General features: G+C 35.6%; 12 protein-coding genes, 2 long non-coding RNA genes and 3 other non-coding genes across 21 annotated transcripts in view; 11 read left to right on the top strand and 6 right to left on the bottom strand.

Moving 5' to 3' along the window:
• The first annotated feature begins 20070 nt into the window (after nt 1–20070).
• Nucleotides 20071–22189, top strand: LOC143537741 (zinc-finger homeodomain protein 2-like). Its single transcript, XM_077031441.1, has 3 exons — nt 20071–20497; nt 20640–21146; nt 21644–22189. The coding sequence occupies exons 2-3, from the start codon at nt 20660–20662 to the stop codon at nt 21976–21978; spliced, it is 822 nt and encodes a 273-aa protein (XP_076887556.1). The 5' UTR covers nt 20071–20497; nt 20640–20659; the 3' UTR covers nt 21979–22189.
• Nucleotides 22190–50785: 28596 nt separating this feature from the next.
• On the top strand, nt 50786–53806 carry LOC143537765 (putative LRR receptor-like serine/threonine-protein kinase At2g16250). Its single transcript, XM_077031463.1, has 4 exons — nt 50786–52566; nt 52665–52793; nt 52896–52918; nt 53007–53806. Exons 1-4 carry the CDS (start codon nt 50786–50788, stop codon nt 53582–53584), a joined length of 2511 nt encoding a protein of 836 aa, XP_076887578.1. The 3' UTR covers nt 53585–53806.
• Nucleotides 53807–54049: 243 nt separating this feature from the next.
• Nucleotides 54050–57134, bottom strand: LOC143537764 (uncharacterized). Its single transcript, XM_077031462.1, has 4 exons — nt 55048–57134; nt 54840–54963; nt 54490–54755; nt 54050–54389 (listed from the first exon to the last, which is right to left on the bottom strand). The coding sequence occupies exons 1-4, from the start codon at nt 56878–56880 to the stop codon at nt 54162–54164; spliced, it is 2451 nt and encodes an 816-aa protein (XP_076887577.1). The 5' UTR covers nt 56881–57134; the 3' UTR covers nt 54050–54161.
• A 3686-nt stretch (nt 57135–60820) lies between these two features.
• Nucleotides 60821–63674, bottom strand: LOC143537740 (uncharacterized). The gene is made up of 2 exons (XM_077031440.1): nt 63104–63674; nt 60821–61696 (listed from the first exon to the last, which is right to left on the bottom strand). Exons 1-2 carry the CDS (start codon nt 63462–63464, stop codon nt 61071–61073), a joined length of 987 nt encoding a protein of 328 aa, XP_076887555.1. The 5' UTR covers nt 63465–63674; the 3' UTR covers nt 60821–61070.
• Nucleotides 63675–68596: 4922 nt separating this feature from the next.
• On the top strand, nt 68597–69560 carry LOC143537763 (uncharacterized). The gene is made up of 2 exons (XR_013136123.1): nt 68597–68720; nt 69504–69560. It is a non-coding gene; the product is annotated as an uncharacterized LOC143537763 (long non-coding RNA).
• LOC143537761 (uncharacterized) lies at nt 68714–70799 on the bottom strand. 4 transcript variants are annotated; one of them, XR_013136120.1, is made up of 5 exons: nt 70734–70799; nt 70592–70627; nt 70374–70442; nt 69471–70061; nt 68714–69398 (listed from the first exon to the last, which is right to left on the bottom strand). It is a non-coding gene; the product is annotated as an uncharacterized LOC143537761 (long non-coding RNA). The 4 variants fall into 4 exon arrangements; XR_013136122.1 differs by lacking the exon at nt 70592–70627 and having other exon boundaries at nt 70734–70776; XR_013136121.1 differs by lacking the exons at nt 70592–70627; nt 70734–70799 and having other exon boundaries at nt 69471–69680; nt 69992–70061; nt 70374–70584.
• Nucleotides 70800–83350: 12551 nt separating this feature from the next.
• On the top strand, nt 83351–86622 carry LOC143537759 (DUF21 domain-containing protein At1g47330-like). The gene is made up of 12 exons (XM_077031460.1): nt 83351–83698; nt 84429–84505; nt 84601–84684; nt 84766–84879; nt 84944–85030; nt 85099–85238; nt 85328–85415; nt 85492–85565; nt 85658–85782; nt 85875–86098; nt 86182–86228; nt 86322–86622. Exons 1-12 carry the CDS (start codon nt 83524–83526, stop codon nt 86398–86400), a joined length of 1314 nt encoding a protein of 437 aa, XP_076887575.1. The 5' UTR covers nt 83351–83523; the 3' UTR covers nt 86401–86622.
• Nucleotides 86623–89837: 3215 nt separating this feature from the next.
• LOC143537760 (uncharacterized protein At1g01500-like) lies at nt 89838–91017 on the top strand. The gene has a single exon (XM_077031461.1). It carries the CDS (start codon nt 90136–90138, stop codon nt 90928–90930), a length of 795 nt encoding a protein of 264 aa, XP_076887576.1. The 5' UTR covers nt 89838–90135; the 3' UTR covers nt 90931–91017.
• Nucleotides 91018–91269: 252 nt separating this feature from the next.
• On the bottom strand, nt 91270–92083 carry LOC143537739 (phosphatidylinositol transfer protein PDR17-like). Its single transcript, XM_077031439.1, has 3 exons — nt 91988–92083; nt 91674–91919; nt 91270–91590 (listed from the first exon to the last, which is right to left on the bottom strand). The coding sequence occupies exons 1-3, from the start codon at nt 92081–92083 to the stop codon at nt 91339–91341; spliced, it is 594 nt and encodes a 197-aa protein (XP_076887554.1). The 3' UTR covers nt 91270–91338.
• A 1257-nt stretch (nt 92084–93340) lies between these two features.
• TRNAK-UUU (transfer RNA lysine (anticodon UUU)) lies at nt 93341–93413 on the top strand. Its single transcript has one exon. It is a non-coding gene; the product is annotated as a tRNA-Lys (tRNA).
• Nucleotides 93414–94782: 1369 nt separating this feature from the next.
• Nucleotides 94783–100286, top strand: LOC143537758 (uncharacterized). 2 transcript variants are annotated; one of them, XM_077031459.1, is made up of 19 exons: nt 94783–94811; nt 95353–95691; nt 95766–95868; nt 95932–96039; nt 96113–96294; nt 96370–96565; nt 96649–96897; nt 96992–97138; nt 97222–97300; nt 97402–97515; nt 97604–97779; nt 97870–97988; nt 98072–98195; nt 98257–98322; nt 98412–98538; nt 98606–98720; nt 99513–99697; nt 99772–99884; nt 99959–100286. In XM_077031459.1, the coding sequence occupies exons 2-19, from the start codon at nt 95360–95362 to the stop codon at nt 100226–100228; spliced, it is 2805 nt and encodes a 934-aa protein (XP_076887574.1). In that variant the 5' UTR covers nt 94783–94811; nt 95353–95359; the 3' UTR covers nt 100229–100286. The 2 variants fall into 2 exon arrangements, with proteins under 2 accessions (XP_076887574.1, XP_076887573.1); XM_077031458.1 differs by lacking the exon at nt 94783–94811 and having other exon boundaries at nt 95340–95691.
• A 2339-nt stretch (nt 100287–102625) lies between these two features.
• LOC143537738 (uncharacterized) lies at nt 102626–103514 on the top strand. Its single transcript, XM_077031438.1, has 4 exons — nt 102626–102694; nt 102762–102836; nt 102939–103120; nt 103212–103514. The coding sequence occupies exons 1-4, from the start codon at nt 102641–102643 to the stop codon at nt 103330–103332; spliced, it is 432 nt and encodes a 143-aa protein (XP_076887553.1). The 5' UTR covers nt 102626–102640; the 3' UTR covers nt 103333–103514.
• Nucleotides 103515–107196: 3682 nt separating this feature from the next.
• On the top strand, nt 107197–110413 carry LOC143537757 (glucan endo-1,3-beta-glucosidase 7-like). Its single transcript, XM_077031457.1, has 4 exons — nt 107197–107339; nt 107803–108467; nt 109346–109669; nt 110061–110413. The coding sequence occupies exons 1-4, from the start codon at nt 107273–107275 to the stop codon at nt 110298–110300; spliced, it is 1296 nt and encodes a 431-aa protein (XP_076887572.1). The 5' UTR covers nt 107197–107272; the 3' UTR covers nt 110301–110413.
• A 1719-nt stretch (nt 110414–112132) lies between these two features.
• Nucleotides 112133–117524, top strand: LOC143537756 (glucose-6-phosphate isomerase, cytosolic 2B). Its single transcript, XM_077031456.1, has 24 exons — nt 112133–112227; nt 112330–112374; nt 112496–112572; nt 112693–112774; nt 112864–112911; nt 113020–113175; nt 113278–113374; nt 113481–113523; nt 114676–114743; nt 114856–114940; nt 115101–115149; nt 115246–115318; nt 115414–115474; nt 115556–115622; nt 115710–115766; nt 115856–115909; nt 115983–116111; nt 116187–116250; nt 116332–116405; nt 116499–116552; nt 116644–116712; nt 116793–116882; nt 116978–117085; nt 117172–117524. Exons 2-24 carry the CDS (start codon nt 112330–112332, stop codon nt 117220–117222), a joined length of 1701 nt encoding a protein of 566 aa, XP_076887571.1. The 5' UTR covers nt 112133–112227; the 3' UTR covers nt 117223–117524.
• A 16357-nt stretch (nt 117525–133881) lies between these two features.
• LOC143537791 (small nucleolar RNA R16) lies at nt 133882–133971 on the bottom strand. Its single transcript, XR_013136132.1, has one exon. It is a non-coding gene; the product is annotated as a small nucleolar RNA R16 (small nucleolar RNA).
• Nucleotides 133972–133999: 28 nt separating this feature from the next.
• On the bottom strand, nt 134000–134087 carry LOC143537790 (small nucleolar RNA R16). The gene has a single exon (XR_013136131.1). It is a non-coding gene; the product is annotated as a small nucleolar RNA R16 (small nucleolar RNA).
• An 8947-nt stretch (nt 134088–143034) lies between these two features.
• Nucleotides 143035–143624, top strand: part of LOC143537755 (zinc finger protein GAI-ASSOCIATED FACTOR 1-like) — an 11698-nt gene continuing 11108 nt past the window's right edge. The window contains exons 1-2 of the mRNA XM_077031454.1: nt 143035–143256; nt 143338–143624. The exon at nt 143338–143624 is cut by the window's right edge and continues 110 nt beyond it. Coding sequence (XP_076887569.1) covers nt 143124–143256; nt 143338–143624 — 420 coding nt within the window. The 5' untranslated portion in view covers nt 143035–143123. The remainder of the gene's footprint in view (nt 143257–143337) is intronic.

Raw genomic sequence — 143624 nt, 5'->3', positions numbered from 1 at the left:
CTCGATGACCTGCATTGTGCAAAAATACTTTTACTCACACTTTCAACATAACGGATAGGACGTCGTTGAGGCAGAGTAGGAGCTACGTGATTCAGAATCATCTGTAGGAATCTCGGATACATCAAGAATCTTTCCCTAGCAACCGCGCGTCTCTGACGATCAATCTCATAAAAAATCATCTGACTAAAGCTATAAGGCTTGTTATAAGTCAACGCGGTCATAGCTGATTGCATTGTTGCACCCATACCATCTGTACCAGCTTTGCGACCGGACATGCATACTATCATCACGTGCATAAGAAACCGCCACTGATCTAACAAAAATCCTTTTCGCATCTGAGAGTCTCCCAACGGACCAGAATACCCCATACGCAGAAACGCACCATTTCTGAAACTAGCCGGAAAGTCTGTGGGATCCTCAGTCGTCTCATTCCCAAACTGTAAGGCTACCCTTATTTGATCTGCCGAGAATTGTACCTCCTGTTCATTAACAGTAGCTCGCACACTGGCGGGTCGACACGACAATCATACTCAATTGTGTTCCAAAAATCTTCAACGTTCGGTAGTGATATCGGAAGAGTAGTAGTGATTGCATGAAAGATACGTGAGCGTAAGAAAAACGAAATGATCTCACGGTAATCGTCACTTCCTCGAGCATCCGGATCTAAGGTAATATACATGTTGTGACCCGGGAAAAACTGTCGGTTATTATCTCCACCTTCATCACCACCAGTACCACCAGCACCTGCCACAGCAGCCATATCTGCAAAATAAACGAGCCAAGTCAGATCATAATACCAATAGTTGACAACTTCGCCCAGCATGAATTAGGCGAAGTTGGAATGTCAGCGAAGTTATGGGACAGGCGAAAGTAACAAGTTCGCTCAAACCCTAACTTCGCCCTATGAACAGCGCACACATAATACCCAGGTAAGGTTTTTAATGTCCGATCAAAGAATATCAATTCAAACAGTGGAATACGATTAGAGAGATGAATCATTAATTATCACGAATATCCTTCAGCTCGGACAGAGGGTTCGGTTCAATAGTGAACCTAAAACATGTCATTGTGAATCAGATTACTTATTGATACAAAAGAATTATGTAACACAAAATCATGACGAACCTTACCACACGAACGAAAAAAGATTTTAATAAGTTTTGATTCAGGGGATAAGTTCGCCGAGAGTTTGTGTAGTTTAGCGGTTTTGACCCAATTTGACCACCGTTTTCCTTTAAATACCACAAAAACCCAGCAGCGAAGTTAAGGATAACTTCGCCCTGCTGTTTATAACTTCGCCTTAAGGTCAACCCCTTGGTCAACTTCTCTTATTTTGTTAACTTCGCCATTTAGTTAACTTCGCCATTTAGTTAACTTCGCCCAAATAAACTTACAAACAGTAACATATAAAGTGGATCAAAGGGCAACTTGCTTTTAAAAATCTCCGAAAAAGATTTGAATTTAATCGATCAAAGAGCCAAGTAACCAAGTTTTATAAAAGTAAACCATAAAACGAAATGCATAACGAAAATTTGAGTTATAAAATAAACGGGATCAAATTTCAGTCTTGACGAGAACCTGCATGTTTTAGAAAAGATCCGAACAGGAATCATACTAATTAAGTGGTTGTCACATAGATCCATGTTCAGCGGTATTATGACATAAAGAAACAGGTTGTAAGCAGGTATAAAACTTAGTATGGTTTTCATCGCTTCTGTGATACGGATTAGGTTCAATTAAGCTCAAAATTTAGATGGACATCACATGAGAGATTGTGATGCCTCCTATCTATTCTCAAAGCGTATTTGGCTTTCCCCAAGTCACCCCGAGTTGTCTTCGACCCGTGGTGTCTGATTAATCAGTAAGCATACATCGATCTTCGGATTCTTCTTCTAGTTATATCTCATATGTTGACCGATTCATCTTGCCTCTTTCTAGATATATGTAATAAAATAAGCTACATAAGGCTTAACAATAATAACCATAGTTTTTTTTATTATAAAAAAATGAACACCTTTATACAACTTCATAATTGAATTCAACTGCAAGTCCCGGATCTGGATCACTGCAGGTACGTAGTACTATCTCTGCGGGAATCAGAATACTCACGGGCTCGTGTATGACTGGGTAATCACTTTTCTGCCTATCATTCGGAAAGATGTATATGGAGACATGCTCAGCTCAGAATGATTCTCCACATTAAATCGAGAAGATTTAGTTTGTATCACTTCTACTTTTACGTACCATAGAAAGCTATCATAACATACAATGACTGTTCTAGAGTCTTTTAGGCCTAATAACTTCACCAGTTAAGCACACAAAAACAGTTTTTCTATCACTTTCCAAGGTTGGAACAATTTTCTTTTAAACATTGTATTGAAACTTCTTACGAGGTTATAGACTTGAAAAATTATATCATTTCCCAAAAAAAAAATTAAATCCTGTCGCCCCGATCAAGTCAAAGTCTTCAGGTAAACGGCTATCGTGAAAATCCAATGGATCAGCTGGACCGACCACATACGAGTATGTGTCCTTCTAACTAAGTATGAACGACTATTTTTCAGCGAAAGTATAAAAACCCATCATAAACCTCCCCGGTCACTTTCAGTCATCTGGTTAATGGCTATCCTCATAATCTACAAGTAGAAGTAACGACCAAACATATCCGAAGATATGTCCTTCAAACTTAAGCAACCAGCATAATTTTAAGCGATAGTGATGGGTTTTTTTTTTTTACAAAAAACAAGGTTACTCAGGATTGATCATCCCATTAAGCTCAACAAGATTTTGAAAACGGGATCGGTCAAATGCTTTAGTAAAAAGATCGGCAAAATTATCCAAAGAATCAACCTTTTCAAGCACAATTAATTTCTTCTCAGCACAATCCCGTATAAAATGATGACGAATGTCAATATGTTTAGTTTTGCTGTGTTTAACGGTATTGTTAGTTACTTAGATTGCAGCAGTGTTATCAATGCAAATAGGAGTTTGAGTGTAATTCAGACCATAATCGCGCAATTGTTGTTGTATCCATAAAACCTGGGAGCAGCAGTTTGATGCTGCCATGTACTCTGCTTCGCAGGTGAAAATGGCTACTGAGGTCTGCTTCTTGCACTGCCACGACACCAATCTTCCTCCGAGAAACTGACATCCACCGGTTGTTGACTTCCTGTTCTGATTGCAACCTCCATAGTCAGAATCTGTGTAAGCTACCAAATCCAGTTCTCCCCCTTTCGTGTACCACAATCCCAACTTAGGCTTGCCTTTGAGATACCGCAAGATTCTCTTCACTCCCTTCATGTGAGATTCCTTCGGGCTTGCCTAAAAACGAGCACAAAGACAAACTGCAAACATAATGTCAGGTCTAGATGCGGTTAGATACATTAAGGAACCTATGATTGCTCGATATTGAGTGGGATCCACATCTTCATCACAGTCGGAATCAGCACCCAGTTTGTGGTTAACGCAGATTGGAGTGTTAAATGGGGTACTATCATCCATCTTGAAGCCTTTGAGCACATCATGGACATATTTTGTTTGATGAATAAACATGCCATCTTTCCTCTGATCTACCTGCAATCCCAAAAAGAAAGTTAATTCGCTCATGGCCGCTTCAAATTCCTGACACATAGTGACTTTTGATGCAGCAAAAATGATGTCGTCCACATAAACCTGAACGAGAAGAAACTCTCCCCCTTTTCTCCAGGCACGAGGAGCCTGATGTAACCCATATAATGCTTTACTCAGTTTGTACACATGATCAGGAAAATCTGGGTCAGGGAAACCCGGGGGTTGTTCAACATATACCACCTCATCGACTTTACCATAAAGAAATGCGCTTTTCACATCTAACTGGAACACTTTCATCTCTTTGTGTGCAGCATACGCCAAAAACAGTCGTATTGCCTCCAATCTCACTACAGGAGCAAACACTTCATTGTAATCGACCCCTTCCTGCTGATTAAACCCTTTCACTACCAATCTTGCCTTGTTGCGTATGATTATTCCCTTCTCATCTCTCTTACATTTAAAAACCCATTTTGTACCGATAGCGTTCACTTCTTGCGGTTTTTTAACTAATTGCCATACTTCCATCTTTTCAAACTGTGCCAGTTCTTCCTGCATGGCTTCAACCCAAGAGCTATCCTTCAGTGCCATTTGATAATTCTTTGGTTCAATCTGGCTGATGAAGCAGGTGTACAAGCATTCATTTATAATACCCGTATCTTTAAAGCTTGCATAAACACATGTGTGTTCATCCAAACTTCTTCTAGTAAGTACACCATCAGAAGGATTACCGATCACATTTTCCAAAGGATGATCCTTGTGAATTTTGGTGGACTGGACCGGACTGACTTCCAGATTATTCTCAAGATTTGTGGCAAGTTCATCAGTGTGAGATTGAGGTTGAGTGTGAAATGGATTATAGAATTCATCTTCCTTCGAGACAGCAGGAGTTTCGACTGCATTTGACGAAGTTGGTTGATTTTCATAATAAAGTGGACGTTGCATAATGGTCTCCTCCTCGTCATACAGTATTTGTGAGGCCATTTTCTCATCAGTGTCTGTAAAATCCAAGTAAGGCACATTAAAAGATTTGAATAGCTTATCATAGTCGAAAGCCTCTGCCGGTCCCATGCTAGGCCTTGGTGATTTGTAACTAGTAATGTCAGTGTTACATATCACCTCAACCTTGTTGTTCGATAGATTAAAGACTCTTCTGTTGGGTGTCCCAACAACATAGCCAACTAAAATATCTTCGTCAGCTTTCTCACCAAATTTAGAGTTAGTCTTTAATATCGAACATGGGGACCCAAAAGGTTCAAGACCTTTCAAGTTTGGCTTTCTACCATGCATAAGTTCATAACAGGTTTTATTTAATCTTTTAACAGTTAAAACACGATTAAGGATGTAACAAGCTGTAGCCACAGCCTCAGCCCAGAACACCACGGGAAGTTTAGCATCTGCCAGCATGGTCCTGGCGCCTTCGATTAGAGTTCTATTCTTCCTTTCAGCTACTCCATTTTGTTGTGGAGTATATAGGGCACTGTACTGATGCTCTATCCCTTTCTGTAGACAAAACATCTCCATCTGATAGTTCTTAAATTCTGTCCCATTATCACTCCTTATGTACTTAACCTTCCTCCCAATAATATTTTCCACCTTGGTAATCAAGTTAATTACCAACTGAACTGTCTCATCCTTTGTCTTCAGAAAATATACCCAAGAGTATCGAGAGTAATCATCGGTTACAACCAGGCAGTATGACGTTCCTCCTAGACTCTTTACATTCACAGGACCAAAGAGATCCATGTGAAGTAGGTCTAGGGTGCTGACAATTGAGTTAACCTTCTTGGAGTGATGAGGCTTTTTGTGTTGCTTTCCTTTCTTGCACGACAAGCATTGATCTTCAAAGTTAAAATTCTTCAAGGGAACCCCAAGTACCAGCCCATTCTTGACAATGTAATTCATTTTACGAAGATGTATATGTCCCATTCTTCGATGCCACAACTCTGACTCAGACTCAGTTGCCTTTGACAGATCATCTCAGTTGACCTCATATCCATTACATACGTGTTCTTTTATTTTGGAGCTTTCATCACAACCCAGGCCTCTGGTATCTTGAAACCAGGATAAAGAACGATTGCCTCATTTTTAGTAAAATGCACCATGTATTCTTTGTCACAAATCTGAGATACACTCAACAAGTTATGCTTCAACTCTTCCACAAAATTCACCTTCTCTAACTTTATTCTTCCATTCGTCACAGTTCCAATACCACTGGTTCTTCCTCCACTCTCTCCAGCGAAACTAACCCTTCCTCCTTGAACAGATTTCCAGTCACGTAACAATTTCTTGTTACCAGTCATGTGCCGGAAACAGCCACTGTCAACAACCCACATATTGTTTACAGCCCTGTTTGACTGTTCCTGCACAATTAAAGAAATAGATTAAAATCTGGGGACCCAAGACCTACTGGTCTTGGGTCGATTAAATATGTTGTCCGGCATCCAGTACCTTGGTTGCCCAAAGTCAGTTTGAGGATGGTTTCTGTAAGTTCTGAACGGAAACCTTCTAGAGGACTGGCTATGAGGCCATCCAAACCTTCGTGAATTAACTGAATTATAATGTTGGTTTGGTAGTTTACTGGGATTAAACGAGACTGATTTCTTTGAAATCTTGGATTAGTCCAATGACCGAAATTTGGTGTGTTCACATTTTTACCAGCATCATAATTAGTATTCGTTTTATTCTCAGGTTTCGTAGGCCTCATACCTCTAAATTTTCTCTGTTTTAGAGGACAATCAGCTACAAGGTGTCCTACTTTATTGCATCTGAAACAACTTCTGTTTTGAACTTTCGTCTCAACAGTTGTTGCAGATGTCGAGGTTGCGTTACTACCCGTTTGTCTAACATATGGTGGGACGAACGGATTTAGGGAAGATTTCTTTTCATCAGGCTTATATTCCTCCCCACGTTTTAGTAACACAACCTCTTCTTTTATCTCACTCAATTCGGATGACTTGTCCGAATTTGATGAGACAGAGCCATGGACAAAAATCGCAACATTAGAACTTGACTTACTCGTTTCGCACTTATTAACTTCAGTTTCTTTAGTAGATACTTTGATTGGAACTGTCTGACTAATCTCAACATTCGCAGATTGCCGAATTTGATGAGACATAGCCCTATTTTCACTACCACCCCCATTCTGTTGTGCAGGCCTGTTCTGACTTCGTTCGACTCTCTCATTTGTACATTCCTTAGCAAGGTGTCCATTTTGTTGACAGTTGTAACATCGAACCTTTGATTTATCAAACCCTGGTCTTTCTCCAACGAACTTCTACCCGTTTTCTTCATGAATCTCTTTACCCTTCTTACTATCATAGCCATCTGCCACTGCAGATCCATTTCTTCCAAATCATCAGCATCGATCTGATCATAGTCTTCATCCAAAGTTGCAGGGTCTATTATTTTACCTTTGACATAGTTCTCATAAGATGCAACGAAAGATGCATAGAGGGCAAACTGTTGTTCAGCAGATTTCACACTCATAGGCATCTGTGAGTAGTTATTGCTTGGAGCATTTGATGAGAAATTTCCAGTTGCAGTTTGAGGCTTAGAGGAATTACTCCCTCCTGCTACTAAACATACGTCACCATCCATATTGAGAATCACATGACCATCTGGAGTGGAGTTTGATTCCCCCTTAGAGTAGTAGGCAGTGGATTCTAATTTTGAACTTGAGCTTGGAGTGACTTTCGCACCATACATTCCCGGATCCTGAACCTGATCAGTTGGTGTCTCCTTTCGAACCATGTTAAGTTCAAAATTTCGTAACTTATTGACCACTGTTTCCAAATCAATCTTGTCAAAATCTTTATCTTCTCTCATCAGTACAGTGTACATTTCCCATTTCGGTGGGAGAGCATCAAGAAGTTTCTCTACTACCTCTTCTTCCTTGTATTCAATGGAGTAATTATTTAGTTCGGTCATCAAATGATAATATCGTGTGATGATATCATCAAGTGATTCATTTTTCAAATACTTGAATACAGAGAATTGGGTTTTTAGCAGCTTTGTCTTGGAAGTACGTATCCCCACATTACCTTCATATCTATTTTCTAGTGCTTCCCATAGCTCTTTGGAAGTTTTGTATTTCTTGAAGGTATGAAGAATCTCTTGTGGAAGAGCCATTGTTATAGCTGCATGAGCTTTACTCTCTGCCTCATACATTTTCTTTTCGTCCTCTTCCATCTTACTGTACTTCTTAATCTGTTCACGACCTTCAAACATGGATGTTGGTGGAATGTACCCATCTTGAATGCAACCCCACATCTTAGCATCTTGATACTTCACATACTGTTCAAACCGATCTTTCCATGCAACGAAATCGGTACCCTTAAGCAGTTTTGGAGCTTTAGTTACTGAACCGGCTTCAACCTCCATCTTTACCAGTTCTGTGATGTTTATTGAAGTCATAGTTGAAAGAAACAAGACTTAAACCTTTTTTTTTAAATAACCTTCTGTGAACAGTGAGCAAATAGCGAAGTTGATATAACTTCGCTAGTCTGACAACTTCGCCTGCTTCTTAACTTCACCTGCTTCTTAACTTCGCAGCAAATCAACTTCGCCAAACCTATATCTTCACTTAAACCCTATGTTTTGTGGCGGCAACTTCGCTTGATGAACAATGAGGTTTTGCAGGATTTGTTAGGTTGATTGCGATGGACGCGAGGGTGTTTTTAGGGTATATATGATGAGCCAAAAGACAAAAACGAGGTATTTCAACGTAAACTCGTTCCGGAATGGTCAAATGGAACGATTTTAACACCCGTGTGATAATCCCGAACCACACAATCACGAGCAAATGCTCTGATACTAATTGTAGGTTCCCAGCCGGATCTACACAGGAGTATCTCGTAACACGAGGGTGCGGAATCCCCACGTAATACGATACGAGTGTAAGATAAGCAATATGTTAAATAAGTAGGTAAACACACGAGATAATACTTGAGAACTTGATGTATCTCTATTGCCAACACGTGATGCACGCTGTCACCAAAAACACGTTCCGTAAAAAACAAAAAAAACTTATTTCTAAAACCCGAAGTTGAGGTTTATATAGACCTCGACAACTTCGCCTAACATGCTAGGCGAAGTTGTCATAACTTCGCTTGGTCCCCAAGTTCGCTTATACATACCAGCGAACTTACATAATCAACATTATTCGACACGTAACAACCAAACTAAACAATTACAGACACAGACAAAACACAAGATACTGAACTACTGACATTATGCACCAACAGACTCCCCCTTGGCAGTAGCTTCATATCTCTATCTTCATTCTCGGGTCGTTGGGTAAGGGGGGAGTCTGATACCAATTGTAGGTTCCCAGCCGGATCTACACAGGAGTATCTCGTAACATGAGGGTGCGGAATCCCCACGTAATACGATACGAGTGTAAGATAACAAATATGTTAAATAAGTAGGTAAACACACGAGATAATACTTGAGAACTTGATGTATCTCTATTGCCAACACGTGATGCACGCTGTCACCAAAAACACGTTCCGTAAAAAACAAAAAAAACTTATTTCTAAAACCCGAAGTTGTCATAACTTCGCTTGGTCCCCAAGTTCGCTTATACATACCAGCGAACTTACATAATCAACAGTATTCGACACGTAACAACCAAACTAAACAATTACAGACACAGACAAAACACAAGATACTGAACTACTGACATTATGCACCAACACATACCGATTGCGACAGCCCGAGGAAATGCAAGGGATACACGATGTATTCCATATCTCGAATCTGCGTAAATGTTTAGCCGATGAGTCCCTTTCGATGCCGTTAAAAGATGTTGAGATCAATGAAAACTTAAAATTCTTAGAACGACCAATCCAAATCGAAGATTCAAAATTTAAGAAACTTAAAAGACGAATTTTGAAAATCGTGAAAGTAAAATGGGATTCCTGGCGAGGACTCGAGTATACTTGGGAACTCGAGTCCGAAATGAGAAAGAAATACCCCCACTTATTCTCGTGAAGCAATCTCGATGACGATATTTATTTCAAAGTGGGGAGTATGTAACATCACGGGAATTTTGGGCCAAAAATGTCAAGTTTCCAAAGTTAAGGGATCAATTCTGCCAATTTCCAAACTCCAAGGGCTAAAATGAAATTTCTGTTTTCTTGTCTTATCGCGATACGCGACCGGACAAAGGATGAGCCCATCGCGTACCGCGATGGGGCTTGGTCAAAGTTTCTAGAAGAAGTCAACGGCGATACGCGATCGTCGTTGAGCCTACGTCATCGCATACCGCGATGACGTGGCCTGACACGCCTGACACCTTTTCACCACGTGTCCACACGTGGCACACCGGTCGCCACGTGTCCCGACACGTGGCCACACGTGGCATGTCGTCCGCCACGTGTTAACACATGGCACAACGTCTGCCACGTGGCGACACGTGGCAGACCTACATTGTGACGCATCTGGGCTACGCGAAGGGGTCCTTGGTACCCGTCGCGTACCTCGATGGGACATCAGATTTTGCTTATAAATAGCATCCTCGAGTCTTCATAACTCCACACCAAAATCTGCATACAATATTCTCTCTACACATCTCACTACACCTCGAGAATCGTACCCTCGCTCCACCTCGAAACCGTGCCCAAATCCTCGTTTTCCGTGCCCTACCTCGATAAGCGTGCCACTTCCCGACAATGAGTATATCAAAAAGGTGATCCCGTACCGACGTCCCGACGATCATCCCGAAGTGCGTGCCATGAAGAGTTGGTGTCTCGAGAAACGTGCCGAAGTGAAGTGGCGATCAAAGCGAGTGTTGAAAAGACTAAGCGGCGTAGAAGTGCTGCTCGAGTATCTAGAGAATTATAAGCCGAGTAAAGGCAAGTGTAATGCCTGACTAAAATAATAATAAAATATTATAAAGGCTTAATGCCCTAAGTCGGAATTATACTCGATGCTTATGAAAAGAAAATAAATAACAAAGAAAAGAAAAGAAAGAAATATAAAAGTGTGTGTATATATATGTGTGTGATTATATATATAATTCTTTGTTATGAATATTATTTAAGTAATAAGGCTATTCTTAAATAATGAAAGAAAAAGAATACGTTTCTTAGAAAAGAAGAAACGTTGGGTTTTTATAATAAACTAAAGGTTTATAAATATTGTTTTTAAAACTAAAGGTTTTAAAGTAAAAGATTATTGAACTAAAGGTTCATCGAGATAAATAAGACTAAAGGTCTTAAGCCGGATTGTATATCCGACTAATAAAAGTTATACTCGTACTTGTGACATTCGTCAATTTCAGGTTAACTCCGTTAACTCAACTCCGTCAATTCAAACTTAAAGATCATTGAATCTATAACGCACACCTCATTACATTTAAACTAGGGTTTAAATGACGCTTGAACAATTACTACATGTGTAGTCTTTCGGGAATTGCACCGAAACGCAAACGAGTTGACGCAAACAATTGGTGAGTAAACGAAAAACGTCAAAACAATAATTATGTGATAATTATGTGTTAACATATGTGTTACTTGATTGTATTATGTGTAATGCTAGACAAGAAACAAGAACTAGTTAATTAAGCAAGAAAAGTAACATTTGAAAGTTGAGGGACTTGAGTGTAATATATTGTTATTAAATAATATTAATCAAGAACCCTAGCCCTCCCTCTCTCTCTCTTCCCAAACCCGAAGGCAGCCCCCCCCCCCCCCCTCTCCTCACGATCGGCTCACACACACACATATCTCTTGGTTTTTGATCTTGTTTTTTCACAATTGAAGCATCCTACACCCGATTTTAGTCATCTACTACTTTCCTCTTGCTTATTTTTGTGCTTTTGAAGGTATAATTATAAACCCTAGAATCCGGAAATTATATATATGATGTTCATATGACTTGTTTTGATTAGATGATGGTTAATTATGTATTGATTGTTGATTTGATAACTAGAATTGATGTTATTGCATGTTAATTGCTTGTTTCTTTGATTTTGAGTTCAAGTAAAACCCTAATCATGTATGTGGTGTGTATTTGATGTGCATGGATAGTGATTATGGTGTCTAGAAGGTCATATGAACGGATTATGGTCCATAGATAGTTAATATGTTGAGTTTGGATGCAAACAGTTTCTGGACAGATTGAGTTATTGATGTTCAATTGACTGTAACGGGGTGTGAATATGAAAATTGGTTGAGATAATTGATACAACAGTGAACTAGGTTGAGTCTAGTTTCTAAAGAATATAAATTTGCAATTTTTGAACGTGTAAAAGTTAACTTTTATGATTTTACAAAAACGTTATGCAAATCTGAATTGTGAGACCTGCTGTTAGGTTGATTTGTAAATATTATATCTCATGAACTACAAGACCAAATGGGTTGGTTCCACTTCTGGAAGTTAACTTGCTGAGTTAAGAACCTAACCCAATTGGTCTTGAATTTGTTGGATTTTTCATTTAACAGGAATTTTAAATAACATTCTGTTGCGCATGAATTTGACTGTTGTGAGTTTGCTGTAATGTTTTGATCATTGTGAAAAATCTATGTGGAATAAAAATATAATAAAATATGTTCTGGAAACCTAACACATGTGTGCTTTTGTGACGATTTTTGATGAATTAATTGATGGGTTGTGATCCGTGAATTAGAGTAATCTTTACTAGTAGTAATCTGTCTCGGTAAAGCTAGTTGCTGAGTTAGGCGAAAGTACATGAAATATGTTGATAATCGATAATTGCTACGAGTTTGACCAAAATACCCTTGTGTTAGAACATTACTAGAAGTATGCTATGTTTATACATGATGCTTGGGAAGTTGTTTACACGTGTAACGTATCACAAATATACTTGTTAATTCAAACACGATTCACAAACGAAACACGAAACGTATCTTGTGCTTAGGAATTATGTGCCGGGTCTAGAGACTCGATAATAGTTCCGATACTTAGAAAAATCTCCTTGTTGTTATAGAACGCTAGTGAGAGTTTTCTGTGACGCGCATCACTTGGTGGTTTGTTTTTGGGAATTCTTCGCAAACAGTGAGTTTCACTTTCCCCTTTTAAACTTTTTAAACGCTTTTCACTTGGGGGGAGATAACATACTCCGAAAACGCTTTTAAGATTTTGTTAGTAAATTATATATCACTTGTAAAGGCTAAGTGGCAAACAAAACAATTGAAGTCCTACACATCGAACCGGTTAGTATTGGAAAATAGCGAGTCACTGTTGAGTAGTACTACTGGGTTTGACAAACCCCACCCAACGCTAAACTCGACTAGAGGTCGAGTGGGTGTAATTTTGGCTAACACATTACCATGGTCTGGATGACCTGGTGGCAAGGCACTTGATAAATAGTCAGCTTCGGTGTCGAACACTTAGTAATACTTGTTGTATAGGCTAGCTACCTATCGATATATAATTGATTTAACACTATCTGGTAACGCAAAACGCAAAACGCTGAACGCTGAACGCAAAACGCTAAACGCTTTATTTTATATAAACTTGTGAACTCACCAACCTCGTGTTGACACTTTTAGTTTGTTATTCTCAGGTAGCCGAGGCGGGCGCGCGGTATAGGATCATGCATTGTTGAAAACGCTTTTTTTTATGCAAACTGATTTTAAACTGTTGTCATTGGATTTTAAGTCGTCCTGCGTGACGCAACTTTTGTCTTTTGGTTTTTACGCTTCCGCACTTATTTTCATTTAAACGTTTTTATGGTTTGATTATAACTAATGATTCCGATCCTGTTAGTTCACTCCCTCTGACGGTAAAACTCCGTTAGTGGATTTTGAGGGTGTGACAGTACTATAGGTGCAAGATAGCAAGAGAAGGACTCAGGGACGGTGTGGGAAGCCGATCCTATTGAAAAGGTGAATACGCCCCACTTTTACAAACTTGTTTTCAAACAAATAAATGTGTTATGTGTAAAACTTTACATGAGGCCACATGTCTCTAAAAACATTATGAATAAGAGTAAAAGCCTAGCCCTCAGGTTGTAGTATACGTTTGTCTGGATCCTTACATATGTGGTTAAATGCGGTGGGCACATTGCACCACGCCTGGTCATGACCTCCAGCCACGATGGGCCGAACCAAAGTATGTTCGAGTGAGAATGATCTTGTGTATATTTATGGTACCTAAGTACGTCGAAACGCTGCGGTGTTTAGCTGGGATGACCTAGTGTAGAGACTCGAGTTTATAATGATGTTTTAAGTTTGTTATTCCAAAGCCAAGATGGGCCGAGGCTTGCGTAACCCTCGAGGGGTATCAAAGTAAAAGAAATTATTTTTGTGTCAGCATATTCACCAGCAAATGTTTGCTGACGTATTTTTATAACATTTTACAGGTAACCAAGAATAGAGCTTGAATGACGAAGGCTCAAGAATCCGATAGCTCGGATATTTTGTTGAACATTAAAATATGATGATTTTGTTAAACTTATAAACAAGTAAAATCCAAACGAGATTCTCGTCTCGTCTTTTGTAATGTAAATATTTAACTTTTAATCCACATGTTTTATAAAGTCTTCCGCTAATAACCCGTAACTCTGATTTATATACAAATGTGGTACCAACTATCAAGTCACACTCCTAGGCCTAAGATGGGGGTGTGACAATATGTATGTATGTATGTATGTGTGTGTGTGTGTGTGTGTGTGTGTGTGTGTGTGTGTGTGTGTCTATGTGCCTATGTATGTATATATGTATGTATGTATGTATGCATGCATGTATGCATGTATGTATGTATGTGCGTGCGTACGTACGTGCGTATGTATGTATGTATGTATGTATGTATGTATGTATGGGTTTATGCGTCTAGGTTTGATTAGTACCTTTGAAAAACTCGAGATTTAGGAGGTGATTTGGCTCAAACTTTGTTTGAAAATTAGAAATGTGTTTGTTAATTAGTAGGTATGTATCTTTCAGTTATGTTGGATAACCAAAAATAGAAGAAAGAAAATTAGTACAATTTTAATAGAGACATGGTAGATGCAATTTTGATTTTGAGGTCAAATTGATTGTTTGTTACATTGCAACCAGTTTTTAACAAGTTTTTGTGTCACTTTACTTGGCGTAGGCAATAAGTGAGGACAACATGAGAGATTAATCAACTTAACATTGTCATTAATAACAACTTAATACTCATTTTCTATATGTTACAATTTGCTTATGGATATGTCAAGCAGCTGAAAAAGAGGAAATGGGGCTGGCGCTTTGCGGTTGTGCATCGAGGATAACCACAAGGGTATGGAACTATATAAAATTGGGCTTGACTCGTTTATTATTTTATATATTATTCAATTACTTATTTTGTTATGTGTGTTAGGGGTGTTGTCCGGGTAGAATGTTTGGGTCGGGTTAATCGATTTAGTGCTTCACGGAATCTGACCTAAAGACGGAACCGTTTATGAATGGATTGTTCGAGTTTTAGGTTAAGCGGGCCAAGTTTAAACAAGTTGGGTTCTTTGTTGGTTTCAGGCCTATTATGCCCATTAGTTGTTGAACATTTTACTTTCTAATGGAACATTTTAGTTTGACCTCATCTCATTTAGTTTTATTGTAACTTATCATCTTATTATACAGATAATCGGTCTTCTATGGCTAATGATAGTGGAAGCATGGCCAAGTACATAAGAAATCATCAGCTGGTAATTTTTCACATTTTATCATTCAGAATTTGTAATCTTTTCATTGAGCTTTATTCTTGGCTAGAGATCAATTAGGTTTCATACATTTTTTTGTTTTAATTGTTGATTAAACGTACATCTAACTTTTTGATGCATTATGTGGATCAATATAGATAATCAACCCATCCTCATTAATAGTTTACATTAATGCCTACGTCATTCCATGCTTAAACTGAAATCAAGATTTTGGTACTTGATTTTTTGGATTTTGGTATTGATTTATATGTATATCTTTGTATGTGTTCAATACATTAACGTACATAATTTTGGTATTGTTAGATCCATCCAAAGAGGACCTACAACTTATGTTCTAATCATCTCTATGTCTAAACTTGGGTCAATCCATTAAATTTCTCGCCATCAAGAATCAAGTAAGCATTTTACCTCTAAACCATTTTATTTATATGATTATGTATGTATGCTCTTCATAACATATATAACTTTATTCATTTTATCGTATTAGATGGATGGTCGGTACTCGTGATCAAGAGAAGATTGTATCAACCTCATGTATGTATAAAACTCTATACTTTTTGTTATTTTGAGAACGCTTGTATAAGATGTATGTTCTTGTTGTCTTTTTATTATATTGATAAGTATTGTACTTTTATTAGTTTTGGCAATTTTGATAATTTGGTTGAAAAAACCTTATATATATATATATATATATATATATATAAATTTTGGTCAACCTATATCGAGGACATTTCATCGAGATAGGGTTAATTTAATATTTTTATTGTAAGACTATCTCGACGACAAGTCCTCGATATAGGATTAATTTTAAAAATAATTAAACTTTATCTCGACGACTTTTCCTCGAAATAAGGTGATTAAAAAATAATTAATCATTTTGTTAATCACGCTATCTCGAGGACATGTCGACGACAAATTTCAGCTATTACGACAATTATGCAACGACGACAGATATAGCGACGACAAGTGCCTTCGCTAAAGCCCCTGATTGTTGTAGTGAATGACCACGAACGATAGCTAGAACTCAGTCACTGTAGTTAACTTTTAATATACGTGCATGTTATTTGTGACGACAGAGTAAGCGTGAGATGCAATGGTGGCTATCCATACAAAGATCTGGCATCCAAGTGTTATATATTTATGTTATGTTTAAGTGAAAAAGGGCAAATTATGTTTGTGTTGAATGTTTAAGACAATTATTCCATTGCATTGATAATGTTTTCTCTAATTTAATTGTCCGTTAATAAATCCATCCACTATGAAGGGGTCTTAGACGACTCTCATTAGCAAACCAATAGCGGATTGTTTCACTATTAGGTAAAATAATAAAAAAAATCAAACAAATAGACAAACTAGTTTGCATCATCAAACCAATTTACAAACTAGTTCACTGCCACATGTTAAGATATCTATGGTCTTCTTTTTAATTTCTTATTTTTCTTTCACACTAATTTTTTTAAACTATAATATTTATTTTTTTGAATAACTTTTAATATTTAAGCTTTTTATAAAAAAAATCTAAGAACACAATCTTGTTCAGTTTGTAAAAAAATATATTTTTCAATATAAGATAAATATTAAACATTATCGATTTTTTTTATTTTTTTTAAATAAATCAGATATATATTGTTTATTTTAGATAAAAAAATATTTTTATACTTATAGTCACTTTTAATAAAAAGCAACAATTATAAATTATATTTATTTAATAAAAAAATAGGAAGGGTTGTTATGAGTGTAGAAAGTTTGTTGGATTGGGTTGGGTAAGTGGAAAAAACAAAGAATTTAGTTTTATAAGACTCTTCTTAGTGGATGAGAATGAGAACAAGATTGGAGAACGATTGAGGGAACCCCCCCCCCCCCCCCCCCCTCCCTCTAGTGGATCAAGATTAGGAAGGCCGAGAAACATTTCTCAGTGTAATATGTGGGGCCCACTCAATTTTATTAATTTTTTATTTATATATCCACTAAAATTGTGACACCTCACCCCTCAATCTCTCCTACACCACTACACTAATAAAATACAATTCATTTTCTTATTAACCAAGCGTAACATAAGACACTTCTCCCCCTATTATTACGCATCTTATAATAAAAGAAAAGTTTGGATTAATTTGTGAATAAAGTTTTCTTATCTCACTTTCAAATAAAATGTCACATCGAAGTACATGCAATTATGTTAGTTATACGTAAATTTCTGTTTCTCTCTCACGGGAAAAAGTATATAAATAATTGTTGATATCTATTTTATAAATATAAAATATGAAAAAGCTTCTGTACATAGTTACATACACAATAATGAACTTTCACAACAGTAATAAGAAAGTAATCAATTTTCTTAATTTAAATAGAATGTGCACTCACCCGAATTTAAATATATTAAAGTATCTCAACCTTTTAGAGTATAGATATAATCTTCACTTACTAGCTAGGTCGTATATATCATTATCAAAATTTGATTTAAATTAATCGTCTTATACGATATTTTTTTTAAAAAGCACGTTATCGTTCTTATATACTTGGACTATACATATAGACATGTATTTAAAAAAAAAATATGAACTTTAATTTAACAATAATGGATTTAAAGGAATAATATTATATATCAGTTTTTACAATATTAATTATCTAATATATTATATTTTAAAAGTTAATGATTGGTTGGTGTTACAGAGCATCTCTATGGCAAGCAACAGCTAGCAAGGCGATAGTAATTACCAATTACTGTTTATATGTTGCAGGTGATTGTTCACAGAATCACAGGCTACAGGTTACTGCATGTATTTTGTCACTTTGCGTGAGGCCACCCCTTCGTTAAAATCCAATAACTCTAGCTTTTGTCAAATTTTTATTTTTTTTCTAAACAGTCATTCATTAGTCACTGATATCAACCTCTATTTGACTGATTTTTTTTGAAAATTATCGTTTGTTTTTTGTGTCTCGTTTTCGTTTACATCGTTAAGTTATAAACGTCTTTTTAAGAAGTGAAATAAATGGGTTCGGTTACTTGTCAGCTTTGTGAGGATTTCACCGAAGATGCTATGTACCCATTAGTGTGTCGCAAAACTCCTGGTGCAAATTATCTCCTCTCTACGCTTTTATTAATTCGTTTTAACGATTCACAAAATAACCCCACTTTGCTATAAAAAGAAGAAGGTTTTACAAGGTATAATCATGATGGCTTGTTGGTATCTATGAAAACAAGGCAATTTTTCAGTTCTAAAGCTGCTGAAAAAGTGAAATATTAAAAATGTAACGTCATTTAATATTTCACTCTTCTAGCAACTTTTGTTATAAATTGGAAGAACAGATCTTTGTTTTTTAGTTATAAATTAGAAAGATTTTGTATTTGTTTTGAAACAAATTTGTTTTGAAACAAATACAAAACCTTGAAACAAGTTGAAAAGAGATGATTATATTCCGAAGATGATGTAAAGGAATGGTGGGGTCAAATCAAACATGTAAAAGATAACTAATGAATATATAGATATATTTTTTAATCATTATAATATCCTTTAAATGTATTCTAGTGTATAAAATAATTCGTAAACCAAAAGATAATGCAATAATAAAAAAGAAATATATATGTGACTTAAAATCAAAAAGGGCTTAGCGTAAAAATGGAGTGTCAAAGGGGTCAAGTAGGAAGGGTTAAAAGGGTCCAATAATGACGTTTATTTGTTGGAACGGGACCAATTTTGCAGGGAGTGGGGGAAGATAATCAACGTGACTTTAATTTGTCACTTCTTTATGGAACTGATATTGTTCCGTAACTCATCAGATTCAAAATTTTAAAATCAATATTCGATTATTAGAATTTGGATTCAATTCGGTTTAAATTTTGGTTTTTTTAGTTCGACTTTAATAGCAAACAACCTAACTGATATTGACTGCGTATTTTGCATTGCAATTTTCATACAATTTATTTGGTTTTGTTAGTGAATGCCATGATATAATTATGAAAGTTAATCATATATACTTTAATGATTAATATTAACGCATGCAGTGGAGCAATTCATAAGTAGTTATAGAAATCACTAGCTAGTTACTTAACGTTGTATGCATGGTAGATATTAGTAATTCATTTGGTTATCTCATTCTCGTATATAAACATACTTTCTATAATAACATAACCTAAAGTCCTAAATAAGATTTATTTTTATGTAATCTTTTTTAGAACAAATGATTTCATATATATGACCCCAATAACTTTGTGTTGGCTCAAATTCCTTCCTCGGGCAACATCTTATTCACCCAAAGAACTCCTTTAGAACTCATCTTTTCGATCTGTATAGCACCCACTCGGACTTTAATAGCTCCTCAATGACTAACTATATGGTCAGGATCAGGGGTGGCTTGTGGGACGGCGAAAACAAGTCAAGGCTTTAAGCCTATGCTTAATTAAGGCCCCCAAGTCTAAAAAAACACTATATATAGATATATTATAATGGATAAAGTACACTTAAAGTAATGTATTGGTGTTGTGGTAAGCTTTGTTGTTACTAAAGTATAAGTTAATAGTTCAAAAATTGTAATAAGAAAATTTTATTTTATTAATAGTTGTCATGAAAAGGTCTCAAACTCATGTTTTGATTTAGGACTCCACATTCGTTGAGCCGGCACTGGTCAGGATTATGAGATAGGTGTTCAAGTAGGATATTTTGGTGTTTTTAACCTCAATCACTTTATGCTCACCAGAATCGATCTTCAACGGAGAGCTCATGTGTGTTCTAAGAACACGAATTGAAACATTGAATATAAATTTGTGCTGATAAAAAATCATGAACTCGAAATGATGAGCTAAAATTCAGCCATACATCACGTACGATTTTTTCAAGTATCTAACAAATAAATAAATAAACAAACGTATCTAGTATAAGATCCTAATTAAGCCACTACTAGGACGAGACAATGACAAACGTTTCATCAATCCTAGAAAACCGAGACAATAACAAACCTTTCCTCTATCCCAGAAATCTCGATCTCCGAAAATAGAGACACTGTTCCCGCCAAGAGTTCAGAATCCATATTAATTTTTCCAAAATGCAAAGAAAACAAAACAACAAAACTCATATTCAAGTGTCATGTTATGTCATCTCTTGGTCTTGGGCTGTTTCCCACTCCCTCTCTCTCCCCCCTCACCTCCCCATCTTTACTTTTTAGCTTCATTTCAAGCAACCAAGCTGTCCCTTGTTGGAACCTCTGAAACACTCACTGTGTATATAGTAAACCCTAATTCTGCCTTTCACAACCTTATTATATGTGCTACTAGCTTCTCATGAGGTACTATACTTCTTCTTTAATTTTAAACTACCATATATAATTCTTTCTTCACAAATATTTCTTAAATAATTAGCTATATTCAATTTTAGGGTTTCCATCTATATTAATTTTAGTTATTAATTCATGTAGCATGTTTTTCTAGGGTTTAATCAAGAAACATTAATGGCTACAAGTGACACAAACAAAGAGATAAGAGCACAAACATCTTCACACCCATACAACAACCACCACCACTTGATTCATGACTCCTCTGAACAACCAATGGAATATGGATCCGACCCAGATCGGTTTACCGGATCTGGAGCTTCGGTTACACCGATTTCGGTCGGATCTAGGCTCTTAAAGTCACCAACACCCGCGGCAAGGTACCACGAGTGCTTAAAGAACCACGCCGCAAACATCGGTGGCAATGTCACCGATGGATGCGGCGAGTTCATGCCGTCTGGCAACGATGGAACCCTAGAAGCTTTTAAATGTGCTGCTTGTAATTGTCACCGTAACTTCCACCGTAAAGAAACCATTGGACACTTTCTTCAGCTTCCTCCTGCGTTACCATCACCTTCACCGCCGTTCAACTACCACCATCACCACCACCACCAACCCAACTGGCCAGCATCCTCCATCAATGCTCCTGCTGGTGGATCTACATGTAAAGACTCATTATATCTAAATATAATATATTTCATATCTTTTTTTTACAAATCCAACATGTAGATTAATATTACTATGTTATTTGTTAATAGACATGACATGTTATCAAAGATTATTTATTACCCTTTAATTACAAAATTCTTAATAAATTTTATCATTAGACGTTGTCAGATGTATCCACACACCGTCTGACATCTGACCTCACACTGTATACAGACGGCCGTCTAGAAATACAAGTTACGTCATTTCTGACATAAATAACAAACGATTGTCGTATATGTAAACTAAACGGGTGTAATTTAACATGGACGACCGTCTAGTCTACGCATAGAGTATCTACGCGTAGAGTGGGACAATAATTTGTTTTTCCTTAATGAGTTACCTATGTATTAAAAGTTGCATACTTAGCTAGTGGCTTTAGAAATATACCTGATTATTATAAGCTATGATAATTTAAAAACATATGATATGATATGATATGAAATTTTATTACAGATCCGCCACTGAATGCTTCCCCCGTGAAAACTGGAGTTGGGGGAAGCGGTGCGGCAACTGAATCGTCTAGTGAGGAGTTGCCATTCACAGTGGGGGCGCCATACGGGGTGACAAAAAAGCGGTTTAGAACGAAATTTACGCAGGATCAGAAGGATAAAATGCTTGAATTTGCGGAAAAAGTAGGGTGGAGGATACCAAGAGAAGATGATCCAGAGGTTCAAAGATTTTGTGCAGGAGTTGGAGTTAAAAGACAAGTTCTCAAAGTCTGGATGCATAATAATAAAGCCATTTCTGGGAAGAAGCATGTTCACGATTCCAATGAAACCATTGAATGATTGCATCGTACTATCTGGTTAGAATGCAGTAGAATGTTGTAATGTTGTGGTTTTCATTGTGTTTTTTTTTTTTTTTTACTTTTATTAATGTTTTGTTGGTGATCTTTGTTAAGTTCCATTATTTGGGGAGTTCAATATGAATTCTAGATATATTTTGTTTAATTAAGTTAATTCAAGAGCATGATTTAGTTACTAATTATTTGATAGAATAAGTTACAATTAGATCGTTACAATCCAATGTATCTATAATATATATATACGAAAGATTAGTTCAATTTTGTAGCCCATCCACTACGCATAGCCTTATGAGAGGGTCACGAGGTATCGGTTTTAACTGTTGTCAAGTAATAGTTCTTCCATGGTTGATTGAAGATAATCTCGGTTTCCCATGTGTTATTGACATGTGTTATCGATGGCATTTTAAATTTATTGTTTTACCTTTTTACTGGATATCACCGAAAATCCAGTTCGGTGACTCTATTGGTAATACTTTATCATCTATACATATGAATTGGATCGAAACTTGTACAAAAGTCACTTGCCATTTCTTAACATTGTTGCATAAAATGATCACAAGTAATTGTTTATAAATTAATTCTAATTAGTCGATACTCGATACACATAAAATAACACATGGTCGTAGTTGTTTTTTCCTATCATTATTCCATAAGTTGCTGACTTTTCCGACACTAACGTTCAACTTGATGATATACAGACACAAATATACACAAAGATTTTTGTCTACTTTTATGACATTAGTCATTCATACATCCTTTGACCTATTCAAGCACGCACCATACAAATTATATGAAAGCAAAGGTGATGACATGAAAGCAAAGGTGTGCAAATATAACATCCTTTGTTATTTCACATTGCTTTGTGAAGGATGATTTTATATTTTGCTTAAGACGTTCAACAATTAACATGTTTGCATCCCAACGATCAACTGACTAAGTGAAACAAAATTAAAGATATGTATCTTTAGTAGCACGCGTTGTATTTTCATATCATTGGCAAAGGCAAAGCCCTTAAAACGTCAAGGTGCGGGAGGTCTTGTGTTCAAGGTGTGCGGTTGGTAAACCATTCTATTGTTCAGGTTGAACTACCTTATGTACAACGGAAACATGGTTTTTGACACGTTGTTAAAACTGGAATTCGTTAGTTCTGTTTGGAACGGATTTGAGGTTACGTGTCCAAAATGAGGTGAACTTAGAAGATTCTAAAACATGTGGGATCGGTTACTGTATTAAATTTTGTGAGATCCAGTTTCAAACGTACTCTAGAGATGCACGGGGCTTAAGAGTTTTGTGAATTGCTTACCACTTTGTTTTGTTCTTCACTCTAGTAATATACTTAAAAAACTATATTTTAAGTTCACAAACAATGAAATCGTGCATGACACGTTTTGAGAACCAACATTATGTGTTGAAGTATCATAAATTCATAACTCTTTTTTTCTAAGGTCTCAAAATGGGTTATATGTATACTTTTAAGAAGAGAAAAAACAGTGTGGTTGGAGGTGGAAATAATTGCATTTCTTTTTGTTTTTTCCTCCTAAAATTGATAAATCATTGTGTGATTTTTAATCTCAAGGAATTAGAGACAAATTGTCCTTTGTTTTCTATATTTATTTTTCTAATTTATTTTTTTTTTCCTCTCAAAATTGATAAAAGCGTACAAAGTGATGGGAAAATGTGGAGCCCAGAGTCATTTTTCTTACCTTTTTCATCTTATGTCTATTGGTTGTATCTGATTCATTTTGTATTGTCATTTCATGTTGACCCTATCTCGGTTTGTAATAATGTCTTGGTGATCTCCTTAACATTTAATTTACCATGTTAATTAAATAGGGAGTCAATGTATCGAGGAAGGATTTAGGACTATAGTTAAGTTTAAAGATCCATAAATATATGTAGTCTTTTTTTTTCTTTAATGCCAATCCAATCTAACTCTAATAATACTACGTACAAATATCTATCACGAGACTCAAACCCCCATCTCAGAAAGAGGACCTTATAAATTATAACACACCAAGATTTTATTGGGTCAAACGTCCTTTTAAAAAACACTGGTTACAATGGATATAATAAAATGTTAGTGAGATATCATGGTCGAATTATGCATCAACTTTCAGAATAAATTTCTCTTGCTTACTCTCCTTACACTTTGAAAAATCACAAAAAAATATTAATGCATATATTCTTTGTATTAATTATCATGCAATTATACAAATAATAATAATACTAAAATGAAGGTCAAGTCAAAATGTGTGTTAACGTACTATATGTTGTAAAGTTTATCATGTAAAGCACTTGAGTGAATTCGATAGTGACGATCACTCCGTAGATTAGTGAGTCGAAGAATGGTAATCATCATCGAGACTAGGGAGAAAATAAAAGGTTTATTGACAATGAGAAATTAAGGGGTGATCCCTTGTATACTGCACCTAAGGTGATCTCTACCTTACTTATGACGAGTTGTAGCGACGTCTATTTTCTTATAGGGAATATAAAGTGACGGTTTTCGATACCAGTTTAAATAAATGATAACAAAGAATGATCCTTGATGGAATAACAATGGGCGGGCATATTTAATATACTCTTATTCATCCACATGTACCACTAAACATTCATTATCAACTTAAAAAATATTTACAAACTTCACAACATCTTCAAGAGATAATGAAAAGTTATTGGAATTACTTAAAATCATGTATATCCTAACATAGGTTCTTCCGGTATGTATCGTATGTATCCTAGTTTGTAATTTTCCTTTTTAGTTGTAATATATGTTTTGATCTAAAATTGATTGCGAATATGACACTTGACTCACATTTAGCCAAAACGATGTTTTGATTACCTACATGTGGCATTAGGATGAACTTCTAATTGAGTTTGAATGTGATTCTTGTGATTTGTTGTATCTTTAAAGAAAAACTTTAGATTCGTAATTTTAGCTATACTTAATTAACATCAATGGCTCTACTTTACCACAATGTCCCAAATTGAATCCTTATCAAATATCATTGATACTAATTGAACTGCCAAGGTTAATATTTAGCCGCAACTGATAGTCAATTGGTCTAATTGACCATCAATCGTCGTTATCGGCCATCATTGACCCTTGTTGGCCATCATTGATCTTAAAGAACCGTTGATAAACCTAATTGACCTTTGGTGGCGATTATTAAATAACCACCCTAATAAACCAATATTAGGCCTAATTACCCTAAATATCATCAATATCCCTAATTAAATATCAATTACCATAATTTGACCATAATTAACGATCATTGACCCAAATTGGCATCAATAGACCATGAATGACCTAGTCAGGCATCATTGAACCTAACTGACCACCAATATATCTTAACGAACCATCAATGAACATAATTGATATATTTGCCACTGGTTTAGGAAAGAGATTCGTATTTATTTTTTCAGATATTTATGACGTACATAATGCTGCCATAATTTTTAGTTGTTTTATTTATTTTTAGATTTTTAGACTGATTTAGACTAAATAATTCTTTTATCTTTCACACATTTGCGACTAGAATATATTTTTACTATTACCCTATATTTTCAAATATTTCTACAAGATTGCAGCTCGTATTTATTATTTTTTTTACTAGTTCGTGACGTGACTACTTCTATCTCAAAGATTGCGATGTGTATTTATAATTCTATTTTAATTAATTAGTTTTTAATACTTTTTCTAGGTCCTATTAATGGATCAAACGACTAAGTTCTTGAATCAATCTCTAGCTAGCAAAAATCACTTGTAGCCAGCCGAGATCTCGGATCTTGTTTCTGTTGGTTATTACCCGAAATTGTAAGAAAGAAGAGAATTAGAGAGAGTTGGTAAGAGGATAAGGTCTGTAATTTGTCAAAAGATTGTTGAGTGCATGGGTATGCATCTCTATAAATAGGAGAATCATCCCATACCTCTTTCTATTATTTCCGACTCAATGGGCTCAACATGCATGGCCTCGGGCCCAAACATACATAATGAAACCGACATGCTAACTAAAATACATCGTAAATAGTTTAAGCAATACAAAAGACTACAATACAAAACGGGGCCCGACACTTTTATAAGTGGTTTTGTGACCGAATATAAACGGGATGCCGGCAAGTTTGCAACAAAAAATGAAGGTTAAAAGTTCGCGACCAGTGTTTATATTTTATTTATAAATTAGTTTTAACATATTTTTATTAGGTTGCAACGGAATCTAAACGTTCATAAAGTTTGCAGGCCGGTGTTTTGCGACTGAATCATGACTATGTTACAATCGTTTATATTTGTTCACAAACCGATCTCAAAGTTTGAGAACGTTTTTGTTCTATCACAATTGTTTAGTTTTCTAGTAATGTTTGAATTCAGGGTTAGTGTTCATCATACGATGCAAATGTGAGTGCGTTTTGTACAGATGAAACACAATATTACACATCCTTAAACTCGAGAATACAACATGATAGTACTCGTCTTTCATTTTCTGCAATTTGAACTCCATTTTGAGTTGAAATGCAATGAAAATATGACAATTTAGGAACATAATTATAACAATGCACAGAAACGCCTTACACATGCATATAATCCACCTCTATATTCTTCCTATAACCCTTCTGCTATTCCTTGATGAACCTTATTATTTGTTGTATTAGCTTCCCATAGCTTCCTTGTAGCTAGCTTTAGATTCTTAGAAGCCTGTTGCCAATTTAGCAGTTAGTGAAAAAAGGCAACACTTTTACAAATTGTTATTCTTTTCTAAAACCTTTCTGAAATTATCATGTTGATTTCACATATGTAAAGTTGCCTCTACTAGAATATCAAAGCATCCAAACATATGGCATTGCTTTTAGATAGTTCAATTACAAGTTTAAGCGGCTGTGCTTTACGAGATGACAATGACCAAGTTGATTATGTAAATCTGTTATCCTTGCTACTATAAAATTTTTAGTTTTCTAACAATTTATTAGTTTGAAAAATATGAAGGTTGGAAGACAAAACCACATCAACACAACATGTTTCTATTTAATAATATTATAATTATCATCTTATATATATATACAAGCTTCTCTTTAATAGGATCACCAAAATTTTTCATTTTGTAGTAATAACCAATCTTCAGATCTCTAATATTTAAGTTTTAGTATTACAATCCATTCTTAATCTTACCACTCACAACTATACATAAGTGTTTCATAGAATATTACAATTTTGCTAACACAAACTAATAAAGTGAATTTTGAGCACTAGAGATCACTTAAAAGTTAAATGATTAAGCTAGCTTACATAACATCAGAGGCAACACTGAAAAAGTTAAATATATATTTTTTTTTTTTTGAGTTGGACATTTATCTATGATGATTAAGAATGTAGGATATAAACATGTTATGCATATCTCATCGAAATGATGTATTTTATAGTTTAAGGAAAACTGTCATGATTGTTATAAGCTTAATCAAGAGTATTAAAGTATCGAGGAATGTAAGATTATAACTATTTTGACCATCATGTGTCCACCCTTATATCAAGACAAGAGTTACTTGCTAATATTTTATAGCATGCATGCAGTTAAAGTATAAGTTTGGAGCATCAACATGTGACCAAAACAAGTAGCAATGCTTGCACTTCATGAATGTTTAAAATTCAATTGCTTAATTAAAAACCTCTAATTACAGTTACAAAAAAAAACTGCATAGTGATAAAGGTGCCATAAAACATTTTATGGTAATCGTATGTTTGCTGATTGTCGTTTGTGCAATGTACTAATTTGACAATGTTCTTGCCAATCGAAGTATAACAAGTTGAGAACCAATGTGTGGAACTCTACAATTAATGGACACATCAAAACATTTTCAATCTGTAGCATGATTAAGTTATTTGTCTTTTATGAATATTTTATAACATCATGTTACTGACAAATAAAGAGAAAGACGGTAAATTAATTTACCTCTGATCATTTGGATATCAGCGGACGTTACCTCCAAGATCTCTATAATTAGGTAACGGCACTTGATCCGCTTCAATTCGCATGATATCCCTCACAAGGATATCATAATGCCTCTTCACCTCCTCAGCTGATTTTCCACCTACAGCCCTAGCAATGTTATGCCATCTGTCAGGACTGTCCTTGTTGTAATAGGCTAAAGCCTCTTCAAATTGCTTGTTTTGTCTAGGTGTCCATGATGCCATTATAGAAAAAATAAGTAACAAATTTGTAATCAAACAGCCAAAGAAGAAGACTGAAGTAGAGGGGATGGTATGCATTAGATTGTCATGCTTTCTCCCTATAAATAAGAAGAGAAAGATGCAAGGTGGAGCAAGTTGAAGAATAATTAAAAAAAAATTATCTTTATTAAACGTAAAATATTATGTTATTCGGTGCATTAATAGGCAGCATCAACATAAGCTAGTCAGACTAGTGAAGTTCTAAAGAGTGGCACATTACCCTGTATATTCTTGAAAGTTTTATTCCTGTCTGTTATAATATCATGAATTCATCATCAAGTGGCTTTTTTATGGCACTTATTACCTTAGCTTATAGTATTCCATCCCCAATCGAAAGCCTACCGGTTAAGAGAGAAGAAAGAAGCGTCGACAGCATGGATATTGACCCTGTAATGATATTATGTTGGATATAATTAACTGTTGTGTACACATACCAAATAACTAATATATGCTAAAACCTTAATGAAATATATGATACTTTTTAAGGTAAATTTTTCTTGACAAATGTACTTTACATTTTCCCTTAAATGGTCTTCTATCATTTTCGATCTCAAGTCCAATTAAGCATCATATGCTAGTTGTAGGATATTTACTAATTGATACCATTTTAAGAGTGGTTAACATTGTATATGCTCTTATGATTATGATGTCTGAGGACAAGGTTTCTATCTTCTCACAAACTAGAGAATCTAGTTTGACTAGCCTTATTTGGACAAATTGTTGAGATGTCCAATCCTCTACATTATGCAAATGAAGGGGACCTGCTTATATATGTAGGTTAAGCATAAGAATATTAAATTAAATAATTTGATGAAGTTCAAGACATACAAAGAATCAGTAGGAACAAGAAAAACTCTCAACTCTTGAGGATAACTCCCTCGACTATTATTTCATTAAAAATCACACTCAAAAATAAAAGATTGCATATAGAGCCACCCCCTATTATTATTGCAATAGATCAGGGAAAGATCTTGGGTTTAAGTCCTACGTGGACAAAATAGGGATTTCAAGTTGGGCAAAGAGTTTTCTCACCTATGGAGTGGGCTTCCTCCTGATGGTGGTCTCTAGGTCGGAGCGACAAAAGCTGACAGGATGGACTGATGTATGAGTTTTCCTATAAATCAGTGGCTCATTAGTTATCCAAATGTCAGTTCAATAAAAAGGGTCATAAGAATTCATGAGCTACCTATATATTTATTTAATACCTATGTGAACCTTAAACTCCAATTATTTAGTAGGTCTTAATAACATTAAACTAGAAATATATTTATTTAATACCTATATGAACCTTAAATACCAATTATTTTTTATGTCTTAATAACATTAAACTAGAAAATAAATGTGAACTCAAGACAATAAACTTTTAATTTTTCGTTCCTTTTAGCTTTTGTAATTCAGAAACATGTCAACAATCACCCTTGTAATTTTGAATTAGGACTTGTGAGATCTTTAACCCTTAGTACTTAGTAGCTCTCTCATCTCCTTGAACTTGACTCCTTGAAGTGTCCTTGTCAAGATATCTTACATGATTTGCTCATGCATCTTCACTAACATGCTCAATAAAGACGTGTTCATTTTCAATACACCCGTGTATATAATGATGATTGTTGATGTGTTCAGTTCTTCTATGGAACACCGGATTCTTCATTAGAGCTATAACCGAGTTATTGTCTACTCCAATGCAGCCTTTTGTAGCTTCCAACCAGTTGCTTCACTTAACAACCCACGTAACCACAAGGCTTGCCATGCGGCTGGTGCAGTCCATTTATTACAAAAGGCCCCTTCAACTATTAGCAATGATCAATTAGCCACTTCTATTCTATTTGAGCATGTCGAGAAAATGAAAGCATACAATGTTTATTGTAATCAGTTTGGCACTTTGGCTATGTTAACTAGGGTTGAATGTTGGTATCGAACCTCAAATTCACACAGATTATAAGATATAAAGGCGGAGGATCGAAAAAATGTAGGTTGTTCATGCCTTCATGGCCATTGATGATAATGAACATAAAACCAACATATGGTTTATTGATAGCGGATGCTCAAATCAACTGATGTGACAACGTTCAGTACGCAAGAATTAATGTTGTTATTTTCAGTAATTGTTAGTCATTAGAACCAAATAACTAAGTCAATAAAGTTTAATTAGTCTGTCATTAGCAAGCTATTACTTGTAGATGGTCATTAGTAAGCTACTACAAGAATTTTTTTATTTTTTTGTTACGAATGGGATTATACTGGGTACGTACGTGTTCATTTGTATTATTTAGTTTCTGTATGTGTCATTTTATTTGTCCTATTTATGCAAATGGAGGGACCTGCTTATGTGATATGAAATATGAAGGTTGAGAATCTAAATAAAATACTCCATTGTTTTGATATTGTAGAATCCTTATCATCTCAAGGGATTTTAGGTATAAAGTTTCCCTAGAAAGTGGAATTGTTTTTGCACTGACTGGCCTAGTGGTCCATGGATTCATAAATCTGCTTGTGTCCATATACAAAATGTTCTGAAATTAAGCCAGTAGTTTTGTAAGATAAGGAACCTGTAAATAGTGACTTGTCATGGCCTGAAGGATTCCCTCACCACTTGGTACATTTGAAACCCAAATTATATCTTCTGAACCACATGACTAAAAAGGAATTTAAGAAAAAAGGAGTCTCTAAAGTGACATGGGTAAAAAGGGAATTTTGCCCCAAAGATAAGGAAACAGATCGCGTTAGGCGTGGACACCAACCGATGAGAATTTGGTTGTGACTGAGAGTTGCGTGTGCACGCCCATCATCAGTAAATTGGCATAGGACTTCTGTCAAGCCTCAAGAGTGTTAAGTTGAGATTTTCATTAAAGATCGACCAATTCGTGGTTCTTTATTTTAAGTGATCCGATATGTCTCGTTCTTTTAGTGATCATAGAGTTAAATAGGCTTCAATGTTGGTAGTATGTATTTTTATAAAATGAAAGTCATGTTGGCTACATTTTCTTAATGCATACATGAAAAACTGTATCTACATGGAAAACTCTATCAAGTTGGTAGTTTTAACTTGTATTTTTACTAAAATGATATGTCACCATCTACCATGAAAAATGTGTGTATAGTGTACACACACACATACATACATACATACATACATACATACATACATAGCTGAAAAACAAGACTAAAGATGTTGAAATCTGAGTCAGAGAACAAAGAATCAAGGGAGATGCTTTAGGTGGAGTATATAGTTCCGAAAGATAAGGAATAGAAACAGAATCCTAAGGCTAATGTGTAGGACCCAATTGTTGGACTTAATTTCCGTCCTCGAGTCAATGAGGCGGGTTGGGCCGACCCATCGAGCCTATGTGTCTTCTTAATCAAGTTGAGCACGTGACTTGATTGACATGAAATAACTACTTGGTGAACAAGTCGAGCCAATGACTTGGACAACAAGGAATTTATTGATTAATAATTGTTTAAATATGTTTTTACTAATAGGTATTTGAGTATGATAAGGAGTTTGTATTCTAGTCTAATTAGGTTTTCATGTTTAAACTAGTATATATACCCGAGCTTGTGGGTTATATCATTAAGTGAATTAAGAGAGTTTTAGTATTGTAATTTTCGAGCTAATGAGAATTACAAAGATCGAGCTTATGATCTAAATTCGTTTTTGTGTTTATCGATCCTAGTCACCAAACTTCACCAATCAATGGAAATTAATTCTATAAACATCTTATCATTGCCTACTGCTAGCACATTAAGTACTATTTTTTGATATATACTACACACTCCTGTTTGAAACATTCTTTTAATTTGCTAATTCCAAATATATATTTTTGGACTTTTAGTGACGTTAAGAGTATTTTCGGGGAGAGCAGCTATGTGATGATCCGGGAATCAATGGTTGCGGCCAAGGTGAACCAATGGGCAATGGTTCCTTGTCCTTTTGATGTCAAAACTAAAGTATAGCTAAACTAAAGAAATCAGCCGGTCCAAACAACCACATAGCTGCTCGACCCACCCATCTATCCTAGTCCGAAATGGTTGCTTGTTTTCAGAAAGTGTGGTTACTGTTTCGGCCCATATGTTACCTCAAAATCGGGCCATATTTTTCTCTTTTAGTAGAGGGTTCGAGTACGTTACATAATTTCTATTAAAATACCCAAATTATTTGAGTTTCCTGAATGACGGATGTAGGAAAAAAAATTGTGTGTGGGTGGGTGGGGGGGTGCAAAATTAGGTTGGGTCAAATTTAAGATATAATCTATTAACGAATATTAGTTCTACGCAGAGGTGCACAAATCGGGTTTTTTCTAATACCCGGGTTCAGGTATGGAACCAGTTTCAGGTATGATCGGATATTGGAAAATCGGGTATTGAGATAAATCGGGTAGGGTATTGAGGAGAAAAACTCAACCCTATGTACCCGGGTAGGGTATGATCGGGTTCGGGTATAACCGGGTATGTGTCCGGTTACAACCGGGTATTAATACCCGGTTTTGAATTTGTAATTTTTTATACATTTTTTAATTTGTTTAAAGTTTAAATTTGCTTTGTAATTTATAAAAATAATTAAACTATATTACAAAAACCATAAATCCACTTAATTACAAATTATTTACTTAGTAATATGCATTTTACAAAAAACAGAATTACAAATTTTGTCCTTTAAAAAACGTCAAATTACGGTTCGTGTCTCTTTTTAGTTTCTTTGCAGGCGGTGTACTTTAAACATTTTTTCCTACACGTTATGTCCTTTACGCTAACTGGGTTAGAAAAACTCAGTTGACGGCGGCGGTGGGAATGGAATGGAATCTACAACGGGGTGGGTGGGGGGTATGGTAGCCGGAGTGGTTGTGATATGGTGATGGTGGTGGCATAGAGAGAGAAAGGAGGGGAGATGTGTAATAAATTTGCAGGTATAGATGAAAAGACCAATATGCCTTCACATGTGTCTCATGTGAGGGTATTTAACTGAGTTTTTCTAACCCAGTTAGCGTAAAGGACATAACGTGTAGGAAAAAAATGTTTAAAGTACACCGCCTACAAAGAAACTAAGAAAAGGACATGAACCGTAATTTGACGTTTTTTAAAGTACAAAATTTGTAATTTTGTCTTTACAAAAACTTAAACATAAAAGTTGTGAGGTAAACATAAAAATATACTATAAAAACTCATGTATTATTTCGGGTATTAGAAAATTAGTATCGGGAATCGGGTATAACTGGGTATGCGTATAGGGTATGACCGTCCGGGTATTTACGGGTATAAATCGGGTACGAGTATTGACCTCAAAATACATACCCTATCTTTACCCTACGGGTAGGGTCGGTTCTGGTTTCGGGTATAGAATACCTGAGTATAAAAACCGGTTCCGGGTATTTTTTTCGGGTCTGGTTCCGAGTACGGTTTTTTTATCACCTCTAGTTGTATGTTTTCTTGAACCTTTTATGGCTTTACCTGAGGCTGAACTATAAGTGATCAAATCGGGTTGGTCAAAGGAACCGGAACCGGTTCAGAACCGGTTCCATTAGTCAACATCACTGTTTAAACCGGTTCCATGGTCGAACCGGTTAGGGAACCGAACCGGTTCCCCAACCCTCGGACCCGGAACCGGTGGAACTGGTTCTGACCGGTTCCTAAACCGGTTCTTACACTGTAACCGGTTCCAACCGGTTACAGTGTAAAATATTATTTTTTTTTTCGTTTTTCGTTTCCGCTGCTTGTGTAGGTGATGATTTGTGTTCTTCTGATTTCTGAAGAGGCTCATGCTACTTTTGTTGTTCACCCACAGAGCAATGGTAAACAACATATTGAACTTAATGCTATGAGTGTCAGCGTGTTTGAATTGATTAGTCTGTATCGTGTATCGTGTAATGGTGAATTTAAATCTGTATCGTGTTACATTTGTTGAGTTTGCTATGTATTATAGTCTTTTGGCTTACGCAAGTCAAATGCTGAATTATAATCAAGAGCGGTGTTATACGATTCGTATTTGTATAACATGTTAAATAAAAAAAACAATTAACATAAAATTCATTTTATTTACTTTAAGAAGTTCAAAAAAAAAAGGTTACATGTTTTAAAATATTCAAAAACAAACTAACAAAACATTAAACTTATAAATATAAAGTTGTGACATATTATTTCTAGAAAAGCCTTCTTGTTCGTCGTAATTATTGAGTGGCGACTTATTCATCAGAATTACTTGTAGAAACGCCTTCTTGTTCGTCGTGCACTCGAACATCAAGTGGTGTTTCGTCTTCCAGAGTGGTTACGTGTTGAACACGATCGATTGAGTCCAAGTGATCCTTCAAGCAAATGCACATCTCCACCGACTCCGAATTCAGTCTTGTTCTTCTCACCGATATTACCCTGCCACTAAGAGAAAAAGCAGATTCCGAAGCTACCGTAGAAGCTTGGGCGGTTAGTAAATCACGGGCCATGGTGGCAAGAATCGGAAACTCGGTTTCCTTTACCTTCCACCAAGCCAAAACATCAAAAGTGCCATATTCCTCTTCGGATAAACCGGTAGAGAAATCATATGCACTATACCTTCCTAGTTCGCTTGAAGGGGTGTTACCCCTTTGTTTTTTAGCCGTTACGTTGCGAACGGTGTTCATAAGGCTAATCATGGGGTCTCGTACTCTAGTAGCACTTGAACTTGATGAAGACCCCCCCGGCGTAGGCATGTGTATGTTTGACCCATATTTATTTATATAAAAGTCATACATAAATTTAAAATTCAAGTTAAAATCATTTTGTGCCTCTGTTGAAAAGTTTGGATCAACTTCATGCATATCTAAGGCTGAAAAAATTTCGTCTATCACACATTCAACCCCCGTAACATTTAACATTGGGTTTAAAGAGGCGGCGCAAGTAAAAATCGGTGGCAATTCAAGAAAGTATTTTTTTAATTTAAACTTCATTGGTAATATGATGTTTGAAAACATTGGACTTTTATTTTCAAATTCTTTAAGATTGTTAACGATTAAAAATAACTCCGAAAGAACCAAGGGACTTGTCGGATAATACGTTCCCGATAGTTTCGTAGTTGATGTTTTAAAAACTTTAAGAAAAGTCGATAAGTCATTGATAATTTCCCATTTCTCATTTGAAAAGGGGATTGCCAAATCATTCTCGGCAAGACTAGAATGAAACATTTGTAAAGTTTCTCTTTGTTTCAAAGCACTTTGAAACATTATGCAAGTGGAATTCCATCGATGAGGTACATCCCAATTAGCTCCCAAAGCTTTTCTTCCCGTATCTTTACAAAATTTTCTATAATCCATTTGTCTTTTTTTACTTTTCTTAAAAACTTCATGTAGCATTACTCTAAAATCGTTTATAACCGATGTAACCTCATCCGAAGCAAGTCCGTCTTGCACGATTAAATTAATGATATGTGCAACACACCTTGAGTGAAAAAATACACCATTGCAAATCGGCGTATATTTTAATTTTAATTTATCAACCGCCGATGTATTATTCGACGCGTTATCAAATGCAATTGAAAATATTTTATTTTCTAGTTTATAAGTTTTTATAACACAATCTAAAATTTCAAACAAATTATCTCCCGTATGTGGATACTCAAAGAGTTCGAAAGCAATGGTGCGTTTCATCATTTCCCACGATGACGGGTCTACCCAATGAGCGGTGACACAAAGATAAGATTCGGGTAGACCATGTGGAGCCGACCAAACATCACTAGTTAAGTTTATTCCCGTATTTATATTTTCAAAATATGCAATTAGTACCTCTTTGGCCTTCTTCCACAATTTTAAACAATAACGTTTAAGAGTATGACGACTTACGTGAGTGTATTGTGGTTGAAGCGTATCTCGAATCATGGCGGTTAAGCGAGGGTTGTCGAAGTGGCTAAACGGCAAAGCTTCTTGAATCACAAACTTCGCCATACGATCTTGAACTCGATCAATTTGGTATGTAAATATTCCGCCGTCACTATCCATTTGCGTTTGTTGCGACTCGACGTTCTGTTTCAACGCCCTGCAATACGGTCTTTCGATGTGTTTCTTCAAATTTGAATTCGAAAGTGGGTTTAAATAAATCCCACAAAACTTGCACCGAGCCTTCAATGAATGGTCACTCAATTCAACCAAATCCCAATTGCACCAAATCTCTTGATTACGATTATGAGGTACAATACGAACGAAACTTGGTCCGGTTGTGGAACCTTGACCAACCGATGATTGTGAGGCAGCCATAACAACAAATATGAATATAGAAGAAGAGAAAACAAGAGATTAGAGAACTCAGAACGTTGTAATAGCGTTTTTTTGTATTTTTTTGCGTTCGGGTTTGCGTTTTGAGTGTTGTGATGAACCCATTACACCAAATACCTATTTATACTAGTAGTGGGGTGTTTGGGGAGCCAAAAACGGCCATTTTTGACCCCAACGGTCAAAAAACGGCCATAAAACCGTTTCCCAACGGCTAGAACTACTCCAACGGCTAGAACCGGTTCCGAACCGGTTCCGGTCGAACCGGTTCCAGAACCGGTTCCGGTTCGGTTCCGGTTCCTACCCGGTCCACCTCCAAACATGTCAAACCGGTCCCGGATCGTCGGGTTGAAACGGAACCGAACCGGTTCCTACGAAAAACGGGTAGGAAACGGTTCGGTTCCGGTTCGGTTCCACCGAACCGGTTCCAGGAACCGGTTTTGTTGTCCACCTCTAGGCTGAACTAGAAGTGTGGAACAAAAGAAATTAAAGCCCAATTTCAGAGCCCAAAGTTCAACCATTCTTAAACCCAAATTTTATAGTTACTGTATTTAGTTTTAAAACTAAATACTTTACAAATATTTTTTTAACGGCTTATTATAACGAAATTAGCATAAGCTAGGAAAAAAGGTACAGTTGCATAACAAGTAGAGGATTTTTTATCCATTCGGTCCAATTAACAAAACGTTTACTATCTCTGTTTGTGATATACGAAAAATAGTAATTCTGATTAGAATCTAAAATGAAATCTTCTAGGCCTATGTAACAAGTATTACCAGTTGTGAGCCTCTCAATCCTTAAATGGAAAACATTAGAGAGCCTACAATAAACCTATGCAAATAATAATACCCTCAACTATTTCTTAAAACTTAATTAATGACCCTCCTCGGGTTCTAAGCATCAATATGTGGCAGCTCCCGTTTTCGTTTTCCTTTAGGTTAAAACGGTCGGTTATATCACATGGTTCCGAAATCCATTATACGGTTCTCCACTCACAAATTAGCTGAAGCATTCACATCGGAAAGAATACGTGTCCACGCGTTTAACATGGCCCCTACATCTCTTTAAATAAAACCTTACCATAACAAAATTCTCTCTCATTTTCAACATTAAAATCATTAACTTATATCAATTTTCGGTTTTCATAGTATAACTTTACATAATTCTTTTACACAAACGTAATATATATCATATTTTTTTAGATTTCTTTTAGATTTTGTTTTTTCAGATCCTTGTCAGTGAGATTCTTAACACGTCTTCTCGTTATAATTGAAGAATAACAAAGTTTTGTGCTTCGTGTGATAATACTCTAAAGCCGCCAAGATACAAAGGGATTTTAGTCAACTAGAACGGGTCAACATGGTTCCACCAATAACCAACTTGTCAATTCAATTTTTTTGTTATTTTTACAAATTAAAACACGTATCCAATCAAGTAGTCCTTTCCTTTTCTCAAAAATAAATTAATAATATTATTCTAATAATAGTTTGGTCGACATACTTTATGTCATGTTATGTAGTGATTAGAGGTGTTGAAATCGAATGGATAAGGCTAACGGTAATGGGGCTTGGTTGAGCCCCAAGTGAGCCAAGCAAAATCTGACACGTAGCTATTGATGTGACACAGGATTAAGCCCCTCAACCAAGCCCCAGAGGATGTAGTAGTCTAGGTGATCAGGGGCTTGGTCAGAGGCTTGATTGATTTTTTTTTTTGGTTATATGCACAAATATAAATTAAAATACTTCATTAAAACATAAATAAAAATGAAAATAAAAAGGAAAATAAAAAGAAAAATAAAAAATACATATAAATAGCGCTTTATTTTTGTGTTGCCAATTCCTTCCGAATACGTTCTTTTTCTTCCTCCATTAGCGCTTGGTCGTATGGCGGTAGGTGGCTAAAGTCTTTGGCTAGAAAAGCCAAACTATTGAAACGGATTCTTTTGTGTCGAGCTTCACCAATCGAGTGGATGTCACTTGACAATTCTTTAATTTCTTTTTTATAGTCGCTATCAACAACCGTTTTTTTCCCACGATCCCTACCCGGAGGGCGGCTACAACCTTGGTCTTTCAAATGACCTTCGGACAAGTTTAGGTCGAAATCAATATGATTCTCCGACCCGCTCGAAGAGACGTATGTGCCGGATGCACTAGTTTTTGTACGTTTTGCCCTATCGCCCATATCCTCCGCACATAATTCAATCCATTTCGAGCACTTTCTTAACACCTCCCACAAGTAGCCCTCGTCAAACGTCTTCACCACCCCATACCTCTTCAACACCTCTTGTTTCCATTCATCACAAGTGAATTGGTAAACCGCGAGATCATCGGACCCACTCGGCCGCATTCGGTTAGCATTGCAGTTATGTATGTTGGTAAACAATCCTACATATTTACGAGTATCGGTTCACCGACCCGATATCATATTATCGGTACGAGCCCTACTCTCCACTTGTTCATAAAAACATTCCCGAACCTTGGCCCAAAAACCTCGAGCTTTTTGAAAGTCGACTACAAAATAAATAACAAAAAATGTAATAAGTACACATAAAACTTAAAAGAAATATCAAACAATAAAATTCACGAAATAATTTACCGCGTTCCGATCTTGGGATATTTCAATCCAAGATTTCGCCAACGCAAGCTTCTCGTCTTTAGACCACAAAGTAGTCTTCCGCTTCTCCGGTGCCGAGGGACCATCCGCTTCGCCGGTCTTCTTCCCCTTCTTTTTGTGGGATCGTTTTGCCGGCTCCGGTTGTGTTTCCGGGACCGAAAAATCAGGTTGTGACATCCCAATGAACTCTTGAAACGAATCGTCGTCCATGTAGTTACATTCCTCAGAAAATTGAGTGTCGTTGATGTTGCCCCAACCCGACATGGTTTGTTACTTGATAAATTCTTAAATTATTAGAGAGAAATGAAGTGAGAATGGTGTGTTATTGTTATAAAATGAGGTAGTTATTTATAATGTGTTATTTAGTAAAAAAACCAATTTAAACTAGCCAACGGCTAGTTTTTTTAACCCCAAAGCCCAACGGCTCTTTTCTGTCCCGCGACCACAGCCACGCCGCCCAACCGCGCCCCGACTCACCTGACCGGTGTAGCGGTGTTCGCAAGCCACATCACCGGCCACCTGGACCGCGCCTCGTCCTTCGCGAGCCACTGCCCACGGCCTTATAATAGGGATTGTAAATAATTTCCAAGTTAAATTAATTTTTATTTTAAAGTTTATTTGTTCGTGATCGGGTGATGTTGGGTTCATCAACCAATCTATTCTTTTTATTCAAGTTTAATATTTAATAACTTAATAAAATATTCAATAAGATAAAAATAACTTCATCATCAGTCATCATTTAGCGTTTCAACATCTCCACATTGTTTACCATTGTGAATGAGCATCCATGTGAATAACTTGATTAGTTAACTCCCTATCAATGTTTTAAAAACCGGTATTTTAATTGTATCAGATTTGACTAAAAAATGGTACAACCGGTTGAATCGGGTTATACCGGAAGGTTCAACGGGTTGAATAAATAATCTTATAATTTCCTGTAAATGTAAATTCAATCCAAAAATAACCTAAAAGTAAATTATTCAATAACAAAAAATAATCCAAAAACTAATTCATTTAAAAAAAATAATGTAAAAGCATTCTATTTTTAAAAAAATAGTCCTAAGGTTTACACGTTTAATGTTAATTGTTGGATTAAAAGTAGTTTGCGGGTAAAACCCGGTGTTTTAGACAAAAACCGCCGGTACGATGTTCTAGCAAACCGGTCAAAAATACCGGACTCAAAATACCGGTCTGCCATGGGAAATCCGGTTTAACCGGTTCAACCAGCCGGTTTGAACCGGTTTTTAAAACACTGCTCCCTACAGTACACATGTTTTACGATTTAGTTAGTTAACGTCTTATTGTGTATGTGATTGTACTTTTGTTTAACCAACCCTCTCTCCTCGTCTGCTACACTTGGTCTTCCATTCCTACCTTAATCCTTAGACGTTACGATATAACGTTTTTATTGTGTTTTGTTTTTTACAGTATAATTTTATAATATCTTATATATATTTAAGATACACACACAAAACATTTAAAAGCTTTTTGGTTGTTTTTCAAATTCTCTTAAGCCACCAGATTGCATTTGTTTGTAAACTAAGGTTTTTCATGCATTTGACTTGAATTCACGGGTATGGGTCTCACCAAACCCAGATAGCCCTTATACAAGTTATAACATTTCATTAAATTAAAACTTAATATTACCAAATATTTGATATGAAATTCTTTTATAGAGGTTACTAAAAATTAATATCCGATTTAAAAAAAAAGATATTATTAATAATTAATAAACAATTTTATAGTAAAAAAAATAAGCGAGTCATGGGTATCACCGAACCCAGATAGTTTTTAAACGGGTTATATTATCTCATTTATTTGTGAAATTCTTTCATCTTCAAACTCTGATATATTATTAACTTTCTTACAATAAACAAAATTAAAATCCAAAAAAATATATAAATATTAGAAACAAAAAATGTAAAACAACCTCCGTAACACAGGGAATAAAACCTAGTATAAAAACATGTCGCTCTGCTTGCGGTGCGCACATATAATGTATATATGTGTGAACCCTCGGGTGGGCAAAAGTAAAATTGCACTAATTTTGACGTTATTTTACTAATATCGTGAAAATAACGTTAAAAGTGGCGGAAGGTTACTCATGCATTATGTGGTGGTGTTGATAGCCGAAAGACAAAGGTACATGCACCAATCGGTGGTGTCCCGATAGTTGAGTGTTATGTGCCTTATGTCCAAGGCTTGATGCAAAACTACTATCGAGCCGATGGTCTCACCGGAAGCAGTCTCTCTATTTCTAAAAGATAGAGGTAAGGTTGTCTACATTTTACCCTTCTCAAACTCTACCACAGTTTTACTATTGATGGGATATATTGAGTATGATGATGATTATGGTTTTGGATATATGAATATTTAAGAACACTCGTAAAAAAAAGTGAAGGCAATAAAAAATTGTTGTCTAACTGTTATTAGAAAAATTATAAATAATTTTTTTTATTGACGTGTCCAGTGTTTCTAAATTAATATGTTCATATGTTGTTGTCATCATTTTAATATAATGTAAAAGAAAAGGCAATAAAATTAGTTATAGTCAATTAAAGTGGTAGGCATGACCTCGTTGTTGTTAATTATTGTATGTAAAATAGTAGTCTAAGAAAACGTTTAAATTGTTATTTAAGTGTTTAAAACTTCAATTTTTTCAAGCATATAGTTAAACCCTATAAGTTGGGAAAGTTGGCTCGCTTTCAAACCTTGAAACTCAACAATTTGGTGCTCAACCGTTTAAATATTCAAGTATATATGATTATAAACTGCCTAATACATTTTTCATGGCCATTTACTTTAATATATTAGTTATCATAAACATGTACACTCAGGTGTAGATAGATTGGGTCCCGAAGAAGTGTAACATTCATGTTAGGAGGGTCGAAATGGGTAGGATTCCTACTCGGGAGGCGCTTAAGCAAAGGAATATAAGGATTATGGATAGTGTTTGTGTTTTATGCGAGACAGTGATAGAATCGGCGGATCATATCACCACGGGTGTTTGGTAGCCGCGGTTGTTTGAGAACATGTTAGTCGTTGGTGTAAAATTCTTCTATTTTCGGTTTTTCGGTTAGAGACTTATTGGAACTTTATAAGACCATCAAGATTGAAAAGACCGAAAAAGAGGCGTTACACGGGATAGTTATCATAGCTTGCTGGAGAATCTGGAAAGCGAGAAATGAAAAGGTGTTCAATAGTAAGGTTGTTAATTTGGAGGAGATTATAGGAGATATTAAATCTCTTGGCTTTCATTGATTTAAAAACACGTCTAAGAATAGATTGATAGAGTGGATGGATTAGTGTAGATTTGATTTCATGTAATTTGTTTTTTTTTTTTTTTTTTTTGCTTTGGTGTTGTGAGCTACTCTCCAGCCTGTGAAGTTGTTGCTTTGGCGGTTTTGTGTGCTTGCCGTTGATTTGTTTATAAAAGTTCATAGTTCGAAAAAAAAGTGTAGATAGATTGGTCTTGTGACACTTTCTAGTGTAAAGAAATAGATTTTATTGTTTAAATGAAGTTTGTGTCATGGAAAATATCATTGTTACGACCGGATACATTAAAAAGTTTCCGGGTTAAAGTTGGTTGAAAATGAATCGGATTATAACTACACAATATTATAACAAAAATAATATTTAAACATTTTTAGAGCATTAACAATCCATCAATCAAACTCTCGCCTTGTTTTAAAATATAAAAAAATCTTCCAACACATACTTCATCTCTTCCATATTTTATTTCTCTAATTTTAAATTATAAAAAGTTAACACCCTTCATTAAATTATTGTGAACGTATAAAAACGATAAATATAATATATAAATGTTTGAGTATGCTAAAAATAAAAAATGATGAGTAGGATGTGAAGGATTTTTTAAAATAAGAGATATATTTTAAAAATTATAAATTTTAGTTATATTACATAATAAAAACTAATGAAGGAGATGTGAATACTCGTGAAGATCTACTTTATACATTTTATATATATTCTAAGATATTATTAGGGTTTTTTGTTCTATCTTATGTTTTATTTTATTTTTTGGAACGGTGAAAAGACTTAACATCTTTACTTTATGTACTAGTAAGACTTTTATTTGGTCAACTCATAATATTTTGTTAGGTCAAATATCTTTCGTATACGAATATCTTTAGTTCAAGTGTAGCAAATTCATAATAGTGATTTTGTCAAGATCGTGGTTATGGTATTAAAAACTCCTCTTAATGTAGATTAATTACAATAAACATCAAAGAAAGACGTATTATGAACAACATTTAACCACCAAACAATTTTAATCTTATTGATTACTAAGGAAACATAACGAGTTTAATGAAAAAGAACAACAAATTTGAGTGAACCATATGAATGTTTTTTGAAGCCCTGAATATAACATAACACCAACCATCACAACTAGCGACCATAAGCGCTGGTTAGGTAACTCGGCAAACATAATTACCAAATTACCCGTGGACCTTTATTCACTGGAAATCAAGAAAATATGACTTTTGACTCATTGTGTTGACTATAACACTTTGCTTTACCAATCTAGTCTCTATAACCCGTGACCTGTTACACCTTTTGGGTAACCCAATAAATAATTACACTTCTCGGCTCTTGACTAACATTAGCATAACATAAAGACCCAAATGCCCTCAAATGATCAAAACTTGAAGTACTCCCTAGCCACATTTATATGGGAGTCTTCATGCTAAGGTTATGTGTTGTGGAGTGACTTTAAAGACAATGTTAAGTGTCACTCACTGCCATGTAGGCAGTAGTGGCTGTAACACCTCAATCGAATGCGGATTATACGTTGGGAATCTACCTCACATTTGTCAAAGTTAACTTAACTCCACATCCTAACTTCAATGTGACATATTCATGACCTCGAATCTTACAGGATTTGTCATCACCAAATTTTGCAAGTTCTTTAATCTTAATTTATGAAAGAGTCCTTTATTTGGTGGCATATCATATATGATATGAACACCCAAAAATCCTTAATCCATTCCTTTGAATAAGCTCTTTTAATACCATTAGAACTTCCGAACTTTCATAGGCTTCAAATTGTGAACCATCATTTGTAACTAATGCACAATTGTCATTAATGATTAACTGCCTCCAGTCTTAGTTTTCATGCAAGATATGCTCATATCCAAATTACGGTTTTGATGCATTGCAATTCTCAATAACCAAGTTGTATGGACTATTGCTAGAGGCCTCGAGAAAAGGTGTAGCCTTCCAACTGGAAGGCGCAAAGACAAATCCACAAGACGTGATTGGTGTGTACCCTGGAGACCTGTTGAGACCGGCCCATAAGTTGTTGTCCGGCTTGAATGGCAACAACCGTGGCACACGCGCCCCTTGAGGAGAATGATGTTTTCAAGGGGCCAGAATTGATACGATCATAATATTGTTCATGCTCAACTTGTTGATTATGATACAAAAGACTTTTGCTTGCAAGCAAAGTAATTAATTACGTTTATCTATTATTTAGTTTCCTTATTGTTTAAATTAAAAGACTTTTGCTCAACTTATTTCCTATTTACATGTATTTGTTTTCCTACAAATTGTACTCATTAGAATAAGAAAAATAATCAAAAATTTTGTCTCACATTGGTTCTCTTCTTGTTTTTAGAGCCTAACCCACTCTACGGGTTTCTATCGGAAGATTGGTCATCTCGAAGGGTTAGGCTTCAAGAAGAAGAAGATAAGACAAAACTGAAGTTGGAACAATTTTTTAATATTTTATCTTATTATTTCTATCAGAACAAAAAAAAATCTTTTGTATCATATAATAATTAGTTGAGCATGAATAATATATTGAATTACGGGTCAAATAATTTATTAACATATTGTTTCAACAGCGGTAAAAGTCTAATAAAAATAAAAATAACTTTTAAGTGATGTCTACTGTGTAGTGCCGTGAATGAGTTGTCTATTTTCTTGGTCAACGAGGACATATTTAGAATATCTATTAAAATGTTTGTGATATGTTCTTGAGACCGAGTCAATCTCAGTTTTTGTTAAAAAAAAATGAATTTATTATAGCATTTTTTTTGTTTTTTAATGATCAATATACGATGACAAACAAGAAATGTCATAATCGTATTTCACGGATGTCTTGCTTTCTCACTTTAATGTTTGAATCCATTTTGTTCAAAATTGAAAGCCTCCCGTCACTTTTAATAAATTTTAATTAAAATTCATTTACATAAATTTATGCATATACCTTTCTTACATAGAATATATTCGGCACTCGGCAGCCACTTTCATATGAGGATATTTCAACAAATAAGTAGTGACCTTTTTTAACAATTAAAATCAACGAATAAAAGCCCGGTTACTCGGAATAATCCAATGGCAAAAGACGACCTCATACGTGCGCCTAAAGCCCACCATCTCCTGTTTCGGATAAAACCTATTGCCGAAGGCCTAATACAATAGAACACGGTTTGTGATCGGATTCGAACTTGAGACAAATTAACTTTGGGTATTAATATCTTGAACTCTGATAAATATGTTTTGAATTCAAAGTACGTTGTTGATGTCGAGTGACATCGATACCAAGATGGAAGTGATTGAATCATTTAATCGCATTTTGTAATTATTGTACTTGTAACGTAGTCGGGTTTCATTTTTTGTATTTTGCCATTCTATGTCTTGCCAATTTATATAGACTAATCTAATAAATATAAACTGGTTACGTAACATATTACATATAAGTTCTCTGGGTTTAAATTTAATTTACTTATTCATATTTATAGTAATAACACATAATATATAAAATATATTAAATTAAATATAGTGAGTTGCGTGAGCTATCTAATCTATCTATAATATATATAAACGAAAACATAAAAATCCTACGTGTCACGATTTGGTCGCTCCCCCTTTTTTGAAGTGACCAGATTGGCTTGGTTTAAAATGGAGGTTTCTCATGCATTTGACCCGAATTTACGGTTATGGGTCTCATTAAACTCATATATTTCTTAAACGGATTATAACATCTCATTAAATTAAAAACTAATCTCATCAAATATTTGATACAAAAATCTTATAAAGTAGGGATATACTAAAAATTAATATCTTATTTATTTAAAAACAGATTTATATTATTGATAATTAAAAAACCAATTTTATAGTAAAAAAATAAACGAGTCTTGATTCTCATCAAACTCATATAGCTTTTAAAACGGGTTATAACATCTCATTTATTTGTGAAACAATTTATCATCAAACCATAAGTATATTATTAATTTTCATACAATAAAAAAATAAAAAATTCAAAAAATAAATAAATATTAGAAATAAATAATATAAAACAACCCCGTAATACGGGGGATAAAAACTATTTTTGATATATTAAATCATTAGTTACTGTAATTTATGTGTAATTTCAATCATATTTTATCTCAAAATGTCGTTTTATAAATCTTCATTAATAACCATAAGTGGACCCACTATGTAGCGAAAGGGGGCGGCCGCACACCTTAAAATTTATCTTCTTCGAGTATGCATGCGAGTTATTTCAATCGCCCCCGTGAAATTTTGATACCGCCCCTTATCAAAAAAACTACTAGAGATCCAAGTGAAAAGAGAAGACAGGTTTATAAATTATAGAGTTTTTTCTAATGTTTACACTTTACAACAAACATTGAACTTCTATGGTGGTATCACTTTTGAAATTCTTTTATATATATGATACTTGAAGTCCTAGTCGAGTTCTTTATTTTTACCTTCATCTTTTGGTAAGTTTTACAAAAGTTGTTTTCGTCTTATTAATATAGCAACTAATGTATTATAATGCATGTGTGATCAGATACGATAAATGTTGCTAAAGTAACACTTGCACACCTCAATTACCTTCATATTGGTCATTTAGACTATGTATAAACGTTTAACTCAAAGTGATTCCTTATTACCCTTCAACTCATGGTGATTCCCTTTATACGAACATTTAGCGCTTGATAATTTATGGTATACCGACATTTAGCCTTAAAATAAGTCATATTATCTACTATATGATTAAACACACTAAATGAATCTTTCTAAAGTAACACGCATACACATCAATTACTTTCATATTGGTCGTTTAGACTGTATAAACGTTTAACTCAAAAGTGATTCCTCTTATACATGCATTCTATATGACACTGGTGATCCTTATATACAAACGTTTAGCCCTTGATAATTTCTTGTATACTAAGGTTTAGCTTAAAAATAAGTCAAATTAGTATTGATTGGTGTCATGGGGAGAGTTTCTTTAGTCCATGTAAGAAATAAAGAACTCACTACGGTATTTTTTTACTAAACTGTCTTTAGAAATATCTTCTGCTGCCAGCTCAACTGACATTGGAGGAGAAGTGAAGATTCGGAATGAATTCACAATATCAAATTTGAATGTGATCCAAACAAGATATTACCAAAGTGAGCCTTGGGGCAGCAGATTTTTCCTAACACATGAGATGATGGGCTTAGTTTACCTAACTTTGTCTACGATCATACACATATAAGAACATTTTTTGCTATTGAATTGCTCTAGGTAATTGAGCTTTATGTGTTGGTTATTAAAAATATATATATTTTCTGCATATATAATATGCAAGTATTTATTACTGCGTAGAAACATCATCTATCTATTTTATGCTTATTATTTTAGCTATAAAAAAAGTACCACTAATCAAATGCATCACCAAAAGGTAGATTCGAAAGCTACACCTTAACAAAATATCCACTTTTACATTTTCAAATATTAATGAACTTTTAGAGTAATTTATGAAATTTGTCCTATCAAAATTGCATTATCATCCAGGTCGATATTTTTGGTCTTATTATCATTGTTTGCTTTTAGTTGATACAACATACAAGTAAAGGTAGAGTGAATAAAGTATCATTTCCCATACATTCTTTCAATTTTTTTATTAAAACTTTTAATTAGTTATAAAATATTAATTAATGTTAGGACAAAAAAAACAACCATTCTCACTTGCACTAATCTCATATCATCTGCAACAACAACAAATATTAACAAGTGTTACATCACTTTTACATCATATATTTCAAAATTAAATTTTTGTTATTTTAATCACTTGAAGCTCACCACTTGTGTTCGAACCATGCCTGCAAAATTAGACCTCTATGTCGGACTTCCACCCCACATCAATCTCGTCTATGGCTTACTCGTCCACCTCCCATCCACATCATCCATACTCCACAACGATGTGCCTTCATGGATGCTCTTACACACTATCATCACCATACACCAACCACCACCACTATCGACAAACAAAGATGGTCAGACATAAGTTTAATACATATTTATATTATTTTGTTAGTTTTAATTAGGTTTTAGTGTTAACTATGGTATTCATACATGCTTATGTGTTTCAGCTCATTAATCGTTAAAGATGTTACTATGGGACTTATACGAGCATGGAATGAAGTGTCGGGAAGACCGGGAGCGAAAACGGACTTGAAACGAAGAGTTACTGAAAGTGGAAAGCCTAAAGATGGAGAATTAATTCTGCCAATATCGCTCATTGCGGACTGCAACAAGAATGTGGTTGTCGGGCGCAACCAAATTAAGAATATAATTAAAAGTGCACACAATAGACCTTATGGAAACTAGTTTGCGTTCCTTAAGCAAGCCTTGTCAGGAAAAAGAATAAGAAAAACACGCAGAGGACCGCATGGGATTTGGCATGCGGTCCTCGAGAACCCTAAAACTCGGGAAAAAAACTAGGGTTTTTAGTGAAAAAGCTGTCATGATGAATTAGAAGGGGGAACCCCTGCTTCCAGATGTCGGGGGACGAACATGGGCGATTCTAGAGCCCATAGAACCTACTCGTACCATCCGTTGCAGATCCAATCTCTACCGGATGCTACAAATGCAAGACAAGTTCATCCAATTCATTCTCGGGCGTAGGATTGTAAGATTTAGGTTTAATTTATGTATGATTCCCTGGACTATTTTGTCATATTTGATTGAAGATGTATGCACTCTATTGTTAGTATTGTTTTAAACTCGTAACACTTAAGATTTTCTTGCATCATTGACATTATGAAATGAATACTGGTATTAGGATTAATGCATGCTAGGGTTTATTGATTGTTATTAGTTTAATGAAGTACATAATTGTCCTTAATTAAGTCATGTTGTGAGTGAACCTCTGAGGACGTATGAGATACAATTGCTGATGCCAACAATTAGGAATTCATATTAGCTAATCCACAATGTTTCAAACTACTTGCTAAAGAGAAAAAGGAAACATTTTGGATACTATGGAACACTAGACATGAGATAATCTTCAACGATAGGAGCACCCAGAAAGTACGAGTTATGAAGATGAAAAACGAGGAGGCTCATTCTTGTTTGGAAACTAGATATAGCGTCCCATTATCCTTGCAATCCGTCTTTTATTTTGTGAACTCTTGTAGCATACTTTTTATTGGCCTTTGATGTTTATTGATTACGATATTCTAAACGAAATACTTGAGTACACATACATCTTTAAAAATAAAAAAAAGAAAAACCAGACTCTAGCTCATTCCTACCAACAAGTGACACTCAAAAGGTAAACAACGTAAATAATATATTATCCCCCTTTTGATATAAAATTGATCATTTGCACCAATAAAAAAAAAACCACAACTAAATAAAACTGTTATTGTTTACTACCCACAAAAAGAAATTCCAATTAAACATGTCTTATTTTTATATACCATTTTTGTATTCCCATAATTCTTTTTTTGAGATAGATCCAGTTTTATTAAAGATTCCAAGTAGATAAAGCAAGATCACTTTATAATGATACCCATATAATATAATAATCCTTATTTAATAAACATTATTATATCATTATTTCGTTTATTTTCTTTTTACCAGATTATGAATGGTTCAAATGGGTTACTGGCTAAATTCATTACATCGGAACACACTCGTCTTTTGATCCGAGAAAACCAACGTCTAATGCCAACGCCAGCAGTGGCAAAACTTGGACTAAGACACCCGGGAGGAGACTCAAAATGTATATAAAAAATTTCAGCCGAAAAACAGTTAAATTTTACACCACGTATAAAAATTTCGGTCGAAAACGGTTAAACTTTACACTATTTATAAAAAATTTCGACCGAAATCGACTAAATTTACACTACGTATAAAAAACTTTGGACAAAAACGGACAAATTCACACTACTATGTAAAAAAACAAGGGGGACCGGGGCCACCCGAGCCCTAAGAAACCTTCGCCCTTAAACTCCAGGGAACACTCCTTAGAAAACACGACAGTATGATAAGATAAAACTCGTTTAGTTTAAGAATCCAAAATCCTGTCATGTGTATATAATATTTGGTTAAATACAATACAATATATAAACAAATATATCACCTTTCTTCCTTCATTCTTCGGTCAACGAACTCCTCTGTCTATAAGAATAATAATAATAACAATAATAATAATATCTTCCTTTCTCTCTCTCACACACACACACAAACTGTGTGCTGAAGAGCCTTGAGTTAAGCCATTTATTATTCTTCACCTTTGTTGCTGAGTATATGGTGCTTCCATTAATGAGCTACCATTAAAGATCACTTCTTTACTCTCATATATCTACAGTAAATACCCTTCTTTAATTCATTATTATTTCACTTCAATTGTAATAATATAATCATGCTTGTATGATGGCCTCAGTTATTAATAATAATAATTATAATTATTAGATTGTGTGGTACTATGTTAATCAAGGTACAATTGCATATATGTGTGCTGTTGTTGCTGTTACTAGTTAACTCGGTGGTGGTGTTGACTCAGGTGGTGCCACTGAGTTCAACGGTAGAACGAACAGCTTTGTTTGATCTACGAGCTTCATTGGGTATTAGGGCCAGATACTGGCCAAGAAAACCTGACCCATGTGCTAATTGGACCGGGGTTCAATGCCGAAACGGCCGGGTTATCGGGATCAATTTGTCGGGTTTAAGACGGACTCGGGTTGGGCGGATTAACCCCACCTTTGCTGTTGATGCTTTGGTGAATTGTAGTCAGTTGGTTTCTTTTAATTCCTCTGGATTTAGTCTTCCCGGGTCGATGCCGGATTGGTTCGGGTTGAATCTGAATGCACTCCAGGTGCTCGACTTAACGTCCAGCTCAGTTTTCGGTCCGATTCCTGAGTCGATCGGGTCGTTGAATCGGCTTACTCGTTTACTTCTTTCGGGTAATTCGCTTACCGGGAATGTCCCGGAATCTTTGAGGCAGCTTTCGTCGTTGTCGGAGTTGAACCTTTCGGTTAATATGCTGACGGGGTTGATTCCCTCGTCGTTTTCAGCTCTCGGGAATCTTACGCATCTTGATTTATCTTCGAATTTCTTGTCTGGCCCGATCCCACCCGAGTTTGGATCGCTTGCCAGGTTGAGTTATTTGAATCTTTCTAATAATAGTCTTGCTTCTAATGTGCCTACACAGCTTGCAAATCTTTCTCGGTTGGTTAACCTTGATCTTAGCTTCAATTCGTTGTCTGGATCATTACCGTCCAGCTTGATTATAAACCTGCAAGCTATCGTCTTTCTTGATGTATCTAGCAACAACTTAACTGGTAATCTTCCGGTTCTCTCGACATTGTCTAATGCTACGTTAAACTTCTCGAACAATCGATTTTATGGAAACCTGAATTCCAGTGTCTCGTCTTTTGATTTGATTGATGTATCGAATAACTATCTTCAAGGTTTAGATGTCCCAACGGGAAATGAAACATTCTTATCGGGAAACTGTTTTTTTCGACTTCCGAATCAAAGGAGTTTGAATGATTGCAGGGCGTTTTATGCTTCGAACGGTCTTCCTTTTGATGGAGATCCCATATCTCCGGTTCAACCTCCGGTCCGAAAAAAGGACAACAACCGTTTGAAATATGTTTTGGCGGGAGTTTTTGGTGGACTCGGTGTTGTTATAATTATAGTTATAGTATTGGTTTTGTTACTGAAAACATGTAATAAGAGAAGTGTAAGTCAAAGAAGTGCAAATGTAGAGCCTGTTGTAGAAGAAGGAAACACAAAGGATAAAAGTATACCTGTTGATATATTAAGCTTAACAAACTCATTTAAATATGAGCAAATGTTACAAGCTACAAGTGGTTTCAGTGATGCAAACCTGATTAAGCATGGTCACAGTGGAGATATCTTTTCGGGTACATTAGAAGATGGATTTGAAGTAGTTATTAAAAGAATTGATATGCGATCTTCAAGAAAAGATTGTTACATGACGGAATTGGAGTTGTACAGTAAGGGTATGCACACCAGATTGGTGCCTCTTATGGGACATTGTTTAGAACATGAAACTGAAAAGCTCATGGTGTATAAGTACATGCCAAATGGAGATCTTTCGAAGTCTCTGTTTAGACCTACCAGTTTGGTAGACAATGGTTTACAGTCGTTGGATTGGATCACACGGTTAAAGATTGCTACAGGAGCTGCTGAAGGGTTAGCTTACTTGCATCATGAATGCAGCCCTCCCCTTGTTCATAGGTAAAATTAACATCTTAATTTCAGTTATTTTTCAGTTATTAAATGAGTTATTATCATCTTAATTTGTTTATTTATTTACTTTTATCTTTGATTTGCAGAGATATTCAAGCAAGCAGTATTCTACTTGATGATAAATATGATGTACGGCTCGGAAGCCTTAGTGAAGTGTGCGCTCAAGGAGTCGATAATAATCAGAATGTTATTACAAGGCTGCTGCGAATATCTTCGTAAGTATACATTCAAAGAGCTAGATATTTAAACTAGTAATTTTTTCTTGGAATTATATTAACCTTTATTTGTGCATTGTTCTTGTCTTTGTGATTGTGCAGGAACCCTGAATCAACCCCATCTGGTACGTGAACACCTTTATAACATCAATTCCTTTTGTAAAACATTTAACAAGTCAAGTCTTATATATTTGATGATATTTTGGAATACAGGATCGGCGCCTGCTATATGTGCATATGATGTATACTGTTTCGGAAAAGTGTTACTTGAGCTGGTTACAGGTAAACTTGGAATCAGCAGTTCAGAAGATTCATCTGCAAAAGAATGGGTTGACCAAAAGTTGACTTTCATCAACAACTATGACAAAGAATTGGTATCCAAGATTGTGGACCAATCTCTAATTATAGACGAAGATTTACTGGACGAGGTATGGGCTGTAGCCATAGTGGCTAAGTCTTGCCTGAATCCAAAGCCCGCTAAACGGCCTCAAATGGCTCATATTTTGAAAGCCTTAGAGACCCCTTTTAGGGTTGTACGGGAAGAAGATTTCAGTTCAGGAAGATTAAGAAATAATTCATCAAGAAGGTTATGGAGTGCTGCTTTGTTTGGTAGCTGGAGGCAGAGTTTTTCAGGGAGTATAAATAGTCAAAGTCAAACATACAAAGATAGTAATAGTGGTCCGAAGCAAGCGGTGAGAGATAACTCACAGGGAAGTGGTGCAAATGATAGAAGATTTTCAAGTGAGATTTTCCCAGAACCTATAGATAACAATGATGTGGAGAGACCGTAAATAACATTAAAATGGGCTTGAAACGTCAACCAAAGGCATTGTTTTTAGGGGGATCGTGGTCAGCACGATGGGGTGGGATAAGATTATGTAAAAAACTGGTTTGAGGCCAAATTCTTTTGTGGTTCTGTGAATTTATGGTTTCAAAAAGCATGTATTTGAAGTTGAGTGTAAATTGCAAAGTGAAAAGCTGGTGTCTTTGTTATGGATCCAGATTCATTTGAAGTTGAGTGTAAATTGCAAAGAGTGAAGCTTTGTGACACTTGAATCGTGTTTAAAGTCATCATCTTCTGTTACTACGTTTGGTTTACTGATTTTAATATAGACATGCACTTGTAAGGTAGTCACGGTTGAAACGTTGTACAAATATTTATACGATTTTTTACAGTTATCTATTTGAAGTTGATTCTATATTGAACAATCATTACATGTGAAGTCAAATATTAAACACACAAGCACCGTGTTTAAAACCAAATGTTCAATCCGATACTATTATATCATCAACGTTGTTGTCTACACTTGTTCCAATATCGTGACAAAACCGAATCTTAAGTAGTAACAAGATTCACAAACAACATAGCTAATTAACCAGCTGACTAGCTTTAACATATGCTAATAGTTTCAAACCTTTAAACCTTTGTGACCCATTAAAACCAAACCTGTGGTACTTTGGTCTCAGAAAATCCTCATGATCATCCACACAGGACCATGTAAGACCTCTAGCCGAACTTCCAACCCATAGAAACCTCTCTGAAAATGGATTCACCAGGCTCTCACGAAATTCTTCTGCCGCTTCACACATAATTCCCTGTAAAAATTTTAACACAGTTTTAACAAATTTGTAAAAATTAAATAAATAAATAAATAACAATAATAATAAAGCAACTAAAATAAGTTGTGGGATTTACTTCTGCCATGGCTTTGATCTTCAGTGTCAGGCTATCACTGAGAATGATGATCTTTTGATCTGTAATTTGTTCTCGTAAGTAGAGGGCAGCTGCAAGAACATGGACTGCTGTAGATGTATGAACAGCTTCATCATCATCATCCATGTGAATCCACCATCTTGTATTCATCATACATTCATCAATCCAATTCAATGCTAAAGAAGCCTTTTTTGAGTCTCTGTTGAAGAAACCAACTTGGCTCCTGATGTCCATTAGCTCTCTTACAACTGATAAAGGAAAACTGTCAGCTATAACTACAACATGAAGATCAATAAGTTTCAGCTTAATTAACAGAAAGCAGGACTTATTACCAGTTTTGGGTACAACAAGCCGAGTCTGTTTGATGCCTTCCAAAAGTTTCATATGCTTCAAAGACTTCAGGTCAAGCAGACTGCTAGTGTCCACTACCATTGTCCATTTCTTCTTTGTAAAGTTCTAAACAAGAATAAAATGAACATTTCTCAGTTTACTTTTATAAATTTAAGAATGTTAATTTTTTTCGAAAAACACCAAACTTACTTGAGAGGTATTAATAGCATTTAGAGTCTTTTGAGCAGATTTAATCTCTTTATCTGAAGAAACACTCAAAACTTCTTCATCGTCCATAACCTGATCAACCTTTTGTTCTGTATACATGCCTTCATCGGTAGCAAATAACTTTTGTGAAAAACCAAAAATATCTTTTACCTCAGAGACAATAGGATTAACAGCTTGTTTTGACAAAGATATCCCAGAACAAGCATTGGGATTCTTGTTCTCTTTATCTGGAGTATAAAACTCCACTTCTTTTCCATCTAACCTATCAAAAAGCTTCATTGAAGCCGACAGTTTCTGTGCAGATAGCAGATTTGTATGCATTTCTTTGGCTTCTGATATGTCTGGAGTGAATGTTTTGTCTTCATCCATTTTTGCTACATCAGGAAGAAGCACAAAAACTGATTCTTTCTTCATTGTCTCATGATCAACAGATTCAATATTGACACTCATGTCTACACCATCAGAAAGAACCATAGTAGCTGATTCTTCCAACATTCTCATTTGATTCACTTGCTCAAATTCACAGCCCACATATCTAGTTCCGTCTGAACCATTGTCGGCTTGCTGCTGATCTTCATTGTCACTGTCAATTTCACTGCTTCTTGCTATATTTTCATTTAAAGCATCTTTTTCATGTGTTTCAATAGGATTAAAAAGATCACGTGTTTCATCTTTTTCATGACTGATATGATCAAACTCATCGCTCAGATTGTCAATCAGCCAATCCAACTTATTTTCTGATTCGTTTACACAGTCTGAAATCTCTGTTTCAGATATATCTTCTGAGGTAACAAGGGGAGCCTGAACACAAACAGTGGTGATCAGTTCACCATTTCTATTGCCTGCTTTCCATGGACTTGTCTGTTCAACCTCAATATCATCATCACATTTTGAGAAGTTTGCCATCAACTGGTCCTCTGAATTGTTTAGGTTCTCAGAAACCTGTGTTGGAGATGTAGCTTCCGACGCAATAAGTGAAGCCTGAACACAAACAGTGGTGATAAGCTCACCATTTCCATTACCTGTTTTACCTGGACTTGAGCATTCAACCTCAGTATCATCACAGGAAGATTTTGAGCAGTTAATCATCAACTGATCCTCTGAACCGTTTAGGCTGTCAGAAACCCATGTTGCAGATGCAGTTTCTGGCACAACAAGTGGAGCCGGAATGCAAACAGTGGTAAAGAGTTCACCATTTTCATCGGTTGTTTTACACGGCCTTGAGTGTTCTACCTCAGTATCATCACATGAAGATTTTGAGCTGTTCGGCATCAACTGATCTTCTGATTTGTTTAGGCAGTCGGAAATCTCTTTTTCAGATGCATCCTCTGAGGCAACAAGTGGAGCCTCAACACAAACAGTGGTGAAGAGTTCACAATTTTCATCGCTTTTCCATGGACTTGTGTGATCAATCTCAGTATCATCACAAGAAGACTTTGAGCAGTTAGTCATCAACTGATCCTCTGAATCGTTTACGTTGTCAGAAACCCGTGTTGCAGAAGATGTAGTTTCTAACACGACAAGTGGTGCCTCGATTGTAACAGCAGCAAAGACGCCATCATTTTCATTGCCTGTTAGTGGACCTGAGTGTTCTACCTCAGTATCATCACACGAAGATTTTGAGCCGTTCGACATCAACTGGTCCTCTAAACAGTTCAGGCTGTCAGAAACCCGTGTTGCAGATGTAGTTTCTAACACGACAAGTGGAGCCTCAATTGTAACAGCAGCAAAGATGTCATCATTTTCATTGCCTGTTAGTAGACCCGAGTGTTCCACCTCAGTAACATCAGACGAAGGTTTCGAGCCGTTCGACATCAACTGATCCTCTAAACCGTTTAGCTTGTCAGAAACCTGCGTTGCAGATGTAGTTTCTGACACAACAAGTGGAGCCTCGATTGTAACATCAGCAAAGAAATCTCAATTTCATTGCCTGTTAGTGGACCCGAGTGTTCCACCTCAGTATCATCACACGAAGATTTTGAGTCGTTCGACATCAACTGATCCTCTAAACCATTCAGGTTGTCAGAAACCTGTGCTGCAGATGCAGTTTCTGACACAACAGGTGAAGCCTGGATACCACTAGCAAAGATGCCATCATTTTCATCACCCGTCAGAGGACCCGATTGTTCTACCTCAGTATCAGAGCCAACGTAGTCATTCACCAAACCTGTCAACAGGTCCAACGCATTCAATTTCAAATCATGAATCTCATTCGATGAAGGCACATCCAAACACTCCAAATCATCATCATCATACAAACACTCTTCATGTTTCTCATCCTACACAAACAAAAAAAAAATCAAAATCCAACAAAACAAACACTAACCGGCATTTCATCGAACACCTTTCAGACAAACACACAACACAAAAATAAGAAACACTCACAACAATCCGATCCGATTCTTCATTAATCGTACACACAGCAGGCACGGACTGCTCATCAACATCACAAGCCTGGCTACGTGGGACCCAATGCAGCTCGTAAACCCTACTCGAACCGCCCAATCGCATCGTATCCCCTTCTTTAAGCTTCACATGAACCCGCGGCTTAATCTTCCTCCCCGAAACCCATGTCCCATGAACTACATAATTAAAACATAATTAAAACAAAATAATTACATAATTAAGAAATAAATAGAAATTAATCGAATCATACCGGAAGATAAGTCGACGACGGATAGCGTCTGTGCAGAGGGGTTTGAGTGGATAGGGAGATGGTGTCTGCTGATACTGGGGTGTTCGAGAGTGATGTGGCAATGCGGGTGGCGTCCAACGAGTAGTATTAGTTCGCCGGAGTCTTGAGATTGTGGTGTTGCAGTTGCGGATTGTTTGCGAATGAGAAAGATGTTCTTGAGGATAGAACCGTTCTTGATAACGGTGAATGCGGGTATATTGTTATTGTTGTTGTTGGTATCCATTGTTGTTGTGATCTTGGAATTGGAAGCTGTGATGAGTTTTAATGGCGGAAATGAGAAAGAAGGTTAAGAGGGTTTTGAAATTCAAAAACAAGTGCCTGAAGGAGTTTGTTTTGTAACTTGTAACGGACCAACGGATACAAAGTTATGTGTTATTTCGTTGGTAAATTCAAATTGGGTCGTTATATTCAAACATCACCTCATCACGTGTTAACAGCTTCATACGATTTCTCCTGACTAAGGGGTGTTTGGGATTCCTTTTTTTATTAACTTATAACATATAAACTTTTTGAAAAAGTTAATAAGGTGTATAAGGTGTTTGGCAAAGCATAAGAGCTTATGGATTTTAACTTGGAGAAGGCAAAATATAGGGGTTTTAGAAAGTTAAGAATCTCTAACTTATTAACTTAATGGAAAGTTAAGAATCTCTAACTTATTAACTTAATTACACCTCTCTAACTCTCAAAACCCATTAAACTCCTTTTAAAAGGAGTGTCAGATTTATTCATTTTGGTTTTTCCTAACACATAAGCTAATTCAAACATTTAAAAAAAAACTTTTTAAAAAAATTCATAAGTTAATAAATCATTTTAACAAAAAATCTTTTTTTTCACTTAAATAAGCAATCCCAAACACACACTAACTAATGTACGAATGGCAGCTTTGCCGGTCTATACGAGCAGGGCCGGCTCCGAGAATTGAAAAAAAAATTTGGGCCGAAGGCGAAAAATATTTTGGGCCTAAAGTAAATAATAATATTTTGTTGGGTTTAAACAATTTAATTTTTAAATTGGCTTTCTTGGTTATGATTTGGGTTGTTTAAAAAACTAATGTATATAAATATATAATGTATATATATAAGCTAAACATGTTTCAAATTAGACTAGAACTCACAACCTTTTGGTTGGGAGTCATACCTCTTTGCCACTAGTCCAAGTTAGTTGTTTTGTAATTGTGTTAAAACATTAAGTATATATATAGTTATCATCAAAATACAAATAATTAAAAAAAAATTCCGGGCCTAACGGGTAGTCGGGCCTATGGCCGTCGACTACCCTGCCATATGCCATGGCCGACCTTGTATACGGGTAGTATAGCCTTTATATGAATCGTATATGTTTCAAACACTTGACGCTCTCCAATACAAAAGGACAAAATTTTGCACCTATACGGCTCGTATAACCTCTATACGAGCCGTATAGGCGCATATGGTGTTCAAATAACCTATATGTTTGGTGTTCAAATAACCTATATGGTGTGGGAATAACCTATGCTTCAAATTTTAAGTAAAGTTTTAAATGTTTGGTTTATATTATTACATATAACTTCCATTTTTAATCACTAACTTTCGTTTTATCGCTTATGGTGTTTTGGGCGTAAGTCGGGTAGTGCAATCTGGTATCTCAGGTACTTTGGATGTGCTATTGTCAATGGTTTGGTAAGGGGAACCGGGTAGCAATTTCGGGCATTAGGATCCGAAAAATTTGGAGAAGAAAACAATGATTGATTGGTTTTTGTTCGGGTACTTCAGGTACACTATCGTTAATGAACTGAGTTCATTCAGGTATGAGTGAGGTGGCGTTTTTCGGATGGTTGTGCAGGTTGGGTCAATCGGGTTGCTTGGCGATTGCTCTGAATATCCTTAACTCTTTATTTGGAGTGGCAAAAGTTCAAACTATAAAATATGTTGGGGGTGGCTTTGGAAAAAGGTTATAGCTTAGAAAGAAATTGGAGGCCTTGATGTTGGTAGAATAAGGGGTGTTAGCGCCCTTATTAGCAAAACGGTGGTGGAAGTTTAAATTTTACAACTTAAGATGGTTGGCTAGAGTCATATCTTCGATCCACTACTATAAAAGATTTGCACATTCAATTCCAAGAAAACTCACTATTTCTGGTGTATGGAAAAACATTGTTACAATTGAATCATATTTTGAAAGATGCTCGGTTGGTTTTAGGTGTTTTTTTTTCCAAAGAGCTCACAGGGAATGGAAAAGACATTGCATTATGCCTTTATCAATAGGCTAACTAGACCCTTTATCCGTGTCGCTATTCGATTTACATGGAGACGAAAGCGAGAACCATAAGAGGGTGATGAGACTACGAACTCAAACAATGCAAAAAGCTTCTTAATGAGTTCTCTTTCCTTGATCAAAGAGATACCTAGGTATGGATGGGCGACGAAAATGATGAATATTTAGCTCATTCCTTACGGATGGATATCTCACTCAATAAATATCCAAGGGTCTCGATAATTCTTGTGGTCAAGTTAGATCAATTAAAAAGAAACATATTCGCGTGGAGAGCTTAGTTGGGCAGATTTCCCACTCTCTATGGGCTTTTGGTTAGAAGAATTAATATCGGATCACACATATACGCATTATGAGGTGATTCATCAAAGACTGCCAATAACCTACGTGATCTTGTTCCTATACAAGTATAATCTGACCACTCGGGCATTTTCGTTCAAGCTTCTCCACTGCTCTAAACTCTAAAGTATGTGAAGACATCAAAGCAAACATGGTTCTTTGGGTAAAAACAAAGTGGTTATTCTCTCCCTTCCATGGGATATAAAATTGGTTCAAGTTTGTTTTCATTAAGTGTTCCCACATTTAACTACTTGTAACAATCCTAGCAATTGCTTGCTAGCTTTCTATTATTAATTAAATTTCTTTGAATGAATACTTTCACAATTCAAAAATAAATATTGAATTACTTTATACAATTGTCAACCAAACATGTTAAGATTGAAATTTAGATTCCAATTCCAACAAATTCTACAAACCAAATATGTTAGAAAATGAAATTATGAATTCTATTAAATTCTAGGAAACAAATGTGATCATAATCCAAAGTAACAAATATAAAAATCCTAAAAGGAAGAAACAAGAGAATAGCAATCAATTATAGTCAATACAAAAATATTAATTAGGTAATCATAAGTACTTTCTTATAGCAAGTGTCACACAAAAGATTTTTCATTTTGGAACCTATTTACCTCACATGAACTCTTGATGGTTTCATTCTTTCAAGAAACTACCAACACTTGATGTCATCACTTACCATCTTCTTTTTCCAATGCCAACAAAATTACTACACACTTTGGCTTGGTGAACCAGAAGCCTGCACCAAATACAACCGGCGACACGGCGTCCCATCATCCGGGTGGTTCTGAATCGACCGCGGCAAACCACGTACCTTATTAAACAAATTAAGTGGATCATGAAACAACCCATAATCCGCATCCGGATCACCAATTTGTGAAAGCTTGACATCACAAAAGCCTAGAGATGGAAGGAGATGATCCGGCCAATCGCTGTAGAAATGATAGTTGGTAGTCGAAAGCGCGGTTGATTGTTTATTCATGAAGTCTGCTAGCAAAACTGTGTGTGTGGTTTTGCAATTGTTGGCAATTGTTTTTAGTACTCCCATTGCATGGGAATGTGGGAGGTAATATATGATTCCTTCTAGAATCCATATGGTGTTGTTCTCGGGTTTGTATCCGGATTCGTGGAGCTTTGTGAGCCAGTTTTCGTCTCTTATATCGGCTGGTATTCTTGTAAGGGATTTTGCGGTTAATGTGAGTTGACTCGGGTCGTTTATGGACTTCGTTGCGGCTTCAAGTAATGTGTCTTTCATTTGTATCACCTCTGGGAAGTCGATCTCGTATACATCGGTTTCTTTTAAGCATTCTAGCCGATATGCTCGTGTATCCATTCCTGCAAGTGATCAAACTACTCAATACTCATTCCTAATACTTTGGTTTAATCATGCGGCTGAAGTTGAGGGGCTGAATTGCAAAAGTGTGAAAGTTTATAGCTATAAAGCTTTTCGTTTTTTTTTTTTAATTTAAATCGGGCTGATGGTTGGACCGGAAACTTGACACTATTTAAGGTTGGCAAAGGTAGAACCGCACTAGTTTAACCGGTCGGAGTTTAACGAGTGATGGTTGAACCGATGGAGCAATTCATTAGTTGGTCATGTTGTGAGTTTTTCTTCTAAGAAAATTTGTTTTTTAGATTAAAACATTTGAATTTAATCGACAAAGTGTTCATTAGTTGATCCTGTTGTGAGTTATATTTTTCTTCTAAAAAAAATCCTTTTTTTTAAATTAAAATATTTAAATTTAACCGACGAAGTGTTCAATAGTGGGTTCAATTGTGACTTGTTAGTAATATTTTTCTTCTAAGAAAATATGTCTTTTAAATTAAAAAAAATGAATTTAAGATCTCTAACAATCTAACACACATGTTTGACATCTGATCCAAGAATATATTGGTTTCATGTTCCATTAAAAATAAGTTTTTAACACTAATAAAAGAAATCATTCATTTGTTTCTTTATATTTTTAAAAAACTTTAAACTTTAAATATAAATAATGTATATTTAACTATAAATAACTATCAACTGTCATGTATCATACATATGTAAGTTTAACATACTTTTTCTTGTTTTTTTTTATTTTACTTTTCATCATTCATAATATAGAAATTTACAACTTGCAAAATTTAAAAAACGTCCTTTATTTGATATTTTTTAATTTAACTTGTGTAATATAAGAGTTTCAGATATAACACAATAATATACTATTTAGATAAGTGATCATTGAACTGAAGTTAGACCCCTAACCGTAAGGTCCACCCGAATTTCAATGAGTGTTAGATCGAACTAAAGTGGTTTGTTGGATGGTTATGTGTAATATATATTTATTTTAAGACTATTTCTTATAAATTATAAAATTTAAATTTGAAACTTTCATACGCATATGTTTAAAAAATGTGTTAGCGTTGTATTTCTATACTCTTAAAAATGTGTTCTTTTGTGTTTTTTTTTCCTTTTTATAAAAACAATATTCTTATTTAGAATATAAACAAGTTATAGTATACTTTTAAAATTTTATAAAATATATAATTATTTATTTGAATATGTTTTTTATTCCGTTTGAACTCCAATTTATTTTTCTAAATTTATTTTTGTTCTAAACCGTTCCCCATTTTAATATCACTTTGTGACATACTTATAATTAATTAACGTTACACAAAATAACCACCACTTAATTATTTTTGTTCCAATGCACTTCATACAAACCTCATAGTACAAAAATAAAAAAAGACCGGATCACCAACCTGCACCTAGTAGAACAACCTGAGCACCACCACCAAGCGACTTAACCGCAGCCTCAAGTTTCGAGTCGAACCATAAGGTCCTAACCGCAAGAATCACCCCCGAAACTTCCCTAGCATTGTTCAACCTGTCCTTCTTGATCTTCTCATTAAGACTTTTCAAATAAGTCTCACCCGCAAACAACTCGGCTAAAGGATCATGTATAACATGTTTCCATAGTGCCCTCCCAGCCGCAGTCTGGCAAGCCGATTGTTTAACCGAGTCCCACTCATTCTCAATGGTTGCATGGAGTTCCCGGACCGCGTCACTATATAACAACCCGGGTTGTGGCCAGTTTTGGTGAGCAGGGAGGGTGTCATTCATAGTTGTTAGTATTATTATTATTTTTTGGAATGTGAAAGAGTGAATAGAAGGATATGAAAGAAGTAGGGTTTATGTTGTTGAAATTAAAAGGTTTAAGGGATAAGGGAAAAGAGGGCCACACACAAAATACTAACCAAATGCTCAATCGTATCCATGTTCTTTGCATAGGGTTAAGAAACACTCCACGATGACCACCCAATTTTCTTTTCTTTCAAATGTTCTTCTACCTTTTTCTTTTCTTTTTCAACATTACTAATACATGCGGAATGTCCGTTGAGCTAATTCCTGACCTGACCTGACCTGACCTGACCTGATCCGTCAGAAAGAAAACCTAAGGTCTGAATAAAATGAATATTTATCTTCAACCAATGGAATTACAGAAGTCACTATCACAGTACTCCCCGTTAGGTTTTTTCCACCTAGTGGGGACCAATGGGCGTGATCAGTGTTGCAAAATCCTGACTATGCACCGATTAATCCCCGATTAATCATTAAGCCCCCTTCACTGATTAATTTTGGGTTAGTCCGCCAATTAATCGGTCAACGGTCAAGTCCGGGCAAAATTGACGGTTTTCAACGATATTCCGACCAAAATCAGTGGTTTCCGGCGAGATTCCGAACAAAATAAACTATTTTTGGCGAGATTGTAGCAAAAACTAGCGGTTTCCAGCGAGATTCCAACCAATTTCCGGTCAAAATATGTTTGTGTATGTATAAAACTGAAAATTACAGATAAAAATGTGTGTGTGTGTGTATGTATAAAGTTGAAAAATATACATTAAAGTCTGATCTGATTAATCTCGAAAAATCTCGACTAATCCCGATTAATCGCTAGACATCAGCTTCATTCTTTATCTCTATAAATACTACAATATGGACCATTTATTTTAATAACAGTAAGATTTGCTACCAGTAAACTCATTGGGTAAAATGCAACTTGTGTTGATCGTACAAACGTTAAAGATATAAAACGTGCGGAGCCCATATGGACCATTTATTTTAAAATTTAATACACAACTTCGTACTCCATGAAAGTGGGGAAAAGCATTTCTATGGTTAATATTCAAAGTTTAATTAATAAGTTGGTTCGTGTGATGAAGACGATAAGAGTCTTGGTGCATGATGTAGAAGGGGTGAAAGTAACTACACAAGCCCAAAAAAATCTTTACATGCCCACCACATGGATTATGGATAGTATATATTTTAGTATTTTACTTATGAAATTGATATTATGAGTGGTTTTCAAGAACGGTGAAATGTTGTACTTGCCTACTACTGTTTTGTTTATGCCTTTTTGGTGGTGATGGTGTAAAGCTAGAGGTTTATCTTGGCTTGGCTCGGACCATTTGTGGCCTTGTGGGCAGATATTGAGGTGGTACACATTAAATGGAGAATGTTTATATTAAAGTTTTCTTTTTTGAATGGTGGGATATTTAATAAAAAAATAATAATAATAAAAGGCAACTTGCAAGGAGTTAGAAAAAAGTATGATGATCATGATACGTCTAATATAAATATTCTAAAACGAATTCACACCGTTGAGACCAGTTTAATAAATGTATCTTATATCTTTGAAAGGGTAGACAAAGAGGAGATACGGTTCATCTGAGCATGCCAACAGAAGGCGTTAACTTTTAACTGGATCCGGTGATTTATTTTAAATAATATTTAAAAATAATCTAACTTTAGTGAAGGATTAATGTTAAACCAACACTATGCAAATAGTTTACACAAACCAAAGAGAAAAACTTAATTTTGAGAACATCTCGGTTTCTTGTTAAACATCATATAATGTTCAGAAAAAGGTAATAAGCAAATTGTGTTTTGTTAAGCCTAACAAGTACGAAGTTATTTGAAAATAATCCAATTAATTGTTAAATAAAGGCCTATTGGTTTATAATACTTCTAACTTTCTCTCGTTTGTAGATGACACTCCCAACTTCCACTTTGTCTTTCACTACTCTCAACTTTCAACATATTTGTTTTTATCACTCCACGGTTAAGTTAAGGCTAACGCCGTTAACTGAGACACTGACATGGCTTTGTTTATAATATTTTGTTATTTTACTCAGCTGATGTGTCAGCTTACGTGGCGTGCTAACATGGAAATTGTTTTTTTATTAGCAAACATCAATTAAAACACAACATTTATTAAGTGGATGGTGGTGACGGACGGTAGGTGGTGGTGGAAAATGTAGTGGTGGTGGTGGTGGTTGGTGGACGATGGTGGTGGCGGATAGTGGTGGTGGGGGGTGGATGGTGGTGGTGGCGAACAACGGGTGGTGGTGGTACCGTGGTGGATGGTGGTGGTGGTGGTGGTGGTTGGTGGAAGATGGTGGTGGCGGTCCGACGGAAAATGGTGGAGGTTGGTGGACGATGGTGGTAGCAGACATTGGTGGTGGGGGTGGCGAACGGCGGGTGGTGATGGTGGACGGTGGTGGTGGTGACGGTGGGTGGGTGGTGGATGGTGGTGGCGGACGGTGATGGTGGTGGACGGTGGTGGTTGGTGGTTGGCTTTGTTTATAATAAGTGTTGTGTTGTAATTGATGTTTGCTAAAAAAAACAATTTCCATGTTGGCACGCCACGTAAGTTGACATATCAGCTTAGTAAAATAACAAAATATTATAAACAAAGCCACGACAGCGTCTCAGTTAATGGTGTTAGTCTTAACTTAACGGTGGAGAGATAAAAACAAATATGTTGAAAGTTGAGAGTAGTGGGAGACAAAATAAAAGTTATGAGTGTTATCTACTAACAAGAGAAAGTTGTGATTATTATAAACCAATAGACCTTAAATAAAATACTAGAGAGTATAATATATTTTTTTAAAATGTGTAGTGTTATGTGTCTTTTCTTAATTCTGTTGTGTTAAATTAGGTTTCGGTAGGCCCAGACTATAAAAAGGTTATTGGGTTGTATAATTGGTTTAATTTTGAAAAGGGTTTAATAGGTTCTATATAGTTATTGGGCTAACTTTATATAGTAAACAAAAAAATAGTTTCATGTATAAAACGCACAAAAGAAAAAAAAAAGATAAATTTAGGGCCTAATAAAAATTTATTAGGGTTGTTTACGGTTTGATTTTATGTATTTAGATTAAACCGTTAATAAACAGCTTGGTTTTATAGTTTGGGCTTGTTTGGCTTTTATGCAACGATGTATATCAGTATATGTATAAATAAGATATGATATATCTAAGTAAAGTTTCCAAGACTCGAGAACTAGGCTCAGAGGTATACTTTAACGTCTAGGGCGTTAAAGTTGAGTTAGCAAGGGTTAACGAGCGGCATATCACTCCCTTAATAGGTTAAGGGATGTTACATGCAAGGTGAGGTAAAATGTTAACGGACTTCAAAATTCTCTACCCACATGCACACAATAATTTAAGAATCATATTCAATTTTACATTAAATAAATAGTGGTCCGGGGGGGGGGGGACAATTTCCTTAAGTTGAGGTGGAGTGAAATGCAGTAAAGTATGTGATGTTAGAGAGCGTGAATGTATACCTCATGACCTTAGAGCAACGAAGAAATGACGAACGAGTAGGAATTGGGATTGAAAACTATTTATTGGGCTTAAATCTTACACTTAAAATAAATAAATGCAAAGGCTGTATAGTTGTGTGTAGGGCTGTAAGCGGACCGAGCCGGACGAGATCTTGTCTGTGTTCGTCTGTTAAGTTTTTGTCGAACAAACAGACGGTTCACGAACACTCTACCGAACGAAATCTCGTGTCCGTCCATTAAGGAATTAAGTTTCTCTGTGTCCGTTCGTTATTATTGTAAATGGACGCTAAAAGACACTAATTGACAACCTAACACTAACGGACACTAATGGACAAACGAACACCAATGGACATTATGAACATTAATGGACAAACAAACATAAGCATATGAAAATACTTAACATAAACACTAATGAATATTACACCACATGATATTCAAATATACCTAACACTTAACATTGTAACCAAACACATAATCATATCAAAATAATGTTTTGGTTTTCTAAATCCACAATTTCTAGTGTTTCACGAGAAACAAGCTTCATATTCTTCATTCTTCAAGGAATTTCAACATACACAACCTATTAAACAGATGTTACCGGATGTTCACGAACATTATTGAACGACGGTGTCTTTGTCCGTGTTGGTCTGTTAACCTTACCAAACAAAATTTTTTTGTCTGTGTCCAGTTTGTTTATTAAATGGACGAACATAAACAAACCTTTCACCGGTCGGTCTGGCTCGCTTATAGCCTTAGACTTGTGCGATTGTGATTTGGGCTTAACCCATTTTTTATTTACTGTTAGGAAATTATGCTAAGCTTTTTTATAGAAAAGGTCTTGAAATTTAATTCATAGACTCCGACTCCGTAATACGTTAGACATCCCATATATTGATAATGTTACAACCCAAATAATCCAACTGGTTTCTACAATTTTATCTGTTACTTAAAAGACTACTATTGTCTTATATATTTTACTAGCTTTTGAACCTGTGTATTACACGAGATTTGTCAGAAAGGAATGAACAAAATTATAGGTAAAAAGAAGATAAAATATATAGTACAAACAACAAGAAGTTTAAAATCTCAAATTTACAAATTTGATTTTTTTATATACAACATTTGCAAAAATTGTTTTGACCAATTACCCGTGGGTAACTATGATAAATGAGATGAGATATTAGAGAATTAAAAAAGAAATTATAACCCATTTCTCAAAACTGTTTTGTCCCATTACTCATGGATATGTAGGATAAATAAGATGAGAAATTAGAGAATTAAAAATGAAATGATAACCCAATTGTCAGCCCATAACCAATGGATAGTTAGGATGAATGAGATGACAGATTAGAGAACTAGAAAAGAAATTATAACCCATTTGTCAATATGGTTTAGCTCCATAACCCATAGATATGTAGAATGAATGAGATGAGAGATTAGACCTAGAATGAATATGAGATTGCCACATTATCCTCATTATTTTCTTTTATTAGTATAGTTAGATTTCAGTTTGATAGTTTTCTTCAAAAACATGCATAATAAATAAATACTAGTAATCTAGTAATCGTACCCGCGCGTTGCCGCGGGCCGAGTCCGAGTTGTTGGCATGTTTTCTTTATTCCGAGTTGTTGGCGTGTTCTGTTTGTGTTGGACGTGTTCATACATGTTGCCACGGACGAAGTTGTTGCCATGTTTTGTTTGTGTTGTATATGTTCATGTGGTCATTCGTATTATGCAAAGCAGGCTTGGTCATTCGTATTATGCAAAACAGGCGTAGTCATTCGTAATAGTATTACAAAGCCACATATTGTTGGTAAATTAGAAGTTAAATATAGCAGGTTTACATACAAATTTAGGTTCAAAAATATGAAGTGATAATGTCATTATATGTGAGGTACCCTTTGTCCAAATTCTTGCATATCATCAGTAGACCAATATGATTCCACGTATTTTTCAAGAAAATGAGTCAAAACTCCAACATCTTGATTCAAAGTCAAAAACATTAGCACTTACAAAACCATAATAATCAAGTTAGAAAGTACCAAGCCAGTTGTCCACTACCAAAACCAAAATAAAAGCCAAAACATGTGTATTTAAAAACACAACAGCCCTTTTGGCATTTGGATGTTGACTCGAGGGCTAAGTGAACCATCCATGTCTAGTTTGCCTCTCAAGTAGTCGTGTGGATCATGGCTTCTGCTTTATCTTATGTCTAGACTCGGGGTTCGGCGTGATGGTGGGGTTTCACTCTTCGAGAACTTGGGCTCGGGCTAAGGCTCCTTAAGTCATTACAGGATGGAGTCTGGTCGCTAAACAGGACGTTGACTACGACTCTTTGACTCGTCATCCCCCTCTCACAGAATCACAGGAAAGGGAGGATACAATGTCTTACTGTACTAAATATTTTTCCTCTAGGAGAGAGAGACCTAAATAATTCAAATTTATAATTATTAAAACTTAATGAAACCGCATAAAAGGCATATATGAAACTAACATACATGGAGTGATACTTTCTCTTGGCAGGATGCGAGTACTCACGATTGTGGCACCATGATCTGCCATGGCGGGGAGGTGGGGACAGAGTGTAACGTGGTGAGCGGGAGCAGGTTGTATATCAAAAAAAAGTACACGATATACCAATATACCGCCTAGCAAAGCTTCTGGCCATCTTCGCAAGCTGAATTATTGAAAGTCTTTTTTCATGTTATCTGTTAATATGTAAATGATTGTCCATATAAAACTCTCCTCAAAGGAGACTGGAATAATCAAGCAACGGGTTATATACTATATACTATATACTATATACTTCCTTGATTACGTGATCTAAAACTACAAATGCACCATTTAAAACTACAACTTCAAATTTCAAAAGGCTATGACTTTTTAGGTCAAAGCTGCAACTTTACAGTAAACACATTCACAAAGTTAACAATAAGCATCTAGACATATGGACCAATTCGTTTTGACTTTAAAAAGCTAGTTTGACCCATCGGCGTAAGCAAAAATTGAAGCAGCTTACCTGTGACTTTCAGTATGATTACATTTGGGAAGTCGAACCGCCTCTTGTTTCTTAATGTGGCTGAAAATGCCTAAAAAAATAAATAAACAGAGAAACATAAATTTATTCAAACGAACCAAATGAGACTGCATTTATATGGCATCAAGTAAATTCTCGAAATAATTTGTGGCTAAACATGCAAAAAAAAAAATCATAATAAACAACTTATTTGCAAACACAAATTGAATTTGCTAACGAAACATATCCAACGGTCACCTTCTGCTAACCGTCAACAGTCATGTAACATGTTCCTCAGCTTGCCTTAAGCATCACATTCAAAAACAGTTCCAGCATCACATTCAAAAACAGTTCCAACATTTATTCATCAGAAAAATAAACTTACTCTGCTAGCGAGAACAGATCATGCTGCTCTGTTACCGAATGCTTAAATCTAGTAGCATGCTCTTCCCATCTGCGTTATCCCCAATTCATAAATGTTAGAAAATTGTTAAAAATTCACTAAGAAAACCTCATTCATACGAAATAAGTCGATTGGCACCGATTCAGAAACCGAAATCGTATGAATTATCTAGCAAATAAAAAAGTAACTTCAATAATTACTTGATCCAAGGAGATGTAGCAGAAGGCTGAACAAACCTGCAGCGGATGCAAACAAAAAATGCCAAAAATAGTAAACAAAAAGATTTGAACAAAGATTGAAAAAATATATGGCACAACGAAGTATGAAACTTAAGATTGAAACCTCGATTAAGCTCAGAAGCGTCTGATTAGGGGAGATTCACTGATTTCGAACAATAGTAGACCGATTTGCTTTTTAAATATATATATATATATATATATATATATATATAATGGATATACATCGAGATTTGATGGCAAATTCTTTACCTGAATATCATAGTTGATGAATCACCGTCAAAGCCCCAAAATCACAATAACCTAAAACCCCATATAAAATAAGAAATCAACCATCGTTTTGATTCAGCTAACAAAAGAAGAGAATTAAACATCGAAGACAACGATTAGATATTACCGAAGGAAAAACGAAGGCCTCTTGCTCGGAACTCGTTGACGGAGTTGGAGATCGATGATTAGACGCTGCCAGTTGCCACCGTCTTCCTCGTGGTGATTAGACATCTCAGCGACAGGGAATTGCCAATGATTGGCGCCCCCACGTTCATCGGCAAGGCTACGATGACTAACTCCGTCATACTCTCACTCTTCAAACCTTCTCTGTCTACCCTTTTTTCTCTCTCTATACATGGTGTGAAGAACCAAAAGTGAGCAACTGAGTAGTGGCACACGTGAATAGATTGTGGGTTACAAAGTATGCTTTAAGAGATTGTAAAACCTGCTTTACGGAATATACATTTAGCTACAGTTGTCACATACTCACAAACCAACGACGCCTTTTAAATATATATATAATGGGTTGTCGTCAGTTGAGTCATAGTTCCAATATATAGCATTTATCAAACACTGGTTACAGTCTTACTCTGATTTATTAATAACTAGTATTGGACCCCCCGCGTTGCGGGGTGAGTGTTAAGAAAATTAACCTATCTATAAACACACGAACACTCTTAACAGTTCACTCTATTAACACACAAAAACTTGCACACCAAATTATTAGTATGAAGAAAATAAGTCAACAGATTATTTGATGAACTTGGCTTTCACATAAATGTCAATAGGATCGTCAATAGGCTCGAGATAAGCAACAATCTGAAACTATTGTCCAAACAGAATAAGCTGCATGACATACTCCAACTGCAAAATACTTTGGCAGCTCAGTATTTGCTGATGTAGACGCCAATGGAAGTGTACCTGTGATGAGTATAAAATGCTCTGAAGTATATAACTTTGTTTTTCACGTTGTTTTGGATATTGATTGGCTTGCAACATTTATTACAAAAACTTTAGTAGCACACATGTGATAAAGAGGAAGACATTCATAAATATAAGTGCATACTTACCTGCATTGTTCAAATTGTTGCAGCTGTCTTTACTCTTTACATTGGGTCAAACCTTTAAGCCAGGTCATTTCCTCTGCCCCTCTTCTTACACCCTTTTTGCCATTCACAAAGTAAAACATAAAACCCTCTATAGTGTAATAATTGATTATTTAATTATTAAAAAATATACATGTCCACTTCTTTTAGAGATACAGTGATACAATCTATTATTAAGACACTTTAAAACATATGATTTAAAAGAATTCCTAATCACTTATAATAAGGGAGTAAAAACAAAAGGCATAACACATACTTTATAAGACTATGCTAAATCAACCAAGTAAACAAATATTAAACAAAGACAAACCTATAGAATAGGTCCTCCAATCAAGTTAGAAAAAGACAATTGAGCTATCTATTTACTTTGATACACAAAAACAAATGAGCAGCAGGTACAGAAGGATATAACAAAATAGCCATGTGCTTAAAAACATCAAGACATAACAACAACAAATACTAAACCAAAGAAAACTTTTATGCACAACTATCAGTTTCAAATCTAATACCTGCGTGGTTAACTACAAACCACGTCACGTTCTATGCGTGTAAGTTGTATGTACAAATCATATAAGCATAACAACTTCAACAAACCTATCATGTTCATAGAAAAAGTAGGTGTAGCAAATCATGCAGTCACAAATAAAACAAATACGTAATAAAGAATCATGTTGAAGCAAATAGTTAGCCAACAATCAGTTTCACTAACAAAGAATCATACAAACTACTGCATAATCCAAGTGTCAACTACAAATTAAAGAACTAAAGTTATGAAATACATTATCGTTTACAATATTTCACTTTAGTAAATCAAAAACATAGAAAAATAATCCATTACCTAAGCTCAAAATAGCAACAACCGTCCTAGTATACCAAACACTTCAGCCTGCAAAAACAAAAGATGAAACAGGCATTAAGTATCAATTTCAAACATAAACAACCAATCACTTGCCAAAGCATTTTAAGAAGTAGAATGACAAATAGGCTCAGATACATAGCCTTTATCATCCAAAAATGTTAGGGTTAAATACTTTTTGAAAATATAATTGAGACATTAGCCTCCAACTCTGAAGCTTTAAGAAAAATTTAACTTCAAGTAATAAAAACCCCAATTTCGCAAAAGCTAACCCTGATTTCTCAAAAACAGGAATTAATTGAAGAGTATCAAAGAAGAAAACAAACCTTATGAAAAATTAGGTTAACAACCTGATGAATGTCTCGATTGACAGCGATTTAAGAAGAACTATCAAAATTATCAATGACAACCGTCTTTTAACCGCAACAGCCGAAATCAGAACGGCAAGCGGACTACTGCCACCGCCGCCTAGGGTTTCAAAAAGGAACCCGGAAACAGTAGATCAGACGGAAAATAGACGATGATAGCTGTAGAAACGTGAAATGAATCTGACCTGACCCATGACGATGTTTCCACGGACTTCGAGATGAACGAACCACGACTTGCTTGCTTCTGCTCCAACCGCTGCTGTGATCTGCTGTGACTTTTGGGGGTGTGGAGGTGACCGCTAAGAAATCCAGAGGATCTCTTGTTCACAGACACAAAAATATGGTGGTGGCTCTTATTGAGCTATTTGCCAACCCTTGATAAGGAGGTGGAGACCTCCTTATATAGGGAGCCTCATGGCCACCATCATGGTACCCTAATGGGCCTAGCCCAGTTAGGGTTACCTCCACAAAACCCCCTCAGCCCAATAACAAATGTATTAGCCCATATAATAAAATAAGCCCAAAACATAATAAATTAGGGTTCTTAGTACCATACCCCGACAAGCCCCCCAAGTCCAGTGTTGCTCCTAGGCGTGCAAGCGTTTAGGTGGAGCACTGGACTTTATAAGGTGTGCTAGATCATGAGGCGGTTTCTTCCCTTTCCTTCGGCCTTGTCTTTGAGTTTTGGGAGGTTTTCTCCATGATGGTGACATGTTGTGATCCTTATGATGATGATGGTGCACTAGTATGAATAAGATATAGCACGCATCATAATAATAGTGGCGCGGGGCCTGATAATAAAGCTTGCGCGCGAGGCGACTTATGAGCTATAATAATAACAAAAGCCTGCGCGCGAAGCGACTTACGAGCTGAGAATAATAAAAGCCTGCGCGCGAGGCGACTTACGAGCTGAGTAATAAAGCTGGCGCGTGCGGCGACGTACGAGCTAAGAATAATAAAGCTGGCGCGCGCGGCGACTTACGAGCTGAAGAATAATGAAGCTTGCGCGCGAGGCGGCTTACGAGCTGTAAAATAATAAAGCTTGGCGCGTGAGGCGACTTACGAGCTGTAGAATAATAAAGCTGGCGCGTGAGGCGACTTACGAGCTTGTAGAATAATGAGAGCCTGCGCGCATGGCGACTTACGAGCTGTAATAATAAAGAAGCTGGCGCTCGAGGCGACTTACGAGCTTGTAGAATAATGAAGCTGGCGCGCAAGGCGACTTACGAGCTTGTAGAATAATGAAGCTGGCGCGCAAGGCGGCTTACGAGCTGTAAAATAATAAAGCTGGCGCGTGAGGCGGCTTACGAGCTTGTAGAATAATGAGAGCCTGCGCGTATTGCGACTTACGAGCTGTAATAATAAAGAAGCTGGCGCACGAGGCGACTTACGGGCTTGTAGAATAATGAAGCTGGCGCGCAAGGCGACTTACGAGCTTGTAGAATAATTAAGCTGGCGCGCAAGGCGGCTTACGAGCTTGTAGAATAATTAAGCTGGCGCGCAAGGCGGCTTACGAGCTGTAATATAATGATAATGACTGGCCAAGGGCCTCTTCTGCGCAGGATGACTATCCCGGCTTGTCTTCAAAATAATAATGGAGGCACAAACGGCCAGATAATAATAATGATGTCACAGGTGCTTGCGCGGCTCGTGGCCGAACCTTTTAGTATGGCGCGTAGCCATATGGGTTTATGAGTATTCCACCCTTGGCGCGAGGCCTGTGGGTCTATGAGCATTCCACCCTTGGCGCGAGGCCTGTGGGTCTATGAGCATTCCACCCTTGGCGCGAGGCCTGTGGGTCTATGAGCATTCCACCCTTGGCGCGAGGCCTGTGGGTCTATGAGCATTCCACCCTTGGCGCGAGGCCTGTGGGTCTATGAGCATTCCACCCTTGGCGCGAGGCCTGTGGGTCTATGAGCATTCCACCCTTGGCGCGAGGCCTGTGGGTCTATGAGCATTCCACCCTTGGCGCGAGGCCTGTGGGTCTATGAGCATTCCACCCTTGGCGCGAGGCCTGTGGGTCTATGAGCATTCCACCCTTGGCGCGAGGCCTGTGGGTTTAAGAGGATTCCCAACTTTTAAGTTTGAGCTAAGGCTCATATTTTTGGGCTAAGGCCCTGACGTTTTAGAGTTAAGACTCGTCAACGCGTTTGAGCTTGAAGCTCGCGCATGTATGTTTTACTTCGTTTTATTTTTAGTTTGATGTCAATATAATATTGTCATATTGCTCAAATTAATAAAAGGAAGTGTGAAACATGTATGCAAAAACATGTATGCGGTGGCGCGAATGCAAACCGCTGTGGCGAAGAGTGATCGCCGGGAGCGCGCATGCGGAATCCGAAGTTGATCCGCGGTGGCGCGCATGATCTAGAGATTTTGAATGCGTGAGCATCTGTGATGTGTGAGCATGCGTGATGCGTGAGCATGCTTGATGTTTGAGCATGCTTGATGCTTGAGCATGCTTAATGTCTGAGCATGCTTGATGTTTGAGCATGCTTGATGCTTGAGCCATGCTTGAGCAAGTGCTATGCGCCATGAGCATAGGTTTTGGCTGTGTCTTCATGACATCTTGATTTTAAGCCTTGGTCTGTATCTTGTGGGTTGACTTTTCGCGCGCTCGGTGCCTGCGCGCATGTTTGAGCGTGCTTGATGTTTGAGCATCGATGCGTGAGCATGCTTGATGCTTGAGCATCGATGCGTGAGCATACTTGATGTTTGAGCATGCTTGATGTTTGAGCATGCTTGATGCTTGAGCATGCTTGATGCTTGAGCATGCTTGATGCGTGAGCATGCTTGTCGCGCGCTCGGTGCCTGCGCGCATGCTTGAGCATGCTTGATGTTTGAGCATCGATGCGTGAGCATGCCTGATGCTTGAGCATCGATGCGTGAGCATACTTGATGTTTGAGCATGCTTGATGCTTGAGCATGCTTGATGCTTGAGCATGCTTGATGCTTGAGCATGCTTGATGTTTGAGCATCGATGCGTGAGCATGCTTGATGTTTGAGCATGCTTGATGCTTGAGCATGCTTGGTGTTTGAGCATGCTTGATGCTTGAGCATGCTTGATGCTTGAGCATGCTTGATGCGTGAGCATGCTTGTCGCGCGCTCGGTGCTTGCGCGCATGTTTGAGCATGCTTGATGTTTGAGCATCGATGCGTGAGCATGCCTGATGCTTGAGCATCGATGCGTGAGCATACTTGATGTTTGAGCATGCTTGATGCTTGAGCATGCTTGATGCTTGAGCATGCTTGATGCTTGAGCATGCTTGATGTTTGAGCATGCTTGATGTTTGAGCATCGATGCGTGAGCATGCTTGATGTTTGAGCATGCTTGATGCTTGGGCATGTTTGGTGTTTGAGCATGCTTGATGCTTGAGCATGCTTGATGCGTGAGCATGCTTGTCGCGCGCTCGGTGCCTGCGCGCATGTTTGAGCCTGCTTGATGCTTGAGCATGCTTGATGCGTGAGCATGCTTGTCGCGCGCTCGGTGCCTGCGCGCATGTTTGAGCATGCTTGATGCGTGAGCATGTTTGATGCGTGAGCATGCTTGTCGCGCGCTCGGTGCCTGCGCGCATGTTTGAGCATGCTTGATGCGTGAGCATCGATGCGTGAGCATCGATGCGTGAGCATACTTAGATGTTTGAGCATGCTTGATGTTTGAGCATGCTTGATGCGTGAGCGAACCCAGATCTGATTCAGCACAGATATGAGGGTTTTACCCAAAATATCGGGTATTTCTTCCTGTGCATTTCCAGATCATTGTTCAGATCCGATAGTATTTTCTTCTTGTGTTTTTCTTCCAACAGATCTGATAGTATTTCCAGATCTGGAAATATTTTTTAGATCTACGCAAGAATATATCTGAGAGAAGAAATCGTAGATCTGAGATATCGATGAACAGATCTGGAATATTGATGAACAGATCTGAGATATTGATGAACAGATCTGGAATATTGATGAACAGATCTGGAATATTGATCCGTATATCTGAGATCTTGATGAACAGATCTGTAGATCTTGATGAACAGATCCGTAGATCTGATGAACAGATCCGTAGATCTGAGATGCTGATGGACAGATCGGAGGGCCGAAACGAGAAGCGAAGTGTGGATCATTTCCGTCCCACGGATGGCGCCAATGAAGAAACGTGGATCGACTCACTGGTAGACAATCTACTTTCCTCGGGTGTGATTATACTATTTCACCGATGGTTCTCTGGGATCTGTGTTCTTCCACCTACAAAATGAACAGCACCGTAAACTTACCCCTCAGAAAGGGACAGAGGGGTCCTCTTTGGGGTAACCCTCCGGTGTGAGAATAAGAGTTTGTAGGAGAAGATAATAATATGAGAGTAAGGAAAATGGAGTGTATTGCTTAATATAGCTGAATACTCTGTAATTGGATGTAATTGGATGTCCCTCCTTGTGGAGTTGATGTGGTATTTATAGTGCTAGGGTTTCCAATGATTGGGCTCAGACCCAATTAGGGCTTTGTTGGCCTCCTCCAACTGCTTTGCGCCACGTGTCCTCTGGGACACCTGGTGCTTTTTCACTGGTTATAATCACGTGGTAGCACATGGGTTTTGCTGAGTTGTCCACCTTTTATTGGCAGCTGTCAACATCAGCATATTCTTATTCCTTAAAAAGATACCTTCTGGAAGGTTGTCTGACGTGCACAATCAAGGTTGCCCTAATCCTGATTTGGATAAGGACGAGGTTGATTATGTGCATGTGTGATACGCGCCTATCCTGAGGATGCGCGAGGTCTTCTCTTTATTCTCACGCGCAGATGTTTCATGCGCAGATGTGATATGCACAAGCATGTGATATGCGCCACGCGCGGATGCGCCTGTGATATGCGTGAGCATATGTGATGCGTGAGCATATGTGATGCGTGAGCATATGTGATGCCTGAGCATGTGATGCCTGAGCATGTGATGCATGAGCATATGTGATATGCGTGAGCATATGTGATATGCGTGAGCATATGTGATATGCGCCATGCGCATAGGTTTTGGCTTTGTGCCTTCATAATGTCTTGATTTCAAGCCTCTTGTCTATATCTTGTGGGTTGACCCGCCTCGCTCGGTGTTGAGGCGGGTACATACCTCTTCAAGCCCCCCCAGTCTAATGTGTGTCTTGTCTCGCGCGAGCGAGGTAAGATAGATATTAGACTTAATAGTTTGCTCTTTTAATAGGGTTTTGTCTTTTTCTTCTTATTACTCGTCGTTGCGCGAAATTCTATCCTTTTGGTTGAAACGAATCGTCTATGTACGTGGTTGGTTGTTGCTGACATGCGTCAGTGATGGAGACGTGTCAGACTTTTCGTGTTCTCGAGGTGCTACAGTTGCCTTTCATGTCCCCTCATATAGTGTCAGGAACACGTGTCGCGCTCGCGTTGGTCCATACCTGCGAGTGGTGGCGCGTGAACTCTGGCAGCAGCTGTATCGTTTCTTTTCGTGTCCCCTCACACAGTGTCAGGGACACGTGTCGCGCTCGCCTTGGCTTACACATGCGAGTGGGGGCGCGTGAAGTCCGATCAGTACCAAAATTTCTCTCTCCTGGGCCTATAAAAGCAAGCCCTTGAGAGTTTTTATTCTTCATCTTCCTTGTTGTTTATTCAAAGCTTTTCTTTCTTTCATTCTATTCCGATTACCTGTCTTCTGCTTCCAGATCTCTGTTCTTCAGAAGCATCCTTTGTCCGATTTTATAGTTGTATGTCTGATAGCTCAGACAACACAACCTCCCCTATCCATCGCCGTGTGAAATCGTTAGTGATGTCTACGTTGAAGAAGACCGGCAAGGGGAAGAGGGCTGCTGAGGCCTCATCGGAGGAGGTAGGGAGGACTAAGGCAGTGAATGAATCTGACCTGACCCATGACGATGTTTCCACGGACTTCGAGATGAACGAACCACGACTTGCTTGCTTCTGCTCCAACCGCTGCTGTGATCTGCTGTGACTTTTGGGGGTGTGGAGGTGACCGCTAAGAAATCCAGAGGATCTCTTGTTCACAGACACAAAAATATGGTGGTGGCTCTTATTGAGCTATTTGCCAACCCTTGATAAGGAGGTGGAGACCTCCTTATATAGGGAGCCTCATGGCCACCATCATGGTACCCTAATGGGCCTAGCCCAGTTAGGGTTACCTCCACAAAACCCCCTCAGCCCAATAACAAATGTATTAGCCCATATAATAAAATAAGCCCAAAACATAATAAATTAGGGTTCTTAGTACCATACCCCGACAATAGCCAAGCAAGATAACAGTGGTGGTAAGAGGTGCAAGATGACGGTACGGTCGACAGATACAGTTGTAACCCGGCATCAGTAGAATCGAAATCGATTCGACCGTCACCTAGGGTTTGTAAGTTGAAACTGAACGAACAATTGTAGAACCTGTGAAGGGTAGAGAGAGTAGTCAGTGAAACTGTCGCCTACGACACCTGGTAAACAAAACTGAAGGTAAGAAACTTACAAACAAATATGCATAATGTACAACCAACTAAGCAAACCGACCTTTACAATGTTGTGGCCAGTTAAGGCAATCTCTTTCATTCTAGTCAGGTTACTTTTAAGTTCATTGTGGCCAATTTTATTTTATTTTTACTTTATTTTTTTTTTAAAACCCTTCATTTAGTTGAAACGGCTCTCAAGGGGATATCATGGTGATTAAATGATGTGTCCAACAAGCAAAACGTTGAGGTTCAAATAATAAATGTTGCATGTTGTTGTGTATTTAATCTATTAATACTAGGAATTGCTATTTTAAAAAACGGAAGGAAAAGGGTTGTATGAAGCCGGTTTGTTTATGGCATATAAATTTGAGGCAATTGTTTAGCGTCTTTAACTTTAGAACTTCTTAATTTGCTCTCTCATATGTGTTTAGTTAACTTTTTGGCTTCGTAATCGTAAATTATAAATGTGTTTTAACTAGGTCTAGGGGCCTTTAAATTGTTGAGTCGCCTCTTATTCTAGATCCCAGTCAAGACTATATTTCGTTTAAACCTCAGTTGCCATGATATAACCCATTTTAGGAAAAGCTACCTAGTGGATTTATGGTGTTAACGAACATTATTGATCAATATCAATCAAAATTTATTTATTCTTCAAATGGATAATAAAATGTAGGTTTTGTAGGTTATGATTTGGTGGGTATTTATGGTAGGTAGACCTAGTGTCACTGTGTCAGTGTTGCTTAGGGTTGTAAATGAGCCGGGTTGAGTCGAGTCAGAGTGTGCTCGAGCTCGAACTTAATCGAGCTGGCTTGAGTTCGACTCGTTTAAAGCTCGAGCTCGTCGAGCCGGGCTCCTTTAATTTTTTGGTTTTTTATCTGTTAATTTTTTTTATTTTGTATTTCACAAATTTTGATATATAAAAGACAAAAATTATAATTTTAACATACGTATTATATAAAATTTATAAAGTAGAAAATTTATAACTTTATATGTTTTATTTTAGTTATTCCTTTATAAAATATTATATATCAAGTGGCATAATATAGGTATAATTTTTATTAATTTATTTCTTGGTATGCTATTATTACATATAGATATTAAAATTTAGGGTTTAATCTAAACGAGCCGAGCTAACGAGTCGAGCTAAGACCGAGCCACGAGCCGAGCTGACACTCACTCGAGCTCGGCTAATTTAAAAATCGAGCCGAGCTCATTTATAATCGAGCTTTTTCGAGCCAAGCTTTTTTCGAGCAAGCTTCAAGCGAGCCGCTGGCTTTTTGGACAACCCTAGTGTTGCTAGGAGACAATGGCCATGGTGGTCATTAATGGAGGTGTGAGTTGTAGGGCTGTTCAAAAAGCTCACGGCTCGAAGCTCGCTAGAAACTCGCTCGAAAAAAGCTCGGAGAAAGCGGCTCGATTGTAAACGAGCCGAGCCTAGCTCGACTAAATTTCTAAACGAGCCGAGCCTGAGCTAGCCCTGACTCGACTCGAGCTCGCTCGATTGGCTCGAACTATTTTATTTTAATTTAGTATATATATATATATATATATGCATATAATTTATCTAGTCTAAAATCCAAATATATAACATATGGCCCATCTAGCCCAATACAATTATAAATCCAAAATGACCAGCCGCTCAAAACATCTATTACCATTTACCAGTTACAATTATCTAACCCTAATCTCACTCTCACCACTACCAGCCGCTCAGAAAGTCCAACAACACATGATTTAGGGTTCCAGCCGTCTATCATCGCTACCGCATGAAAGAAGACATATTCTAGTATTCATTCTCTCAAGCTCACTATTGATGCCTGATTCTATGTAAATGTTATGTTAATCTTGTTGAAAAGTTTGATTCTCCTCATGTTATGTTAATCTTGTATCCGTTTGTAGCTTATAAACGTTTAATTATCTTTCATAGTTCATGTACTCCAACATCTTGTCTTTAATTGTGTTATCAGATATTCAGATTCATGTTTTACAAATGAAAACTCTAATTTATATTTGTGTCTTTATTTGTATTATAATTTATATAAATTCGAGCCAAATCGAGCCGAGCCGACTCGATTTAAAACCGAGTCGAGCTTGAGCTCACATTTTTAGCTCGATTAAGATTCGAGCTCGAGCTAGCTCGAATAATTATCGAGCTCGAGCTGGCCTTGGCTCGGGCTCGGCTCGACTCGACTCGTAAACAGGCCTAGTGAGTTGTGAGGATGGGTGGCACCAAGTTACCAACACCCATTATGTGGGTTTGCAATTTATCACTATTTATATAATTTAACTAAAAAAACAATTTTTTATACTTTATTTATAAAAACCTCACACATCTTATTCTTTATATTTATCTCTATCTTACTTAGAAACAATTATTATGTTTTTCTTTTTTTTCGTTTTTCTATACTCATTATATAGATTGATAAATAATCACCCTCTAAATATAGAAGGTTACTCTTCTTTTTTATCAATTTTTCTTTATTACGGAAATTTTCAACGAACCTCCAATGTTAATGCTCTTTTAAATGACTGATAGCTTATGTATACACACACTCATGATATATATTAATCAATATAAATTGATTTGTAAACTTTGTCAATAAATGAATAGATTCGAGTCACTTATTTTACACAAGTTAAATAAGTTACTTTTATTGAACGCTGCCAACAACTATCACATGTCGATCGTCATTACCCTAGCCATCATAACAATAATTGCCGTTGCGCACCACCGATTTCGCCCACCATCACCTTTAGACCATCATATAAACAAATATAGCGTGTGAACCGATTTTGATATGTCTTTTTGAGTAAAATGCGGGTTTCGTCCATGTGGATTGTCCAAATCTACAATTTTAGTCTAGTAGTTTCAAATTTGTGATTTTTGTCCATTGCAATTAAACCTGATTCCACTAACCCCGTTAAGTCTGTTCGTTAAACCCATCAGTGTACTCCTCACATGAGGGGCGGTTTTGTCATTTTTATCCCCAAATAAACCTTAGACCTAATTCGCATGCCCCTTCACGTGATGGCTGGGGTGTATTTGAAAAAAAAAGGACAAAACTGCACCTCATGTGAGAGGGGTACGATGTTGGGTTTAACAACCAAACTTAACGGATTTGAAACTATTTGACTAAAATCGCAGTTTTAGACAAATCACATGGACGAAAATGCAATTTAACCTTTCTTTTTCTTTCTTAAAATAACTCGTTCATTTTTATTCTAGACAGAATAGCAAAAGACGTCATTTACGTTTTATCTGAATTTAATTAGATATCCTTTATCAAAAGAAATGACAGAAAACGTATTTCCTGTTTCAAATTCCGTTCACGTTATGGTCTTTTGATACTAACCCAGTTAAATTTTTCATTAAATATGGTCTAATGAAATTCAGATAAAACATAAAATGACGCCTTTTGATATTCTGTCTTTATTATAAAACGCTGCTTAATTTAACCCTGAACACAGTTTAACCCAAACTCTTCTTTTAACCCCGACCCACAATAACCGTTTATATACTTTGGTGCGAGAATATTTGTTGTATTCGTTTCGAGTAGTACAACATTTTTATCTTATTCGTTGTTGGTCGGAGCAATCATCATAGAATAAAACTAGTGTTATCGAATATAACGTGTATATATATCATAAATATAAATATATACATCCCCCAAACAAATATCCATCCTTCCTCGTTAAACCTGTGCTTTAAATTCCCACTTTCTCCGTCAATTCGTCGGCTTTTCCACACAAAACCAGTAACTTATAAAACTAAAATCCCGTTTATTAATATTATTAATTCAATTCAGAGAGAGAGAGAGAGAGAGATCAAGTAAGTAAGTAAATGGCGGATGTGACGTGTTGTGAGTCGAAATTCTTCTTGTATTTACTGATAATCGCCGGTCTAGTTACCTTCGCCGGACTGATGGCCGGACTCACTCTCGGACTCATGTCCTTAGGGCTCGTAGACCTCGAAGTCCTCATCCAATCCGGCCGTCCTAAAGATCGCCTCCATGCTTGTAACCTCTACTCTTTTATTATTATTATTATTATTATTGATCGGATCAGCTAGATATTAGTTCTACCTCTTGAATTGAAGTAATTGAACATGTGATTCGATTATTATTATTATTATTATTATTATTATTATTATTATTATTATTTTGAGGTGGAATTGAAGTAGTTATTGATGTATGATTAGGAAATAATATTATTATTACTGTCACTAGACATGTGAAAGATATCATTAGAGTATATTATTTGGTAGAGCTAACATGTTTCAGATTTGATACATTTGGTCCCTTGCACCCGAAGCTGCCACGTTTCTGGTTGTGCACATCAACTTATCAACGCGGAAGAATTATAACTTAATTTTTAGTAGGATCGGTTTTGCCTTCAGAAGGGGATGGCAGCGCAACTTGTTGCTCGCTTACTTGCCTCTCTATTGTAATTGGATTCTTTTGTTCAGTTTTAGAATTTTAGTTAACAGTAATAGTTATTTAAAAAAATATAAAACAAAGAAAGATACATAATTTTTATAATTGTTATCGGAAGAAGCCCTAGGGCAGATTAATAATTCTGAAAGGAAGTTTTGGGAAAAAGATGATTGAAGTGCGGTTATGGAACAACTCCTGTTGAGCTTACTTTGACTTGTTTAGTCAACATTTGTATTAGTTGGAGTATACGCATAAAAATCATAATGCTTTATATATGCGTATCGTTGATATTTGTTGAAATATTTGGTGGCAGCTAGGATACTCCCGGTTGTAAAGAATCAGCATCTATTGCTTTGTACACTCTTAATTGGCAACTCTTTAGCAATGGAGGTATGTGCAACGTTACAGGCTACCGTTTCTTGATAACTTTTGTCAGTTGCATTGAGTGATGATTAATCTTGTTAAATTGTTTTTCTTTACTGTAGTCTCTTCCGATATTCCTGGATAAAGTTGTTCCACCATGGCTTGCAATTCTGATATCTGTAACACTAATTCTGATGTTTGGAGAGGTTAGTTATTAGTTATCATCAAGACAGATAAACTTGTTCTATCTAATCATGTTTTTTATCTGATCGACTCTGTGTGTATAGATATTACCACAAGCAGTTTTTACGCGTTATGGGTTGACAGTTGGAGCAACCATGGCACCAGTTGTTCGTCTCCTGCTATGGTTCTTCTTCCCTCTTGCTTATCCTATCAGCAAGGTAATTTTGCAGTCCTTAATTCCATTTACGAATACTTTGATATTAATTTTGTAATTTTGTTTAGGTTTTAGATTGGATGTTGGGAAAGGGGCACGCTGCCCTTCTACGCCGGGCAGAGTTAAAAACTTTTGTTGACTTTCATGGCAATGAGGTAGTCTAAATAACTACGTCAGTTACGATTTAAAGTTTCAACCTTTAAGAAATAAATTACCAATGTAGGCTGGTAAAGGAGGTGATTTGACCCATGATGAGACTACTATAATAGCTGGAGCACTTGAGTTGACCGAGAAGACCGCAAAAGATGCCATGACCCCTATATCAAAGGCATTTTCCCTTGATCTGGATGGAACTCTTACTTTGTGAGTTTATAACTCTATATCTTGATTTTCATATTACATAAGTTTCACACGTGTTTTGTGAGTTAACTCGTTTTCTTGTGTCGGCATAGGGATACATTAAATGAAATTATGACCAAGGGTCACAGCAGAGTTCCTGTTTATTCTGGTGACCGAACAAATATCATTGGAATCATCCTGGTATATAATATGATATATATGTTAAGTTATTAGACGTGACCCATAAAGGCAATTAACTTGCATAATGGCATAACAGGTTAAGAATCTGTTGGCGGTTGATCCAAATGATGCGGTTCCTCTTAGAAAGATGTTATTAAGGAAAGTTCCAAGGTATGCGTATCAATATATTGTTAATTTCAATCATTTGTTATCATGTGAGAACAGATTTTGTTTGATGTTATTAAGGATGTGTAAAATTTCAGGGTTGAAGATAATATGCCTCTATATGATATCTTAAATGAATTCCAAAAAGGGCATAGTCATATAGCTGTTGTGTACAAAGATCTGAACAAAAAGACAAACATGCTGAAGTCCAAGGATACAGAGAGTGAGAGAATATATATTATTAACTCGCACGTATATATATACATAAACGTATATGTTTTAGAATTAAATTTGTTTTAACTTTTTTTTTTGTAGCAAACAAATCACATTTTCATGATGCTGATGGTGGTGTGATGAAGAGTGATGGAGATGAACAGACAAAAAGAAGTCCCCCTTCAACTCCTGCGTTTAAAAAAAGACATAAAGGTTGCTCATTTTGTATACTGAATTTGGAGAATAATCCGATTCCCGAATATCCACCGAATGAGATTGTTGTTGGTGTGATTACCATGGAAGATGTCATTGAAGAGCTTCTTCAGGTACACCTAAAAATAAATAACTAATGTTACTAATTTTATGATTTACAAATGATACTAACGTGCTTAATGCGCTCGATTTTCAGGAGGAGATATTGGATGAAACTGATGAATATGTGAACATCCACAACAGGTTAGATAAGCGAGTTATGATATGAAAGAAATGGAAGATTTGGTTTGATGATAATATAGTTTTTATCTAATGAAAATGTTGTTTTAAATGTAGAATACGGATCAACATGAATGCATCACAGGAAAACCTTCTTGATCCACTCGCACTACAGTCTGGTCGGGTGCTACAGTAAAATAATAATACATCTTCTTTGGAGATTACTTTCAAGATACAATGCCATTAGCTCAATGGGTTGCTTTTAGGTAAATCTTTCTACATCTGTACTTTATGCAGTAAAATTGTGTGTTGTTTATAATACCAAATAGCGAATATATTGGCGTAAGCGTATTGTATTACGGTATTAGTCTAGATGCCTATTGTGGAAAGCAATACATTACTTTTTGTTTAATGTTTTTGTGTTTGATGGTCACAACTGGTTATAATACCAAATAGCGAATATATTGGCGTAAGCGTATTGTATTACGGTATTAGTCTAGATGCTTATTGTGGAAAGCAATACATTACTTTTTGTTTAATGTTTTTGTGTTTGATGGTCACAAATGGCTAAGACTTGCATTTTTGAAACTGAACAAAAATACTTTAGAACTCTTTTAAACCAGTAATGGTTGTTTGATGTGGAAGAAAAGGGCCAGTAGACTAGTTTTATGAATTTTATTATATACACATCATTATATATTACTATTAAAGCATAAAAGTGTTCAACAAAGTTTGTGAAACACAATATTGATTTGTAACGGATTCTATATTTGCTTTTATGCTACTCTTTTGTTTCATTTTGATTGAATGACTTTCTATTGTAAGGAAAAGGCACAAATATTATAGAGAATTGGTTGGTAGAAATTTCTTTAAATTGTTGTATCTTTGTTTATAAAGGCAAATGTTTCACACCAAAAAAAAAGGTTATGCACTCATGATTTATTCCATTATTCTTTATTTTTTTGTTTTTTAAAAAAACTTTTTCTAAAAAGATATAGTTTTGCTTTTTTTTTTTTCCTTATAATGTTAAATACATGTTTTACATAATTCCAAATACATGGTTGGGATGAGTTTATTTTTATCTAAATTTCAATATAAATTTTGTTAAAAATTGTGATACCATTATAACATACTTTCGGTTTCATAATACATGTTTATTTATATGGATGTAGAGACATGGCATGTGGTAACACGTTCTTTACATATAGTATTTGATACGGATTCTAATAATGTTAATATCGAATTATAAACTCATTGCAACGTATAAAATTACGAGTATATATTAATACGACAAGATAAAAAAAACTTAATTAAAATTAAAGCCAGTTAAAAAAACAATAGTGTATCCCCTATTGAGTAGTAGTATTAATTAGAGGTGTATTTAAACTTACATATTGATTTTACAAGGAAAGTGTTTACTTTTAAAGCTTTTAACAAAATTCTTTATTTCGATTGTCGTCAAAGGACTTCGTTAAACCTATGATGTGTGTGACCATTCAAACTAGAATAAAAACACATATAACCTTAACCATTCGTTGTCTTGATGTGCAATCTCTCTCCTTATCTTATTGTTTCACTCGTGACTTCGCCCGCCCCACACACACATTCACAACTCCAACCATCTCACATACACCACACCTCTCCATACATAAGCCTCCCAAGCCACCATTCACACAATATATCATCACGAACAAGCACCTCTATCTTGGATGATATTCCCTCCCATGAATATATTGTTTTGTACCAACCACATGTTGATTATATTCTAGTGTTCTACATCTTTGCATTTAAATTGTTTGATTGAATATTCCAAGGCGGCTTTTATTTGTTGCCTAGTTTTTTACATATTCCGTCCTCACAGTTGATGAGTAAAATGATATATAGTTATGATTGTCGATTTATACACAATTTAATCAACATATTTATATTATATAATCATCGACTTAATCAACATACTTATATTATATAATCATGTGACGACAACTTCCAGTTATGAAATCCTAAAAAAAATTTATATTTCTCCCCATATCCATGTACCAAAAATTCGGTTAATTATTCTTTAAGTCTTGTTTTCCAAGCTTCATTCACTTTAATTTTGACATCATCCGCTCGTAAATATAACGTTAATCAAATTGTTCTCGTCATCGGATTTACCAATAACCAATTGTTTAGAAAACTCATGAATTATATTTTCGTGACTTAACAACGTGTATCACGTGTTTGTTTGTTCATTTAATAGCCGCAACTACAGCACACAATTTTAATACATTCCCCTTGAGTTAGCCAAGTGAGGTCACAAAATTAATGCAGGGGCCAAAGCGAGTAGATAAGACAATTTAGCTATGAAAGAGAGTTTTCGTATTCAAATTAAAAACATTTTATGAACAAAAGTAAATGACTATGATAATAGAGTTTTCGTATTCAAATTTAATACGTTTAGTTTTAAAAACGATGAAAAGAATGAAATGAGTTTAATTGCACATAATGATAGTTCAATGTTTAGTGTGTGACTAACATGCCAAATGTATGTAACAATAATGTATTTTAAACGAATTATCATATCAGTCAATGTAACTTTTATCCGTTTTTGTTTAAACAAACTATTAGGCTATTCTAGATGGTGGGGGGCTTCGAAGCCCTTCCACCGTGTCACGTAAGCACCGGGGGGGCGGCATCAAAGCCCCATCCAATAATGTCGCGCTATGTTAACGGCACCCATTATACACACATACACATATGTATGTATGTGTGTGTGAGAGAGATAGAGAGAGAGGGCCCACCAAAATACCACACTATTCCTCTCTTCCCCGCCTGACGTTCCAACCACCTGCAGCACCATCGCCCCACCACAAAGGACGCCCCTTGATGGCGTTGAGTGCCCAATGATGCCAGCCATCTCAGCCAACCCCGCCCCATAGCAAGAGATCTTATAATGGTAATGTCATCAATTTAGGTCTTTGGGATAATGCATGAGTGATGAATCAAAACATACAACTATTTTAATTTTTTTAAATTAAAGATAATGTAACTATTTTGCTTAAAGCAACAAAACATATGGCTTAAAATTAATGATTTTTAAAGTGTTTTGTTGACATAAAGAATACACCACAAAAAATCAAATTGAGATAAAAGAGTAAAAGACTATCATTTCCCAGGTATGAATGAGCAAATAGTAGTGGTATTAAAACGGGTATCGTAGGTAACTCGGTATCAATTCAATATCTATCTTTTTGAGGTTTCGATATCGATATTCGTATTTTACTGAGTTTTTGTCTTTGGTACTGATACCTGTTTTTGATGATTTTTTAGGTATCGGTACCTAGCCCATCAATACATTAAGGCCAATCACCAACATTTTATTTACCTAGAGTACTCTTACATGAAAGTATATGAAACACGATACAAAAAATAAACATATCTTAACCACAAACACAACACCAAAATAACACAAATTTTGGTTTAGCGACCATAACCCGTTTTATTAAACGGGCCAAACTATACATGACATGTTTAATAAATGGGTTAACTCTGGGTGTCCGGGTTATATTGTTTAACCCGGACAATTCAAGAAAATTTAGAGTCCAGCTGTATTATTATTATTATTATTATCAACCAAGAGAAATTATCAAACTTTTAAGTGGGCCATTTGAAAGAGATTTGAGGAATCACTCAGTGCATCAGTTCGATCTTCATAAAGTTGTTGCTGAATTTGTGTGGACTGTAAACATAGTATTTGATTTCACACTGTCTTGGTGGCTGCACACCAACTGTTTGTATAAAGTCCAGTTCATTAAAAATCAAAATTTGATCTTTATTTTAATTTAATTACTCAACTAGCAGTCTCATGGTTCATTAATTATTCTAAAGTTTAAATCTTTTGTATGTTTTCTTGTAGGGTTTCTCTGCAAAGACTGCAAATTTATCTTTACATATGCAAGGTGTTGTAAATATGGAGAAAGACTTAAAGAATCATGGGCTGCAGATTATCAAGCACCCGTCTTACGAACCGTATGGTAAACGATTAATATCTTGGTTTGATATACGCGTGTTTTACATTCGAGTAAATAATTTCATGGTTGATGGTTACACACCTGAATACTTCACCTTAAAGCATAGACCTTTGGACCCTGATACTGTTATTGAAGTGAATGGTAAAAGATGCACCTTGCAATCCGAGGTTGGTTCGTGTCGTTTAAAAAGAAACCGAGTAGACAAGAGGTTTGAAGAAGCGACTTTCGTTACTACCGACAGTGTAAGGTTGTCGGGTAGTGTGAAGTTTGAGGTTTTAGATGGTGAAGATGTTATTATTTCGGGTGCGTTGGAGATGTTTGACGACAAGTGGAGTATGAGTTGCGAGTCAATGGTTTGTGGTAGTTATGATTTTTTTAAGGATAAGCAAACGGTCGGATGTGATTCGATGCTGCCAATGATTGAAGTTTATGTGGCGGGATCGTTTTCCGGGGCGCCAGTTATTTTGACAAAAACATTGCAGATGGCGGGATATGGAGATTTTAAAAATGGGAAGGATGATTATTATGACAACAGTTTGATGTGGAGCCAGAGAGAATTTATGGAAGGTGAAGACGGTGCATTATCATGGTTCAATGCGGGTGTAAAGGTCGGTGTTGGGTTAGGGCTCGGTGTTTGTCTCGGGGTTGGTGTCGGAGTCGGTCTTCTTGTTCGGACATACCAGTCAACCAGCCGAATCTTTAGAAAACGGTTCTAGTAATTCCTCTCTTACTTTATAATTTTGTCGTTTGATTATATGTTGTAAAAGATGTAGAAAACAACTTATTTGTTATAAGTTTTATAATACCAATTAACAACCCTATTAATAGGTGTTGGGGTTTTGTATCGTGTCTGTCTGTCAAAGAACTAGACGTTAGTTTCTGTTCAGAAAACCGGATTTTGTCTTCTGTTCTTCACGAGAACCTGACTAGCACTTTATCGGTTAGTAATAGCTTTCGACAATATATGTGCAAATTTTAGCACAGTAGCTAGGTACTTTAAACCGAGTACAAAGTTTAATTAGGAATAGTAAAAGTATCAAACAAAAATCATGAAGATAATCAAAATGAGCATCTAGTCTAGCCTTGGTTAAACCGAGTGGTCCGTTAAGCTAAGCCTGGCATTCTTAAGACTCTTTTGCAGCATCCTCGTTAATCTTTTGGTCCAAACCCCAGAATTTAGCAGTTTTAACATCATCTCGAACCATTAATTTTGAAAATTCTTCATGATCATATTTCATAGTAGCCTTCCCACCAAACTCAGTCGGGAGATTATCCGCATCAAAACACGATTGCATTATCTCCACACTCTCTTTATTCTTCGGGTGCACGAATTTAACCTTCTGGAACGTTTTCGGATCCAAGAAGTATTTAACAATCTGCATATCGTATTATCATCAATCAGGTATTTAATGCACACATTTTTTTTTATAATATATTGTTTGATGCGAACGACACGAACCTTCCAAAACGCTTCAAAAATGCGAGGGGGGTTGTAGAGAAAAGCGAGAGCTAGCCGCTGTGGATAGTGGTTCTGTAGTATGTTTATTGTCTCGCGTGCGGTTTTCATTGGTACATTGGTGCTAAAAGACCAGCCTGTGAAATCTATGAGCCACACCATTTGTTCCTGGCCTTCTGGGAGATTAAGGATGGCGTTTTCGATTAAGTACACCAGTTGTCTCATCTGGTTGTCCACTCCTGTTGTGTTCTGCAATCATTCAATATTTTCATTAAAAAGTAAAAAAAAAAATGGCTTCAATATTTTTATCAAATCACCTGCAGTCCTGGTTTCATTATTAAAACAGTCCGTCCAAAACGGTCGTGGAAATTCGACCTGAACAGCTTCCCGGTTTCACCTTCGACCAATCTCATGCTAAGAAAATGATAATGTATTTTAAACAACTTTTTATATTAAACGATGTGGGATTTGTCTAGAGTGTTACGGAGAAACTAACCCAACGGATTTCTTCTGGCTTGTACATTGACCTCCATGCTAAAGTCTCTTCCAACATCTTTTTAGCTTTCTCTATATTCCAGTTTCTAGCTTCCAGATATCTTTTTAAACATGCATCGGTGCAGTATCTTAAGCTGCATCCGGAAAGCGGTCCAAGAGCTGATCTAAGCTCATTGATCTGCATATATAGATTCATTAATAAGTGCAAAAACAATTATAATAAGTTTTTGCTTCAAATCCTTGGTTAAATGAATCAGTTGTTACTTTAGATTCAGGATGCAGCTCATGATGCTCGTGTTCTTGGTGTTGTCGGTTACGCCTAAACATGGACATGATGAATAGTGTTGTTATAGTTATGATAACCAAAATAACTAATTGTATGCAAACACAAGGTTTTAAGGAAAAAACCAACTACCAGAGTTAGGTATATTTGGTACAAATAATTAAAGTATTTATTTAACTTTATAATAATAAAGTTCGTTTATTGGCATGTGGATGGGAAGTAATGCCAAATTGGTTGGAAGGTGGCCAGATCATGTGCAATAATATATAGACCATTGAATCAAATTTATTTACTTCTTGTTTTTTATCTAGTTGTGTGTGTGTTTTTTTTATATTATGAAACAAGTAAAAAAAACATTACATCAGTTTATAGTAAAAAATTACACTAATTTAACCAAACTTTCATTTTTCGACTTATTCTTGATCCAAAGGAAGAACAACGCCTGACTGTCTTTAAAAATATTGGAGGGCAGCCTTTTTGTTTCGGGACCTCAAACTGCACCAAAGTCTGATCGAGAAAATACCATGGAGAAGTTTCATCTTCTTATCACTTTTGGATACGTCAAATGGAAAGTCCAAAAGTTGTTGTAACGAGTTTAACCGGGGGGGGGGGGGGATATTACTAGGGTGGGCTTGGTTTGAGGCGGAATCAAAGGAGACGGGCAATAGTTTCAAGCATTTCAATCACGCTCACTTTTAATTAATTTCCATATTTTGGCTAAGGAACTTAATTGTTAAATAGATTATAAACTTATGATTACTTGTTTCAGCTGAACTAAATGAAAGCTTGAAGTATATTTTTCAATATGCAGCAATTTTATTACTAATAATAATACATCACACATTATACCAAATATAGTATAGTAAGTAAACTGAAGACGTCAATCACCAAAGCCGTTCTAGCTCAGTTGGTAGAGCGCGTGGCTTTTAACCACGTGGTCGTGGGTTCGAGTCCCACGGATGGCGTTTCATTTTTGTAAATGCTTTTAATATTAAATTTATTGGATAAAAAATCAACAATAACAACTTGTATTTGCAGCTTTTTAATATACAAGGAGATCTCCAAGGAATCATAATTATAGGGGGGAGTTAAGGAAAAGGAGATCGTCTAAGGAATCATAATATCGGATGTTGGCGGTCCTAGAAATCTAGGAATGAAATTATGAAAAGTTATATGAAGGTAAAAAGATTAAAGAAAATGTCAGTTGATTGGTCTACTTGGTGCAATTATGCCCTTATGTAATTGTTTAGTTGGTTTTGGCTGTGCTCCTCCGGTCTCTCTGTGAAGGGGTTAGCCTTGTTGTGTTCCTTTGGGTTTGGTGTTTGTTTTGTTTTAATAAAGTTTTCTTTTCAAAATAAAAAAAGAACTTTTTAATATACAAAATAAAATATAAATTTTTGTTGTTTGAAAGTTTTTTATTTCTTAAGTTAATTACCTAACTTGTTTAATTTTATTTGCTGATTTATTTATTAATTAGGTTCATACGATACTAAAATTCTTAAAGTTACTTTAGTTATTTGTTTAAATCATTTTATATGATCTCACTACTAATTACTATTTTTATTAAGTCAATCTATTTTAATTGATTTTTTTATCTTTTGCCTTTATGAATGTTCTTTGGGTTGAAAATTTCGATTTCAAGTTTCTGGGTTCTGGGATTCTTAACTCATACTCGAAACCTGACCCCGTAAATATCTAATTTTCCGGGTTTGGGACTCCGCGTTCGGGTTTTATCGGTTTGGGTTATTTGGGATTTTAGTACTTGACCAATAGTTAGTTATAAAGTAAGAAACATTGAAAGAAAAACAAGTAAAATGCTAAAAGTTATATCTTCACCTATAATCGTAAATAGAATAAAAACATAATCTGTAATCAAATAAAGTTAAAACAATGATAAGGAAAAAAAGAGTCTTCAATCTTCAAGTACGACCCTTTGTTTGTTGATTAATTTCAAACGTTATATTAAAAAGGTCAAATAAAACAAGTATTAGATATGTTTAATATAACAATCAAGAACATTAATAATAATAATAATAATATCTTTATTAATTTTAGGTCGACCTGAAAACCCAAAAATTAGAACCAAGAACGAACCTGAGTTACCACGGCTTAGGTTTGAGTTAATGTTTTTATTTTGGTTCGGATAATAATAATAATAATAATATCTTTATTAATTTTAGGTCGACCTGAAAACCCAAAAATTAGAACCAAGAACGAACCTGAGTTACCACGGCTTAGGTTTGAGTTAATGTTTTTATTTTGGTTCGGGTTATCTCGAGTCGGGTTTATGATATAACATAAAACTGAGATTCCTGCTTACATAAAGTAAACCACCGCCTGCACCTCCAAGCACACCGCAGCAGGTTCCAATTTCAATTCAAGCCTTTGCTCCACTTATTATTAATTAAGAGAATGCTATAATATTATTATTTCATGTTTCCGTATGTAATAGTATTATTTTAAATTCCTAACCCTAGAATTGGCTGTAACCTAATTTCCCGCAAGTTATTTATTTACTTTAGAGATTGGTTGTTGAAGTAAGTTATATATCTGTTATATATTTGATTTTAGACGCTAGGTTCACCTGTTTATTGATGTCATCAATTTAGTTTTAATCATAAATGAATTTGAGATAGATACACCGTTTCAGTCACATTATACACGGTGTTGTAGTAATCGCTAAGCGGAATTAGTTGTTGATTAATCGGGATTAGTTGTTGATTATTCGGCGCCTAGTTGGGATTTTTACATAGGGTTAGCATTTGTTGTTGCATTTCGAACTTTTTAACGAAACTCTCTCGGAAATGTTGACTGTTTGACCTTTTTCTTGAATGTTAAGATGCATATAACTTTTGAAGAGTTTTAAAATATATTTATGGGTCAGATTTAATCAGATTATTGTAGATTGGCGATGGATGAGAAAGAAGCTAGTGATGATGGAATGGATTTGGATGATCTTTTCAGCAATGAGATAGATATTAACGCAATGGAGGATAATAACGCGGGGTGTTCTCAAGAGAATCAAATGGAAGATGGTCATGCTGAAGAAGAAGAATATGATGAGGAGGAGGAGGAGGAAGAAGATGACGCGTACACTTTAAGATTTGAAGGAGAGGTAAATCCGTTGGCTCTAATAGAGGTTGATGCTGATGGAGTTTATCCTTATGAACATTTTGAACGCATGGAATATGAAGCTTTGGCTGATAAGAAGCGTAAAGCAATAGTTGATTACAATAGTCAAGGGTAATTATTATTATTATTTTCTCGTTCACGGTTTTTCATAATTTAACTTTTAAGAGTGTGTGTGTGTGTGTCAGAATGCCGCCAGAAAAGATGTTGAGAATAGAAAATTACCCTCAAGCAACATTTGATGAGTTATATACTGAAATGACACATGGAAGGAGAAGAAAGTCAAAGAAGGTATCATATTGTTTTCTATTATCTTTTTATAGTCAACCTTTTAACTTATATAATCTATGGCAGAATAAAAGAAGAGGCAGGAGAAAAGGATCAAAACGGAAAATTAGCCCCGAGATTACACGAAAGTTAGGTGATGCTACACTACATTATGCACATGGCCGATATGAAGAGGTACTAACTACTATTATATGTTTAATATTTCTATTCTTCAAGTGTTAATGTTTTTTTTTCTTTTGAACTTTAGGCGATACCCTTATTAAAGGAAATCATAAAGATTTCACCGAATTTGGCCGAGCCTTACCATACACTCGGTCTTATATACAACTCTATGGGAAATCAAAAGAGAGCTTTAGGGTTTTATATGCTTGCTGTACATTTGAGTCCTAAAGATGCGTCTCTTTGGAAGCTTCTTGTTAGATGGTCTATGTAAGTTTTTAACTATATACATAGAAGATACAAAGCTATAGTTTTGATGAATACAAATGAATCTGAACGATGCAGAGAACAAGGGAATCGTGGTCAAGCCCGTTATTGTCTTGATCGAGCAATAAAAGCAGACCCTGAAGATATGGGACTGAGATATCAGCGGGCCTCACTTTTTCTTGAATTGGGAGAACATCAAAAGGCTGCTGAACAATATGACCAAATCTGGCATCTTCGTCCTATGAATCTTGAAGCACTCAAGACAGCAGCAAAGGTTTAATCTATAAGAATATTTTTTTGTTTTATAGAATCATTTATTTACCAAAATGATTTTTAAAACTTTTTGGTTATTTCCAGTTGTACCAAAAATGTGGCCGGCAAGAACGCGGTATCAACAATCTTGAAGATTATTTGAAGAAGACCCCAAAAGATGCTGATGTGGATGTTGTTTGTTTGTTGGCTTTGTTTCTTATGTCTGAAAGTGCACATGAAAAAGCTCTTCAACACATCCACCAGGCTTATTCTTCTGTTAAAGAATTACCAGTTGAATTGTCGATAAAAGCAGGAATATGTCATGTTCATCTTGGAAACTTGGAAAAAGCAGAGGTTTTTATAGTCTTTTTTAATGATTCCTTATTCATCATGAATTCAAGTATCTATAAAAGTTTGTTCTATAATTCTATTTACAAATGACATGTAGGATTGCTTCAGTGTGCTCACGAGAAAGAATGTGAATGATTATGCTCACTTAGTTATTGAAGTTGCAGACTCGTTTATGAGTGTTAGGAATCATGAGTTTGCATTGAAGTACTACCTGATGTTAGAAGGGAGTGATGGTGGCAACAAAGTAAGTATATAGCTCGTTTAACATTACATGATGATGTATTTTCTATTGCATCTATTCCTTCGCTAATTTTTTTTCTATTGAAGGGCCATCTAAATGGGAATATCGGGCGTTGTTACTATCTCTTACACGCAAGAGCACAAGCAATTGACTACATGTACAAAGGTATAGCCATGTAGATGAAATTTAATTTCATTTACATGTGAACTTTTTTTTTTTTTTGCAATAATGTAATTTATATTATTTTATTTTATTTTTTGACACAGCCTTAGAGGAACTTGACTCTGACATTGAAGCTAGGTTAGATCTAGTGTCTTATCTGTTAGAAGAAAGTAAAGAAAATGAAGCCATTTCAGTACTTTCTCCTCCTCATGATTCAGGTTAACCAGATTTTGCATTTAAGAATTATCGTTTAGAAACATTTGTTCTCATCTTGTTTTACATTTACATTTACATTTACATTTTCAGAATCAAGAATTTGTCTACCCTCTGATAAGGGGAAACCATGGTGGATTGATGAAAGAATAAAGTTAAGGCTATGTTACACTTATAAATCTAAAGGTCTTACCGAAGCCTTTGTTGACACAATATTTCCACTAGTCCGTGAAACATTGTTTCTTATAACTATTCAGCGAAGAAAAAAGGTGATTTTGCATCATTTATGTTTATGCTTACTTTGAGAAAATTGTTTTCAGAATATTAATTTTTTTATAAATTATTTGTGTCTTTTCAAGGCTAGAACAAAGAAAAGGTTAACGAGAAGTGTACTGTATGAAAGAATTCAAGTACTGGGTGAAACTCAAACTGACAACGTGTTTCAAGGATTCCGTCCGGTTGCTTCTTCTGCAGATCTGTAAATATTTGACTTTAGGACATAAAATAAGGTTAATATGATATCCTACTAAAGAATAATTTTATAAATTCAATGGTCAACAGGTCAAAAGCTGCTAGAGCAAAGAAGGCGCTTCAGAAAAAAGAAACACGAAGAGAAGAAAAACGAGCTGCAGTGTTGGCCGCTGGAATTGAATGGCAAAGTGACGAATCAGATGATGAACCTAATGTAAGTATAAAAAAGTAACTATTTTATTAAATTTAATGATCTAAATTGTTTCACGTGATAGGCGTATAGAGAACCTCCCCTGCCTAAGCTCTTAAAGGATGAGGATCAACTTACACTTATTGTAGATGTCAGTAATACTTATTTTATTTTATCAATTCAGTTGTGAAATTTTGCCTTTTTAAGCATGTTCTCTCAATTTGCTTGTGTTATTTCTAGTTATGCAAAGGATTAGTATCAGTGAAAAAGTATTGGGAAGCGCTTGAAATTATCACTTCGAGTCTCAAATTGGCACAAAACATTCTATCAACCGAGAAGCAGGAGGAGCTTCGAGCGCTTGGGGCACGTAAGTTTTTTTTTTTTTTAAACGCAATATTTTCAAACTTTATGATAAAATTTGAATTTCTCTACAGAGATTGCATATAATATCGATGGTCCCACGAATGGATGGGATTGTGCTCGATACATCGTTACACAAAATCCTTACAGCTTTGCAGCGTGGAATTGCTACTATAAAATTATGTTAAGGTACATACTTTATTTATTGTTACCAAGCAAATACCATAAAGAAACCAACATACCTTTTTGTTTTTTCCCTCATAAAAGTATTTAACTATTTTGGCACATAAAAAACTAATTTCTGTTATTTTGCTTAATAGTCCCTAAACAATATTCTGCACATAAAGAGCCAACATAATCCCTGTTTTTATTTTAAAAATCCCTTAACATGTTCAATTTGAAAGGCATCTCTCAGTTAGTCAGTTATGATTGGATGACATCATGAAATATTGTTTGACAAATTACATAACAGTAGCGATAAACATCGTTTGGTTATAACTCTCTCAGTTTTAATTTTATTCAAACCATTTTATATGCTTTTAGCTTTATAGTTTATTTTGAGTTATCATCCACGCTCACGTATTAAAAAATATCTATAAAAGACATTATTTTGATAAAAGTACATGAGCTTGGATGACGTAACTCAATATAAAAAGAAAACACGCATCAAATGGTTTGTATAAATTTAAAATCGTTAAAAGGTTATAAAGAAACGATTCTATCACTATTCTAATGTAATTTGTCAAATAATGTTTTCATGATTCATCCAATCATGATTATGAGATAGTTATTTTTTTCAAATTTAAAATGTTAAGGGACTTTTATGATAAAAACAGAAAATATGTTGTTTTTTTTATTTGCAAAAATTGTTTACGGACTTTTATGAGATAAAACGTAATTGTATGTCGGTTTTTTGTGGTATCTGCCCTATTGTCACCAAACATGTTTTGAATTTATACATTATTGTTGAACATTTTTTAGATCAAGGATGGATAAGCATAAAAAGTTCTTGCAAGAGAAGTTTGTGAAACATGAAGATTGTATACCTGTTCTTTTAATTAAAGGCCATCAATGGTCAATGCGTAGTCAACATCAAGCAGCTGCAAGCTGTTACTTAAAAGCCTATAAATTAATGCCTGAAAACGCCTTGGTCAATCTATGTGTTGGTATAGTTTACTCTCATCCGATAAATACATATTAACGTTATCGTCTTGCTAATATTACTATTATTATTATTTAGGGACGGCCCTAATTAACCTAGCTCTTGGACTTCGACTTCATAATAAGCATCAATGTGTGATGCAAGGTTTATCTTTTCTCTATAACAACCTTCGCCTTTCTGAAAACAGCCAGGTTAATAAATTGTTTTTTACATTTTTTATTTATAATTCGGAAAACGGCCAGGTTAATAAATGTTTATGACACAGGAAGCTTTATACAACCTAGCCCGAGCCTATCATCATGTTGGGTTGGTTTCGGTTGCAGCTACATATTATGAAAAGGTGCTTGCGATTCATCAAATAGATCACCCGATACCAAAGCTGCCAAATGATGGTCCAGAAACTACAGATGATCTGAAACCGGGTTATTGTGACCTTAAAAGAGAAGCAGCTTACAATTTGCACCTTATTTATAAAAGCAGTGGATCTGTAGATCTTGCAAGGCAGCTACTTAAAGACTATTGTACCATTAAATAGCATCATTAATATAATATAATGCTACCCGCTGCACCTAAAGTTGTCGTTCATGAATCAGCCTGTAGGCTTGGTATGTGCGCGCCATACAAAACCAGTTGATTACAAATGAGGTAACTCGTCATTGTTGATTGACTTGTACTTGTTGAACTTCTTTGTTTGGATGCGCTTACTTGCTCAAACGTCTGTATTCATGAGTTGAAAGTGAACTTGTCAAAGTCTTCTGGTTTCTTGCCAAGTCCGAAAGGATCAAAACCGTAACTTTATATTACAATAACGCAAATAAGAAGTCAATTTAAGTTTAAGTATATATTGTGATTTAATATAACAAATAATTACATTCTTTAAAGTGAGTGATGGATACTTTGAGAACGCCTACGTGCTGTGAGAACTCGAAGACATCCTATTTGGATGGGGAGTCATTATATCCAGATTGCCAACTATTGATGCGTTAATTAAACGGAATGTTTTGAATGGTCCTAATGTTGCCTTTGTTGGTCCGATGCTGAGACGGTGGCTTACGTCTTTATGGGTTGCGAGCGTTGGTAATCTGGAAAGTTTTAAGCAAGTGATGCAATTTAACGCCCATTTTTGCTTTTCCCATTAGGTGACCTTATGAAAATCCATAAGTACATTTTTGGCGCACTTGTTGGAACCTATGGCACACTCGTAACAAGTTCATTTTTTAATATACTCCCGTCAAGATTGAAAATGTTATTGGTGAAATAAAGTTTTTGATGTTTCTTTGGATAAGAAGTAGATCAAAAGAATTGGAATTAGATTGTGAGAAATGGAGGAATTTTGAATTGTAATTTTGCTTTTGGTTTTGTTGTAACAATGCGTAGAGGCTTCTTTTGTTGTTAATGAATCGTCGTATGAATAGTATGAAAGTGTGAAACATTCTAGTTAGATACATCATGATAATCAATAGATCTAAGAGCTAAAGATAGAAGAAATCACGGAGATGGAGATTTAACACTCAAAATCATTAACCCCCATTTCGTTCATCGACTAATGCTCAAGTACATAATAGAACTATTACAAGTTTGCATGTATAACAACCATACTATTAAACAATTACCATTGACCCCCCTCTATATTTTTGATACCTAACAATTATAGTCTTCTTTCTTGCACTTGCACGACACGACTCCTCACCGAGAAATCAGGCCTCAAAACTTACCCGGTATAACAAACGAGTCAAGGTAATCTTGTTCTCTTTCTCTGCCCTCTCTCACCTTCACCTCTTTTTTTTTTTCCAGAAAACCCCACAAATTTTCTACCACGTCACTCATTGAAGATTGTCTTAGTTTAGATTTTTATTGCTACTAGTTAGGGTTGTTCACAAGCCGAGCCGAACCGAGCGAAGGCTTGCTCATTGCTTGGCTCGTTTACAACAGAACCGAACTGTTGAAATTCGAACCGCGCGAAAATTGAAACGAGCCAAAATCGAATCGAGCATTTTTCGATCGAAATCGAGCGATTTCGAGCATTATTTATTTCTTTCACTTTAAAGTTTTCAATAAGAAACAAATTTGAAGGTTGTAAATAATATATTTTATAAATAAATTAATAGTTTTTAGACAAGCGTGTAATATATTGTAAATTTTTATTAAAAATAAGTTTGAAGTGAGATATAATGATCATGTAAACAAACTTCTAGTATTCTAAAACTTGAAGCCAACAAATAAAACTGTAAAATTGACGGAATATGAAAAATTTAAAGGGGTAAAAAATATTTGTAAGTTTATATTTATGTGTTTTGTCTATATATATTTATATATGTGTTCATATATAATTATATATATAAAATAAATTAAAAATATTCGAGCCGAACCAAAACCGAGCAGACCTTTGCTCGTTGCCTGGCTCGTTTACAAACCGAACCGAGCAGAGCAGCTCGTTTTCATTCGAGCGAAAAAACAAGCAAGCAATTTTCGAGCGAGCGGCGAACGACGAGCGGTTTGGATGAGAAGCCCCAAAAGCAATACTCCCATAGGCCCAATCCATATATTTGGCATGTTTTGATAAGGAAGCAAAATTTAAACGCAAGAAAAAAAAACAAAAACAAAAATGTATATTATTAAGCCTGTTTTTTTTTTTTTTAAATTTTTTTTGCCTGCTGGGCTGAACTTGAGGCTATTATTCGTTAGTTAATAATTGTAAATGATTTAGTTTATGATTCTTGTAACCTATTTCTCTCGTAATAAGTTAGGAAACTATTGTATTTATTTACTATTTATTATATTATATTGTATTGTATTGTATGTTGATCATTCATCAATACACTGATTCACCGCTGCAGCAGGTTTCACTTTCAAATATTTTTTACTTGTTTCTTTTTTCACAGATTAATTTTAATATTGTTTCTAACCGAATAATTAATTTATTGGTTAGTGTTACTTTTCGTTAACAATGGAAGAATTATTTGTGGATATTACACATGGAGTGACAAGAAAATCAAAGAAGGTATCAAAATTGTTAATTTCCTTTTATCTTTTATACTCAACCTTTTAACAAATATAATTTATGGCAGATTAGTATTAGTCCCGAGATTATACGAAAATTAGGTGATGCTACACAAGACTATGCACACGGCCGATATGAAGAGGTTCTAACGTCTATGATATGTTTCATCTTTAATGCATAATAATAATTAAAATAACTAAACCTCTTGGTTATGCTAATGTTATTTTCGAACAAAAAACGTTAGGCTATACCTTTATTGAAGAAAATCATTCGGATTTCGCCAAGTCTAGTTGAGCCTTACCATACACTCGGTCTTATACACAATGTTATGGGAGATAAAAAGAGAGCTTTAGCGTTTTATATGCTTGCTGCGCATTTGACTCCTAAGGATGTATCTCTATGGAAGCTTCTTGTTACATTTGCTTTGTAAGTTTTTGACCATGTATATAGAAGATAATAAGTTATGGTTATAAACTTATAATGAATATTTTTCATTGTTTAAATATGAATTATGCAGGGAACAAGGGAATTGTGGTCACGCCCGTTATTGTCTTGAGCGAGCGATACAAGCAAACCCTGAAGATATGGGACTTCAATGTCAATGGGTATCACTTTTTCCTGAACTTGGAGAACATTAAAAGGCTGCTGAATCATGTGAGAATATCTGGCAATAAGGATAACGAGTGACAAATTTACGTACCTTTTTTTTCCCTTCAGGCTGAATCCTTGTTTGATCGTCTCATTTACTAAATTACTATATTGTTTTCTGAATGATTATGAAGATCTTCGTAATAAATTTTATCGGCATTACTAAATCAACTCGGTTTATATTTCAGATTAAATTTATGTCTAAATTCAAAAAAATAAAAAAATTGTCAAAACTATCTAGTAAACAATTGCATGTTTTAAATCTAACCATGCCTTAATGTTGTAGGGTTGAACTTCATTAGAATGTGCCCTAACTTAGCATTTAGCAACTTAGCATCCCAAATAGGGGCAACTTTCTTGGTGAAGTACATTTTTAGTGCAACTTTTTTTTTCTTTGTTTTATGTTTCAACTACACATGAACAAAACATTTTAGCCCGCGCTACCCCCAACTTTTTGTCAAGATCCGCCACTGATCTCAACTATTTTAGGAAATACAACTATACTCATGGATGTGCCCATTGTCTACACTCATGTTCGAGTGGCTCATTCGGTACACCACATCTGAACTCTTAACTAATTTCTCTCACACAACTTGGCATAATATGGGTGGATCGAAACAAGTAGCTCATTCGGTACACCAAATCTAAAGTCTTAACTAATTTTTCTCCAACACAACTTGGCATAAAATGGATGGATCCATTTTTGTTTAGTCGGAGGAAAGTTCCTCACTTGATCCGAAAATTTTTATTAATAAAAAGATATGAAGTTTTTACCGTCCCTAAATTTTGTAGAATAGGCCCTTTCGTGTTTATAACAAGTCCAAAGTCTGGAAAATGAAACCTGGCCATGCTATGCTTGTCGACGTTGTTTTACATCATTTCTCGGCCCTCTTCCATTCGCAAAGAGCAACCCAAAATCCCTAAACTACTAAGCTCTATGGTTCTACATCGACACTTTCGTTTCTCAAATCGACTAGCCATGTCACCTAAATTTTTAATCAATCGGTTGATATTTAAGCATTGATATGTAAGCAGACAAGCACTACCCACACTTTTCTGCTTCTTAAGAGTTCAAATGTTGCCCCTTCATTTGTTGTCACGTTATGTTGTCGAAAATTAACAATCTTCACGCAATCATGCATGAATCGAGCAAACAAGCAACCTCTAAAGCGGGAATAAAATTATATTGACTAGTTTTACAAGGGTGCCTAAATTTTGGAAGTCGGTTTTTTTAATTGTAAACTACAATCAATTTATCGAGTAACAATTGCTTATGTCGTGGTTTGAAATGAAATTATGAATATGTAACAATGGTGTATTTGTGGTTTTAACCCGATCCATTTGAACATGACTCTTTTTTACCCACTAATGAATATTTCTTAGGGGTGTGAATTGTGTCAGGTTGGTGGGTTATCAGGTAAATAGGTTTCGGGTTGGCGTGTTGAGATTCTTCAACCCTAACCCAACCCATATATTTATTCGTGACGCGTCGACCCGTTTAAATTCGTGTCGTGTTCGGGTTGTGTTTCGGGTCAACCAATTTTACATTCATTTACGAATATGATTAATATCTAGTGGCTTAATAATAACCTATAGAATCAATTACTATTATTCACATAAAACATTTTATTAACTTTGTGATATATCTAATTGTTTTTGTATATTTATCTCTCATTTCCAATTAACAAACTTAGATTCACATATTTTGTTTAATAAGAAAATAAACGAATGGATATAATAAGAGAATAGACGGTTATGACTTATGACTAATAGAATATAAATACCGAAAGTGAATAGTGGATAAAAATATTTTAAAAGTAATTAGTTTAACTTTTAAAAGTTAATAAATATATGAAAAATTATAAATCAAAATATTTAACTTTAAAATTTGACACTTCATATCTCTAAATAAAAAATATTAACTTCTATAAGATATTTAAACGGGTTAACAGGTTAACCTACTTTTTGACGGGTCGTGTTCGGGTTGACCTCTTTTTTAGACGGGTCGGGTTCGGGTTGACATATTTAAGAAAACGGGTCGTGTCAGTCGATCCAAAACCTATATTTTTTCTTGTCAGATTTCAGATCATGTTAGGAATTGACGGCCCTAATTTATTTCTAGGTATGCCATTACACACATCCAAACACAAGATTGGCAACCATTTTCGTTGACATAGCAATGATGGTGATGATTGTCTTATATCCGGATATAAAAATATAATACCATCACATAATTTATTAACAATTTTACATCTTCATTTAAAACACAAATTTCACGTTTTATTTTATAACTTCTAACCTAACCTTTACTTTATGATACCCACGTTATTTTTTGCATTGAGCTATTCAAATGAAAGATGAACTACCAAGTTAAGGAATTGAATTGGAGAAAATTTGCTTTCTCTTTTCCTTTCTCTTTTGCTTTTTTTTTTATTGCAATTGAATTGAGGAGAAAAGATGCTTTACTTCATTATGTCAGCTTTGTGACTCAAATCATTTACATGATCATGGCCCGCTTTGTTGAATTATTGTTGCAAGTTTCAAAGCCCGTGAATGACATTTAAGGAAATAATAACAATATTGATAATGATGTTTCAAACCAAACCATATTAATGTACACAAATATGCTCGTATTATGTGGAACAAACTCAAGTGTTGGGCACTCTGAGTTTCCGAGGTTTTTGACAAAACTCGTTTGATATGTTAAACTACGAATTGGTTTAGATGTTTAGAAACCTAACGAAAGGAGACTATCAAGTTATAGTAGTTTAGATTATTAAGTGGTGTTTAATGTTTCTGTTAGAACCGGTAAATTTTAGATTAGTGATATAAGAAGAGAGCTTATGCAATGCTTACACGTTTTATCTCCCATATTATTAACAAGTTTATAATTTTACGTTAGTTTTCTCAAGAATCTACCCGTACACATACATTTTAATCTTTGAGGGGACTTTTTTCTATTTCTATTCCAAAAATTTCTACTATAGCTATTTGATCAAGTCGTCCAGAAAAGAAAATTTTTTGTAGTTGTATTCTGATCCAATTACATGGGGTGATAGTTAAAATATTAGATCTTAAAGTCTCAAGTTTGAAACCTGACTTAAGGGTGTTTTTACACATTGGTGGGTATCCTTCTTGATTGTGTTCTTGGGTGAGTCATGTGTGAAGCGTTAAAATCAGTATACACGGTTGACATCCGGTCTCAGAAAGGCTCATCCGGGTATTGAAGGTTGTTCCAAACGCCACTAAAAAAAATTAAAAGTATATTTGATTAATATTAAAACAAAATCTAACCTAGTTTGCTTTAAACATTCTCCTTAAATAAATTGGAATTATCAGTGAGACCGCAATCTAGTATGTGGTTGTTTATAGTATTTAACACCTTAAAACAAAACTTAGAACAAAAACAAATCTTGGTTTACAACTGAAGTCCCGCTAAAGCCAACAATCAAAAGGAAAGGAAAGTGGAGTTGCCCAACAAAGAAACAAAAAAACATAGCTTTAAACTCAATAATAGAAGTCAAAAAGTTTAGTATACATGAATTCCAAAAAGTAATTATATTTTTTAATTATTTCTTCTAGATAGAATAATAGCCTCTAAAGACTAACACAACCAGAGTCATTTAATATTTTCAATTTTCATTTTGAATACTTATTATTATAATATTTCAATAATAACTATTCATTTATAGTGCATACACAATCATTAGTCATGACTTTACAAAAAAATAAACATCCCTTTGGTAGAACAAATTGACCCAAATTATTTGTAACCGATAAACTAAATTAATTTATATTCAAACAAAATACTTTCTCATTAAATAATACAAAAACACTATAAGAAACCTAACACAAACCTTTGTCCTTAAGTAACCCCTTGTCCTAAAAAACACGTACTCACGTGAACCATTTGTCACGTAACTCCCAATCATGGACTCTCCTCCTTCCATAGCCGGCTGCTTCTTCCTCCTCCTCCTCCATGCCGCCGCCGTTGCGAGTAAGCTTCTCTAACTTTAATCATCAAGACTTTCGGTTTTCATCAATCGAATTAACTCGTTTCATCAACAAATGATTTTCAATTAAGTGTCACGCTATAGCCACACCACCTATCTGATTTCACACCATCAAACTGCAGTCCACAAACCACTCAGACAACCATTTTGATAACAAAAATGTCAAAAATTTAAAATTATTAGTTCGAATATCTTAGAAAACTCTCAAAAAGAATTCATAACTTTTAAAATTATTAGTCTAAACAGCAGTCTGGTGACCATTGACCATCATTTTAACTATAGACCATAGACCGTCAAAATTTAAATATTTTTGCTTAATGTAACATTAGATGTGAGACATATTTTATATATATATATATATATATATATATATATATATATATATATATATTTGTATTGTAAACCTGACCCGCTGATAACTATTATGTTTTAATTTTTACAACTCAGGATCACAATCATACATCGGAGTAAACTACGGCATGGTAGCCGACAACCTCCCACCACCATCCACCACCGCAAAGCTACTACAAACCACATCATTCGGGAAAGTAAGACTCTACGGAGCCGACCCGTCCCTCATCAAAGCCCTAGCAAACACCGGTATCGGTATCACAATCGGTACAGATAACGCGGATATCCCACCAATGGCAGCCGATATCACAGCAGCCAAAGCCTGGATCGGTGCAAACGTACTCCCATATTATCCCGCCAGCAAAATCATCATGATCAACGTAGGCAATGAGGTGCTGCAGTACGGCACACCCGAGCTTAAAACACAACTATTACCCGCAATGAAAAACATGCAAGCCGCACTTGAAGAGGCTTCGTTGAGTGGGAAGATTAAGGTGTCAACGGTCCATGCGATGACGGTGTTGGGCGCATCAGAGCCACCTTCGGCGGGTAGATTCGATCCGAGCGTTGTTGATTTGTTGAAAGGGTTATTGGAGTTTAATAAAGAGACGGGGTCGGGTTTTTTAATTAATCCGTATCCGTTTTTTGCTTACCAAACGGACCCCAGGCCTGAGACGCTAGCGTTCTGCTTGTTTCAGCCGAACGCTGGGCGTCCGGATGCCGGGACGAATATCAAGTACATGAACATGTTTGATGCTCAGGTGAGTTTAAATTGTTTGTCACACGGTTAGTATCTCTACTGTTTTGAATTTTAAATTTCGGACTAGATTGAACGTGGACCACGGTATTAAGTTACAACGTAAAGTACAAGTAGATGATGCATGTTCGGTTATTCCTTTCGTTTCAAAAGTATTGATATTTTTTGTTTCATTTTAACGTGACCCAGACAAAACGCAACGGATCTTTCTTTTTCATTCAAATTTATGTTTTTGTATGTACTTGTTTGTAATTTAAAATTGACTACTTGCCATAAAATATATTTAGTATACAGTGTTATTAAAATATGCAGTATATTGCTTTTCTAAGTGTCACCAAAATGAAAAATTTAATATAAATCAGTTTCAAAACAAAAAAGTTTACACTGATGATCGATAATCAGGTGATTATCAGTTACAATTTGACTTTATTAATATTGTTAAGATTACATCTTTTTAATCATTTTAAAATTTTAATACAAAAGTTGGTTTGCAATTTAAAACTTCCCTTGGGTTACTTCTTTCTAATAGAGTCATTTGTGAGCAAGTTGGAACAGTGTGTTAAGAACTTGAATCGAGTCGAACTTAAACAAACTTGAGACCAAACTTCATATACCAAGATTGGCTAGGTTCGTGAGTCTAGACGGTATTTTTTATATTAATGTAACAAATCTTAATTAATATAATAAATAGGTAGTTACATAAACCAAGTCTGAGCTTGAGCTTTAGACATAAAGCTCGAGATGAGCAGCACGGAGCTCAAACTCTCCTAAGTTAAAAAAGTTGAGCTTGGGCTTGACTCGACTCATTTACACCAATACATATGTATGCACCACCTTATTGTTAGCGAGCTAATAAAAAAAACACATGTGAATGAAATGAAGGTGGATGCAGTGAGATCAGCATTGAACGCCTTGGCATTTAATGATGTCGAGATTGTGGTCGCAGAAACAGGCTGGCCATACAAAGGCGGTGTTGATGAGGCGGGTGCAACCGTAGAAAACGCCAAGGCTTACAATGGCAACTTGGTGGCTCATCTTAGGTCCATGGTTGGAACTCCATTGATGCCCGGGAAACCCATCGACACGTATCTTTTTGCATTATATGATGAGGATTTGAAGGTCGGGAAACTCTCGGAAAGGTATTTTGGAATCTATAATGTCGACTTGACACCTGTATATGACGCGGGTCTCTCCAAAAGCAGTCAGGTGCGCATGCTTACACTACATCATTATATTATTTGGGTTCGGTTTTGATTTTTTTGGTTTTATTGTTTGGGCTCAAAACTTTAGGGCCGAAAAAATTAGCTCAATAAATGAGTTTGAGCCTAAATCTTTTTGTTTATTAATGGCTAATTGATTATCCATACATTTGGTTTGGATTTATGTATTCGGTTTTAGTTAAATGCAAAACTAAAACTGAACTGAAAATTTTGCTTTTACAAAAATATAAAACTAAACCGCTGTTTTTTTTTTTGGGGGGGGGGGTTGGTTTTTTCTATTACAAATCAGTTTTTCGGTTTCGTTTATTTGGTTGCAAGTTGTGTATACATGTTGCCTAGAATAAATGTGTAACTTGTATTATAAACATTATGTTTAGGGTGGTCTTGCTACTGCACCGGCTCCCACCATAAGCCCACCAGCGGACGTGCCACCTACTACGACTGGTGCACCCACCCTTCCGACTAACTCATCAACCACAACGAGTGCTCCCAATTCCACCACCCCTCGTGACTCTCCTACTGCGCGGGTCAATGCATCTAAAAATGAAGCTAGCTTGTGTAAAATCGGTGCTAGTTTACTTACTGTTGTTTCTCTAGCGGTTGCTTCAATGTTGTAGTTTGGTGTGAAAAATTACATTTCGTGATTTAAGGCTGTTTGGGTGTGTAATTGTTTTTGTGTGTATTAGATTTACCAACGTAGAAGATTAATGTGATGTTTTCTCTATTACTTTAAACAGTGACAGTAGGATATTTCAACTACACCTTTGGTGCCATTTTTAGTCCAATTTAACACAAAACACTAATTTTACATATCATCTATGTATATTGATTTAACCCTATCTGGTTCAGGCTCAATACTTGAGCTTAGACCCATAGGAGATCCGGTCCATTAGGCTTTTGACAAACATGTTTCATTGTTTGGTCTAGGACCGGATAGTTACTGACCTATTGGTCTAACGAGGCCTACATCCCTCCTATATAAGGAGGGGTAACCCCTGCCATCAAAGGGACTTCACCACTTCTCTTACATACCCTCTCTTTAGATACTATATTTACACATATATATACATGTTATGCTAAGGATGGGTATATACGACTGAATACCAGTACCATATCATTACCGTCCGTGTTGTAACGGTACCGGTTTTGAGTTATAGGCTCATTCGGTTTTGGATCTAGGACCTGTATTGTTACCGTAATATACCGAAAATATCACATGAATACCGATTTTAGATTAAGTAGTACATCCCATAATTTTGGTATATGAAACAGAAACATCAACAAGTTTAGTTGTATCTAATGGTTTTATAGTTTAAAATAATGGGACAAATCAACCATGACAATTGACAAGCAAATCAAAGTTGTTTGTTAGGGTTTTTAATATGTTTCTATTAATTAAAAATGAGAAAAGGAGTATCCTTAATCTACACAAAACATTTAAAAAAAGTCTATATTTTGAAATAATAAACTTTCTATGTTGACTTTTTTAGGTAACATGGAATGTGGTACTGAAGATGAACGATACCAAAATACCGATACCAAAACCGGTACCCTACTACTTCCGATTTTTTTTATTTGGTGCATTATTTACTACACAAATCTACCATTTAGGTAATTACGTTTGGTCCTAGAATGACCGGTTTTAGTTATGTATGATACAAGAACCGATACGGTATCATCACTATGTTATACACGTGTTATTTTATATTAAAAGAAACATAATAAAAAAAAGAAAGTTAAACCACTAAAAGTCTAGTTTGTTAATCTATTTTAACCCACGATATTGTGTTAAACAACTAAAGTGGTTGTCCCACGTCAAGGTATACTGATCAAATTCGCTTCACTTTGCAGCGCGTTGGACCGCGGTTATGCCAATTCACTACAAGTCGTTGGTTCCTATGTCATAACCCAATACCGACAGAAATTGCACCGGCTCACAATCACATCACGCGGGTTCTACCAACCGACTACAATTCATTTGAAATATCTTATTTTATTATAAGCTATACGAGTACAATACTATTTCGCTGTGTTCCCGAGCTTACTTAACGAAAGAAAGGAAAAGAAAAGAAAACATTTTCATTCTTTTCCTTTCCTTTCTTTTATTTTCCTTTCCTTTCCTACCAACTAATTCCTTCCAAATTGGAAAGAAAGATTTTACACTACAAATGTCTCCACTTTCCTTTCCTTTCTTCCCTTAAATGAAACTCGGGAACAAACATTTTATTCTTTTCTTTCTTAAGTGAAACTCGGGTACACAACACTTCCCTTCTTTCCATCTCTTTCCTTTCCTTTCCTCCCTTAAGTTGAACTCAGGAACAGATTCTTTAGGTTTAGTGTTATTACCGATACAACTTAACCGATATCGATCGAATTTGAGTAGCGTATGCAAGGACATGGGTTGTTAGGTAGTTGTTACACCGCACCTGTTTTATACCATACATACATGATACATATACATATAATAATATATAATATTACATACCTCTTTCTTTCTTTCTCAACACTCTTTTCTTCTTCTTCTTCTTATTAATCGATCCTCAGGTAATATTATTAAAATAATTTGTATCCGTTCAATCGTTCTTTCATTTCTCGTCAAATCTATTCAACAAATCAATTATTTTGATTAATAGATAATTGTTGCAGATGGCGACTCTAATCTCTGACACTGCTCCATGGAAACACCTCAAGGTAATTCATTCATTACCTAATTGTTTTTATTATTATTATTATTATTATTATTGTTCTGTTTTTAATTGAATAATAATAATAATAATATTTGCATGTACTGATTTGTAATCGGTAATTACAGACACATGTTGGTGAAATTGATAAAACGCATTTGCGTGATTTGATGGGTGATGCTGACAGATGCAACTCCATGATGCTGTATGATATGATTCTTTTTAATCTCTTATTATTAATTTTATTATGTTTAGGGCTAGGTTAAGAGAGTAATGATAACTGATGAGTGTTTTTTTGTTTTTTTTTTTAATTTTGGTTTTGCAGCGAGTTCGATGGGATATTTTTCGACTACTCGAGACAGAGAGCTACTGCCGATACGGTTTCTAAGCTCTTCGCACTTGCTGAGGTAGATTGGTCTTATTTCTTTTTATTATTGTATTAATTAATGGAAAAATGGTTGAAGATTTATTGATATTTTTATTTTTTTTTATGTAGGAAGCGCGTCTGAAACAAAAGATTAACAGTATGTTCAACGGGGAGCATGTAAGTAAAGCTATAAACTTTAATTTTATATGATGTAAGAAATATTGTCATTGAAAGTAGTTTAGAATAGTAGCTGATTGAGGTATTAATTTTCTGGTGTGTATTCAGATAAACAGCACAGAGGACAGGTCTGTGCTTCATGTAGCTCTTCGGGCTTCGAAGGATGCGACAATAAACAGCGATGGGAAGAATGTGGTACCGGATGTTTGGAAAGTTCTTGATAAAATAAAAGAGTTCTCGGATAAAGTTCGCGGTGGTTCCTGGGTAGTTATCCACCCTATAAGTGTTTTTGTTAAAAAAAAAATATGTTGCATCTGTAAAATATATCATACTGTACTGTTTGTGTAAACATTCAACCCTTGTTAGGTTGGGGCTACTGGGAAATCATTGACAAATGTGGTTGCTATTGGTATTGGTGGAAGCTTTCTTGGTCCATTGTTTGTGCACACTGCTCTTCAAACAGGTTAGCTTTCTTGTAACTCTACATTTCAATCAGATATTAACCACTTTCTTTTAGTGGGACGTATAGCATAAAAAATGCTTATTATAAAAAATTCGGGAACTTGCAGATCCAGTGGCTAGTAAATCAGCAGGAGGACGGCAGCTTCGCTTGTAAGTATACATATCATGTGTTTTTGTTTTCTTTGGTAAAGAGGACTATACCCTGACATACTTTATAAATTAAAAAATATATATATTGTGTGCTTTGTGGTGGAGTCAATGTGTTATTATTGTTAGTTGCTTGTTTGATCAGTTGCTTTGTATCTCGAAGATTATATTCTGTGCTTTATGGTGAAGTCAATGTGTTCTTATCGTTATTTGCTTATTTGATCGGTTGTTTTGTATCTCGAGTTCTCAATTACAGATTCAAAGCATGTTATATTATACCAACATGAATTTGTCTGTTTGCGAACTTGTAACATCTAAGGTATGGTAGCAGATTTGAGTCAACATAATTTGTCAAATGATTTAAATAACATGATGGCTTATGTCCTCTTTGTATATTTGAATAGGAAACCAAGGACCTCACATAACATAGGCTCTCTCATATTAGAGTTTTGTGACAGAGCATACCAAAATGGACCCCACACGTTAGGATTGGGCTTTATATTGAGTTATTGACTGTTATTTTCTGTGCATTAGAGAATGTGATCTCTTTTAGGAGGTGTTTACTATCTCTTGATAACCCATATTAGCAAATCTAAACTTTGATTTTGACAATGCGTGCAGTCAGCAGTTAGATACTTGTTATTAATTTCGTAGTCAGTACTCAGTACTGAAGTTCTAGGGGAGAGACATGCAGTTGACTTATGATTGTATCTAAAAAACGTGATATCAGAGTGATAGATATTGGAGCATAAGGTGTGAACCTATTAAAAAGAAAATGAATACAACTTGGGTGAGGTTATGGATGTTTCTGTAGCATGCTATCAACGTGCAGATCTTTTGACGTAAAAAGCTGTCGATCTATTGTAAAAGTAATTGAATAATAATTTATACTTGTGAGATCACAAAAATGTAGAACAGGGTGGCCATGGTCTAATGTCGAAGCCCATGAAAATATATGCAACTTATCGAATAGTACATAAATCCTTGTGTAATAGCTATTTGATTATGTGAACTTAAATCCTTCTATTAGAAGTTATCATTTGTATTGTAGACCACTCAAAAAGAGCAAAAATATATGCTCAATAATTGTTCAGACACCTTTTTAGGGTTGCACTTTTATATGGGTTTTCTTCTTATGTCTGGATATTTCTGCAGTCTTGCTAATGTTGATCCAGTAGATGTTGCCAGAAATATTTCAGGCTTGGATCCCGAGACCACTTTAGGTGATACTACTTCACAATTTCACATTATAATGTTTTGTATTTCATTTTTATTTCGAAGCTCGGAACGCTATCATGTTTTGTACTTTATGATATTTTCTTTTGTTCAATGCAGTTGTTGTGGTTTCCAAGACTTTTACTACAGCTGAGACCATGCTGAATGCTCGGACATTGAGGGAATGGATCTCATCTGCTTTAGGGTTAGTGCACCAACCTATGTTTCTCTTAATATTTCTTGATCCAATAGCAATGTACCAGTATTCAATAAAATCTTATATTTTCTTTAAACTAAATAATCAAAAGTTTTGTAACTTTTTATATTCTCTCATGTAATGTGAACATTTTATTTGCTGTTTTCAGACCACAAGCTGTTTCAAAGCACATGGTTGCTGTTAGCACAAATCTTAAGGTTTAATTTCTCAATGCAAACTTGATCTCGTACATTATTAGATAATATTTTAGATGAAGCCGGGTATTAACCATTTTCAATATATATTTGATGCAGCTTGTTGAGAAATTCGGGATTGATCCTAATAATGCTTTTGCATTCTGGGACTGGGTAGGAGGCCGATACAGTGGTAAGATAGTCTGTTATTACTTAACCAATAAAGAAAATAAAAACCCATTTGTTTAAAAAGAATATTGATTTAGTTGTTCATTTTATCCATTTCAGTTTGCAGTGCTGTTGGAGTATTACCTTTATCTCTTCAATACGGTTTCTCAGTCATTGAGAAGTACAGTAACATATGAACTTCATCTACTGTTTTTTGGGATTATTAATTAATTTTTACTGATATGAATTCGCTTATTTATAGATTCCTAGAAGGTGCTAGAAGTATTGATCAGCATTTCCACTCTACTCCTTTTGAGAAAAACATACCCGTATGCATATATTGTTTACAGTTCTACATCTTATTGTCTTTGTGCTTGTTTTGTCTTACTAAACGTTTTATTTGTTGACATTTTCAGGTTCTTTTGGGTTTATTGAGCATATGGAATGTCTCTTTTCTTGGATATCCAGCAAGAGTGAGTTTTATACTTTTATTAAATGCAAAATCGAGCTCAATAAATTCGTTCTTTATTGAATTTCTTAACATGATCTTTTTTCTTCTCAGGCTATCCTGCCTTACACTCAAGCTCTTGAAAAGCTTGCTCCGCACATTCAGCAGGTAAATAGTTGCATGACATTTGTATCTTTTTAAAGACTAATATAAATATCTGAATCTCAAACTTAATATATAGGTTAGCATGGAGAGTAACGGGAAAGGAGTATCCATTGATGGTGTTCGCCTTCCTTTTGAAGCAGGTGAAATTGACTTTGGTGAACCAGGAACAAATGGTCAACACAGTTTTTACCAATTAATTCATCAGGTAAGTGTGCACCGTGTTTGAAATTTGATTCTTTTATAATTTAGCTTGTGTCAACCTTGATTTTGGTGTTTTCAGGGGCGCGTTATTCCTTGTGATTTTATCGGTATTGTGAAGAGTCAACAACCTGTCTACCTTAAAGGTTCTGTTTTATTTTTCGTCCTTTTAGTTTCTTTTTTTTTTTTGCTTCATTTTTGCTTATTGTGCACAATTTGGTTTGCAGATGAAGTGGTAAATAACCACGATGAGCTCATGTCCAACTTTTTTGCACAACCCGATGCTCTTGCTTATGGGAAGGTAATTTGATTGCATAACCATATAACCTCTTAACGAAAACATGAAGATTTTATCATTATTATTATTATTTTATGATTTTGTCATCCTCTCCAGTCCCCTAAACAATTGCAAAGTGAGAATGTTGCATCTCATCTTGTTCCTCACAAGGTGATTGATTTCCTTCATGATAGTACATTTTTTTCTGTTTTTAAATGAATTCTTGATTAATCATTGTTACTAATTCAATTATCATGAACAGACCTTCACTGGGAATAGGCCATCACTTAGCCTTCTACTTCCATCATTGGATGCTTACCGAATTGGACAGGTTTGACCAGTCTCAATTTTAGTCAAATCTATGTATCTGCCGCTGACATCATCTTACAAAATCTTTCATTATCTGTTCAGTTACTAGCTATCTATGAGCACAGAATTGCTGTTGAAGGTTTCGTTTGGGGAATCAATTCTTTTGATCAATGGGGAGTTGAACTAGGAAAGGTATATATCAATTTTTTATTTTCATAAAATACACAAATATTATTTATTAATAAGAGTAAATGAGAGTGAATTTCATTGTGATGTTAAATTTTCAGTCCCTTGCATCTCAAGTCAGAAAGCAACTCCATGCATCTCGAAAGAAAGGAGAATCGGTTGAAGGGTTCAATTTTAGTACCACCAAGTTGCTAACAAGATATCTCGAGGTACAACACAAAACATACATAATCTTTTAAAAGAATATGAGATTAAATTTTCAAATATTAATCAAAAATTATTATTTTTTTGGCAGGCAAGTGCAGACGTGCCTTCCGAGCCCACGACTTTACTGCCTAAAATATAATTACAACTCCGACGGTGATGAAGTTGTGAAACTGATACCAAAACCAGATGATAACATAGCTTATATTTTGTTACATAAACTGTTGCTTCTTTTTTGTAACTGCGTGACTCGTGTCGCTACGAGCATAATAATTCTTGCCATTTTGATGTGAGACCAACCCAAAATGATGGAATTATTGTTTTAATTTGCTGAATAAGATTGTGAATTCAAGCTTCAGTCACTTTCTTTGTTTTGTGAATGATTGGATATTGAATATTGCTGCAAATTCAAGAAAAACTTTTAAAAAGTGAGTCTTTAGTTTGTGGGACTAGAAGTACATTCCTTGCATACCAAATGTTTGATGAACTGTTTCATTAACCTCAACAACTTTTAATGTGTTGTCCAGACTAACATACCCTGCCCACCAAATGTTTGATGAAATGTTTTATTAAACTCAACAACTTAAAATTGTTATATGTCCAGCTTTCAGTTATGACTTTACATCATGATAGTTGAAGGATACCACCCTAACCGGGCCCTTTGGCCCGTTGTGTACCAGTAACTTTTTTCTATTATCTCTATACATTTTTATACGTTTTAATAAAGATCTTAACATGACTTCTTTTATTATCTCTATACGTTTTAGTAAGGTATATTGATTTTTATTAATATCAACCGTCGCCTTTTGGTCGTTGTCGGCCCCAACTTTACACGTATTTGTCCTAACGGTCCGCGACTAACATAATCCTAACGCCGTTAATTGCAGGTCGCCGGAAAAAACGTTTTTGGCTATAAAACTCGCACTTTTTTCCAAAGAACTCAACATTTTTGTTCCAAACATTTTTGCAACTTTGTATCGGACTTTAGGATACAAAGCTCCATTTATTGAGGTGGTAAATAACCACGATGAGCTTAGCTTTCTTGTAACTCTACATTTCAATCAGATATTAACCATTTTCTTTTAGTGGGATGTATAGCACATTTTTGTCACATTTTTTGCAACTTTGTATCAGACATTTTTGCAACTTTCTAGTAAAAGCTTCAATTATTGAGGTCTCCGGAACCCTAAAACCATCGTCGGAATCGGTTGGTGGTGCTCTGGTGGTGGTGGTTGGTTGGTGGTGGCGGTGTTCGGGTGGTGTTTTATAGAAAAAAAATGTGACTTTTCCGACAAAAATGTTTTTTTCTGATGACTCGCAACTAATGGTGTTAGGATTCCGTTAGTCGCAGACCGTTGGAAACAAATATGTTAAAAGTTGGGACCGTCAGCAGTCAATTCGTTAGTTAGGATCGACAGCGATCAAAAGAAGACAATTGAGATTAATGAAAACCAATGGACCTGATTTTAAGCATAATTTAAAAAAAAAGATATCATCTTAGATTATATAACAACTTAATATATTATAAGGTACATGATCATTGTGATTGGTGTTCAATGATTGAGATAGTCCCTTGCAGGTTCATCTATTATTTGAAGTTGAAGCTACTATTCAACAAAGTCAACAGATGCCTTCCAACCCAGCCAAATATATTTAAATTAATTAATAAGGTCAAACTCAATTTTATAAACTTTTAACAACTCTCACCTTCTTTCCTTATTTATTTTCCAAACACACCAACTTTCATTTCTTCTTTCTCTTGTCAAGAAAATGGTGTTTCCTCCTCCACCTCTTTCTCTCCTTTGCATAATCTCCATTGTCACCCTTTACTTGATGATAGTTTACGCGGTTATCGGGTTCATAGCCAAATCAGAAATTTTTAGAGTCGACTCGCATGAAGTTGACCATAAGCCATCCGGTTTGTCACGCGAGGAGTTGCAAATGTTGCGATCGTTTAACCATAAGATCAATGAAGGAAATGAAGAGTCATTGAGTTGTTCAATATGTTTGGATGATTTTAAAGATTTTGAGGTATGCAAAAGATTTCCAAGTTGTGAACATGTGTTTCATAGTCATTGTATTGACCTTTGGTTGGTTCATAGAAGAACTTGTCCTATTTGTAGAACAACTTTTGATCATTTGGTTCATGTTGTTTAAGGTTGTTCGATACGCATATATCTTCATTTTCTTGTTTTGGAAATACTGAGATTCTTGAATTTTTATGAATTTTTCATGGCGGAATGATATGGATATTGCAAAGCTTATGATCCATATTGTTGGTGCTAGTTCATTATATTATGAATGATGTAATCTATTTGTGTTTTTGTTTTCAATCCACAAGTAGAGCATATGATGTTTGTGAAAACATATTTTCATGTATCATAAATTATCACCCCCAAGATAATTTATTTAAACATTTAAAAGCTAGCATAAGATTGAGATATACACCTTAAGGTACAAAGAAATCAAATTGGATGATAGATATTGAATACCTATTAAGGGGATTAATTAAACATTTAAAATACTTTTTCAGTTTCTTATTGCGTGAGCAATAAAAGAGAAATTGCCAAAAGATGTAACGTATGGTCAATGGTGTGTTTTAGAGCAAATTTCAAAACCTTAAATGAGTTCTTTGATTTGATAAAATTCAACCATTAAAAATTTAGGTTCTTTTTTCTTGACTCATTATTATCAAACCCTTTTATTATTATTATTATTATTATTATTATTATTATTATTATTTAAAAGTTCATACTGACGTCTGGTATCTATCCATTGATAGAGATTCGGTTTGAAATCGATTAAACTGGAAATCGAATCAAATCCAAACCTTTTAGAACAGAAAATATGCCAATTTTGTTTTTTAGTCTCACAAAAGCTTAGTTTAATTCAAACCGATTAACAAATAATGGTTATTTAATTTTTGTCACTTGTTCAAATCCAATTAAAATTTTAGGCTAATCTGTTTTAACACAGCCCAATCCAATAACAAAAGATGGTAGAAAAGTTTTGTTTTCTTAATTTTAATGAAATACAATAAAGGTTATTGGGTTTATTCGGTCAAAAACCAAACCAAATTTGAACTGGTTTGGTTTTGTTTTAGACTACCTGAATTGGTTTTGGTTCATATGGTTTCGACTTTCAGATCGAATAAACTGAAAAACCAAACTAATAAACATCTCTAGATATATATTCATGAGAGTAGTACCTTTTGCACCCTTATGGTGAACGAGCGTTGTACTTTCCAACCCCACTTTCAAAAGTCTGAACACTTGACCACTAGCATCCAATTGTCAGTATCCGTCATGTTTTTTTTGTTAAGGACCAAGGGTAAAATGATAAACCAAATCTGCTTATATGTCGGGTCCTCTGCCTCACACGAGATAGTACAACTACAACCTTATAGTCGTCCCTTTGTCTCATTCGTCTAATGGCAATGCTTTGAAAGCTACATCTCCTTCGTCGTTTAGCTCAGTTGTCTCTTTCACAATGCATACAACGATCAACACTCCGCATTTCACAAATTGGTCGATTGGTTTTTTAATGACCCGACGTTAGAGGTGGCAATGTGAGTGGGTTGGGTTGGATTTGATTAATGGTTTAGAATGGGTATGGCCGGGGTGTACACGGACCGGACCGAACCGGACGAGAGCATGTCCGTGTCCGTCCGTTAAGCTTTTGACGGACAAACGGACGGTTCACGAACACTCTACCGAACGAAAATTCATGTCCGTGTCCGTCCATTAAGAAATTGAGTTTGTCCGTGTCCGTCCATGTCCGTCCGTTAACATTTTAAACGGACGTTAACGGACAATAATGGGCAAACGGACACTAATGGACATTAATGGACAAACAAACATGTGAACATTAATGGACAACGAACACTAATGGACATATATAAACGGTTGCATATTGACACCAAGCATATATCTAAACAACTTCACATACAAATTAGGAATTACACCATATAACATCGAAATATACTTAACACTTAATATTAACATAAAGTGGATCACTATAATATAAGAGACATCAAACATGTGTAGTAATATAAAAGTGTTATTAATAACACTAGAAATTCTGCAGTTAAATTACAATACTTGATAGATATAAACACTAACGATACCTGATGGACATTACCGGACGTAATCGGACGAACGTTACCGGACGTTCACGAACACTATCGAACGGAATTGGCCCTTGTCCGTGTTCGTCCGTTAAGCTTACCGAACGAAATTTTTGTGTCCATGTCCAGTTCGTTTATTAAACGGACGAACATAAACGAACTTCTTGCCGAACGGACGCCCGGACGTCCGCCGGACGTCCGGTTCGCTTACAGCCCTAGGTATGGGTCAGGATGAGTATGGGTTATGATGGATTTTTAAAATAGAGGTTAGGATAGGTATGGGTGAAGATGGGTAAAGTTAATTCATTTTGACTCAAGTGAATGTTAAAATACAAATAGTTTCAAAAACCCCTAAAAAATTCAAAAAAATTAATAAAAAAATAATAACTCAAAATATAAATCAAAAACGCAAAATGTAAAATAACTGAAATGATTCCCCCGTCGTCCTAGTTCATTATAAAAAAAATAAAACATTGTTTTGTATCGGTTCAGGTTCCATTTTTTCGGTTTCGCTTTTTTTCATTTCGATCGGTTTTGGTATATGTTCGGTTTCAATGATTTCGATTTTGATTTCTCGGTTTCTATTCGGTTTCGTGGGTTTTGTTTAAAATAAAATTGGATGAAGCTTGTTCTAATCCATTCTAACCCATAAACAAACTCATTCTAACCCATAACTAAAAGTCACTAGCAATTTTCCAACCCATCTTGACCTCCTTGGAAAATCTTTTTGATTCATCTTGACCCCATTCTAATTTTAAAAATTATCCATATTGAACCAAAACAACTCATTTGGGTTTGCTTTGCCACCCCTATGGCCCTATCCGACGTTGAACCTTTTGTAAACGGAATTGGAATTAGAGTGAATGTTTCCCGTAGCCATACGAGTGTGCCTAACGGTGGTGTTTAAGGGTTGGTAGAACCCGAACTTAACATTCTGGTTTCGATCGAGAGTAGGGTAACTTGATCAAGTTACTAGCTTGTATGATCAATGTTTTCTTGTTTAATCAAACCAACTAAGGTTTATCTGGATCAAGTTAAAAGATCATTTCATGTAAACTATATTACCAAGGATCAGTTGTGTTGGATGAGTTGGATTAATTAATCGGCATGTGATAGTTTGGATCAGTTGGATATGTTTTGGACATATAGGCATTAGTTCTTCAAAGTCAAAATAAATGTCAAAGTTATTATATTCATCGATTTTAAAAATATTCATCGATTTTATTTTATTGTAAGTTACAAAGCCCGGGTAAATCTAAGTTATAAATAAAACTCAAAGCTGGCTCTAAAATATCTAACTAATTTTAACTTTTATGAAAGGCTTACGATTCTCCCACACCACTTGAGATCCTCATACCATTTTTTTCCCGTATAGGACTATACGGTTGTATAGCACCTGAATCGTGTCAGTTTGTGTCTAATGTTTTCGGTCATCGTTTATAGTGCCTCGTATAGTCATATACAGGTCGTATAAGCCTATACAGGTCATATAGGCTTATACGGGCCATATAGACAAATTTTTTATTTGATGACTATATATTTAATATATGTGATTTATGACTTTAACATCATATGTAACTTTCATTATATAGACAATTTTTTTTATGACCATATATGTGATTTATGATTTTAATATCATACGTAGCCATCATCCATATATATTATCTGACTTGCACCATATTTTATTTTATCAATTTTAGTCCTCCTTTTCAAATTTTTCATGTGTTGTTTCACATATATAGAATTATGTTTTATATTAAAAAGTTGAATGATATATTTTTTGAATTTTTTTTTGATGACCATATAATTAATATATGTGATTTAAGACTTTAACATCATATGTAGTAGTAGGGGTGAGAGACCCGAATAACCCGACCCAAATTCACCCGAACCAGAGATAAAATATTCGGGCCGGTGTTTGGGTTGAAATACCCAAATTCGGGTTGATCCGAATAACTCGAAGTATAATACATCACATTGGATCTCAATGTATTAATTACCATAAAGCTTGTTGAGAATGAATATTCAATTCAAAACCATAAAAACGTATTTAAATATGTATTGTGCATGTTTCTTCAATAGACTACAACACTCTATCCCGTCGGTTGTATGATTAATTTTAATATTTTGCTAAATAATATATGTTATTATTGAATGTTGAATATGGTTTTAAATTATGGTTTGACTGGAATATGTTTTTTTATTATTTATGATAGTTATAGGTAGATATATTTTTTTACTAAGTTAAACCCGAAACCCGAATCGAATATATCCGATACATTTAACCGAACAAACCAAACTTATATGGGTCGGTTTTTGGGTCAGTTTGTTTTGAGCTCAAACCCGAAAAACCCAAATAAATAACTCAAAAAACACCCTTAATATGTAGCCATCATCCATAAGTATATTATCAAACTTGCACCATATTTTATTTGATCAATTTTCAACTTCAACCTATGCATGTGTTGTTTAACTTATATAGAATTATTGTTTTATATTATAAAGTCAAATGATATATCAATCAATCAATCATACCCAGTGAAATACCACCAACAGCAAAGCTATAAGTAGGGACTGGAGAGGGTGGGATGTAGGTACACCGTACCTCTATCCAAATGGATAAAGAGGTGGCTTCCAGAGAGAATATGTATGAGGCAATATAAGGAAATCAAAGTTCAACAGTAAATAGTAATAATAATAATAATAATACAAATAATAATAATAATAATAATAATAATATGGGAAGAAAATACTGTTATTGTGTGTGACCAGAATAAGGTTAATAGACGCCCTAAAGTGTTCATTTCTCCTTAAAAATCGTTAACTTTAATTCTACTACTCCAAGAATTCATATCCACAACCATGTCCTCTGAGAGGTTTAGGTCTATCAGATCATGTCTAATCCTCTCATCCCAAGTCAATTTAGGCCGTCCTCTACCCCTCCTCCCCTCTATAGTAATGTTTTCAACGGATCTAACAGGATTCGTCGTCTGTCTTCTTTTCACATGTCCAAACCATCTCAATCTCCACTCTCTTATCTTGTCTGATATGTTCGCTACCCCCAAATCTCTCCCGAAACACAATGTTTCTTATTTTGTCTAACCTTGTGTACCACACATCCAGCGTAGCATTTTCATTTATGCTACCTCCATCTTCCGCACCTGTGCCTTCTTGATGGCCCAACAATCCGCTCCATATAGCATTGCAGGTCTAACTGCGACCCTATAAAAGTTTCCCTTGGGAAACTCTTGTCACACAATATACATGTGGCTGCTTTCCATCTACACCATCCTACCTGAACTCGATGGGTCACATCACTGTCTAATTCCCCATTGCTCTGAACAAATGATCCTAGATACTTGAACTTCGTTACCTGCGGAACCAGCTGCACTACAATGGTGATCTGTGCGTCTTCATTGTCATTTCCCCCACCAAAATCACAGTGTAGGTACTCCGTCTTAGAGAGACTAACTCTAAGTTAGAGTGTAGGTACTTCATTGTCGAATGATATGATATTTTAAAATAAAAAAATCGTCTATAAATTTAACTTACGCTTGGCTAAGTAGTTTGTTGTTGTACCTTAATCCGTTTAAGATTATATTATGTTGCACATTATAACAGGTCGTATAGCACTATACAACTCAAATAGGTGATGGTCGGTTATTTTGTATATGCTTTAGTTCGTTTATTATTTAGTTTTAATTGTTTATTCTAGAACTATCGATGCTTCATACGTGTGTTATTGGATTTCAGGTCACAGGCGTTAAAGTACTCAATATGGACCTGTTGTGACACGGAATGAAGACCCGGGATGTCCAGCACGCAAAACGAGGAAAAGAATGAAGTTTGCTGTTCCAGAGTCCCATCGCGGTACGCAATGGGTTTGATGAAGTCCCCATCGCGTACCGCGATGGGTGATAAATTAATTATTGACTTTGGTCAATCGCGGTACGCGATGGGCCATAGAAGACCCCGTCGCGTACCGCGACGGGACTGCAGACGGGATTTTGAGTTTATAACTTGTTTTTCATCAACATGAAACCCTAACTTCGTTTTTGACGACCAAGAGGCGATTCCAGCAGTTCATATAGGCGATTTCCACCATCCTAGCTCGTGTGAAGATCATACATATGATCCATATTATCTATATTGAAGATTCGATTATGTCTAGGCTCGGCTAATCGCCTAGAATCGCACCCGGGATGTATAGTTTGTAACTCTTTACAGTTTTTCTCTTGTGGTTAAGAATACTTATGTTTTGATTATTGTTGATTGATATATGATTATTGATGTTTAGTATTTCTGTGTGTTCGGTCGGTTTAGGTTTACGTTAGTCTGAAAGATCTGTTACCAGTTGCTAGATAATTAGTCATATAACTGTTTGGTTAGATTGAATACAATAAAACGTACAATTACCCTTAACTGAGTCACACTGGCAAGGACCGTTTGATAACCAGTGTCGTGTGTAAAGTAATTGTTGACGTCTAAGGTTTTGTCTGGTTGATCAGTTTTCTAATTAATCGTTGATAATCAATTTGTTAGGTTACATGAGATACTGTTCGGTTGCTTACTTGAATTCCCGGGTGTGATTTGCTTTGTTAACTGTTTACAACTCGCTTGTTCATTTGTTGCTTAGTTCTCTTAATTTAAACTATTGCTTGTGTGATCAGCACTAAAACCAGTACTTCATAATATTGAATCTGTTACACGAATAGCATTGACCACATACTCCTTGTGATACGATACCCTACTTGCTCTAACTATTTAGAATAATTAGGTTTTTGATTGACTCAAACGACGGTCATCAAAATGGCGCCGTTGCCGGGGAGTTAGTGCGCTTAGTGTTTTTCATGTTATTTGATTTTTGTGTTTATTTTTAATTTTAATTTTAGTTTTAATTTTGTTTTCAAACTTTAGTTTAAATTTTATTTATCTGTATTTTACGCTGGTTGTGTTAGTTGTGCAGATTACAGGTTTATGCACACCCGCCATTCGGGCCGACGGTCTCCGTTAATTTACGAACCCGAAATCGAGAGGTTAGCTCGGCAGAACCGAGTACAAAACAGAAATTCTGAGATGGAAGACCAAAACTAAAACCAGAACCATAACCAAAACCAAAATCAGAACCAAAACCAGAACTAGAACAACAACCAAAACCAAGATCCACTTCCACAAACCAACATGTTTCACCCAGACAACATACCCGACCCACCAAACTTCAATAACCAAAATAACCAAAACAACTCAGCTCGTGCTTCCAGAACCCGAAATCAAAACCGAAACCGAAACTTAAACCTCAACTTTGACCAAGCCGGACCATCCGCTCCAAACAATAATCCCAACCGCCGAGTTCGGATAAATATTGACGATGTTAGATCGAGTGTTCCGACTGAAGATGAGGATGAGGGGGAAGATAATAATAGAAAAGAAGGTTTTTGGGCAGCTGATGATGAGGTAGATCGATGGGTTAGAAGGAATCGGGCGGTTGAGCCCGAGAATGATGTTGGTTAACTTGAGATTGAGGGTGCAATAATTATCAAGATGAGGTGGAAGAGCCGGTAAATCAAAGACGGGCTGAACCCGTTAACAGAAACGGAAGGGATCGAGAAAAGGTGAACCGGGCCGAACGGCCCGAAAGAGCTCGTGGTATTCCAGTTAACCGGGGCGGTATGGGAAACCCTGGGGGGGGGGCAGAGGAGAAATTACATAGCCCCGACTCATGGTGTTAACAGTCTGTTCAGACCGGCTATCTCAGACGGAGCCTCCCCGTTGGTCCCACAGGAACGAGTGCAGGGACAACAAACTTTTAAGTCCCGGCCATCTTACATTAACATCGTTCCTCATTACAACGGGTTAGCTTCGGAAGACCCGTATTCGCACTTGACCGATTTCTCGGCTATTTGCGGGTCTATTGGTGATGGTACATTCGATCAGGATGAAGTTCGGTTGCGATTATTCCAGTTTTCTCTAAAAGATAAAGCAAAACTTTGGTTTAATAAACTGCCGATGCACAATATCAGAAATTGGGCCGAGATGCAACAAGTTTTCCTAAACGAATTTTATTCACAGTCGAAGACTACCAAGGCCCGTTCAGACATTCGTCACTTTTCACAGTTACCAGGTGAGTTATTCCATGAAGCTTTTACCAGGTATAAGGATATGATCAGAAAATGCCCACATCACCAGATCGAACTGTGGGAACTGGTAAAGTGCTTTGTTGATGGGTTGACATACGAGGACCGAAAGCATCTTAAGGCCTCGTGTAATGGTCTGTTGCTGAATCAGCCTGAGGAAGATGATTGGGATTTTTTGGAATTTATGTGTGAAGATTCAAAGGCAGAAGCAGCAGTTGAAAGACGAAGACGGGGTAATTCCTCCAGGTCAGTTAAGTCAGTCACGAGTGAATCTGAAAGAATTGCTGAGTTAGAACGTGAACTGGCTGGGTATAGAAAGGGTAAGAAGAAAGAAGTCGGGAAAGTTGGTGTTAAATTCCCGGTTTGTGAAGATTGTCGTGAACTCGGGCATAAGGCAGAAAATTGCCCCGAGTATTATGATGATGAGGAGGATGACACCGAGGAAGTTAATTATACTTACAGGGATTCCAATGGTCAAGGGTTGAATTCAAACACCTATCACCCAGGCAAGAGGAATCACCCGAACTTTCGTTACGGGAACGCGTCTACACAGTTGAACCCGAACTTTCAGGGATCGAGCCAGAATAGGTCGTAGGGTAATTACCGCCAGGGCGGTCATCAGCAGCAGCAAGGTTCGTCTGATCAGAATTGGGGGTATAACAGAGACAGTAACCGAGGTGGAAATTCATCGGGCAATCAGGACCAGCAGAGGGGGTCCTCGGTAAATGCGGATGAGTCGGTGCACTCAAAGTTGGATGCATTGATGAAGTTTATGACAGATCATAAGGCTGAAACGAAGAAACAGTTTGAGTTACATGATAAATCAGCAGGAGCAATGTCAAAGCAAATTGGTCAGCTCGCAGCAGATGTGGCAAAGTTGCAAAAGAGTGCAGGTCAACTCCTGAGTGATGCTACAGTTAACCCGAACCATTACTGCTCAAGCTCCAAGAAGGGAAACAATGTGCACATCAATGTTGTAAGTCTTTTACCTCATTTTGAAATTTTTAGTGTTGAAGTGTATTCACCACCACAGTTTGTTGAGGAGGTGGTGGAAGATATTAGTGGTGAGAGTGATTATGTCGGTCAAAATGAATCAATTTTCCAAAATGATCAGAACCAAAAACATATGAAATGTCTTTTTGTGAAAATTGCACATGTGAAAAATGTTTAAATGGTAAATTGACCAACATGAGAGATGAGGAGGTGGAGAACAATACCACCTCAAGTAAAATCCAAGACCCAGGGGTGCCGCTTTTATCAATTCAAATCGGGAAATTTAAAACTGATATGGCACTTCTAGATCTTGGAGCATGTGTTAGTATCATGCCCGGTAGTTTATATGATCAGTATGAATTTGGCCCATTAGAAATGGTAAACACCACCGTGGTGTTGGCGGACCAAACTCATACACTTACTCGGGGCATGGTGACTAATGTAATGGTTCAGGTGTTGGAATTTTTCTACCCAGTTGACTTTCTTGTACTTGACTATGCTAAACGTGGGAATAATACACAACCACAAGTCATATTGGGTAGGCCATTCTTCGCCACAGCACATGCGGTAATTGATTGTGCTAAGGGGGTTTTGGGAATCAAGTGTGGAGACCGTGATAAACGGTTATTATTGTTTGAAAATTCTACTAATCCTCTTGTTGACAAGTGTGTATCCTTGAACAAGGATCGTAGAAAAAAGGAATGTTTTGTGAGTGACAGATAGATAAGAAGGGATTTGAGAAACTACAGAGTGAGAAGGTGGAAGAGAAAGGTAACCGACCAAGGAAGAAGAAGGTTAGACATCCACCCAACCAAAATGATCGAGAGTGGAGATTGAGGATGTTCGGGCCAGATCATGGCCTATCGGAAGACTGGCAACAAATAATTGAAGAAAAGCGTGCTTATAATGAGAAGGTTGCGCGGGAGCAGGCCAGACGCCCACCTTGAATGCCATAAAAGTTTCAAAAGGGTGGTAATTGTACATTTTGTATATTTTTAGTTTAAATTTTGGATTTTTTTTATATTACTAATTGTATTTCAAGCGTACCATCATAGCAAAAGCCAAGTGTGGGGATACCGCACCACGAGAAAAGTTGGGATTTTGATGCGTCCGTTTAGCTACCCAGAGTGCTTTCATGTTCTTTTTGCTTTGGTTAATCCAGGTACGTGTATATTTTGTTGTAACCGAACTTTGTGGGTGTTATTCACTATAAACCCTCACGAGACCCCACTCGTTCTCCCGGGCTACCGGGGGATTTACAGGGCTTGTTGCATACGCTAAATGCAATCGTGATTCCTACGAAAGTGAGTTAGGTCTTTTAACGTTTATAACTAATTTAACAGAATTTATTATGAAACGAATTAATTTGGCTCGGTAATTGTTTTAATAAAATCAACAATTATTCATTTTCGAAACTCTTAAAAGACCTATGTCTTACACTTGTGAGAAGCTTGCTTCTACACATCTAGAGATTTTGTATGTTCGATTGTCAGTTTGGTAATTGGATGAGATGAGAGTATACGAGTGTTACGAGAGTTCACGAGCCGACTGGTCCTTCTCCAGTCACGTTGATATCAAGTGATTTCAATTTCATAATTTAATTTTGTTTTTATTATTTTAAACGTTAAAAGTATAATTGTATAATTGTTAGTAGAACCGCCACACATGAGAGCCCCGAAATTTTAAAATTGCTTAATAGTCAAAAAGTCAATTTCGACCTCGTCCCTCAAATGTTCATTAATTGTTTTATCATTTTTAACTTTGAGGACAATGTTAAGTGTTCTTATATTGAGGACAATGTAAACCTCAAGTGTGGGGATGGGGGAAATTTGAAAAATTTTAGCCCGATAGTACCTCGAAGAGTGTTCAGAAACCAAAGTTGTTAATTGTTAATTATTGCTATTAATGCCAAGTCATAGGTTTCTGGTCATGGTTGATTTCTCAGCGTCTCATTAGTCTTACTCACCTGGCCCCGTTACAACCCTTTTAAAGGTCTCTTGATTTGCATTTGTGCCAAAGCAGTTTGATGGATTAATATGTACTTATGAGTGATATTGATAGCTGAGTGATACTGCACATCTTTTGCTAGTCCATATATTAAACAGAGAGGAGAGATGTTATATTACGAGTGATATGAGCATGTGTGCCTTAACCGGAAACAAAGTACACCTGTCTGGGTGGCTCTATTGTTTTTATCATAGCATTTAACCGTATTTGTGAGATGTCAATCTAAAAACAGTGTCAGTCTGGAAAACTGGGTATGACCTTAAACCTTACTAGTATTAATGTCGATAATCTACATACCTATGATGGAGGTCGATGTTTGCTTTAGAGTTTTGCTTGAGGGCAAGCAAAAGATAAGTGTGGGGATGTGATGGTCGGTTATTTTGTATATGTTTTAGTTCGTTTATTATTTAGTTTTAACTGTTTATTCTAGAACTATCGATGCTTCATACGTGTGTTATTGGATTTCAGGTCACAGGCGTTAAAGTACTCAATATGGACCTGTTGTGACACGGAATGAAGACCCGGGATGTCCAGCACGCAAAACGAGGAAAAGAATGAAGTTTGCTGTTCCAGAGTCCCATCGCGGTACGCGATGGGTTTGATGAAGTCCCCATCGCGTACCGCAATGGGTGATAAATTAATTATTGACTTTGGTCAATCGCGGTACGCGATGGGCCATAGAAGACCCCGTCGCGTACCGTGACGGGACTGCAGACGGGATTTTGAGTTTATAACTTGTTTTTCATCAACATGAAACCCTAACTTCGTTTTTGACGACCAAGAGGCGATTCCAGCAGTTCATATAGGCGATTTCCACCATCCTAGCTCGTGTGAAGATCATACATATGATCCATATCATCTATATTGAAGATTCGATTATGTCTAGTCTCGGCTAATCGCCTAGAATCGCACCCGGGATGTATAGTTTGTAACTCTTTACAGTTTTTCTCTTGTGGTTAAGAATAGTTATGTTTTGATTATTGTTGATTGATATATGATTACTGATGTTTAGTATTTCTGTGTGTTCGGTCGGTTTATGTTTACGTTGGTCTGAACGATCTGTTACAGTTGCTAGATAATTAGTCATATAACTGTTTGGTTAGATTGAATACAATAAAACGTACAATTACCCTTAACTGAGTCACACTGGCAAGGACCGTTTGATAACCAGTGTCGTGTGTAAAGTAATTGTTGACGTCTAAGATTTTATCTGGTTGATCAGTTTTCAGTTAATCGTTGATAATCAATTTGTTAGGTTACATGAGATACTGTTTGGTTGCTTACTTGAATTCCCGGGTGTGATTTGCTTTGTTAACTGTTTACAACTCGCTTGTTCGTTTGTTGCTTAGTTCTCTTAATTTAAACTATTGCTTGTGTGATCAGCACTAAAACCAGTACTTCATAATATTGAATCTGTTACACGAATAACATTGACCATATACTCCTTGTGATACGATACCCTACTTGCTCTAACTATTTAGAATACTTAGGTTTTTGATTGACTCAAACGACGGTCATCAATAGGCATTTTCCGACAGTGGTCAAAAGACAGTCTGAATTTTTCTGCATATACGGTCATACAGCTCTATACGATCATCGTATAAGTTTTATGATTTGTAAAAGAGCAATACGAGCATTTAATGCCTATACAGCTCTTATAAGTCTACAAGATCATATAGGCTGCAAAAAGCTATTTTTTGTTCCATGTCAGTCATTCGTACCCGATACATCTCAAATTTACAATCCATATAAACATGTGGGGGTGGTGTATGAGGACCACATCCTTATGAATGTACTAACCGGCATAAAAACAGCTCAAAGTATGCTACCAATAACTTACAGCATGTTTAGGATCTATTTTGATCGCTTTAGAATTTAACGCACACCTGAATAGTGAATAATACAAAACTAACTATGTGAAGTTAAACATAATAAATCTAGTTGACCAAAACTTCAATGATTTGTTGTTAATACATCAAATACATTATTGGGGAAAACTACCCTGCAACCAAAACACATTTGATTTTCAAAACAACCTCGTACACCCAGAACTTATGAAACTGTGTGACGCTGAAACTGTGGAGATTGAGATGGTTTGGACATCGACAGACGACGAATCATGTTAGATCCGTAGAAAACATTACTATAGAGGGGAGAAGGGGTAGAGAAAGACCTAAATTGACTTAGGATGAGAGAATTAGGCATGATTTGATAGACCTAAACCTCTCCAAGACATGGTTGAGGATAGAAAATTCTTGGAGAAACAGAATTAAAGTTAAAGATTTTTAGAAAGAAATGAATACTTTAGGGCTTATACTTGCTTATACTTAACTTATTTAGGTCACATACCATAATGATATTTTCCTTACATATACTATTATTATTATTACTATTAGTCATTGATTTCCTTAGTTTGCTTCATACATATGTACTTAGGGCAGATGGTCTCTCTGGAAGCCACCTCTTTATCCCTTTAAATAGAGGTACAGGATGCCTACATCCCACCCTCCCGAGACCCTACTTATAGCTTTGCTGACGGTTAGACTTCACTGGGTATGATAGATTGATTGATACTCGCCCTTTTACAACATAACGAAAGAGATTATGAAGCTGTGTGGCGATGGCCTTTTCACATTAATTAGAGTTTTAAAAACGTTATTGTTGAGTTGTATTTTCAACGCTGCAACCAACAAAGGGGATTAAATCGTCTCATTCATTGGAATACAATCGAACAGGCATGTTCAATGCAATCAAAATCAGTCACTAGCGCAAAATTTGCCAAAATAATGCACGCCAACGGTCTTTGTTCTTTATAAAAAAAGGCCAACATGTTTCTACTTGCCAACATTTTAATTTAAGGTTTGCAAGATATGCTGAAAAATGTGAACCAAGGCTCAACAGAAGCAAAACCTGTTACAAAAAAAACTATAACTTGCAAAAACATAACAAGGGATATATATAAAGACAAAAAATATCACCATAACTATCTTTCATGATAACAATAAAAATAATATTTTACATCATCAAAACCCAACAAGACAAAATAGAGCTGTGTCATTGAAAATTTCAACTGTTTTGGACAAATTTTATCAAACAACAAAAATTTTAATCAAATGTTCAACTCTAATCACTTCCTACTTGATTTGACGTTGCACAATGTTAAAATATTGAAAACACAAAAGATAAAAATAACCAAAACAACAAATCAAACAAACAATTAAAAAAGATACATAGCAAACAACAAATATGGCTAACATGATACAAAACCAGATGTCAATAATACTATAGAGCAAAATTAAGCTCAGAATAATGCACAGCATTTCATAGACAAAGTCTCATAAGTCCAGACATATATTAATTGCATACTCATCATAGCAATGAATAAAACAATTAATTAAAAAAAAACTAATCTCAGAGTTAAATCCATAAAATGGAAATGACGCAGACAATCAACATGGCATCATTTCAGACCGCCCGTCTGCTGAATCTCATCATCGAAAAATCAAATTAAATAAAATAACAAATTTAATATGAAAAATATGAAAGCATCAGAAAACATTTGTGAGATAGTTTTCTACATAAGAATATTCAGTGTGTAGTATAAGATGTTTATATTGCATCATTTGCTTCCTTTAACCAAAAAGTAAATCAGTCAAAAAATTGGCATCAGATAATAAGCGGAGTTTAGAATCACCACGGTTAAATCAGAGTGTTAAGCATAAAACTGATTTATCATCATCTGCCAAATTAATAATAATAATAATAATAATAATAATAATAATTAAAACCATAACAGTATATAGGAAGGACCATTTGACACTAAAGCAATCGGTAAAAATGCAATGCGTTGGTAAGCCTTACTGTAATTAGCTATATGCATCAGTTATATCTCCTGGAATAATATACAATTCATAACCAAGAGAGGGTAAAACAGATGCAAATATTAAATATAAAAAAACCGCCTGAACTGAAAAATTAACACAAGAATATTAATTGAACAATCAACGAGAAGAGCTTGTAGTGATGAAGAGGAAGAGTGAGGCGTGACAATAAATAAGGTTTATGGTAGCTAGGGTTTGCATAATATTTAGTCGGCTGGCTTCGTTACAAACTTAATATTAATATGGGCCTACAAGTATAAACAAAAGGTGGTTTTCTTGTTTGACTGAAGCCCAATTATGGGTCCATTTTTGGTTTCATATTTGGGTTATAACTGTTTGGGTCTAACCCAATTTAGACCACACCAGTAAACTTTTTCATGAAATTTCTGGCAATTTTAAAAGTGGCAATTAAAATTTCTCGCAAATCGGGTTTTTCAAATACTCGGGTTCGGGTATGACCGGGTATTGGTAATAATTGGGTAGGGTCCGGGTCCGGATATTGCCTCTAAAAACCATATCCTATGCATCAGGTTCGGGTCGGGTATAGAACCGGATATTTGAATACCCTATTTTCAGGTATTGAAAAAACTCTATTTGTGGTTTTTTTGGGCTTTTTTCCAGGTATTTATCATTTATAGATTAGATTTTATAGAATGTTGCACTTTTTAGGGATCTTTTTCGGGTATTTTTAATGTATTTTTCGGGTATACATCGGGTATTGGAAAAACCCGGTTTCGGGTATGGAACCAGTTCGGGTTTTCGGGTATTGCCGGGTAAAAATCGGGTCCGGTTCGAGTTTTAGTACCGAAATGCATACCCTATCCGTACCCTACGGGTAGGGTCGGGTACGGGTTCGGGTATTAAAAACCCGGGTATTAAAAAAAACTGGTTCCGGGTTTTTATTTCGGGTCCGGTTCCGGGTTCGGGTTTTTTGTGCACCTCTAGTGATAGCGGCATAGCTTGTTGCTCGTTTTTCTATCGTTTTAATGTATTTACTATTTTTTTAAATAGCTTAACTCAACCGAGTAATGAAATTGTATTTAAAAAAGAAAAGAAACTTTAAATTATTTGTTTTGAATAACAAATCATGTAACACAAAAATATCTTCTTGTTTGTTAATAAATTTGGATTCTAAACTTTTGATCCATAAATTTCATAATTTAAGTCATTGTTGTAGTTAAGCTCCTAGGTATCTTCACTCTGATCAGGGAGGTTTATTTAAGGGTTTCCTTTCTATGATTGGCGGGGTTCAAGTCTCTTTAGAGGCAAAATTTGCCAAAAGTCACCTTTAGAGGTCTCCTAGGTGTTTGTTGTTTAAAAATACAATAATAAAAATAATAAAAAATAAAATTCAGTTCCTAGGTTCGGCTCATTCTCTTCCGTGTCTCTCACACTAATTCAAGATTTGTTCATGTAGGTCGGTTTACTGGGAAATATTTTCATTTGGTTATGTTTTAGTAGTGTTTGCAACTTTGACCACATTTTGGTACTTCAATCATGATTTGGCCCGACTTTGTTTTGCAAATTCAAGTAATCAGAATCTAATACATTGATGGTCCTTGTTATGTTATGTCTATAAACTGAGGCGTTTGTTAACGGATTCTTCACCCGTTTATCTTTACCTTTGGAGAGGGTATTATCCACCAAATGAAAAACCTATTGATCATAGGAAATATAATATAACTCTACTAGAGCTATTTGTAGGATCTTGATACAATGTGATTGGGATCAAAGGTATTAATCTTTATCATAGTTTGCTTCTAGTTAGACCCTAGATTCCATAACCAAAAAAAAAAAAAAAAAACTTTATACAAAATCCAATATAATTGTGGTTTAACACAACCAACATAAACAGACATAAAATTACTAATAATGGAACTAGTAAGCTACTACTAATACAACATATAATGATTAGTAAACTATAATAGCTACAAAAAAAGAAGTAAACACACATGAAACAAAGCACTAACCTCTATTTAAGTACATATAAAGCGTTAATACAAAACTAAAACCAAGGTAAGTAAAAGACACATGCAAAACTGAACCCCTAAGAAAAAATTTAAACATATATATACATTTGTCAAAATTTAAAAACATACAATGTATCAAGAAGTAGCATCCTCAATTCAATATTAATATATGTCATGTCAAACCAAAAAGATGTAGTGGAGGCAATTATGTGAATTATCATGTCTAGAAACACATGGCAAACTATCTTTTGTACAAAGCTTTGAAAGAACCATTCATATATAAAAGTTTATACCTAATATTACTAAAATAAATACTTAAGTTCTAAGTTATTAGCAAAAGTAAAATATTTGAACCGGTAATTACTTTTTATTAGTGAAAATCCTCCCATCACACATAGCATAAAGGTAAAGAGAAGTAAATTTTATCTCTCATTTTAATTACCTTAAAAAAAGCATCGTCATATACATTAACCATAGATAAATAGTTATTTTTGTATAGATTACATTTAACCGTTTGTTTCATAGTTTGTTTATATTAAAAGAAATAAAAAACATTTTTTATATTTCAAAAATAAAAAAGTGTATAACCAGAGTAGGTGAACTCGCACCAATGAGGATGTGGCAGGACAAAAAGGCTGTAAGTAAGAATGCAAAGAGGTTTGAAATGGGTTTTGTTGTCAAGACTTGTATGATTTGAAAACTTGTCTTCGGTCTTATATGATTTCAAATCCATTGTAGACGTTACTTGTTACTCGTCGAGGTTTGAAATGGGTTTTGTTATCGAGACTTGTATGATTTGAAAACTTGTCTTCGGTCTTATTTGATTTCAAATCCATTATAGACGTTACTTGTTACTCGTCGAGTTTACAAACATCAAACATATCTATTTATGATTTTATGTGGTTCAAAATGACTTTTTAGAATGATGATTATCATATCATAAACCTACATGAATAACCAACTTAATATATCAAATACTCAAGTACTCAATCACATTTCTATCAATTATATGTAAGTAATTTCAAGTTTCTAACAATTTCAACACACTCTTTATAGTTATTTTTCTAATATGTATAATATTTTAATTTATATTTTAAATTTTTAAATTGTATTCTAACTATTTTATTCTAGTTTAGACATGAGCACATATTGACGATTATTGACTCGTGGGATGATAAGATAACTACCATGAACCGAGGATGAACTGTAGCGAGGATAATATTTGACGAACATGAATTTGATATAAAGTTGTATTTTTTATAAAATTTAAAAAGTATATCAATCCTTAATTAGTAAATATTTAAAATAGTTATGGGCATAAATAAACAGACAACCCAAGAAAAAATACCGTTATTTTTAATGAACATAATCAAACATATAACAAATTATGACATTTATGCTTAATAGATAAACGATTCAAGCAATAAATTTGATATAAATAGTATACGAACAACAACAATTTTCGAAGCAGGACAATGTCTTTTTGTACAACAAACACTTGTTTAAATTTTACTGTTTAATGGTGTATTATTCTTTCTTGATTTATAAAGAAGACAAAGCCACATATAATTGTTATGTTTCTCGCTTTGGTTGGTATTGTTAAAGAAACTTTATTTCTTTTCGGGATAAATGATAAAAATCCATTAGGTAACACCTGACATGAATACGATACGATCTATTTTACTCATAATATTTCTTGATGGGTCAAAGGATATGAACAATATGTTGGAATTTTTTAGACTAATAATAACTATTAGTATATTTTACTAATTAACTCATTATTAACGGGTCCGAATAGTATAAATTAATGTGACATCGATACGCTAAACGATGTAGTTGAGAACTTGAACATTGATAAAAAGGGAAATGAGTCTGGCCCATATTGGTAGAACACTTGAGAGCCGTCTTAACATTTTTGTTAAACAATATGTCTTGGGACACTTGTCAGGCCAAGTGATTAGTCATCATGACACGTGTCACCAGAGGAGTCGTCATACAATGTGTGACAAGTGTCCCATGACTCGCCTCTACATACAATGTGTCAAATGCATGTTGACAAGTGTCGTGTGCATGATTCTGGGCACGACACGTGTCACGTTGAGTCATCGTTACACTACTATATATAGAAATTGTCGTGCATCACTTGGATGCTCCGTTTTCGGATCAGTAACATCACGTATACACACTCGACTTGACCATACGACGCCACACCAGTTCGTGCTCTCAATTCCAACTCTCTTTCGATCCTGATCTCTCGTTACAAATAAAGTTTAGATGCTAGGGTAATCCCAGCAGTACATACTGTTGTACCATGGGAAGCAGACGGGCTCGCAGAGGTAGTCCGAAATCTTTTTTAAGGGACCTCTGTTCAACAGAAATCCTTAGCCACAACCGGAAACCACAATTTGTTCAATATTGCAACTTGGAAGGTACGGATGGCTTTTGGTGATCAAGACAAACTCACCAAGAGAATGACCACATAAGAAGACACAACTAGGAGGTAATGCTCATGTCTCGGTAGGTCTCTGTCGACGCGGCTTTGTTGCGGTTTGCGGCTTCAACACGATGATCAACTCGACTTAGGCTCGGCTGAAGAATTCACTATAGGAGCACAAGTTAATGTCCTCGGTATGAACCAAGTTTTGTATATATATGTTTTATTTGCTGTTATTATCGTTCAGATTTGTATATGGTATATGTACTACAATTTTCCAAATTGTATAAAGAAATTATTTATTTGCTTTATTAATATTATTTATAAAATCGTGACCCATGTCCTACACAATATTTTTTATTTTATTTTTGTATTGTTTTAGCGTTTTGTTGGGTTCTATGTTTATAACATTGAAGTTTATGCTGAAAAAATAAGCATACATAGTCGGTAGATTATATAAAAAAACGAACATACGCATACATCATATAAACATGTGTAGATGTATACATGCATCAATTCAAGTACACTCACATAACTATGATGTATTTGAATTGATGTATGGTAGATTCTTATATAACTAGTTGACTAAATATATAACGCTTATACGAATATATATTATTAATTCATGTATATACGAAGATAAATTTATTCATATTCATATATAACAAATATCTACATTTATTTGATTTAACTTATGTGCGGAAACTTTTATGAGAATAAAAGGTGATAGAAAATATGATTTTAATAACTTCACCAACATTAAAATGCGAATTAATAAATGATTAACATCTAATTATGAAGTTGTCAATGCTAACAACCAACAATTTAGTTCATGCATCGTGTTCCTTTTATATGTTGTGTTACTTTAAATACTTATATAAAGTTAAATGTAGTGTAACATCGCAATCAGACTAACACGACGTTACAAACTAGTTTAGCATGTAGTTTTTGTTTTTCTTTAAATAAAAAGCTGTTACGTACTAAACCACTACTAATTTACTAAATGCTAAAAAAACTTATATGATAAATAACAAAAAGACAGAATTACAAATTTTGTCATTTAAAAAAAGCCAAATTACGGTTCGTGTCCTTTTTAGTTTCTTTACAGACGGTGTACTTTAAACATTTTTTTCATACACGTATGTCCTTTACGCTAACTTGGTTAGTAAAACTCAGTTAAATGCACCCTCATGAGGCGCATATGAGGGCATATTGGTCATAACCATTTGGTTTCGATTTTATCAGTGTTTATTTATTCCACTTTTATCATGCGAGTTTCAAATTTTCGTTGGGTACAAATTAATGAATTCAAATCTAAAACTTGGAGTTGAAATATTATTATTACATTAAAATTAACCAGTTATTATATATTGTGTCGAAAATATAACTAATAAATAAGTTAGTATTATATATGTGTCCTTTTGGGTATAGTTATTTATTAGATTCTTATAAATTATTAAATATTCAAAACTAAATGAAAATTCATATATTTGATTCAGATTTTCGGTTTTTATTACAAGCAAAATCAAACCAAACCGAAAGGTTGCCTTTACATAAAAAAAAAAAAAGCACAAAACTAAACCATGAGTTTTTATTTGGATTCAATATTTTGGTTTCTTTGATTATCAAATGATTTTTTGATTTTTCACACAATCTCAGGTTCAAGTGTCTTTTATTTATTCGAGTGAGCTTACAATAGCTCAAAACTTGTGCAAGTCCACTTAGTACTGACTCGGTATAATTAGTTTTTTTTTTATAAATTATTCAATTCTTTTTTTTGTATAAATTATTTCAAACAAGCTGCGAGTCTAGTTAAGAGTAACTTATTACTTTAATAACTTAAAATGGAAAAACATAATTGGCTTGATTTGATTAATAATAATAGTCATTAATAATGTTGAGGCTAAGGATAAGCTTTGAAATATAAGGCTGAGGGGTGTGGAGCGCGAGAAAGGGCGCAAGAGGCCAGCCGGGGCGCGAGCACCACACCACCGAGGCGCGAGAGGGGCGCGAGCGCGGAAAAAGAGGCAGGCGCAAGAGGGGTAGCGGCTGGGGGTAGCGTGAAGGAGGCTTGGGATGCGTGAATGACTGAGTTATTGTGATTTATTTTTTCTTTTGTGAGCTGAACGAAGAAGAAGTAGGATAAAGGGTGGTGGTTTGGGATCTGAACGAAGAAGAAGAAGCTGAGGCCATAAATGAAGTATTGTGATTTTTTTTTTTTTTAACTGCTTGATTTATCTTATTAATTTTAATGACATATAAAGTCATCCATTTGTCTTGGTTTTAACACACATATTTTTTAAAAGCAATGAAAAGGTTGAAAAAAATTAAGTGAAATAATAAACTGGCCGGACGGCCGGACCAGTCCAGGAATAATAATAATAATAATAATAATACATAGCCATGAAAGGGTAGTATTCAAACCAAATAATATTATGTTGGTGTAACACTGCAAATTGATTATCCGGCATTTATAATACGTTTTTTTAATAATACGTTTTTTTAATACATTTATAAAAAAATAAAAAAAAAACCGCTCGCGCCCCCTCTCGCGCCCCTCCACACCAGGGCCCGGGGCGCGAGCACCACAACCAACACCCATCTTATCAAGTTTCTCTCTCTGCCACACGTCACAATATTATTGGCTGGAGCCCCCACTCGCGCCCCCTCTCGCGCCCCCCACACCCCTCAGCCTAAAGATGTGACAAAATCTCATAATTTAATGACTTATATGATTGCCGTGTCCTTAATGTAATTCTAATATCGCATAAGTAATAACGCTACATAATATGATTAGTGATTAACATATTAAATGCATAATAGTAAATGATAGAAACATCAATCAGATTATATTCAAAGATTAACAAATTAATACATTTGTTTCAACTAGGATGATAACTGATTTTTAAATAGAGATTCATACAGAAACATAAATCTACAGTTTGTCGGATTTAAAAATATTTGTATAATTAAAGTAATTTTTTCAAATTTAAAAATAAACGTACGGTAAAATGTAGACAGATACGTACAGAAAATGACAAAATTGCCCCCATGGCATGTTTTGTCGTGACTCACTACTCATTCATATGTGAACTCATTTTCAAAGTCTCATGCTAAACGACAATCCAATGCGTCGTCGTTGTACTACCAGTACTCCGACACATGCCACACTCTCGCCGATTCCGCCACGTGGACGGTCAAGATTTCAACCTTCGCTTAACTTCTGCCCGAAGTACCTCCTCCCTTAACCATGGTTAACCCTTTATTTTTATTTTATTTTTCCGACAGGCATTCCGTACGTGTTTACTCTAACGGTAAAAGTTGAGATAAGATCGGTACCGTTACCGAAAATCTCAATTTCGAAAATCTTGATGCCAATACTGAAATATTTGGGTCGTATTGAAGGTAAAATTCGAGAAATATCGAAATACCGGTACTATAACTTACCGTATATGTACCAAAACTCAAAACTTTGGTATCGATTCGATGTAATATCAATACCGTATTTGCTCACCCTAGTTGAAAGTCCACCGCCGGCTGATTCAACCCAGCTGTAAGGACAACCCAAGTTATCTTTAGGTTCTAGAAAAACTTACACATCTAAAAACCCACTAACGGTGATACCTGGACGCCCACAACATCAAACAAAAAAACACAAAGATCTCAGTATTACTTAATTAAGTCATCCATATCTTCTACAAATGTTGTCTATGATATTAAAGCAGTGTGTTAAAAACCGGTTCAAACCGGCCGGTTGAACCAGTTAAACCGGGTTCGCAAAACATGCCGGTATTTTGAGTTCAGTAGTTTTCGCCGGTTTGCTAGAACATCATACCGGCGTTTTTTTTGTCTAAAATACCGTTTTTACCGGTAAACCGGTTTATGTCCGAGAAATTCTTTGATATTTATGGCCCATAATTTTTCAAAATTACATTTAACCTAACAATTAACATTCAACGTGTAAACTTTAGAACTATTTTTTTAAAAAATTGAGTGTTTTTGTATTATTTTTTTAATATGGATTAACTTTTAGATTATTTTTTATTATAGAATCATTTATTTTTAAATTATTTTTGCCTTAAAGTACATTTATAAGAAATTATAGGTAAAATATTCAATCGATTAAACCTTTAAACATAACCCGGTTCATCTAGTTATACTGTTATTTAGTCTAATTTAATACAACTAAAATACCAATTTTTAAAACATTTTATTAAAGTTAAGCATGCATTGAAAAACTTACCATAATAGAATGAATGATAAGAACCATGGTTAACCTTTTTAACCCTCCTTTTATTTTTCCTTCCTCAACGTTTTTTAGTCCTATCCTATCATCACAATAACATAACATTAACAATAATATTATTGATATCATCTCTCTCTCTCTCTCTCTCTCTCTCTCTCTACCAATACCTCCCGCCGCCTTATTAGACCATCTCCGTCGTCCTCCTGCCGTAATATTATTGTGGAATGTGACTGTTTGTTTACAAAAGAACTTATGGTTGATACTGAGAATCTTACTGCAATGGCGGTTTCAACACCTTCAGAATGTTCATCCGGTGGTAACCTAACCGGACCTCCACCTGAAATACAACCAACAAAGAAGAAACGAAACCTACCTGGAATGCCTGGTATATTAATATTAATTATTATTATTATTATCATTTTTTTGTTTATAAAATATAAACTATAAACTAATTTTGAACATGCAGATCCAGAAGCTGAAGTGATCGCACTATCACCAACAACGTTACTCGCAACGAACCGATTCGTATGCGAGATCTGCAACAAAGGCTTTCAACGAGACCAGAACCTGCAGCTTCACCGGCGAGGACATAACTTGCCGTGGAAGTTAAAGCAACGAGACGGTAAAGAAGTACGGAAACGCGTCTACGTTTGTCCAGAGAAAGCCTGCATACACCATGACCCGTCTAGAGCTCTTGGTGATCTCACCGGTATTAAAAAACACTTCTCCCGTAAACACGGAGAGAAGAAGTGG

Source organism: Bidens hawaiensis, unplaced genomic scaffold, assembly GCF_021521415.1.
Source record: "Bidens hawaiensis isolate Kalapana, Puna unplaced genomic scaffold, B.hawaiensis_p1.1 tig00011343_1, whole genome shotgun sequence".
Classification (NCBI taxonomy): domain Eukaryota; kingdom Viridiplantae; phylum Streptophyta; class Magnoliopsida; order Asterales; family Asteraceae; genus Bidens; species Bidens hawaiensis.
Note: the sequence above shows the minus strand (reverse complement) of the source record. Positions and strands in the feature narration are given on the sequence as shown.

What these genes read in the sequence shown, in the direction of transcription:
- LOC143537741 (XM_077031441.1), top strand. Translation starts at nt 20,660, where the DNA reads ATGGCTACAAGTGACACAAACAAAGAGATAAGAGCACAAACATCTTCA. An exon ending in TCCTGCTGGTGGATCTACAT is followed by an intron (nt 21,147 to 21,643) that starts GTAAAGACTCAT and finishes ATTTTATTACAG; the next exon opens with ATCCGCCACTGAATGCTTCC.
- LOC143537765 (XM_077031463.1), top strand. Translation starts at nt 50,786, where the DNA reads ATGTTAATCAAGGTACAATTGCATATATGTGTGCTGTTGTTGCTGTTA. An exon ending in AGCCCTCCCCTTGTTCATAG is followed by an intron (nt 52,567 to 52,664) that starts GTAAAATTAACA and finishes TTTGATTTGCAG; the next exon opens with AGATATTCAAGCAAGCAGTA. An exon ending in CCCTGAATCAACCCCATCTG is followed by an intron (nt 52,919 to 53,006) that starts GTACGTGAACAC and finishes TTTGGAATACAG; the next exon opens with GATCGGCGCCTGCTATATGT.
- LOC143537764 (XM_077031462.1), bottom strand. Translation starts at nt 56,880, where the DNA reads ATGTCGAACGGCTCGAAACCTTCGTCTGATGTTACTGAGGTGGAACAC. An exon ending in ATGCTATTAATACCTCTCAA is followed by an intron (nt 54,964 to 55,047) that starts GTAAGTTTGGTG and finishes ATTCTTGTTTAG; the next exon opens with AACTTTACAAAGAAGAAATG. An exon ending in GCTTGTTGTACCCAAAACTG is followed by an intron (nt 54,756 to 54,839) that starts GTAATAAGTCCT and finishes TTCCTTTATCAG; the next exon opens with TTGTAAGAGAGCTAATGGAC.
- LOC143537740 (XM_077031440.1), bottom strand. Translation starts at nt 63,464, where the DNA reads ATGAATGACACCCTCCCTGCTCACCAAAACTGGCCACAACCCGGGTTG. An exon ending in GGTTGTTCTACTAGGTGCAG is followed by an intron (nt 61,697 to 63,103) that starts GTTGGTGATCCG and finishes GATCACTTGCAG; the next exon opens with GAATGGATACACGAGCATAT.
- LOC143537759 (XM_077031460.1), top strand. Translation starts at nt 83,524, where the DNA reads ATGGCGGATGTGACGTGTTGTGAGTCGAAATTCTTCTTGTATTTACTG. An exon ending in GCAACTCTTTAGCAATGGAG is followed by an intron (nt 84,506 to 84,600) that starts GTATGTGCAACG and finishes TCTTTACTGTAG; the next exon opens with TCTCTTCCGATATTCCTGGA. An exon ending in TTGCTTATCCTATCAGCAAG is followed by an intron (nt 84,880 to 84,943) that starts GTAATTTTGCAG and finishes AATTTTGTTTAG; the next exon opens with GTTTTAGATTGGATGTTGGG.
- LOC143537760 (XM_077031461.1), top strand. Translation starts at nt 90,136, where the DNA reads ATGCAAGGTGTTGTAAATATGGAGAAAGACTTAAAGAATCATGGGCTG.
- LOC143537739 (XM_077031439.1), bottom strand. Translation starts at nt 92,083, where the DNA reads ATGAGATTGGTCGAAGGTGAAACCGGGAAGCTGTTCAGGTCGAATTTC. An exon ending in TAATGAAACCAGGACTGCAG is followed by an intron (nt 91,920 to 91,987) that starts GTGATTTGATAA and finishes GAATGATTGCAG; the next exon opens with AACACAACAGGAGTGGACAA. An exon ending in TTTTTGAAGCGTTTTGGAAG is followed by an intron (nt 91,591 to 91,673) that starts GTTCGTGTCGTT and finishes TACGATATGCAG; the next exon opens with ATTGTTAAATACTTCTTGGA.
- LOC143537758 (XM_077031459.1), top strand. Translation starts at nt 95,360, where the DNA reads ATGGATGAGAAAGAAGCTAGTGATGATGGAATGGATTTGGATGATCTT. An exon ending in GTTGATTACAATAGTCAAGG is followed by an intron (nt 95,692 to 95,765) that starts GTAATTATTATT and finishes TGTGTGTGTCAG; the next exon opens with AATGCCGCCAGAAAAGATGT. An exon ending in CTTGGTCAATCTATGTGTTG is followed by an intron (nt 99,698 to 99,771) that starts GTATAGTTTACT and finishes ATTATTATTTAG; the next exon opens with GGACGGCCCTAATTAACCTA.
- LOC143537738 (XM_077031438.1), top strand. Translation starts at nt 102,641, where the DNA reads ATGGAAGAATTATTTGTGGATATTACACATGGAGTGACAAGAAAATCA. An exon ending in CACACGGCCGATATGAAGAG is followed by an intron (nt 102,837 to 102,938) that starts GTTCTAACGTCT and finishes AAAAAACGTTAG; the next exon opens with GCTATACCTTTATTGAAGAA. An exon ending in CTTCTTGTTACATTTGCTTT is followed by an intron (nt 103,121 to 103,211) that starts GTAAGTTTTTGA and finishes TGAATTATGCAG; the next exon opens with GGAACAAGGGAATTGTGGTC.
- LOC143537757 (XM_077031457.1), top strand. Translation starts at nt 107,273, where the DNA reads ATGGACTCTCCTCCTTCCATAGCCGGCTGCTTCTTCCTCCTCCTCCTC. An exon ending in CCATGCCGCCGCCGTTGCGA is followed by an intron (nt 107,340 to 107,802) that starts GTAAGCTTCTCT and finishes TTTACAACTCAG; the next exon opens with GATCACAATCATACATCGGA. An exon ending in TGAACATGTTTGATGCTCAG is followed by an intron (nt 108,468 to 109,345) that starts GTGAGTTTAAAT and finishes AATGAAATGAAG; the next exon opens with GTGGATGCAGTGAGATCAGC.
- LOC143537756 (XM_077031456.1), top strand. Translation starts at nt 112,330, where the DNA reads ATGGCGACTCTAATCTCTGACACTGCTCCATGGAAACACCTCAAG. An exon ending in AGATGCAACTCCATGATGCT is followed by an intron (nt 112,573 to 112,692) that starts GTATGATATGAT and finishes TTGGTTTTGCAG; the next exon opens with CGAGTTCGATGGGATATTTT. An exon ending in AAGTTCGCGGTGGTTCCTGG is followed by an intron (nt 113,176 to 113,277) that starts GTAGTTATCCAC and finishes AACCCTTGTTAG; the next exon opens with GTTGGGGCTACTGGGAAATC.